The 144179-nt window shown below is 40.5% G+C and overlaps 2 protein-coding genes across 18 annotated transcripts in view; one reads left to right on the top strand and one right to left on the bottom strand.

The window, feature by feature from the left end:
* The first annotated feature begins 27515 nt into the window (after positions 1-27515).
* Positions 27516-76584, top strand: hyou1 (hypoxia up-regulated 1). The gene is made up of 24 exons (XM_030438842.1): positions 27516-27740; positions 28851-28926; positions 29193-29286; positions 30554-30632; positions 30770-30924; positions 31267-31343; positions 31446-31627; positions 31935-32050; positions 34235-34421; positions 34797-34931; positions 40864-40946; positions 41099-41231; positions 41996-42180; positions 44822-44960; positions 45392-45449; positions 62832-62908; positions 63096-63275; positions 63393-63559; positions 63639-63726; positions 65255-65511; positions 65607-65691; positions 68301-68562; positions 68673-68783; positions 74834-76584. Exons 2-24 carry the CDS (start codon positions 28857-28859, stop codon positions 74881-74883), a joined length of 2970 nt encoding a protein of 989 aa, XP_030294702.1. The 5' UTR covers positions 27516-27740; positions 28851-28856; the 3' UTR covers positions 74884-76584.
* Positions 76585-101750: 25166 nt separating this feature from the next.
* The window catches only part of bbx (BBX high mobility group box domain containing), a 46102-nt gene continuing 3673 nt past the window's right edge, over positions 101751-144179 (bottom strand). The window contains exons 1-18 of one of the 17 annotated variants that reach the window (XM_030437462.1): positions 139195-139294; positions 137755-137788; positions 136059-136135; positions 127002-127100; positions 123355-123526; positions 123017-123271; positions 121045-121249; positions 120893-120960; positions 120627-120701; positions 120217-120297; positions 118859-118924; positions 113691-114537; positions 113452-113584; positions 112056-112207; positions 111756-111845; positions 111287-111481; positions 109311-109503; positions 106320-106398 (exon numbers count right to left, since the gene is read on the bottom strand). In XM_030437462.1, the coding sequence (XP_030293322.1) occupies positions 106320-106398; positions 109311-109503; positions 111287-111481; positions 111756-111845; positions 112056-112207; positions 113452-113584; positions 113691-114537; positions 118859-118924; positions 120217-120297; positions 120627-120701; positions 120893-120960; positions 121045-121249; positions 123017-123271; positions 123355-123526; positions 127002-127036 (2646 nt within the window). In that variant the 5' untranslated portion in view covers positions 127037-127100; positions 136059-136135; positions 137755-137788; positions 139195-139294. Of the gene's footprint in view, positions 106399-109310; positions 109504-111286; positions 111482-111755; positions 111846-112055; positions 112208-113451; positions 113585-113690; positions 114538-118858; positions 118925-120216; positions 120298-120626; positions 120702-120892; positions 120961-121044; positions 121250-123016; positions 123272-123354; positions 123527-127001; positions 127101-127417; positions 130637-136058; positions 136136-136624; positions 137086-137482; positions 137627-137754; positions 137789-139194; positions 139303-144179 lie in introns of those variants that run through there. The other 16 variants (XM_030437460.1, XM_030437468.1, XM_030437464.1 and 13 more) reach the window with 16 other exon arrangements.

A 144179-nucleotide genomic window follows, 5' to 3' on the forward strand; every position in this document is an offset into this window, starting at 1 on the left:
AGTACGTTTTTCATTTGTCGCGATTTTGCGAATGGAAAGTTACTGCAAAAGTGGGCGTGGCCAACACCAAACAATTCAGCTAAATTCAGGGAATAGACAGATATGAGGATTAATAATGTGCAACATGTAAAGTGGGAGTTATGAGTGAAAAAGACCTTTACATTGAAAATAGCACCACCTGCTGGTCATTTTTGGTGTGTGAGTCACAGGGGCCGTTCCGACGAACCGTTGTGGAGAAATAAAATACATCAATTTAAAGAGCGCCACCTTGTGGTCATCACCTAAAATTTTGCACAGGGCCTCAGGGGCTCATGGGGAAGTACTATCCTGAGTTTTTATGTCATTAGACCACACCAATGTGGAGATATGCAACACTTCCTGTTTGTAACCAAATCTGCAGGAAGTTGTTATTTAATAACTTGAGTATTGTGTGGCCTATCAAAATTTTTTTAGTAAATTTTTGTCAGGAGGGTTCACAGATGCTGTGTGCCAAGTTTCGTGCAAATCTGTGAAATCGCCTGGGAGGAGTTCGAAAAAGTAGGTTTTCGACATTTTGCGACGTAGCGAAAAAAAACCGGTAGAGATTCAGCACAATTCACTGAACGCGTGGATATAAGGTTTTTGAATGTGCGACAAAGTATCTGGGAGTTATTAGCCAAAACGCGCTTTCCTTAATAACAGCGCCACCTAGTGGTGGAAATTCAAGACGACAATAGATCATAACATTTTTCGCCAGGTGTGACTTATATTCCAAATTTGGTGAGTTTTGGGTATGTTCAGGCAGTGAAAAATGTGATCATTTTGTGAGAAGAAAAATAATAATAATCATTTGAAAAACAACAGGGTCCTTGCAGGTTCCCTGCTCGGGCCCTAATAATAACAATAATCATTTGAAAAACAATAGGGTCCTCGCAGGTTCCCTGCTCGGGCCCTAATAATAAGAAAAATCATTTCAATTACAATAGGGTCCTTGCAGGTTCCCTGTTCGGGCCCTAATAAAAATCATTTCAATTACAATAGGGTCCTTGCAGGTTCCCTGCTCGGGCCCTGATAATCATTTGAAAAACAATAGGGTCCTTGCAGGTTCCCTGCTCGGGCCCTAATAATCATTTGAAAAACAATAGGGTCCTTGCAGGTTCCCTGCTCAGGCCCTAATGATAATAACCATTTCAATTACAATATGGTCCTTGCAGGTTCCCTGCTCGGGCCCTAAAAATCATTTCAGTTACAATAGGGTCCTTGCAGGTTCCCTGCTCGGGCCCTAATAATAATAATCATTTGAAAAACAATAGGGTCCTTGCAGTTCCCCTGCTCGGGCCCTAATTAAAACTGCAAGCAGTGATGAACGGGCCCTCGCAGTCCGTGCATGTTGGGCTGCGACGTTGTCGGACTGCATGCTCACCTGTTACAGGCATGTCATGACGGGGAGAAAACAAGCAGTGAACATCATGTCAATCATATGATGTTTGTCTGACTTCCTGTGTCCAGTGGGTGGCGCTATGGATATGACACAGTATTGATGCACAGATCTATTCACGGCGACTCTCTCTAGATTCCTGAGAGATTTGGCTGAGATAGGAAATAATATGAAGAAGTTATCAGGACTTGATGCTTCATGACGAAGGATTGTTATGGCGGGCTCCGCAACTGCCAGCAGGTATGACGTAGGATAAAGATGTCCATAACTTTTCATCTTCAAGGTCAGAGGATGCTACTGAGTGACTTTGAAGTCGGTGGTGTTACATCTGTAGGAGGAGATAATTTAAGTACGAAGATTGGCATAATTCAACATGGCGGCCAAATGCTGACCCAAACACACCACCCGGGCAACGAAAGGAGTGGCTTCGTAAGAAGCATTTCAAGGTCCTGGAGTGGCCTAGCCAGTCTCCAGATCTCAACCCCATAGAAAATCTTTGGAGGGAGTTGAAAGTCCATGTTGCCCAGCGACAGCCCCAAAACATCACTGCTCCAGAGGCAGTGGCGTGCACAGACTTTTTGAAAGGCAGGGGCAAAAATACAGCGTGTTCTCGCCACTGAAAAGGGCACTTTAGCACGCGTTTTGGCTCCCAAGAGGGCACTTAAGCGTGCATTTTGGCTCCCAAGAGGGCAGTTTATCATGTTTTAACCAGCCAAGGGGGCAGTTTAGTGTGTTTTGCCAACCAAGAGGGCACTTTAGCGTACGTTTTGGCTCCCAAGAGGGCACTTTAGCGTGCGTTTTGGCTCCCAAGAGGGCACTTTAGCGCACGTTTTGGCTCCCAAAAGGGCACTTTAGCGCGCGTTTTTCAATATTTGGGCGACCTCCCCCTCTGCCCCCCCCCCGTGCACATCACTGTCCAGAGGAGATCTGCATGGAGGAATGGGCCAAAATACCAGCAACAGTGTGTGAAAACCTTGTGAAGACTTACAGAAAACGTTTGACCTCTGTCATTACCAACAAAGGGTATATAACAAGGTATTGAGATGAACTTTTGTTATTGACCAAATACTTATTTTCAACCATAATTTGCAAATAAATTCTTTAAAAATCTGAATCTGAAAAAATGTGATTTTCTGGATTTTTTTTTTTTCTCATTTTGTCTCTCATAGTTGAGGTATACCTATGATGAAAATTACAGGCCTCTCTCATCTTTTTAAGTGGGAGAACTTGCACAATTGGTGGCTGACTAAATACCTTTTTGCCCCACCGTATAAGGGCTTGATGCTCGACAGCAAAGGGGAAAAATGGCGTCCGCCGTCACGCCCACCAGGTATGACACAGCTGAATGATTTCAATAACTTTTTTTCTTCAAGGCATGAAGATGATACTGAGTTAATGTGAAGACTGTGGTGTTTAAGCTCTAGGACAAGATAGTTTTCAAAGTAGGCATGAATTTGTCAAAAACGCCACCAAACATCAAAATGGCAGACTTCCTGTTGGACTGAGAGTATGGCTCCGAATGGGTTTTTGTGCGTCTGGTCATGATGAATGTGCGTACCAAATTTTGTCCTTCTATGTGCATGTAGTAGGCGGGGCATCACAATAGGGGGCGGTACAGAGCCCACAGGTCACGACCACACCACATGACAACACAGATCTTTTCAGGGCGACTCCCTCTACATTTCTGAGAGATTTGGCCGAGATAGGAAATTGTATGAAGAAGTTATAAGGACTCGATGCTTTACGGCGAAGGATTTTAATTGACCGCTCCACTGCGGCCAGCAGGTATGACGTAGGATAAAGATTTCAATAACTTTTCATCTTCAAGGTCAGAGGATGATACTGAGTGACTGTGAAACCCCTGGTGTTACATCTGGAGGAGGAGATAATTTAAGTACGAAGATTGGCAATATTTCAAAATGGCGGCCAAAATCAAAATGGCCGACTAAATATTGATGCAGAGATTTATTCGGGGAGACAGCCTCTACACTTATGAGCAGTTTGGTGGATAGGAAATTGTATGTTGAAGTTATAAATCCTTGATGCTTGACGGCGAGGGGAAAAAATGGTTTCCACCGTCCCACCCACTAAAGTATGTCACAGCTGAAAGATTTCCATAACTTTTGTTCTTCAAGGCATGAAGATGATAATTGAGTTAATTTGAAGACTGTGGTGTTTAAGCTCTAGGACAAGATAGTTTTCAAAGTAGGCCTGAATTTGGGAAAAATGCCGCCACACATCAAAATGGCTTATTTCCTGTTGGAGTGACAGTATGGGGCCCCAATACTTTTTTGTGCGTCTGGTCATGAGGAATCTGTGTACCGAATTTCGTTTGTCTACGCGCATGTGGAAGGCAGGGAAGAACATTAGGGGGCGCTACAGAGCATGCAGGTCACGACCATGCCCAGTGACAATGCAGGATCGTAATTTTTGCCGTATGTGATGTATGTTCCAAATTTGGTGAGTTTTTGGGGTATGTTTAGGCATCCAAAACTGCAGTCAAACTTGGAGAAGAAATTTTCTATCCTTCCAATTACAAAAGGGACCTCGCAGGTCTACCTGCTCGGGCCCTAATAATAATTAAAAAATCTTTTACAGTTTTCAAAGCATCACAGTTTTAGTTTTAAGGATTTAAAGGCCGTTTTCTGATTTTATAATGGGTGTGTATTACGTGAGCTAGAGTGCGTGACATCATTGCTACAGTGGAGAGCTGATGGAAGACATAGACAACATATGCACAGAAATGTAGGAAATCTTGTTGGCTTTCAGCTGACGGTCTTATTTCAGAGGTAGGACTTACACTTTTGGCTGCTAAAGCCCCAGAGGGAAAAGCACAACAGCAACTCCCCCATGAGCAGCAATTTTTTCCTCTTCAGCTTTTATCATGCAGCAGGTGACATCTCCCATCCCATCAGTTAATCAGTTCTTCTCTGAACTGGCTGGATTCTCTGGATTTTTTTCAAGATCATCCAAGAGAACCAGTGTGTGTGACAGAGTGGTGGCACACAGACTCCCAAGAGCAAACACAGTAAAGGCGGGTACACACTACAGGATTTTTCAAACCTTCACGGATTAGGAGACCACACACTTGATGATAACAAAAGACAGATTGCACAAGATCTCTCTCTGCTGATCTTATAGTGTGTGGTGTTCTCCGTAGTGCACACCACACACTAACCGATTCTTCAGCAGAGTATCAGGTTCTTCACGCTCAATATTACAAATCTTGCGTGGTCAAACGTGACTTCAGTGTAAACAAACATGGCGGACGAACCGGAAAATGCAGTGGTGGTTGTTTTAGGCCTATTACTGGCTGAAAAAGTCATGGAGACGACGAGAGTGTGGGCTGGATGCGTTACAGCGCGAGTTGTAACCATGGCAACAGGCAACAGGTAAATTAAAGGCTGACGGAGAAACACAGCTGACTCAGCTCGCGTCTTGATTGGCTGTTTGTCCGGTCCACTTCACATCACACGCTATGCGTGCTCGGCTCCGTTCGGAACACCCCACACATTAGTGGATTTCTAGTCGCAAATAATAAACATGTTCATTATTAATGATCTCTCCTTCCGACGCCTTCCAAGTGGATCTGACCAGACAAAATCACTCTTAACACACCCCACGCCACAGGAAAATCAGACACGATGTCCTATGATCGTAAGCGGGAAATCGGGACAAAAATCACCCCGATTATCCTGTAGTGTGTACCCCCCTTAAGATGGAACTTGTGTTTCGAAACCATTAGGGGAGTTTGAGCCTACCACTGTGCGAGAAGCTGGAAGGTTTGTGAGGCTACTGGAGGATGACTCTTTCAGCTTCTTCCTGAAACTATTTCATTGCATCATGCCTCGTGTGCACTTTCTCTTCAGCCAGCTCAAGAGGCGGACCATCGACTCAGTCTTTGTCCGGGAAATCATGCAGCAGTTCACACAATTTTTCTGACTTCAGCGTACATTATTTCACACCTGCAATAGCAGGCCACCGAATTATAAAGCAACGACTTCCTCAGCGGAAGGTGTTGCTTAGGCATGCCCCGACGGCAGCATGCATCGACGGCGGCGCTGCCCCGACGTGCGTGGACTGCGAGGACCCGATCAACGTTGCTTGCAGCTTTAATTAGGGCCCGAGCAGGGAACCTGCAAGGACCCTATTGTATTTCAAATGATTATTATTATTAGGGCCCGAGCAGGGAACCTGCAAGGACCCTATTGTTTTTCAAATGATTATTAGGGCCCGAGCAGGGAACCTGCAAGGACCCTATTGTTTTTCAAATGATTTTTATTAGGGCCCGAGCAGGGAACCTGCAAGGACCCTATTGTTTTTCAAATGATTATTATTTTTCTTCTCACAAAATGATCGCATTTTTCACTGCCTGAACATACCCCAAAACTCACCAAACTTGGAATATAAGTCACACATGGCGAAAAATTTTGTAATCTATTGTCGTCCTGAATTTCCACCACTAGGTGGCGCTGTTATTAAGGAAAGCGCATTTTGGCTAATAACTCCCATATACTTTGTCGCACATTCAAAAACCTTATATCCACGCGTTCAGTGAATTGTGCTGAATATTGTGGTATAGGCCACGCCCATTTCCGCCTACGTTTTTTTTTGCTACGTCACAAAATGTCGAAAACCTACTTTTTCGAACTCCTCCCAGGCGATTTCACCGATTTGCACGAAACTTGGCACACAGCATTTGGCCGCCATGTTGAATTATGCCAATCTTCGTACTTAAATTATCTCCTCCTACAGATGTAACACCACCGACTTCAAAGTCACTCAGTAGCATCCTCTGACCTTGAAGATGAAAAGTTATGGAAATCTTTATCCTACGTCATACCTGCTGGCAGTTGCGGAGCCCGCCATAACAATCCTTCGTCATGAAGCATCAAGTCCTGATATCTCCTTCATACTATTTCCTAGCTCGGCCAAATCTAGAGGGAATCTAGAGGGAGACGCCCTGAATAGATCTGTGCATCAATGCTGTGTCATGTCCATAGCGCCACCCACTGGAAACATGAAGCAAGTTTTATTTCAGGCAAATTGGGCGTCCTACATGCATGTACATGAATGAAATGTCGCACACATGTGTGTTATGACAAGACGCACAAATGACTCATTTACACCCACACTCTCAGTCCAACAGGAAGTGGTAAATTTTGCTTAGAAGCACATGAATTGATGGTGTAGGTGATGCAAGTCGCCACTAGATGGCACTGTTGTCTTTCAAGGCACATGTATCATATTCATCAGGTTTTATTGAAACTTCAAAAGGTGGCAGCACGCACTTCTTGGAATAGTAACTGGCAAACAAAGCAGAACTTAGATCAAAAGCTTGACACTGATAGACAGCCATAAATACATTTTTGAAAGAAGGCAAGTGAAGCATTATTCTACACTCATTTATGTGCAGTGATGACAAACATAGGCTGTGTCCGAATTCAGGGGTAGCATCCTTCAAGGACCCATCCTTCGCCGCCAGCAAAAGCCGGGTCCTTCAGAGAGACCTGCAGGCCTCGTCAGCCTGTTGTGAAATTGGACGGTCTACCATTCGCAGCATTTCCTGGTTGCGTCACCAGATGTTTCCGCCCCTACCCGCACCTCACTATTTCTGGTGAGGTAAGGTCCGCGAAAGTGACAAGAAGAGTAAAGTTTGACTGTCAGATCTGTTTCAGCTTCTGGAATTCCTGATTTCCTTTTTAATACTTCTGCTTGTGGAGGAAGACGAGAAGCGGCTCTGGTTTATCTCCGGCTGAGAGGACCGTGGAGAGGTAAACCTGTTATTGAACCCACAGTAATGTTATCAATATTATCATTATTAGCTAGCTAACAGTTTGGGGTCATTAACATACCGATACATTACGTTAATGCTGACATATATAAACTGCTGATCACCACATATGATTTTATTATGATTTTAAAGGCATTGTATTTTAAATGTTTGGTAGATAGTTTAGTTTGCTGTAATTTATTATGATTATTATTATGATAATTAGAGTATGAAATTATAATTCTTGCCTCTTTCTTAAAACATTCTTAATGACATGGCAGCCGTCGATCGAGTCAGAACTGCAGACCCGGTTGACGGACGATGTGGTGGACAGAGGAGACTGGACCCCCAAACACCCTGAGTACCGACCCAGATGATGTCTCACTGACACCATCCAGCCCAGCAGCACTGCAGGGACTCCTGCTCAGCCTGTTACTGTCCATCATCTATAACTGTTTTAAAATTGTTTTTAATCATAATTGTTTTTGTTAATGGTAAATAACAATCTGTATGTAACATGCAGGTACATGAATGAAATTTGGCACACAGGTGTGTTATGACAAGACGCACAAATGACTCTCTACACCCACACTCTCAGTCCAACAGGAAGTGGTCAATTTTGCTTAGAAGCACGTGAATTGATGGTGTACGTGATGCAGGACGCCACTAGATGGCATTGTTGTCTTTCAGGTCACAGGTATCCTTTGTGCTTAGCAACCTCTGAATAACTTCTAGATAATTCCATTCCATTGCAGGAAGTCAGCCTCATATTTATCAGATTTTATTGAAATTTCAAAATGTGGCTGCACGCACTTTATGGAATAAAAACTAGCAAACAAAGCAGAAATTAGATCAACAGCTTGACATTGATAGACAGCCATAAATACATTTTTGAAAGAAGGCAAGTCAAGCAGTACTTTTCACTCATTTATGTGCATTGATGACAAACATAGTCAGATGTACATTGCATTTGCAGGTAGTTTTGTCTAAATTGCTCTTTACAACATGGAATAATTGAAGGGTAATGTTTAGAGCCACATAATGGATAAGTCAGTGGTAGTAAGCCACAGCACACAATTTTCAATCAAGCCAATTTGCTAAGAATGCCATTTGTGTGTTGTGTCTGCCCTGTCAGTGTGGTACAAAACAAGATGTGTGGAGTTGTGATTCTGACCAACTTTTCCATGATGAACACAGTGGCTTCCCCTGCCATTTTAAACAACTGAGTGAGTTCTTTGGTTAAACACAGCTACTGCAGGACCAGTGGCGCCCCCAGGGGGGGGGGGGGCCATGGCCACCCCTGGAAAATTGCTGGCCACCCCACTGGCCTCCCCAGTGCTCCCACCAATTTCCCTGACTGACTAAGGTGCTGGCTCAATAGGGAACTGTAATTTAAATCTCCACCTGTGGGGATGCTAATGTGCTGAAAGGTGTGCAGTCTGACGGGAAGTCGGCGCAAGAAGCAGAAGAAGAAACAACTACATTTTTGTGTTTTTCGGAAATGTTTGTGTGTTTCTCAAACTTGAGGTAAATGTGTTGGATGCATATTGTCTTTAATGAAAAAGAGTCAAGGGGAATGCAATACGCAGCCACAGACTGGAGCCGAATCTGAGTTGCCACAAGGACCATTTTGGTGTGCCACCCTAAGATTGTCACTGGCCCCATCTGGCCCCCCCAATGAAAATGTTCTGGGGGCGCCACTGTGCAGGACGCTCGTCAAACCTGGTCACTTGACCGCTGTCCCTTTCCAAAAGGAAGAATCACATCTGGCTGCACTCCACTACCTATCGAAATCTGTGGCATTCCACTTCCATCCTCCCCTATGATGCGCTGCCTTCCTGCCTTCACAGTGACAACAGAAGGCAGTGTCTTATCTGCGCCGGTGGTCGAGTGGTTGGAGTGCATGCCACATACGCAGTGGACCCAGGTTTGAATTTAGGGCGGAGGAAGTTTACTGCAAGCCACAACCCCCCCTTCTCTGTCCCACTTCCAATCTAGAGAAGGCCGTAACACTTCACACAACGTAACGGTGCAGAATCGATTGTCAAAACGTACCCGATTATTAAATCATTCACCTGCAGCCCATTAGGATTTCTGTGGATTGCACGAAGTTGTTCTGACTTCACCTGAAAGCGCTTGATACTGGCAGGGGCAACCCACCGCGTTACAAACACACGTTGGGAGAAGAGGCTGATATTCACCCCCGGCGTGCACCGTCCCAAACGCAGGCGGTTGCCGCCTCCGTGAACAACGATCGAGGAACGGGGCTTAAGCCGCGGCGTGTTTGGACGGCGGCACGCCCCGACGCGCGCGTGGACTGCGAGGGCCCGTTCATCACTGCTTGCAGTTTTAATTAGGGCCCGAGCAGGTCATCGACCTGTGAGGTCCCTATTGTAATTGGAAGGACTAGTGTACCGCTTTAACTGCAGTTTTGGAGGCCTGAACATACCCAAAAACTCACCAAATTTGGAATATACGTCACATCTAGTGAAAAATTTGATAATTTAATGCCGTTGGGCGAGGTCGTGACCTGCGGGCTCTGTAGCGCCCCCTAATGTTCCTCCCTGCCTTCCACATGCACGTAGATGAACGAAATTCGGTACGCTGATTCATCGTGAGCAGACGCACAAAAAAGTCTGTGGGGACCATACTGTCACTCCAACAGGAAGTCAGCTATTTAGATGTGTGGCGGCGTTTTTGTCCAATTCATGCCTACTTTGAAAATTATCTTGTCCTAGAGCTTAAACACCACAGTCTTAAAATTAACTCAGTAATTTTCTTCATGTCTTGAAGAACAAAAGTTATTAAAATCTTTCAGCTGCGACATACTTTAGTGGGCGGGGCAGTGGAAACCATTTTTTTCCCTCGCGGTCAAGCATCGAGGCTTTATAACTTCAACATACAATTTCCTATCCACACCAAACTGCTCGTAAGTGTAGAGGGTGTCTCCCCGAACACATCTCAGCATCAATACTTAGTCTGCCATTTTGATTTTGGCTGTCATGTTGAAATATTGACAATCTTCGTACTTAAATTATCTCCTCCTACAGACGTAATGCCACCGACTTCAAAGTCACTCAGTAGCATCCTCTGACCTTGAAGATGAAAAGTTATTAAAATCTTTATCCTACGTCATACCTGCTGGCCACAGTGAAGCGGGAAATTCGAATCCTTCGCCGTAAAGCATCGTGTCCTCATAACTTCTTCATACAATTTCCTATCTCGGCCAAATCTCTCAGGAATGCAGAGGGAGTCGCCCTGATGAGATCTGTGTGGTCATGGGGCGTGGCAGTGACGTATGGGCTCTGTAGCGCCCCCTATTGTGATGCCCCGCCTCCTAATTGTACATAGAAGGACGCAAATCGGTACGCACCTTCATCATGACCAGACGCACAAAAAACCCATTTGGATGCTTACTCTCACTACAACAGGAAGTCAGTTATTTAGATGTGTGGCGGAATTTTTGACAAATTCATGCCGACTTAGAAAATTATCTTGTCCTAGAGCTTAAACACCACAGTCTTCACATTAACTCAGTAATTTTCTTCATGCATTGGAGAACAAAAGTTATTAAAATCTTTCAGCTGCGACATGCTTTAGTGGGCGGGGCGATGGAAACCATTTTTTCCCCTTGCGGTCAAACATCAAGGCTTTATAACTTTAACATACAATTACCTATCCACACCAAACTTCTATTTAGTGTAGAAGCTGTCTCCCCAAATAAATCTCAGCATCAATACTAAGTCGGCCATTTTGATTTTGGACGCCATTTTGAAATATTGCCAATCTTCGTACTTAAATTATCTCCTCCTACAGATGTAACACCACCGACTTCAAAGTCACTCAGTAGCATCCTCTGACCTTGAAAATGAAAAGTTATTAAAATCTTTATCCTAAGTCATACCTGCTGGCAGTTGTGGAGCCTGCCATAACAATCCTTCGTCATGAAGCATCAAGTGCTGATATCTCCTTCATACTATTTCCTAGCTCGGCCAAATCTAGAGGGAATCTAGAGGGAGTGGCCCTGAATAGATCTGTGCATCAATACTGTGTCATATCCATAGCGCCACCCACTGGAAACATGAAGCAAGTTTTATTTCAGGCAATTTTGGCGTCTTACATGCATGTACATAAATGAAATGTGGCATGCATGTGTGTCATGACAAGACGCACAAATGACTCATTTACACCCACACTCTCAGTCAAACAGGAAGTGGTCAATTTTGCTTAGAAGCACATGAATTGATGGTGTAGGTGATGCAAGTCGCCACTAGATGGCACTGTTGTCTTTCAAGGCACATGTATCATATTCATCAGATTTTATTGAAACTTTAAAAGGTGGCAGCATGCACTTCTTGGGATAAAAACTAGTAAACAAAGCAGAACTTAGATCAAAAGCTTGACACTGATAGACAGCCATAAATACATTTTTTGAAAGAAGGCAAGTGAAGCATTATTCTACACATATTTATGTGCAGTGATGACAAACATAGTCAGATGTACATGGCATTTGCAGGTAGTTTTGTTTGAATTGCACGTTACAACAGGGCATAGTTGAAGGGTAATGGGTTGAGCCACATAATGGATAAGTCAGTGGTAGTAAGCCACAGCACACAATTTTCAAATAAGCCAATTTGCTAAGAATGCCATTTGCGTGTTGTGTCTGCCCTGTCAAGGTGGCACACAACAATATGTGTGTAGTTGTGATTCTGCCCAACTCTTCCGCGATGAACGAAGTGGATTCCACTGCGATATGAAACAACTGAGTGGGTTCTTTGGTTAAACACAGCTACTGCAGGACGCCCGTCAAACCTGGTCACTTGACCGCTGTCCCTTTTCAAAAGGAAGAATCACCTCTGGCTGCACTCCACTACCTATCTTAATCTGTGGCATTCCACTTCCATCCTCCCCTATGATGCGCTGCCTTCCTGCCTTCACGGTGACAACAGAAGGCAGTGTCTTATCTGCGCCGGTAGTCGAGTGGTTGGCGTGCATGCCACATATGCAGTGGACCCGGGTTCGAATTTAGGGCGGAGGAAGTTTACTGCAAGCCACAACCCCCCCCTCTCTGTCCCACTTCCAATCTATTCCCTGCAAAAACACAGGTGTCCATGCCTGAATTCCAGACAAAGGCAAAGAGAAGGCTGTAACCCTTCACACAACGTAACGGTGCAGAATCGATTGTCAAAACGTACCTGATTACTAACTGTTTTAGAAATCATTCACCTGCAGCCCATTAGGATTTCTGTGGATTGCAGGAAGTTGTTCTGACTTCACCTTGAAGCGCTTGATACTGGCAGGGGCAACCCACCGCGTTACAAACACACGTTGGGAGAAGAGGCTGATCTTCACCCCCCGCGTGCCACCTCCGTGAACAACGATCGAGCAACGGGGCTTAAGCCGCGGCGCGTTTGGACGGCGGCACGCCCCGACGCGCGCGCGGACTGCGAGGGCCCGTTCATCACTGCTTGCAGTTTTAATTAGGGCCCGAGCAGGTCATCGACCTGTGAGGTCCCTATTGTAATTGGAAGAATTATTAGGGCCCGAGCAGGTCATCGACCTGTGAGGTCCCTATTGTAATTGGAAGAATTATTCTTCGTTATTATTATTCCGATCCGACATCGACTGCAGTTTTGGATGCCTGAACATAATCGAAAACTCTCCAAATTTGGAATTTGCGTCACGTTAAGCGAAAATAGCGATCCTGCATTGTCAATGGACGTGGTCGTGACCTGCGGGCTCTGTAGCGCCCCCTAATGTTTATCCCCGCCTCCCACAAGTGCGTAGAAGAACGAAATTCAATTTGCAGATTCCTCATGACCAGACGCACAAAAAACCCAGTGGGACCCCTAGTGTCACTCCAACAGGAAGTCAGCTATTTAGATGTGTGGCGGCGTTTTTGTCCAATTCATGCCTACTTTGAAAACTATCTTGTCCTAGAGCTTAAACACAACAGTCTTCACATTAACACAGTAATTTTCTTCATGCCTTGGAGAACAAAAGTTATTAAAATCTTTCAGCTGCGACATACTTTAGTGGGCGGGGCGGTGGAAACCAATTTTTCCTCACGCCATCAAGCATCGAGGCTTTATAACTTCAACATACAATTTCCTATCCACACCAAACTGCTTGTAACTGTAGAGGCTGTCTCCCTGAACAAATCTCAGCATCAATACTTAGTCTGCCATTTTGCTTTTGGCCGCCATGTTGCAATATCGCCAATCTTCGTTCTTAAATTATCTCCTGCTACAGATGTAACACCACCGACTTCAAAGTCACTCAGTAGCATCCTCTGACGTTGAAGATGAAAAGTTATGGAAATCTTTATCCTACGTCATACCTGCTGGCCACAGTGGAGCGGGCAATTCGAATCCTTCGCCGTAAAGCATCGTGTCCTCATAACTTCTTCATACAATGTCTTATCTCGGCCAGATCTCTCAGGAATGCAGAGGGAGTCGCCCTGATGAGATCTGTGTAGTCATGGGGCGTGGCCGTGACGCGTGGGCTCTGTAGCGCCCCCTATTGTGATGCCCCGCCTGCTACATGTAACATAGAAGGACGAAAAAATGGTACGCAGATTCCTCATGACCGGACGCACAAAAAACCCATTTGGATCCCTAGTGTCAGTCCAACAGGAAGGCAGCCATTTAGATGTGTGGCGGCGTTTTTGTCCAAATCATGCCTACTTTGAAAATTATCTTGTCCTAGAGCTTAAACACCACAGTCTTCAAATTAACTCAGTAATTTTCTTCATGCCTCGAAGAACAACATTTGTGGAAATCATTCAAATGCGCGATGGTTATGTTGGCCGTTCGGTGGAAACCATTTTGTCCTCACGCCGTCAAGCATCGAGGCTTTATAACTTCAACATACAATTTCCTATCCACACCAAACTGCTTGCAAGTGTAGATGCTGTCTCCCCGAACAAATCTCAGCATCAATACTTAGTCTGCCATTTTGCGTTTGGCCGCCATGTTGAATTACGCCAATATTCGTACTTAAATTATCTCCTGCTACAGATGTAACACCACCGACTTCAAAGTCACTCAGTAGCATCCTCTGACCTTGAAGATGAAAAGTTATGGAAATCTTTATCCTAAGTCATACCTGCTGGCAGTTGCGGAGCCCGCCATAACAATCCTTCGTCATGAAGCATCAAGTCCTGATATCTCCTTCATACTATTTCCTATCTAGGCCAAATCTAGAGGGAATCTAGAGGGAGACGCCCTGAATAGATCTGTGCATCAAGACACTGTCATATCCATAGCCCTACCCACTGGAAACATAAATTAGTTTTAATCTCATTCCATTAGGGCTCCTACAAGCTGTGAGTGACACAAGTCGCCACTAGATGGCAGTGTTGTCTTTCAAATCACACGTATCTTTTGTGCTCAGTAACCTCTGGATAACCTTTAGATAATTCCATTTCCATTGCAGGAAGTCAGCCTCATATTTATCAGATTTTATTGAAACTTCAAAATGTGGCTGCATGCACTTTATGGAATAAAAACTAGCAAACAAAGGAGACATTAGATCAAAAGCTTGACATTCATAGACAGCCATACATACATTTTGGTAAGGAGGCAAGTGAAGCATCATTTGACACTCATTTATCTGCAGTGATGACAAACATAGTCAGATGTACATGGCATTTGCAGGCAGGTTTGTCTGACTTGCACATTACAACATGGCATAATTGGACGGTAATGTTTAGAGCCACATAATGGATAAGTTAGTGGTAGTAAACTACAGCACACAATTTTCAATCAAGCCAATTTGCTAAGAATGCCATTTGTGTGTTGTGTCTGCCCTCTCAGTGTGGCACACAACAAGATGTGTGTAGTTGTGTTTCCGACCAACGTTTCCAAGATGAACAAAGTGGCTTCCCCATGCCATTTTAAACAACTGAGTGATTTCTTTGGATAAAAGCCCCATATTATATTGTTTTTCATCAATGTCACACAGCTGTCAGAGGTCCAACAACTCTGTATTTGTTATTACCCCAAACACATCCGTGGTCCTGCATTCCTATGAAGGTAGATTTGTGTCTTCATTATTCAATCAAAAAAAAGTTTGCTTCAATCAAAATATATATTTTCAATGAAAAAAACCTTCACTTCAATCAAAAAAAAACCTTTTCAATCAAAGAAAAAAAGTGTTTGAATGAAAAAATATAGTTGAGACTCAATAAAATGCATTTGAACACTGTTTTTCTTTGACTGAAAATGTTTTTCATGTTTGAAGCAACTTTTTTGATTGAAGTAATACTGTTTTGTGTTATTATGGGTAGGACATTTGTGTCTTTATAATTCAATCAAAAAAGAAGTGGCTTCAAACAACAACAAAAAAATTCCCATAAAAGAAATCACTTCAATCAACAAAAAAACCTTTTTCAATCATAGATAAAAAGTTCTTAAATGCAAAAAATATTTGAGACTCAAAAAATTGCATTTGAACACTTTTTTTGATTGAAAATGTTTTCTTTGATTGAAGTAATCTCTTTTGTGTTTGGGCCATATTATGGGTAGGACATTTGTGTCTTAATTATTCAATCCCCAAAAAGTTGATTCAATCAAAAAAAATATTTTCAATCAAAGAAAAAACTGTTCAAATGCAAAAATAAAATTGAATCCCCCCCCTAAAAAAATTTATAAAATAATTTGAAGTGTTGTTGTTTTTTATTGAAAATATTTTTTTCGATTTGAAGTGATTTTTTCTTTGAATGAAGTGAAAAAAGTTTTGAGGTCGTGTTTTTTAAATTGAATTATTTTGACACAAACATCCCGCAGTGGGCGGGTGCTTCCCCATTGGTCAGACATGTTTGAGTGACAAGTGGCTACACCAACGACGTCTTTCTGACAAGGAAGTCATGGCCGCCAGCAAGCCAGGGAGCAGTGGTGCTGGAGTTGTTAACTACAGCATTAAAATGATTGGTGTCATGTTATTTGCCTACTCTGTTTGATATTTCAATTAAACATGAAGCTTGCTAACTTAGTTCACGTTGACTAATTTGTGTGATGGTGTTAGATATCTAACGCCGTCAGATTGTTAGGCAGGCTAGCTAATAACGTTAGCCGATGGCCCTGCACACTGAATGACCTAAGTACAGAGGCTTGCTATGTGCTAGTGCAATGCTATGTTATAATAAGTAACGTCATTAGTGGTCAAACAACAGTCCACAGGCCAACTGTTGCCCGCAGCGCTGTCTGTTTAGCAGCAACAGATCATGCAGAGCCTGAGTCTATCTTCTCACACAGCCCAGTGCAGTGACTGCGGTCAAGCCAGCCGTGAACAACGACCGAGCAACGGGGCTTAAGCCGCGGCGCGTTTGGACGGCGGCACGCCCCGACGCATGCGCGGACTACGAGGGCCCGTTCATCACTGCTTGCAGTTTTAATTAGGGCCCGAGCAGGTCATCGACCTGTGAGGTCCCTATTGTAATTGGAAGGACTAGTGTACCGCTTTAACTGCAGTTTTGGAGGCCTGAACATACCCAAAAACTCACCAAATTTGGAATATACGTCACATCTAGTGAAAAATTTGATAATTTAATGCCGTTGGGTGAGGTCGTGACCTGCAGGCTCTGTAGCGCCCCCTAATGTTCTTCCCTGCCTTCCACATGCACGTAGATGAACGAAATTCGGTACGCTGATTCATCGTGAGCAGACGCACAAAAAAGTCTGTGGGGACCATACTGTCACTCCAACAGGAAGTCAGCTATTTAGATGTGTGGCGGCGTTTTTGTCCAATTCATGCCTACTTTGAAAATTATCTTGTCCTAGAGCTTAAACACCACAGTCTTAAAATTAACTCAGTAATTTTCTTCATGTCTTGAAGAACAAAAGTTATTAAAATCTTTCAGCTGCGACATACTTTAGTGGGCGGGGCAGTGGAAACCATTTTTTTCCCTCGCGGTCAAGCATCGAGGCTTTATAACTTCAACATACAATTTCCTATCCACACCAAACTGCTCGTAAGTGTAGATGCTGTCTCCCCGAACACATCTCAGCATCAATACTTAGTCTGCCATTTTGATTTTGGCAGTCATGTTGAAATATTGACAATCTTCGTACTTAAATTATCTCCTCCTACAGACGTAACGCCACCGACTTCAAAGTCACTCAGTAGCATCCTCTGACCTTGAAGATGAAAAGTTATTAAAATCTTTATCCTACATCATACCTGCTGGCCACAGTGGAGCGGGAAATTCGAATCCTTCGCCGTAAAGCATCGTGTCCTCATAACTTCTTCATACAATTTCCTATCTCGGCCAAATCTCTCAGGAATGCAGAGGGAGTCGCCCTGATGAGATCTGTGTGGTCATGGGGCGTGGCGGTGACGCGTGGGCTCTGTAGCGCCCCCTATTGTGATGCCCCGCCTCCTACTTGTACATAGAAGGACGCAAATCGGTACGCACCTTCATCATGACCAGATGCACAAAAAACCCATTTGGATGCTTACTCTCACTACAACAGGAAGTCAGTTATTTAGATGTGTGGCGGAATTTTTGACAAATTCATGCCGACTTAGAAAATTATCTTGTCCTAGAGCTTAAACACCACAGTCTTCACATTAACTCAGTAATTTTCTTCATGCCTTGGAGAACAAAAGTTATTAAAATCTTTCAGCTGCGACATGCTTTAGTGGGCGGGGCGGTGGAAACCATTTTTTCCCCTCGCGGTCAAACATCAAGGCTTTATAACTTTAACATACAATTACCTATCCACACCAAACTTCTATTTAGTGTAGAGGCTGTCTCCCCAAATAAATCTCAGCATCAATACTAAGTCGGCCATTTTGATTTTGGACGCCATTTTGAAATATTGCCAATCTTCGTACTTAAATTATCTCCTCCTACAGATGTAACACCACCGACTTCAAAGTCACTCAGTAGCATCCTCTGACCTTGAAGATGAAAAGTTATTAAAATCTTTATCCTACGTCATTCCTGCTGGCAGTTGCGGAGCCCGCCATAACAATCCTTCGCCATGAAGCATCAAGTCCTGATATCTCCTTCATACTATTTCCTGGCTCGGCCAAATCTAGAGGGAATCTAGAGGGAGTCGCCCTGAATAGATCTGTGCATCAATACTGTGTCATATCCATAGCGCCACCCACTGGAAACCCACTGGAAACATGAAGTAAGTTTTATCGCAGTCAATTTTGGCGCCCTACATGCATGTACATGAATGAAATTTGGCATGCATGTGTGTTATGAGAAGATGCACAAATGACTCATTTACACCCACACTCTCATTCCAACAGGAAGTGGTCTATTTAGCTTAGAAGCACATGAATGTATGATGTACGTGATACAAGTCGCCACTAGATGGCACTGTTGTCTTTCAAGGCACATGTATCCTATCTAGATAACCTCTGAATGATTCCATTCAATTCCAGTAAGTCAGCCGCATATTCATCAGATTTTATTGAAACTTCAAAAGGTGGCAGCATGCACTTCTTGGAATAAAAACTGGTAAACAAAGCAGAACTTAGATCAAAAGCTTGACACTGATAGACAGCCATAAATACATTTTTGAAAGAGGGCAAGTGAAGCATTATTCTGCACATATTTATGTGCAGTGATGACAAACATAGTCAGATGTACATGGCATTTGCAGGTAGTTTTGTCTGAATTGCACGTTACAACAGGGCATATTTGAATGGTAATGGGTTGAGCCACATAATGGATAAGTGAGTGGTAGTGAGCCACAGCACACAATTTTCAAATAAGCCAATTTGCTAAGAATGCCATTTGCGTGTTGTGTCTGCCCTGTCAATGTGGCACACAACAAGATGTGTGTAGTTGTGATTCTGCCCAACTCTTCCACGATGTTTCATATCGAAGTGAATTCCACTTCGATATGAAACAACTGAGTGAGTTCTTTGGTTAAACACCGCTACTGCAGGACGCTCGTCAAACCTGGTCACTTGACCGCTGTCCCTTTCCAAAAGGAAGAATCACATCTGGCTGCAATCCACTACCTATCTAAATCTGTGGCATTCCACTTCCATCCTCCCCTATGATGCGCTGCCTTCCTGCCTTCACGGTGACAACAGAAGGCAGTGTCTTATCTGCGCCGGAGGTCGAGTGGTTGGAGTGCATGCCACATACGCAGTGGACCCAGGTTTGAATTTAGGGCGGAGGAAGTTTACTGCAAGCCACAACCCCCCCTTCTCTGTCCCACTTCCAATCTAGAGAAGGCCGTAACACTTCACACAACGTAACGGTGCAGAATCGATTGTCAAAACGTACCCGATTATTAAATGTTTTAGAAATCATTCACCTGCAGCCCATTAGGATTTCTGTGGATTGCACGAAGTTGTTCTGACTTCACCTGAAAGCGCTTGATACTGGCAGGGGCAACCCACCGCGTTACAAACACATGTTGGGAGAAGAGGCTGATATTCACCCCCGGCGTGCACCGTCCAAAACGCAGGCGGTTGCCGCCTCCATGAACAACGATCGAGGAACGGGGCTTAAGCCGCGACGCGTTTGGACGGCGGCACGCCCCGACGCGCGCGCGGACTGCGAGGGCCCGTTCATCACTGCTTGCAGTTTTAATTCTTCGTTATTATTATTCCGATCCGACATCGACTGCAGTTTTGGATGCCTGAACATAATCGAAAACTCTCCAAATTTGGAATTTGCATCACGTTAAGCGAAAATAGCGATCCTGCATTGTCAATGGGCGTGGTCGTGACCTGCGGGCTCTGTAGCGCCCCCTAATGTTTATCCCCGCCTCCCACAAGTGCGTAGAAGAACGAAATTCAATTTGCAGATTCCTCATGACCAGACGCACAAAAAACCCAGTGGGACCACTAGTGTCACTCCAACAGGAAGTCAGCTATTTAGATGTGTGGCGGCGTTTTTGTCCAATTCATGCCTACTTTGAAAACTATCTTGTCCTAGAGCTTAAACACGACAGTCTTCACATTAACACAGTAATTTTCTTCATGCCTTGGAGAACAAAAGTTATTAAAATCTTTCAGCTGCGACATACTTTAGTGGGCGGGGCGGTGGAAACCAATTTTTCCTCACGCCATCAAGCATCGAGGCTTTATAACTTCAACATACAATTTCCTATCCACACCAAACCACTTGTAACTGTAGAGGCTGTCTCCCCGAACAAATCTCAGCATCAACACTAAGTCGGCCATTTTGATTTTGGCCGCCATGTTGAAATATTGCCAATCTTCGTACTTAAATTAGCTCCTCCTACAGATGTAACGCCACCGACTTCAAAGTCACTCAGTAGCATCCTCTGACCTTGAAGATGAAAACTTATGGAAATCTTTATCCTACGTCATACCTGCTGGCCACAGTGGAGCGGGCAATTCGAATCCTTCGCCGTAAAGCATCGTGTCCTCATAACTTCTTCATACAATGTCTTATCTCGGCCAAATCTCTCAGGAATGCAGAGGGAGTCGCCCTGATGAGATCTGTGTAGTCATGGGGCGTGGCCGTGACGCGTGGGCTCTGTAGCGCCCCCTATTGTGATGCCCCGCCTCCTACATGTAACATAGAAGGACGAAAAAATGGTACGCATATTCCTCATGACCGGACGCACAAAAAGCCCATTTGGACCCCTAGTGTCAGTCCAACAGGAAGGCAGCCATTTAGATGTGTGGCGGCGTTTTTGTCCAAATCATGCCTACTTTGAAAATTATCTTGTCCTAGAGCTTAAACACCACAGTCTTCAAATTAACTCAGTAATTTTCTTCATGCCTCGAAGAACAAAATTTATGGAAATCATTCAAATGCGCGATGGTTATGTTGGCCGTTCGGTGGAAACCATTTTGTCCTCACGCCGTCAAGCATCGAGGCTTTATAACTTCAACATACAATTTCCTATCCACACCAAACTGCTTGTAACTGTAGATGCTGTCTCCCCGAACAAATCTCAGCATCAATACTTAGTCTGCCATTTTGCGTTTGGCCGCCATGTTGAATTACGCCAATCTTCGTACTTAAATTATCTCCTCCTACAGGTGTAACACCACGGACTTCAAAGTCACTCAGTAGCATCCTCTGACCTTGAAGATGAAAAGTTATGGAAATCTTTATCCTACGTCATACCTGCTGGCAGTTGCGGAGCCCGCCATAACAATCCTTCGCCATGAAGCATCAAGTCCTGATAACTCCTTCATACTATTTCCTAGCTCGGCCAAATCTAGAGGGAATCGAGAGGGAGTCGCCCTGAATAGATCTTTGCATCAATACTGTGTCATATCTATAGCGCCACCCACTGGAAACATGAAGTAAGTTTTATCGCGGTCAATTTTGGCGCCCTACATGCATGTACATGAATGAAATGTGGCACGCATGTGTGTTATGACAAGACGCACAAATGACTCATTTACACCCACACTCTCAGTCCAACAGGAAGTGGTCTATTTTGCTTAGAAGCACATGAATTTATGGTGTACGTGATACAAGTCGCCACTAGATGGCACTGTTGTCTTTCAAGGCACATGTATCCTATCTAGATAACCTCTGAATGATTCCATTCAATTCCAGTAAGGCAGCCGCATATTCATCAGATTTTATTGAAACTTCAAAAGGTGGCAGCACGCACTTCTTGGAATAAAAACTAGCAAACAAAGCAGAACTTAGATCAAAAGCTTGACACTGATAGACAGCCATAAATACATTTTTGAAAGAAGGCAAGTGAAGCATTATTCTACACTCATTTATGTGCAGTAATGACAAACATAGTCAGATGTACATGGCATTTGCAGGTAGTTTTTTCTACATTGCACGTTACAACAGGGCATATTTGAAGGGTAATGGGTAGAGCCACATAATGGATAAGTGAGTGGTAGTGAGCCACAGCACACAATTTTCAAATAAGCCAATTTGCTAAGAATGCCATTTGCGTGTTGTGTCTGCCCTGTCAATGTGGCACACAACAAGATGTGTGTAGTTGTGATTCTGCCCAACTCTTCCGCGATGAACGAATTGGATTCCACTGTGATATGAAACAACTGAGTGAGTTCTTTGGTTAAACACCGCTACTGCAGGACGCTGGTCAAACCTGGTCACTTGACCGCTGTCCCTTTACAAAAGGAAGAATCACATCTGGCTGCACTCCACTACCTAAATCTACCACCTATCTTAATCTTTGGCATTCCACTTCCATCCTCCCCTATGATGCGCTGCCTTCCTGCCTTCACAGTGACAACAGAAGGCAGTGTCTTAGCTGCGCTGGTAGTCGAGTGGTTAGAGTGCATGCCACATACGCAGTGGGCCCGGGTTCGAATTTAGGGCAGAGGAAGTTTACTGCAAGCCACAACCCCCCCTTCTCTGTCCCACTTCCAATCTATTCCCTGCAAAACACAGGTGTCCGTGCCTGAATTCCAGACAAAGGCAAAGAGAAGGCCATAACACTTCACACAACATAACAGTGCAGAATCGATTGTCAAAACGTACCTGCTTACTAAATGTTTTAGAAATCATTCACCTGTAGTCCATTTGGATTTCTGTGGATGGCAGGATGTTGTTCTGACTTCACCTGAAAGCGCTAGATACTGGCAGGGGCAACCCACCACGTTACAAACACACGTTGGGAGAAGAGGCTGATCTTCACCTCTGGCGTGCACTGTCCCAAACGCAGGCAGTTGCCGCCTCCGTGAACAATGACCAAGCAACGGGGCTTAAGCTGCGGCGCGTTTGGACGGCAGCACGCCCCGGCGCGCGCGTGGACTGCGAGGGCCCGTTCATCACTGCTTGCAGTTTTATCATCATTATTTTTCTTCTCACAAAATGATCGCATTTTTCACTGCCTGAACATACCCCAAAACTCACCAAACGTGGAATATAAGTCACACCTGGCGAAAAATGTTATGATCTATTGTCGTCCTGAATTTCCACCACTAGGTGGCGCTGTTATTAAGGAAAGTGCGTTTTGGCTAATAACTCCCATATACTGTGTCGCACATTCAAAAACCTTTTACCCACGCGTTCAGTGAATTGTGCTGAATCTCGTGGTATAGGGCATATTTCCGCCTACCGTTTTTTTTTCACTACGTCGAAAAATGTCGAAAACCTACTTTTTCGAACTCCTCCCAGGCGATTTCACCGATTTGCACAAAACTGGCTCTTTAAATTGAAGTATTTTAGATCTCCATAAGGGTACTTCGGATTAACACGAAACTTAGTACAATTATCGTCAGTGCCCTCCTGAGGACAGCTGAGGGAGGGTTTACCGATCCACCACTAGGTGTCGCTCTGGTGGCCGTTTAATTTAATATTTGGCACTGTGCCCACACCATAACACTTGTGGAAACAAAATTCATAGTGCTATAGAATGGCCCCTGTAACTTACACACCAAAAATGACCAGGAGGTGGTGCTATTTTCAATGCAAAAGCGTTTTTGGCCCATAACTCGCACAATGTCGCACATTGTTAAACCTCATATCTGTGTGTTCCCTGAATTCAGCTGAATTGTGTGGTGTAAGCCATGCCCACTTTCACAGTAATTTTCCATTCGCAAAATAATGACAAATGAAAAACCTACTTTTTCGAACTTCTCCTAGACGATTTCACTAATTTGCACCAAACCTTGCATGTAGCATCTGCGGACCCTCCTGACAAAAAGTTATCAAAAGACTAGTAACCGGAAGGTTGCTGGTTCAAATCCCTGGCTCCCCAGGGTGGGACTGAGCTACATGCCGAAGTATCCTTGAGCAAGATACTGAACCCCAAATTGCTCCTGAAGTGCAGTTGGCACCCTTGTGGCAGCCACTGCCATCAGTAAGGGCCCTGCGATGAGCTGGCGACTCATCCAGGGAGTACCCTGGCCTTCGCCCATAGAGTCACTGGATTTGGCCCCAATAACCCCCACTCCACTGTGAAAAAAGGTGGTATAAAGCGGTAACATCACCTGCTTATAATGGGTGTGCATGGAGAAAGCGGAAGAAAACGAAACGAAGGTTGTCAGGATTCATTTGTGGAATTTCTTGCCTTCTTAATGAGGTTCGGACCATCAGTTGTGTTGTGCAGAAGTCAGGTTAGTACACAGGTGACAGCTCTATTTGACAACTGTTTAACAGTTCATATCATGGCAAGAACCAATCAGCTAAGTAAAGAGAAACGACAGTCCATTACTTTAAGAACTTAAGGTCAGTCAGTCTGGAAAATTGCAAAAACTTTGAATGTATCCCCAAGTGCAGTTGCAAAAACCATCAAGCGCTACAATGAAACTCGGTCACATGAGGACCGCCCTATGAAAGGATAACCAAGAGTCACCTCTGCTGCTGCGGATAAGTTCATCCGAGTCACCAGCCTCAGAAATCGCAAGTTAACAGCACCTCAGATTCAAGCCCAGATGAATGCCACACAAAGTTCTAGTAGCAGACACATCTCTACATCAATTGTTTAGAGGAGACTGCGCGAATCAGGCCTTTATGGTCAAATAGCTGCTAAAAACACTATTAAGGAAAAGCAACAAGCAGAAGAGATTTGTTTGGGCCAAGAAACACAAGGAATGGACATTAGACCAGTGGAAATCTGTCCTTTGGTCTGATGAGTCCAAATTTGAGATCTTTGGTTCCACCCGCCGTGTCTTTGTATGACGCAGCAAACACCTTTGCTGTGTCATACAAGCGCTTGATGGTCTCTGTATGCATGTATCCCACCGTGTGTGTTCATATATATAAATATATATATATATACATTTTATATATATATATATATATATATTAGGGCCGGGACTCGATTAAAAAAATTAATCGAAATAATCAGAGGCTTTGTAATTAATTAATCGAAATTAATCGCATTTTAATCGCATATAAATATTTGACCTGAGAACAGTGAGAAGCAATTTTTTTCACATGGATTTTAGTATACCATTGAATAATGACTGAATACAGAAGCTTAAGCAACAAAAAATTGTTTTTGTTTTTTCAAGACCAACAGACCAGTGCAATTTTGGCCTTATTGACAGAACAGCTGAAGATATGACAGGAAACAGGGAGAGAGAGGGGGGGGGGGAGTGACACGCAGCAAACGGACCCAGGCCGGGAATCGAACCCGGGTCTGCTGCAGAGCCTCGGCACATGGGACGCGCGCTCTACCCACTGAGCTAAACGCTGCCCTGACCAGTGCAATTTTTGCCATAAAGTGCAGCAATAGCATGCTCTTATCTACGCTGCCATCCGTCCGCTTTTGAAAACAAAATTTCCCATCCACGGGGCCAACCAAAGCAGTCTCATCTGCTTCTTCGTTCATTGTTGTTGTCTGAAGTCATGAACGTTAGTTGATGCTCCAGTATAATCGGTACCCCTGAAACTCTTCCAGTGAGAAACGTTCCGCGGTACAAAAATAAGTGCGATTAAAATGCGTTAATTTTTTTATGCATTTTTGTGTAATTAATTAATCGTAATTAACGCGTTAAAGTCCCATCCCTAATATATATATATATATATATATATATATATATATATATATATATATATATATATATATATATATATATGTAGGGGGTGGTGGTGAAAAGAAAAAGAAAAGAGAAGTCTGACCATTTATAATAATAAAAAAATAAAAAAAGATGTATGGTGTGTGCTATACATAAGACTAACATAGACCAATAGTGAAAATAGATAATATTCATTCAATTTTACCACCATTGCAATGCAATTCAGTCTAACCTAATGTGTGTGTTTATATATATATATTTGTACGTGTTTATATATATATATATATGTGTGTGTATATATATATATATATATATATATATATATATGTATGTATGTGTGTGTGTGTATATATATATGCACTTGCACTTGCTTTTTGCACTCTGGTTACATTGAATTGCATTGCAATGGCGGTAAAGTTGAATGCATCTTTTTTTTTTTAAATGGTCAGACTTCTCTTTTCTTTTTCTTTTCTCTTCAGATGCACTTTTAAAATATTTCACCACCACCCCCAGTGACACAGCATCAGGTGCTCCTGTCCCCTCTACCTCAGCACAGCAGTCACTTGTTTTCGTGTTTTTATTTTGTATGTAAATAGAATATTCTTTACTATGTTTGTGCAATGTATTCTTTATATTGTATTTTTAATCTATCACTTGTTTCTTTCTTCAGCTTTATTCGGTGTGATATTTTTGACTTGAAGAAATATAATCCTGAATACATACTTACAGTTTCTGTGTGAGTGTATGAAAATTGATTGTGAAATTGACTGCGGTGCAAGGGGGCACCAACTCAAATCTTGCCTAAGGCACCAAATTGGTCAGGGCCTGCACTGACGAAAATACAGAGTCAAACAATTAAAACGCCTTTCACTTTTAACGTAAACAACATACAACACTGTTCATGTAAGTAATGGGTTTACTCAAAATAAAGTGAGTGAACAAACAATTAACTAAATCATCTACTTTTAGTGGGGCGGCTGTAGCTCAGCAGGTAAGGCAGGTCGACCATTGATTGGAAGGTTGCTGGTTAACATCCCGGCTCCCCCGGGCTGAGCTGAGCTTCATGTTCAAGCGTCCTTGAGCAAAACACTAAACCCCAAATTGCTCCTGAGGGCCCTGCGATGAGCTGGCGACTCGTCCAGGGTGTACCCTGCCTTCGCCCGGAGACAGCTGGGATTTGCTCCAGCAACAAACCCCGAGACTCCATAAAAAGGATAAAACGGTTACAGACGATGGGGTCTTTTATGACATGACATGTCACTTTTAGGTTAACCAAACGGTTTGCTCAGACGTTACCTGGAAATGTCATCATTCAATTTATACCCACTATCTGGACGTGGACCAATTGGATGTAGACAGAAGTCGACGTCATTCACCTCACGTGGACCAATCATGGGGCAGTGCGTGGAGCGGCTTGTTGTTGCACAAGGCATCGCTGCAAGCGTAGTTAATTTGCGGAAGGAAGGGAGTCCACCCTTCAAAACAAGAGTACGTACATAGCTAGTAATTTGGTCATGGTCGTGTTTTGCTAACAGTTTTGTTGTAGTTATGAAATAGTATATCCAAAATAGCATGTCTTTACCGCACAGTCTTTAATTTGTCTCCCGGACAAGTGTTTGTTTTTCCTTTGGGCCAGATTAACGTATTAAAGCACAATTCTGAAATGCCTCTTTTTGAAATTCTGAAAGGACATTCACAGCATTTTGTTATTGTTAAGTGACAAAGTGACAAAGTGCTTAACACATTTCATTTTTTAAGAGCCCTATTCACATTTTTCTTTATCATCAATTTGATACTAGATCATCAATAACTGATAGCCTTTCACAACACCTCTCCTTTTGTCTACGTTATGTTTTGCTCTCAAATGCTAACCGGAAACAGTATTTGTGGATGCTGCTACCTTGACCATTTCCTCTTCCAGCAGCAGCTCGAGTAGGTCCAATGAGGTGACGCCGCGTTCTGGGGCCGACTGCCGAGAGCAAGCCGGTAATAAGTGGAAGAAGAAACTATAAAGTGTGCCAACAAAGAGAGTTAAGACAAAATCAGGGACACCATTTCCTCAACTTGACCGGAGAAGCACAGTCTGTTGGTAGCCCCTTCTAAGTCTCATTCGTGCCGACTGTGGAAAAGGTAAGTTCAGCCCACAGCACAGTGTGTCAATCATGCTTTTATATTGACGGTTGTCGGTGAGCTAGCAAACAGTAGCTGTCAACTTATAAAATAGCTTTTTCTTCATAGTGCTAGATTTGTAATTTGTCCACGTTTCCCAGTTGTGTTTTAACTGAATGGTTCTTACATTGAATGGTGCAACGCTAAAATGATTTGCTGTAGACAACTTGGCTATATCGCTAATACACATGAGCAACGTATCCTTTGACTAGCCAGGTCATCTAAGTGATTTTCGGAAGCTAAAACATTTGTGCTGAATGATGAAGGTTTGAATTGTGCATCCATTTTGCATTTATGCGTCACTGCCTCAACTGGGGCTAGAGGTCTCTGCGCAGATGCCTGTTGTCCTCTCCCTAAAACAATGTTTTGGATTTTATGGACACAATCTGAATTTTAAGGCTACAATATGAGTATTCCCTGTTGTCAACACAGTCTCATTCTCTTTTCTGAGTGCAGAGTTCCTTCTTATACATGTTTAAGCTTAGGCCAGCATTAAAGTATGATAGTTATAGTAATGCCACGTGTTTGCACACTGTGTGTACCTGTGTGGGTGGGGTCTGGTGTATTAGATTATTTGCATATCCTTGGACAAATGCCAGGACATTAGCTGTCCATTACCTGGCTAATCACAGTCACATTAGCACTGAAGAAACATAAATGGTGATTGGACATTTACCAAAAGTGGTATGATGCAAATATCCCTTCTTCCTTGAAGTCCCGTGAAGACATTAAGCTTAAGTGTAAGCCCAAAGAGCAGGATTGGTGGACGATCATCTTGGTGCTCATGGAGGTTGCACCTGCTTCCATGCAGTAAATGAAAAGAACAAGTAACGAGACTGGACAAAAACATCTTCTCTACAGTGCAGTGCAGGTGGTTGGACAAATATGAGCATGAAATAAAAGGTTCTTGGTATTGATGATGCTGTGTGATGAGTTTACTGTAAGAGAATGCTCAAAGCTGAGGATTTGATATACTGGCCATATATGAACAAGGTTAGGACAAGGAATGACCTCTGTAAATCCACTCAGATGATTTTAAGTGTTTGTTTTTTTATTTGTTTGTCTTTACAGCTCATCATGGGGGACAGAAAGCTAGGGCTGATTGCTCTCTTCTGCCTTGTCCTGGCAGTGTTGCCTTCTCACACAGGTAATATGGTCATATACTGACATATTAAAAAAAAAAAAATTAAGCTGTGGTTGTTGCGATGAGCAGTCCTGTCCCAAAAAGATTTTATCTGGTAAAGACGGGCTCACTGTTTAGCTATAGCCTAGTTTTACAGCCATTCGGACAAATACATACAGGTGTTAATGATTGGTGTTTGGAAAAAGATAACCTTGGTCAGTAATGCAACCCTACTGTACCTCAGGATCTTACCTGTACCAGCTTTGTAACACATGTCTTTGTGTTTGCAGTGACTGTAGCTGTCATGTCATTGGACCTGGGCAGTGAGTGGATGAAAATGGCAATAGTGAAACCTGGTGTGCCAATGGAGATTGTTCTCAACAAGTGAGTATACAAGCAAGTATCATAGTGTGTGTCCACAGTTTCCTTACTAAAGGAGCATGCTCAACAAAAGCAACTGAAATGTATACAACATGAAATTAATGGGGCTTTTCCATATACATGGGATGGTTGGCTTGCTTGACTTGACTCTGTTTGACTTATCATGTCAGCCCAGCATGGCAGGGATTTGCATCTCCATTACAAGAGAGCTATGTAATTGAAGGTGTGTCTTTAACAGATGATGTACTTGGTAAGTGGTCAGAGGAGCAGCTGTAAACACTCTTCCTCCCGGCAGTACTATGAAAGAATAGCTGCTAACAAAGCTCTGCTTGTCGGTTGTAAACACATTTGATTTAGGTTTTTATAAAAGCTTGTATTGTGAAGCAGCAAATTCAGGGGTTGTTGTTGTTTTCACCAGCGGTAACTTCACACCTCTTCCCAAAACAGCTGAAAGTGAACACGATGAAACTTTAAATTACAGCAGATATCTGAAAGTAGAAACTGGGACACAGACTTTTCAAAACCCCTTTCTCATAAGCAGACATGAGTTGAGTATCGCAAAATACAGGCATGTTTTAGGGGGACACAGGGCCTCATCATGTGTTGGCACACTTTTGGCAGCACTCTGGAAAAGGTCCATTTTGGATGTGGCGCAGCTCTGCTCAACTTGGCATGATAAAACGGTACTGGAAAAGCAAATCAACAATGCACGGTGTGACTTGGCACATCTAAAAATTGCCAGTGGAAAAGCTCCATAGGATGGTACTCAGAAGAGCACATTCCTCATTAAGGGCCAACATTCCCCTTTTCCGTCAAGCCTAATCCAATTTCAAACTTAATATCCCTGTATCACTTGAAATTTTAAACTACCCATAACTGCTCAACAATAATGTAAGCCTACCAGATCTAGGATCTGCATTAAATTGTACTCCCTTATAGATACCACCTACATACACTTGACTTTTTTCATCAAGATCCATGTAGTATTCTCTTAGAAATTAATGAAAATGTTTAGAAAAAAATTCTGGATCTGTCCCTTTTCATCTGCATCTACACCAAAAGTAAATGGATCCACATCAAAAGTTAATGGTGTCTATTCTGGTCAGAGACCCATCCTCTATCCAGTTTCGATGGAAATCTGTTAAGTAGTTTCTTATGTAATCCTGCTGACAAATCAACCAACAGATGAACACCTGTGAAAACATAACCTCCTTGGTGGAGGTAACTACATTTCAGAGTTGAACAATGTTTCTATTGTCTTTTTCTTCAGGGAGTCGCGGAGGAAAACACCCACGGCTGTATGTCTCAAGGAAAATGAAAGACTTTTTGGAGACAGTGCATTAGGAGTGGTATGAACTCTTCTCAAATTCCATCTTAATCTGATGAATATCATTTCCATAGTAAATTTACTATTCAGATATCAAAAATTACATAAAGTAAATCTTACTTGTATGCTATTAACAATCATATATTGTGTACATTTCAGTCTATGAAAAACCCCAAGACTGTTTATAGACGCCTCCAAACCCTCCTGGGTAAAAAGCACAACAATCTCCAGGTGGCACACTACCAGAAACATTTTCCTGAGCATCAGCTTCAGGAGGACCCAGTTAGAGGCACAGTTTACTTTAAAAATTCAGAGTGAGTCTCTTTAATTGTACCCTGCCTCATTTCTCCAATTTCCCATCATATGCATACGTGTCTGGTGATTTGTCATATTGAGTTGTTTGCATGAGATCTCCCTGACCTCAAAGATTAGATGATCAGAAATGATCTGGGTGTGCCAGATCATTGCTGATCATCACAGATCTTTTGTAATAGCATGTCAAATGATGAGGTACTAAAGCTTTCCTCTGGTAGCATGGTGTCATGGAAACATCAAAATCATAGTACCACCTGCAAAAACAATATCAATAGAATATAGAAAGAAACAATATATTAGATATGGGCAGCTGACCTATCTATCTGCCATTTTCCTCCAAGGGAAATGCAGTACACGCCTGAAGAGCTCCTTGGGATGGTTCTTAATTATTCTTGTGGATTGGCTCAGGACTTTGCAGGTCAGTCTGCTTGTGAAAGAAGGTACACTGTTGTGTGGCATGTTTGAGTATGTTAAGCATATTAATGTGTTTCTTCCCCCTTCCTATCTTTCCAATCCACAGAACAACCAATCAAAGATGCAGTGATAACTGTCCCAGCCTTCTTCAACCAGGCAGAGCGCAGGGCAGTCCTACAGGCTGCGCAGATGGCAGGTCTAAAGGTTCTTCAACTCATTAATGACAACACTGCCGTGGCCTTGAACTACGGGGTCTTCAGGAGGAAAGATATAGACGCAACACCTAAGGTGCAAACCCAGCAACCCTCCAACTCACAGAATATTAAGAGGTGGACTAACACATTGTTGGGTGTGGTCTTTTCAAAAGATTAGTTGACTATGACAGAAATATAGAAGATTGAGAGCTCTATCCTTTAAATGTATTTTACAATGTTCTAGTGAAGCACTTGGTAAGAATCATGTATTTGATATTGTTCAGACTCTTTTATTTAGCATTATATTTAGGCTATATGAATGAATGAATGATAAATATGATTAATGATTCACTAATAAGTGACTACAATTTCCTCAAGTTGTGATCTTGTTCCCTTTTCAGAATGTGATGTTTTATGATATGGGGTCCGGCAGCACAACTGCCACCATTGTCTCTTATCAGACAGTGAAAACGAAGGAGTCTGGTACCCAGCCCCAGTTGCAGATAAGAGGTGTTGGGTGAGTCACAGTCTTGCTGTATTCATGGGGAGGGTGCCTGTTTGCTCCATTGCCAATTATGGTGCCACTCCCCAATTACATTCCCTGCCATGTCTGTCCGGTCTTCCTACTGGTTGCCCAAACCTCCTGTGCTTGCAGTGTAAAAACCAACACAGCCAAGTCATATGGAACTTCTAGCTTCATGGCTAACTGAATGAATTAGCTTATAGCAGCTACAGGTTACTTTTTAATATGCAATTTGTTTACAGTATGAATAAAACAAATTGTGTATTTTGTGTATGAATTTGACAGGAAGCCAATTCTCACACACAAAATACTGCAAAAAGTATTTGCTGACCTGCCTTGACTCGCATATGAATTTAAGGGACATCCCATTCTTAATCCATAGTGTTTCATATGACATCAGTCCACCCTTTGCAGCTATAACGGCTTCAACTCTTCTGGGAAGGCTTTCCACAAGGTTTAGGAGTGTCTTTATGGGAATTTTTGACCATTCTTCCAGAAGCGCATTTGTGAGGTCACACACTGGTGTTGGACGGGAAGGCCTGTCAAGTTCATCCACACCAAACTCTCTCATCCATGTCTTTATGGACCTTTTTCCCACAAAGTTGGGAGCATGGAATTGTTTAACATCTCTTGGTATGCTGAAGCATTCAGAGTATCTTACACTGGAAGTAAGGGGCTATGCCCAGCTCCTGGAAAACAACCCCACACCATATTCCCCCTCCACCAAACTTTACACTTGGTACAATGCAGTCAAACAAGTACCGTTCTCCTGGCAACCGCCAAACCCAGACTTGTCCATCAGATTACCAGATGGAGAAGAGTGATTCGGCACTCCAGAGAACATGTCTCCACTGCTCTAGAGTCCAGTGGCGGTGTGCTTTACACCACTGCATCTGACACTTTGCATTGCACTTGCTTATGTATGGCTTGGATGCAGCTGCTTGGCCATGGAAACCCACTCCATGAAGCTCTCTACTCACTGTTCTTGAGCTAATCTGAAGGCCACATGAAGTTTGGAGGTCTGTAGTGATTGACTCTTCAGAAATTTGGCGACCTCTATGCACTATGCGTACACCTAACACCTAATTTCAATTATTTGGATGGGTGAGTGAATACTTTTGGCAATATAGTGTATCTTAACCTTAACACAGTTCTAAGTAAAGGTGGTAAAGTGTAATTTAACACTGGGGATCCTGCGCCAATTCTCCAACTCTACCTGTGTGTGTGTGTGTGTGAATTTCTCGGAGGCCGTGAGGGGTGAAATTTCGAAGGCGTGCAGATCGAACGGTCTGATGACTATCCAGGTCCCTCACTCAACTGAATAAAGAGAAATGTCCCACAAAGCAACGTTACAGGACCAAAAAAAAGTAATGTAGTAACTGTAACTGTCTTTGGCAACTTGTATGAGGAAAAAAATACCACAGATGTACATGGATAAGTGTCTGTCCTCCCGCCTGTCCTACCGACTCCTCGTCACATTTCTACCCAAAAAACAGCTTCTGTCACCGGCAAAAAACTTTAACTTACCAAGTGTTTGTTGTAAAAAAAAAAAAAAAGAATCACTGCGACGATCAGCCCTTCTGACCGAGACTTCAGTGAACCTCCCCCTAGAAAACAGCCTCTGTCCCCGTGAGTGATAAAGTCAGCAAGCGTCCAGTTTACTGACGGTAATTATGTAATTTAGAGCGAAAAACGTAACTTTGACACTTTCCGGGCTGTTTGGTGGGTCAAGAACTCAATCACTATAACAGCATCCATAAAATATTTGCAGGTTTAGATTGACAGGAGGACACCTGGGGAACACCTTGAAAAAAACACTGACGTCATCATCATCATGACGTGTACCGTCACGCCTCTTTAGGAGCCGCAGCGCCGGCTTCCTGTGTAAATTACACAGCGGTTTGTCTCCGTGTGAATGATCAGTGGCGGAGAATTGGCGATAATGCGTCGTCTCTGTGTGAAAGGGGCTACTGTCTTTTCTTGATGGGTGAGAGCTTTAATGGCTATACCTGCCTGTGGTGTTCACATCTTTTTTTTTTTTTTTTACCTTTTTTAAGTGTATATAAACTGTTTTAAATGCTTCCTGATTTTGATCATCAAATGATTTGAAACACCAATCCACATTTTAAAATAGTAAAATCTGTCCTCAGAATAAGTTCTCTCTTGTTTTGGCTGTAGGTTTGACCGTGGTTTGGGGGGCTTTGAGATGGACCTGCGGCTCCAGGACCACCTGGCCAAACTGTTCAATGAGCAGAAGAAGAGCAAGAAGGATGTGAGGGAGAACCACCGGGCCATGGCCAAGCTCCTCAAAGAGGCTCAGAGGCTCAAGACGGTGCTTAGCGCAAACATGGAGTTCATGGCTCAGGTGAGTCCAGGGATGTTAACCTGAAGCCCTCAGTCTATCCTGCTGGTTGTACATCTCACAGTAATGATGTAAGTCACAACTCAACTAAAACCAAAGTGATGAACCATCTGCAGCACCATGAAAATGACTTAAAATGTTAAGACTGCTTATTATTCTTATTATTATTATTATTATTATTATTATTATTATTATTATTATTATTATTATTATTATTATTATTATTATTATTATTATTTAAAATTCACTGTTTTTAAGCTCTTGAATATTAATATGTTGCAGTTTTTTGTTGAGAAATCACATCAGTGATACAGACCCCTGTGCAAATAATCTTGAAGGTACCATTACAGTGATGAATGTGTTTGTTTTTTTTTTCAGGTGGAAGGTTTGATGGATGACATTGACTTTAAAGCTAAGGTGACCAGGACTGAGTTTGAAGAGCTGTGTGCTGATCTTTTCCAAAGAGTGCCTCGCCCTGTGCAGGATGCCCTTGCTGCCGCAGAAATGAAGCTGGTCAGTATTCTTGTTGTGAGACTCAGGGATACCCTGAAACTTAAATGACCCCTGTGGAGAAGTTTGGCTGTAGGTCTCTGCAGATGCAGGACACATAAACGCTAGGTAGAATAAGAATAGCAAAAGCAAGTTGTAGCAACAGTAAGCTAGAAATCCATTCTCACTGTATGTGCACCAAAAGTTTCACGTTTTCACATCATACAGACACAAAATCTGCTGGTACACTGAACTCCAAAATGTCACTTTCTGGAGAAAGTGTTAATTGTTGAGTCTCATCCCCATCTTGTCAAGCGTTGTCTTTATGGGTTAGTGTCAGACAAAAGCTGCCAATGAAGAGCATCAGTGTATGACAACCTGCGGTTAAGACTCCACAATTGGCGGCCCTGACCACATAGCAAGTGGAATAGCACACTTGGGGATAAAACGCTTATAAGCTGAGAGAAAAAATGGCACACACTGGTTTTGATTGACAGCCGCTAACACTTTGGCAACATAGGGCTGACCACTCAAGCTTAGAATGCGTATTTAAGCTCAGGATAGACAGACACAGCCAGGTCAAACTTCTCAATTTTCTGGATTAGCAGGGCAATGGATGACAAGTCCAGAATGACCAAATATACAATTGTTTGCTAGAAAAAAATATGGCAGTGACACTTCCAGTGACTTTCTGAAAAGTTGAGAGGTTTTGAACTTGAAGCACACAAAAATGGAACTGGAAACTCCTCTGTTCATTCAAAAACCCCATGTGGTGGCCAAAGCTATCTTACTCCAGAAAGATGCATTCTGTCGCTATAGTTTATAGCTTACAATTAGAGTTTTTGTTTTCTTTTTTTTCTGTGGTAAGGGTGGTAGAAAAGTATTAATTATCTTCTACCTCCCTTGTGCATACTTGTCCAACTTCTTTCCTTTTGTCATGGCAGTTTTAAGTTGTAGGTGTGCTCAAAGGGCAAGTCAACCAATATTGCAGATTTAAAGTCAGTTTGCAGGTCTTGGTTAGTACTACTGTATATGTGGAAAAAGTAATAGGCCTTTTGTGGCTCCAAAGGAAGCTGCATGTAATCTAATAACTTGCATCCAGCGATTTCACTGTTGCTTTGTGTGTAATGTTGGTCATGTGTTGAAAAGTGGTTCATCGGTCTTGCATTGTACTCCTATAGCACTATTGGACTCATACGTTTAAAAATAAAAAAACACACAAATGAAATTGATAGAGCAGAACCAGAGAAAATCACCTTTTTAATTCAACACATTTTTCTTCCTTTTTAAAACCTTGTGCGTACAATTACCAACAAGGCAATTACACCAACAAGTGACAAAGCTGAAGGTAATGTACACTTTACATGCAGTTCCTTTGAATCCAAAAAAAGGCGTTATGCAACTTTTTTCACATATGCAGTAACCTGAGAGTTACCAAAAAGCTTTCCAATCTGAAAAAAAAAAAACAAAAACAAATGAAATGATTGATCGGAATTCAACTTTGGGCAGGGTTTCCCCCAGTGTATTTGAGGCCCGCCAGGCTTAACTTTCCCACCGCCAGGCTAAGCATCGTTTATTTATTTAAACTAGTGCAGTGCCCGTAAGAAAAATGTATTCCTATAGAAAAGTGGGAGGTTAAGTAGCTTTTTCATGGATGGCCAAATGAGGCTGTGTTTCAAGGTGGGACGTCAGGGATATTTAGGTTTGTTGTGAAATCCGATATTCCGGGGTATAATTGGCTGTTTTTGACCATTTTTGATTTGCCATTATATTTCACCTTAAAAACTATTTACTTGGTGTCATTATTTTCAGCACAACCTCACATGTGTGACGGTACAGTTATTTTTTTTATTTTGATATACTGTATTAACACAATGGACCTAAAATCACAAAAAAACATAAAATCCGAGTAGAAAAAGTTAGATTTTTTTCACTGTGAAAACCACAAATATGTTTAACAAACATTTTTTATTACTTATAATGCAAATATAAATTGTTGTTTGCTAAATATGTGCATACATTTGAAAATGTACAAAGTTATATGTAACTATTTACATATAAATGCAGGCAATGCTCATTCAGCAGTCTCCTCATTGTTTTGACTCATTAAAAAAAAAAACGACTCCACTACACACTAAACACACTACACCAAACACTACATAACACACTAACTATACACTCCAAACATGCTAAATGTCACAAATCTCTCAACTCTCAATATTGCTGTCTCTACACTGACCGTCGTTGCCTGTCATTCATCCGCTTCCGTCCCTCCCACAACTTCCTGTTCCTCAACAACCAGACTTGCTGCTTGGACACTTTCGTGACAAAAGCCCGTTTTTACCGTTTCTTCCTGCACCAGACACAAAGCAAACAATGTTCGTGAAAAAGCGTGGCGGACATTATTTACCCCAAGTCCGGTTTTGGACGTGCCAGTGGGTCCAGTCCGTCGACTCAGGAGGTGGGCCGTGTCGGTGGGCTAGCGGCTAGCTACACACGAACATCCACAGATTCCGGAGACGTGCGGACAACAAAGTGGAATCGGAATCTGTGGATGTTCGTGTGTCTCCTCAGACCCGAACAGACTCGGCCTGGACTTGTTTAGTGTCATTAATCCACAACAGTCAGTTTAGATGCACAGAACAGAACGGGACCGAACTGCTGGCAAAATCCCGATCCAGCTCGCACCGCTGCAGGTATAGACCCGCTTGTTTCTTGAGGTGGGGGGTGGCGGTGGGCTCTGCAATGATTGGCTCTGGTGCGCATGTGGCTACGGTGTGCAGTGATTGGCTCTGGTGCACACGTGACTGTGGTGGCTCCGGTGGACAATGCTTGCGTAATTTGTAAAGCATTTATGAAATCATTTATTAACGGTATCATTGCAGTCCAAACAAATGCAAAGTCGCACACTCTTGAACCACGCAGCAGCCATGTTGAAAGTCTCAGGTCAGTCTGATCCTGATCCGCAGAGATATTTGAGGAACACACACATACACAGACAGACAGAGATTCCTTGCTTTTATAGAGAGATGGCGACATCTTATGGTAACGCCCAACAAACCACTGCTACTGTCACTAAACGCTAACTAGGCTACTTGTGATTGAACATAACGGGATGTCACAAAGAAAAATCCAAAAATCTTACGAAGTCGGACGAACAAAGGCGGAGACGTTGGACCTGCTGGTTCACCTGTTGACCAGGGGTCCGTTTCACAAAGCAGGTTTAGTGAAAACTCTGAGTCTGTTAACCCTGAAATGAGGGAAACTCTGAGTTTTCCGTTTCACAAAGGGAGGTAACTCGAACCAGAGAAAGAGGGGTAACTCTAGCCTGTTTCACAGAGAGAGGTAACTTAAGCTCTCGGTCAGTTACCATGGTAACATACTATATGAACCTAACCTGGTCGGGACCAGGTTTTTCGAAACAAACCTCGAGTTTCTCTCTGTCTCCGCCCTCTTTCAGCCACACACGGTATTTGATTTCCTCAGTCAGTCAGCAGGCGAGTTTTGGTGTAGTATAGTTCTGCCGTCTGTTTTTTGAGAAAATCATTGCAAAAATCAGTCAGTAGGCCTACATTAGAAATTACATTAGGTGGCGACTATTTTCACTACCATGGCATGTCCTTTTGATAATGATCCTGTGGATGAAGGTGCAGCATTACTGCGCAGAGAATTAAATATTTGTCGGGAGACGATTATCAGACCGTGCATAGATGTTCTTGCATTTCCAGACAATAATTTTTTTTGAGCGGTACTGTTTCAGGTCACAGTCCATCATTTACATACACAACCTAATCCGTCCTTACATTTCCAACATTACCAACCGAAGTAATGCTCTCGCATCCCAGCAGATATTGTGTGTTGCGCTGCGTTTTTTTGCAAATGGGAGTTTTTTTTATACAACGTCAGAGATGCAGAGCAAGGCAACTGTATGCAGAGCGGTCAGAAAAGTGTGCCTCGCCCTGAAACGGCGACTACCCATCTTTATCATTTTCAGCTCCTCTGCCTCCGTTAGAGGTGGCGGTGCTGGGTCCCCACCCATTTTATGGGCATCTGCTTTCTTTCTGTTGGCTGAGTAGAAGTCTGTGTTAGTTTAAATAGGCTTAATTATTTAACAGAACATGATATAGATGAGAAGACATTTATGTGTGAAAACAGCATTATGTTGGGGATAAAACAACTGTACAGTCAAACAGCCACTTAATATTTACTTGTAAAACATGATCAAAATGAGGTACCCCCATGAGATTATGCCGAGGTCTTACCTGTTTGAACAATGTATTTATGTTTCATCTTAAGCTGCAGCCAAGTGCGCTTCTCTCCCGCGGGATTGCACCTAAATTAAATAAATTAATAGGCTACCACTCAAGTTTCCCCCTGTAATATTATTGTGATTGCAAAGGACTACATTTAAACTTACGCATTGACCCGAGCACCAATGTTCTCCCACACCGTCTCCCTCTCACCGTATGAGTGCATTAATATTTCTAATTCCAGTGGGGTGAAAAACGTAGCCCTCCTCTTCCCCGTTGCCATGGTGACTCGTCGAATCGGGGCTCCATTGATGCTGTCTTTTTATACTTGTGGTGCACGCGCTTAACTCCAGGTGAAACTACTCCGAGTTGATCAAACTAACTCAAATCTGCTGTTCTGGAACCGAAAACTCAGAGTTTCCTATCTCAGAGTAGATCAACTCAGAGTTCAGGGTTAGACTCAGAGTTTGTTGAACCTGCTTTGTGAAACGGACCCCAAGTGTGCAGCGGCGCAACGTTTGCTGACTCACGGTTCGATGAGGCAGCTAGCATGGATGTTAGCTGGTCGTCCCCTGCAGTGGCAGAGCAGCCTTCTCTGTGCCGCGATGGGAAACATAGAACCAGCGGATTTAATCAAAATTAGTTTGTACAGCGGGTGGCTGTACCTGATAACATATGGTAAGTTTTGTGTTGTTGTTTTTGCAATACGTGAAAATATTATCAATAATAACTGCGCTAATTTCACAGTGGTTTAGTTTGGTTTGGGTTTAGTCTTCTTCGTCGTCGTCGTCGTCATCGTCATCGACGTCTTCTTCTGGGTTTTACGGCAGCTGGCATCCAAAAGTTGCGTTGTTGCCATCTATGGGACTAGCACCTTAGTGCACTATATCCTGCTATATAGACAAGTGTCTTTTAAGAATTTTGAAAAAAAAACAGCATTTTCCCATCCTGCTTGACCCTAATTCTGAAATACTTTTCAGAGATACTTCTTCCAAGCCAATTTCTTGCAATTCTCTGAGTAGATCTTGTCTTTGGCGGTCATAGTTTCTACAAGAAATCAAAACATGTTGCACTGTCTCAGGTTCCTGACATGAACACAAGCCATAGAGCTTTTATTGAAGGTCCTTGCACTACTTATAGGCAAGATGTACTAAACGCTGATGTTGGGTCTCTCCACCATCACACCACCATCAATATGGCAGCAAGCAGAAGCAAATGTAAACAATGCCACATTGTTTCAAAAGTAAATATAAGTCACTGATTATAATGAAATATCTATTATGAAATATCCAATAGTTGGCTTGCACTGTTTTCATGTTGTAGGCTTGTCAATTGCTGCAGCATTTGAGCCAGTGATTAATATGGAGCATGAAGCCATAATTGGTGGTTTTAAATGCCTTTACTGGACCCTAAATCAAGCACAAACCCACCAATTAACTTTTAACTCTGATTTAATGCAAGGCAGTATGGAACCACTCTAAACTCTACTTCACTCATCATCACTGTTAGTCAATATCAGTGTTCTTATTAATATAGCGCATGAATCAGCTGAGTATGTGACATCCATTCTGACAAAGTGGGGCAGAAGGGAAACTCATTATCCCAAAAAATGGTGTTGTTATCATTGTTAATTTTGATAGAATGAGCACTGACAATACATAAGTCATCGCTAGAGAGAATATGAGTTCTTATATTTCTGCAAACAGGATGAAATTGAACAGGTGATTTTGGTTGGTGGCTCCATCCGTGTCCCCAAGGTTCAGGAAGTGCTGCTCAAAGCTGTTGGGAAGTAAGTGTCAAAAAATGAAAATGATCTACATTCTTCCACAATTTGCACTTTGATTCCACATTGTCACCAGAGAAATTTGAGCTTTAGTTCAGCAGGTTTGGCTGGACTGAGAATACCTACAGTTGTAATTTGTTTTTTTTTTTTCAATGCAGAGAGGAGCTGGGGAAGAACATCAATGCAGATGAGGCAGCAGCCATGGGCGCCGTGTACCAGGCTGCTGCCCTCAGTAAGGCCTTTAAGGTCAAACCTTTCCTGGTCCGTGATGCAGCTGTATTTCCCATTCAGGTCAGTGCCTGTCATTTTACTGAGGAACACAAGTGTCACAGAAATGGTAATAAAGGAAAATCAGTGGGTAAAAGGAAATTGCCCTTTTAAATACCTGATTAAAATCTGTATTTTTAGTTCAATTTGAGAATCCTGCTATTTATTTGTGTTTATAAACTGTATTTTCAAATATATTTAATTTCCATTATTTATGATTTTGTTATTTGTATTTTTTGAAGATGTACTTATTGATTGACATGTTGTTTATGAAAGACATTTTTAATTTGGACTATTTATTGATTTGAATATTTCATTTGAAAATTCTATTGATCATTCCTTTAACCCTGATTGCCCATTTCAGTATCTAATAAAAAATGGCTTTGCTGTTTAGTCTATTTATTAATAGTTTAATACTTTAATTTGTATTTGTAAGTCATTTATTACTACTTGTATTTATTGTACAATTAGTCAAATGCTTTATGACTGTTTCAACATGACTGTTGGAACTTTCTGACAGCTTTGCTGATGAATGATTAATCTTTGGTGAGGAAACTGGTGGTGTCTGTATGTCAACAACACCTGGCTACGGAGTCGATGTCTGTCCAAAATGGATATATGGTGTTTTTTACATTTGGTGTCCCTAATTTTTTAACTGTTAAGAATTTTTTGAGCAGGATTAAAATCAAAATGGGATGCCATTGTTAACTTCTGCAAAATTAGATGTAAAAATAAATCCTGAACATAAGCCATGATAACACTAGCTACATGTTCTTTCAATCCATAAGGTGGAGTTCACCCGTGAGGCGGAGGAAGAGGGGTTTAAGACCCTAAAACACAACAAGCGTATCCTCTTCCAGAGGATGGCGCCCTACCCCCAGCGTAAGGTCATTACATTCAACCGCTACAATGCTGACTTTGCTTTCGACATCAACTACGGCGACCTCAGTTTCCTGAGTCAGGATGAGATCAGGTTAGACAGCGCTTGTTCTTTTTTCCTTTTTTTTCTGCTTGCTGGAGTTCTTGAGAGGTTTTCTGTGCAGAAATTAAACCACTTGAACAGTGTTAATGACATCTCTGGACTGATAATAAAATGCTAAGTAGGAGAAACTAATGTTTACAGAAAATTTGTATTATGGCATTTGACTTAAGTCTTCAGATCCTCTTCAAACCCACTCCACTTTGATGTTCTACTGCTTTAACAGTTTGAGCTACATATAATAAGTCATTTAAACTTTAAACAGGTTGCAAGACTTTTAACTATTAAACTTATATTCAGCTTTCTCAAATCTTTTGCAGTTTTTGAAATATTACTGTTTTAGTTTTATGCTTTTTTCAAGCTCCTTTTCAGATTTAATTGTGGTTGTGAATTGCGTTCGTTAAGGTGATTTACCTGTGATTCTGCCCAGTGAAGGTCTTAAGCTTTTCTCTTTTTTGCAGTAATCTGAATTTTCAGCTTTGACATTATTACAGTTACCTCCCAGGTTCAAATTAATTTCATCTCTTACCTTATTCAGCTAAAGTGGTTTGACTTGAGTAGTGCAACGCATATTAGTTTCTGGCTTTCAGCTAAAATTTTCAGACTCTGTTCTGCTGTCAGCATTCACACTGTATTTTCACACTTTTTCCAGTTCGGTACATTTTCAGCAGCTTTCAACTCCTGTGTACTTTCAAATAAAGAAACCATTCAAATATCTATGTTCAGCTCTTTTAGGAATTGTGTACTGTATTTAACTGTACTAGTGCAGTGCCCGTAAGAAAAGTGTATTCCTATAAAAAAGTGGGAGGTTAAGGAGCTTTTTCATGGATGGCCAAATGAGGCTGTGTTTGAAGGTGGGACGTCAGGGATATTTAGGTTTGTTGTGAAATCCGATATTCCAGGGTATAATTGGCTGTTTTTGACTATTTTTGATTTTGCCATTATATTTCATCTTAAAAGCTATTTACTTGGTGTCATTATTTTCAGCACAACCTCACATGTGAAAAAGCGTGGCGGACATTATTTACCCTAGGTCCGGTTTTGGACGTGCCGATGCTTCCGGTCCGTCGCTTCGGGAGGTGGGCCGTGTAGCTAGCGGTTAGCTGCTAGCTAGCGGCTAGCTACACACGAACATCCACAGATTCCGATTCCACTTTGTTGTCCGCGCGTCTCTGGATCTCCTCAGACCCGAACAGACTCGGTCCGGACTCCTTTAATCTCATTAATCCACAACAGTCAGTTTAGATGCACAGAACAGAATGGGACCGAACCGCCGGCAAAATCCCGGTCCAGCTCGCGCCGCTGCAGGTATAAATCTGCTTGTTTCTTAAGGTGGGGGGTCGCGCTGGGCTCTGCAGTGATTGGCTCTGGTGTGCGCGGGGCCACGGTGTGCAGTGATTGGCTCTGGTGCGCACGTGACTGCAGTGGCTCCGGTGGACATGCTCGTGGAATTTGTAAAGCATTTATGAAATAATTTATTAACGGTATCATTGCAGTCCAAACAAATGCGAAATAGCACACCCTTGAACCACGCAGCAGCCATGTTGAAACTCTCAGGTCAGTCTGATCCTGATCCGCAGAGATATTTGAGGAATACACGCACACACACACACAGACACAGACACAGACAGACAGAGGTCATTTGCTTTTATATAGAGATACCTGCTATACTTTTTGAAATATTAAGCTTTTGCCATAGAGAAGAAAGAGAGGCACATGATCACAACGATGGCTCTTTGAATCCTGCCTCTGGCTTCTACTACAACAGCCTTGAAACGACTATTGCTATGGCTACTACTACTACTACCACTACTACCACTATAGTTACTACTACTGCTACTACTACTACTGGCGCTACTAAAACTACTGCTCCTACAGATACTGCTAAACTACTGCTACTGTTACTACCCCCACTACTACAGTTTTCACAAAAACTGAATATTAACATATTTGGTGGAGCTGTGCAGTATATTCTATTAGTAGTGGAGCAGCCCTATTTCAGACTCTGATCAAACTGATCACTCCTGTTGCTCAGTGGCATCAAGGGATAATGCTTGTCACATGAAGCCATGGCCGTGGGTTTGAGTATTCCTTTTCCTGCTTTAAGAATAATTTCCAAATATTTACAAACTTGCACATGCATACAGACAGTTGATTAAATGGCTGATTACACCTATCTTATTTTTCTTCTGCTACTCTCTGGAGAAATGGGTAAAGCACATGGCTCATAATCACATGATCAGGGGTTTGATTCCTCAGCCCCTCTATCAAAAAAAGTAGAGGTAGTTACAAAATTCACACATGCACACAGGTGGTTAATTTAATGATTGGTTTTACGTGTTATTTATTCTGTGTCTCTGTGGTAGAATTGGTAAAGCACATGGCTCATGGTCAAGTGGTTCGAATCCTCATTGTCTCACAAAATGTAAAACATAGTCAAAACTTTACTTGCATACACTTGGTTGATAGAATAATTGATTATGCTGGAAAGGATTCAAGTCTATTTTGACAGACACTAAAGGGATACGACAAAATATCCTTCATCCCTGGCATGCGACTAGTTGATAATTGATGTCACTGTATTCCCTCAAGATTTAAATGTATTTGACCTAAAGTAATCTTTTCCTCTTTTCAGTGTGTTTGGCTCTTTGAACCTGACCACAGTTAAACTGTCTGGAGTCGACAGAAGCTTTCAGAAGCATGCAGATGCAGAGTCAAAAGGCATCAAAGCCCATTTCAACATGGATGAAAGTGGAGTCCTCCTCCTGGATCGTGTCAGTTCTACTTTACCTATTCAGCTTTCTTATCGAAAATTCACGCAATGAATCTCAGCAAGCCTCACTGAAATAAGCTGAAAATATGCTTAAGTGTTAGATTAATTTAGGTAAAAAACAATCATAAGGATTTATGGGTACCTAATCACGTAATAACCTGCACAATTTTCAAATTTACAGAACATTTGCAATGCAGCTTTTTGATATTTTGGCTCAAACATAACATGAGATGATGCTTTTTGTGAATAAACTCTGGCAAGCAATACATGTATGCTGCACAATGAGGCTGTCAGTACATTCACCACATACGTGCAGACACTCAGCAGAAAATAATTACCATTATAGAAGCATTGGGCTGTAGCTAAAATCAACTGATCTAAACCTTTCCATCAGTCAAATTAACAATCCATTGTTGTAATTTTCATCCACAGGTGGAGTCTGTCTTTGAAACTATTGCAGAGGACAAAGAAGAGGAATCAACATTAACAAGTAGGTTTTGCAAACATATGTCTGTAACCCATCTGAAATGAGAGATGAGATGTCTGTAACCTCCGCTGGAAAAATCTCTGATCAGTGTTAGATGACTGCAATTCAGGCAAGGGCTATATGACACGTTTTTACAGCATTCACAACATAATGTGCATACACACTGTCATCAAATGAAGTCAAATGCATCATGCAACAACTATTTTGCTGCTTGATATTAAAAGGGAAAAATGCACAGATCTGATTTTCTGAGTAATCTAGAGAAGTCTGTTGTAATGTAATCTGATTTAATGGAATTTGCATATATTGTCTGTTGTTGTTTAATGAGTGGCATGCTGATAATGCATACACAGCAAGTGTTGCTGAGCCACTAGTGAACTTTTGTCAGTGAAGAAGAGATATGCCCGGTGTCCGTGCCATCAGATCACATTTTCAAAATCTGCATCATTGTAGCTTGCTCATTGTAAAACACAAGACATGATTCTGGAGTCTGTGTGAGAAAGAGAGATATGATGTGGGGTTTCTTTTTCCCGATCTGGGTTTCTTCAGCACTTAAATTAAGCTGTTTTTATATGGATCTGCAGTGCAATCTTGTGCAGAGTTGCTTTCTTTTTGGAACTTAAGTGTATAGAGTATTACAAAAATCCCAGTGAGAGTTTGGTAAGTCTGTTATCAGGCATGTTCATCAGCCTTTTCCACAGTCTCAACATATCATCCCTATGCAGAACTTCAAATGTCTCTGTAGCAACTAATAATGTAATAATGGCTAATGATATTATAACGGCTCAATGTAATAATTTAAATGTTATAAAAGCTCATAATGTAATAATCGGCTCAATGTAATAAAATCAGACACAACGTAATAAGGGCTATGCGCATAATTTAATAACTTATTACATTAAGAGCCTTATTGATACCACTTATAATGTAATAACAGCTCATTATGTACTCCTAGCTCATATAGTGAGAAAAGTGTTGCATTATCATTTTACCTCTCAATTAAAGCTGCAAGTAAAGCAAAAGGCATGGGCTTCAGTGCATTAGTAAACTAATAGTTACTTGCATTAATAGTACTTGCATTCTCACATTTTATTGCTGTATAAACTGGAGACACTATGTGGCACCCATGAGTTATTATGGGCCTTTGAGAATGCCGTGCTCACTTATACTGTGACTATTGCAGGTAAGCAGCATTATGAATTAGCACATAAATGATTACATTATGAGTCATTATTACACTATTGGGGAAAGTTTACACCAGAAAACAGCACATAGCTCTGTTCTGAACAGCTTCACAATTTAATTTGCTTACAACTAGTGCAGTGCCTGTAAGAAATATGTATTCCTGTAGAAAAGTGGGAGGTTAAGTAGCTTTTTCATGGATGGCCATTTGGCTGTGTTTGAAGGTGGGACGTCAGGGATATTTAGGTTTGTTGTGAAATCCGATATTCCAGGGTATAATTGGCCGTTTTTGACTATTTTTGATTTTGCCATTATATTTCACCTTAAAAACTATTTACTTGGTGTTGTTATTTTCAGCACAACCTCACATGTGTGACTGTACAGTTATTTTTTTATTTTGACATACTGTATTAACACAATGGACCTAAAATCAAACAAAAAACATAAAATCCGAGTAGAAAAAGTTAGATTTTTTTACTGTGAAAACCACAAATATGTTTAACAAACCATTTTTTATTACTTATAAAGCAAATATAAATTGTTTGCTAAATATGTGCATACATTTGAAAAATTTACAAAGTTATATGTAACTATTTACATTTAAATGCAGGCAGTGCTCATTCAGCAGTCTCATTGTTTTGACTCATTAAACAAAAAACCGACTCCACTACACACTACACCAAACACTACATAACACACTAACTATACACTCCAAACTCCGTCGTTGCCTGTCATTCATCCACCTCCGTCCCTCCCACAACTTCCTGTTCCTCAACATCCAAACTTGCTGCTTGGACACTTTCGTGACAAAAGCCAGTTTTTTACCGTTTCTTCCTGCACCAGACACAAAGCAAACGTGACGGCAATGTTCGAGAAAAAGCGTGGCGGACATTATTTACCCCAAGTCCGGTTTTGGACGTGCCGGTGCGTCCGGTCCGTCAACTGGGAGGTGGGCTGTGTGGGTGCGTTAGCAGCTAGCTATGCACGAACATCCACAGATTCCGATTCCACTTTGTTGTCCGCGCATCTCCGGATCTCCTCAGACTCGGACAGACTCGGTCCGGACTCTTTTAGTCTCATTAATCCACCACAGTCAGTTTAGATGCACAGAACAGAATGGTACCTAACTGCTGGCAAAATTCTGGTCCAGCTCGCGCTGCTGCAGGCATAAATCTGCTTGTTTCGGGCCTGGCGGCAAGATGGCGGAGGGAGCAGACGCGATGTAAACTGCTCCAAGTGGCAAAACCTTCAAAATGTAAATACGGTCTCAAAACTCACAAAACTCGTCTCTGTTCGATGGGAAAAATACTCAAGTCAGGTTAAAGCCGCTCAACTTCCAGTAAGTAATCCCGGACAATTCACAACACAAAGTCTACATGGCTAAAGCTAATATCAACGCTAAAGCTCGTGCTCTTCTACAACACGACTACTGCAGTCCAGAGAACATGGAGACAAACGCCAAAGGCACATCGCCTTCTAAGCCACCAGCTCCGCAGAAAAAACAAAAAGGAGAGGAGAGCACGTTTGCAGGAGCCCGTGCTGAAGATGCTTCAAACGCTGCTATCCTGGCTGCAATTGGGTCACTTCAAAACATGATGGAGGACTTCAAAAAAGAACAAAAACAAAACACGCTCACCATGGCCAGCATCGCAAAAGCAGTAGAATTTAACTCGGCTGAAATCAAAGAATGCAAAGAAAAAAACATAGAGTTGGGAATAGAAGTGAAACAACTCAAGAAGAAAAACACAGAGCTGGAAATGAGAGCTGCAGAGTTGGAGGGATACAAAAGAAGATGGAATTTAAGACTAAATGGCCTGAAGGAAGAAAAAGAAGAAAACACACGTCAGATCATCAAGGACATCATTGGAAAGATCGTGCCACACTGGAAGGAGAACATGGACTTCATCATAGACTCTGTGCATCGTCTAGGACCATACAACGCCGACCGTCCTCGCCAGATCATCATGCAGTTCACTGGAAGACACTTCAGAGATGAACTCTGGCGTACTACCGAACATCACTCAGTCTGCAAGGAGCTCAACATTCGCTTTGCAGAAGATCTCACCAAAGAAGACAGAGGCCCGAAAAGCTGTATGGCCAAAGATTGAACAAGCAAGGAAGGCAGGTCTTAAGACTATGTTCCGAGGCCCCCATGCCTTCATCAATGGACAGAGAGTCACACCATGATCAACGTAACATGGGATTTCTAATCCTACAAGCAAGTGAGTTTTTATAAGCAAATTGACATGCTAAAGGTTTTACTACCATAATAGGTTAGTATTCTTAAATAACACCGTATTCTTGTTTCTAAAACTGTTCAGTTAATTCATCTCAATTTCTGTTTGTTTTGAGTCATATGTTCCAGTTAAAAAATGATATTTCTCTGATGTCTGTTAATGCAAGGGGTCTAAGAAACATGACCAAAAGAAAAAGTGTTTTTTTGTTTTGTAAAGGGAAAAATGCTAATATTATTTTATTACAAGAAACGCATTCCAAGATAGAAGACATCACTTTCTGGTCTAAACAATGGGGAGACGAAGTTTTTTTCAGCCATGGTACTTCAAGATCAGCAGGGGTCGCCATCCTACTAAAAAATTTCAAAGGTCAGGTTATTTCTCATATGGCAGATGTTAATGGTCACTGGCTAATGCTCATACTAACCCTTGACGATTTCAATTTCATCTTAACCAATATTTATGGGTACAACGGCAGCACTGAAAATAAAAACCTATTAGAACAAATTGGCTTACAATTAGATAATATGAAATCAACATACTCAACTGATAACGTTATAATAGGTGGTGATCTTAACTTAGTCCATGATGAATTTTATGATAAATTTCCTACTAGATTCTCTGTAAGTCATCCAAACAACACCTTTATAAACTTCTGCAATGACCAAAGCTTAACGGATGTTTGGAGACATTTAAATCCAGGAATATTTGAATTCTCATGGTTCAACTCCAATTATAGATCCAGAATTGACCACTGGTTAATTGCAACCCACTTGCTATGCTATGATATCAGCTCTGATATATCTGCTACTCCACTTACTGATCATAGTGTTATCTAATTATATGTGAAACCTAACAACAGTAGAACTTGCTCTAACAAATATTGGAAATTTAACTCTAGCCTAATTAAAAATAAAGATTACTGTCAAAAGATTAAATCACTAATTACTGAAATTGTAAACTTGGAAGAACTAACAACGGCCGTTAAAAAATGGGAATTTCTTAAATATAAAATACGCCAATTTACCATCTCATTCAGTAAAAAAATTAAAAAAGATTTAGAGAAAAAAGAACTAGACATTATCAAACAATTAAATGTTTACTGCAATAAACTCAACCCTACTGAAGACGATAAACAGAAAATACTAAATCTTCAACCTAAACTGGATGAAATGTATATTCAAAGAGCACAAGGGGCTTTCATTAGATCGAGAGCTAAATGGATAGAGGAGGGGGAAAAAAACTGTGCATATTTCTGTGGTCTTGAAAAAAAGAGACAAGGAAAAAATAACATCAGTTCCTTGATAGTAAATGATATAGAAATCACAGAACCAAAATTGATCTCCTCAGAAATCCTCAAATTCTATAAACAGCTTTACAGCTCTAAATTCTCTAATGAAGACTGCCATACATTCTTAAAGGATATAGAAACATATATTCCTAAAGTTGAAGATAACTTCAAACAAATATGTGATAGTCAAATAACAATTACTGAACTGGATAGAGTAATTGGCCGCCTATCTCTTAACAAGGCACCGGGCTCAGATGGATTCACAGGAGACATTTATAGACATTTCTGGGAAGATATTAAAAAACTGCTACATCAAGTATTTCTGGAAATATTTGAAACATGTATACTTCCACCCACTATGAGACATGGGCTCATCATCTCAATTCCCAAACCTGGCAAAGACCCCAGATTCATAGAAAACAGAAGGCCTATTACTCTTAGAAACTCTGATTATAAATTACTCGCCTACATTTTCACTACTCGTCTTCAGACAGTAATTTCAAATCTTATTGCAGAAACACAGTCTGGTTTCTTAAAGGGAAGATCAATCCACAATAATATAAGGCTGGTAATGGACATTATTGAATATAGAAATGAAATTGAACGTGATGGTTTCATTTTCTTCTTAGATTTCTATAAAGCGTTTGATTCTGTAGAGCACCCATTTATCTTCCAAGTTCTTAAACATTTAGGTTTTGGAGTCAAATTCAGGAATTTAGTTGGTGGATTATATCAGAATATCAACAGCTGTGTCATGCTACCGTGTGGCACCACCCCCAGTTTTAATGTTAATGTGGCAATTCCACAAGGTTGTCCCATTTCACCATATTTATTCATATTAGTCACAGAAATATTAGCAATTTACATTAAAAATTGTAATGAAATAAAAAATTTAAATGTCTTTGGCACCAATATTGTCATCAGCCAACTTGCGGATGACACAACACTATTTGTACAAGACAGACACCAAATCCCAATAACAATCGAAGAAATCGAAAAATTCTCCAAAGCTTCAGGATTAACTTTGAACTTAAACAAATGTGAATTATTTGCAATTCATGATACAACTCTAAAAGACATCTGTAACATCCCTATCAAGTCAGAAATTAAATACCTCGGAATACACCTTACAAAAGACCAAAAACAAAGTCAATACTTAAATGTAGAAAAAAAAAATAAAAGAGAGTAAAGCCAAATTAAACTCATGGCTCCAAAGAGACCTCTCAGTACTCGGCCGAATTTACCCAACCAAGATGGAATGTTTATCAAGGTGCATTTACCCAGCCTACTCTAATGCCATTTCAAATAAACTAATCAAATCTATTAACCAAATTAATCTGAATTTTATTTGGAGAAACAAGCCACACTATATGAAAAAAAGCAATATGGTTAAAGAAATTAAAGATGGTGGTTTAAAAGTTATTGATTTTGATTGCCTCAATGGAACTTTAAAAATTAATTGGCTGAAATCTTGGATCAAACATAGCAACTCATTTTGGTACTCTGTTCCAAATTCCCTGTTCAATAAGATTGGAGGTTTAAAATGTCTTCTCATGGCAGACTTCAACATCGATAAATTACCTATATCACTGTCAGAGTTTCATAAACAAATTCTATTATATTGAAAAATGCTATATGTGCATAACTTCTCTCCCCACACTACTATGCTTTGGAATAATAGATATGTATTATACCGAAATAAATCATTATATTATCGGGATTGGTATGAGAGGAATATGTGGTCTGTGATTGACTTAATGGATGCCAATGGTAATCTCTTAGATTATCAATAGTTTTGCACTAAACATAAATTCAACCCTCCCAAATCAGACTTTATTAAATTACAAAAAGCACTTCCTCATGGATTTATTTTTCTAACCAAAAATATATTGGCCCACCAACCTATAATACCACAACTGGGCCCATTGTCAATACAGGGGATTTTAATCCTGGACAAAAAATGTAACAATCATTTTATAAGAAACTGCCTCACTGAAACATTGTTTGCCGGCAGACAAAATAAAAATAATATCCTACATAAATTTGACAATAAATCAATTGATAAACTAAGAACAATGTACCTAACATTTCCCATACCCCCCAAAGTGAAAGAAACACACTTTAAAATTATGAACAACATTTATCTTTCTAAAGAATTACTTAGACTACGCTTTAATATCGATGACAATTTATGCACATTCTGTGAAAATGACATTGAAACCACGGACCACATCTTCTTCTCATGTGATATAATACAAACATTCTGGTTTAATATTCACAATTGGATCAAACAAAAAATTGTATTGTTTCCAGCTATCTCTAGAGATGATGTTACTTTTGGGTTGATCTTACAAAACAAAAATGATGAACTCTGTTGCAATGTAATACTTTGTCTAGCCAAATTTTTCATCCACAAGAATAGAGTTATGAAGTCATCACCCAAATGTATTGTCTTCATGAATGAATTTAAATTGTATGTGAAATCTCTAAAACTTCTAACAGAAATTAAGGCACAAAAATTATATGATAACTTAAAGAATTTTCCCACTGAAATAGATAGTTAAGACTAATTTGAATCCCCCTTGAAAAAAAAAAAAAAAAAAGAAAAAATCAATGTTTATTCTATTTTATATACTTATTTTTCATTATTTATTTGATATGTTTGTTTTGATTTTATTTCAATTGCTCAGAATGTATTATATTGAAACACTAATGTGTATGTTCTTATTGTGAGTTGACTTGCACTAATGTTGGATGATGTTCACCTGGCATTTTCTATATACTTGCGCAATGTATGTACTATGAAAAACGTGCCAGATTTGTTGTTTCAATAAAGGAGAGGAGAAAAAACAAACAAAAAAAAAAAAAAAAATCTGCTTGTTTCTTAAGGTGGGGGGTGGCGGTGGGCTCTGCAGTGATGTGGCTACGGTGTGCAGTGATTGGCTCTGGCGCTCATGTGGCTACGGTGTGCAGTGATTGGCTCTGGTGCTCATGTGGCTACGGTGTGCAGTGATTGGCTCTGGTGCTCACGTGACTGTGGTGGCTCCGGTGGACAATGCTCGCTGAATTCGTAAAGAAGCGTTTCTGAAATAATTTATTCACGATATCATTGCAGTCCAAACAAATGCGACATTGCACACCCTAGAACCACGCAGCAGACATGTTGAAAGTCTCAGGTCAGTCTGATTCTGATCCGCAGAGATATTTGAGACACACACACACACACACACACACACACACACACACACACACACACACACACACACACACACACACACACACAGAGAGACAGAGATTCCTTGCTTTTATAGAGCGATAACCCCACACCCCTGCAGCATAATGAGAAATAGACAGACACATCATCATATATCACTGTGTATACATTCTATAACCAAGATCCCTACATATATCCCAGTGCTCTACCTACTAGGGTTGGCTACCTTTCCCGTTTGGACCAATACCGGTTCCGATACCAAAGGTACCTTTTTCGGTGCTTTACTCTCTGTACTAACACATTTTTTTAATTAATTTTTTTATGATCTTTTTCTTTTAGTTAACAGACAGACAACGAAAAACATAATACAAAATAATCAGACGTTGTGATAAAGTAAAATAATAGTAATAATAATAATGATAATGATAATAATAGTGATGATGATGATGATTATAATAATATAAAAGATAAAATAAATTGAAAAATAACTACTAATTCAAATAATTACTTACAATTGCATATGCCTGTATTCAGAAACAAAGGCAATGTGTAGTTCATTACAAGTATGCAAGACAAAATATATATGATATTTATGAGACATATTGTACGAATTGTTAGAGATATTATTTTTCATATACCTTACCCATTTTTCCCATCTTTTTTCAAAAATATAAACTTGATTTCTAATTCTCATTGTTATTTTTTCCATTATGTATATCTCATTTACAAGATCCCCCCCATTTGGGATTACTTAGATTATCATCTTTTAACCAATTTCAATTTGTTTAATTAATGCTACTCTTATCATTAAGAACAACTATACCTCATTCTTCCTAATGTTTTCTGGAAGTTTTCCAAGTAATAAAACTAATGGACTTTTATTCACAGAGATGCCAAAAATATTTGACAGTTCTCTGACAGAGTCTTCCAAAAACCACCTAAAACTTTACATGACCAAAATACATGACTGTGGTGTGCTATTTGCTCCCCGCATTTCCTCCAACAGCTTGAGGTTACATTGCTTTCATATTTACTTTGGATTTGGGGTGTCCTAAAATATCTATTTATAATCATCCATGCAAATTCTTTCCAGTAGTTTGAATTAGTTGTTTCATGTATGTTTTTACACATTTGTTCCCATTCTACTGGTGAGATATTACAAGGAATTTCATCCTCCCATTTATATTTTACATTGAGATCCATTTGTTTATCTTGATAATTAGCATGTATTATTTTAACTAACTTGGTTAAGAGTTTTGTTTCAGTACCACAGTCATATATCTTAAGCATGCATTTTATGAGGGGGTTTATTTCTTGAATACATTTCTTTTTTACAACATCAAAAAGATAACTTCTCACATGGAAGAATCGAAATAAATAACATTTGGGTAAACCATATTGCAACGATAGCTGTTCAAATGTTTTCATTTCTTAATCGCCAAGCAATTGTCCAAATTTACATAAACCTTTGGATGCCCATATGTTAAACGTTTGGTCCATTCTATTAGGAGAGAAGTCTGGATCACTCCCCATTTCTTTCAAAAAAAATTGCATCTTCATTTAATTTTAAATTGTGGCAGACTTCCCTCCAAACCTTAAGTGTAGCAACTACCCATCTATTGTCTACATTCTCAATGTATGATTTTTTTGTATTTGGAAAAAGGGAGAACAGTTAGAGGTATATCTCCAGTTTATTTCCATCTCTCTCCATTTTGTATGTGAGCATTCTCCCATCCAAATTTTAACATTTCTTACTTGTGCTGCTTGATAATAAGCTTGCAAGTTTGGAACGTCTAGGCCACCCATTTCTTTTGGCAATTTTAGATAATTCATTTTAATTCTTGGTTTCCTGCCATTCCATATAAACGTCCTTAAAATAGAATCCCACTGTTTGAAAATGTTAGCGACAATATATATGGGTAGTGCTTTAAAAAGAAACAAATGTTGGTAGTATGTTCATCTGTATAATTTTGACTCTCTTCCCATAAGGAGAATGGGATTATGGACCATCTGTTTAGGTCCTGTTTGATTTGGCTTATTAATTCATCAAAATTCTTTGCGAACAAGTTGTCCAAATTCTTTGTTATATTAATCCCAAGATATGTTATCCTTTCCACATCCCAATGAAATGTGTATTTATGTTTTAGTTCATCACTAATCGTGCCACCCATGATCATTACTTCTGATTTATTAACATTTAATGCATAGCCCGAAATGGTTTCAAATTCCCCAATTACATTCATCAACACTTCAATTGACTGTTCAGGATCAGACAAGTAGATTATCATATCATCTGCATACATTGACAGTTTGACTCCTGCTATGTCAATACCATTTATTTTCTGTTCTAACCTAATCCGTTCTGCCAGCGGTTCTATACATAATGCAAAAATCAATGGGGATAAGGGATCTCCCTGTCTAGTACCTTTTAGAAATATTAAAAGAGTCAGATATTACCCCATTAACCTTGCCTCTGGCATTTGGCTCTTTATACATAGGTTTATAAGATGGTTGAAAGCTGTCTTGTATACAAAACTTGTTTAAGGTTTTGAATAGATAAGGCCATAAGACCTCTAAGGTAAATATTGCCACATGTAAATTCTTTTTCTGTGCTATCTCGATAAGGTTTAAAGTTAAAATTAATTAATTAATTAAAAACATTTAAATTAATTAAATTATTTTTATGTACTGGATTTTGGGCAGCATCATACAGTTCTTGATAATATTTTGCAATTTGATTTCCTATCTTTTTGACCTCTAATTACTGCCTTTGTGTTTTTGTAATTAAGTTGCATTACTGATATTCTCTTTTGCTGTTTTTTAAGTTTATAAGCTAACACCTTAGCTGCTCTGGGGCCTCCATATGTCCTTTGTCTTAAGAAGGACAATGATTTTTATATCTCCAAATTTAAAAAGTAATTCATTGCTACTTTGGCCTCTTTAAGTTTTTCCAATACTGAGGTTTCCCCAGAGGCTTTGTGTGTTTTTTCTAATTCCTCAATTTTCCTTTCAAGTGAAGTCCTTTCCTTTTCTTTTTGTTTTTTCCTAAATGAGGCATATGCTATTATTTCCCCATGTAAAACAACTTTTGCCCCTTCCCATAGCATTTATGGATTTACATCCTCTGTGTCATTGTGCTTTATATCCTGTAGACCTAAGTGCCTTATTTATACAGAAAATATTTAATCCATCCTCGAGAAACCTTTGAGACCCAAAAATACATGCAAAAATATAAAAAGAGAGAAAAAAAAAAAGAAAACGACAAAATATGACTTCCACTTGGGCTACCATACTTAAGGTAGCTATTCACAGTCTTCCATGCTTGTGTCAATGCATGGATGCTAGGGTCTTTGATAAGGACCCAGAGCTGCAAGATTTTAAAAACAGCCCTAAAGAATATTTGCATCTAGATAATAAATAGACGCTTTTGTGCTTTCGGGAAACGTGACATCAAAACCGCCATCGGAAAACAAAACAATACGGACAAAATGAGTGCTGCGATTACAGTTATAACAAAATATTTAGAATGTAAATTCCTTTTAATGTCATTCATTATACAATTCAGTCAATAATGTGCAATAATAATAATAGTAATAGTATTGGTGGTAGTAGTAGTGGTAGTGCCAGCCCATTGCAATAGCCTTAGATCAACTTAAAATCAGCACTACTAAATCAAAATTAAATCCATACACCTTAAGAAACTCTGTGATAATACTATAGGCCCTCTATAGCCTTCCATTATTCAAATCAATTGATCAATCGATCAAAATACTTTTGTTTTTTTCCCCCTCCTCTATTTTTTTTCCTTTTTTCCCCTTCCCCTCCATCTAAACGGAGAGAAGCATCCTATTAATCATTATGTATGTTCCTGTGGGTGTACATGAGCAAGCTTGCAGTATAACATTATTATCATATGAGTGTGTGGGCGTGTGTGTGTCTGCGTGTCTGTGCAAATACCAGTCTTTTCAGATGACTGGTCTGGAAGCATTCCTTCCCAAAAAGTGCGACGATGTCCTTAATGGTCTGACGTTTCAGTTCAGGCTCGGACCTTGTTTCCCACATAGCTGACCTGCCCAGTCCATGCGGGTCGGGAGGTTCATTCAAATGAGGCAGGGTGAAGCAAGTTGTCTATATTTTGTTTGAAAATTGGTATTTTTCTTAGAAATCTTCTCAAAACAAATTCACGTGTATCACTTGGAGCAGATGCTCAGCAATTTTTTGTAATGCTTGAACTTTAAATGAACCAGTAGGTTGGTTTTATTTACGTAATATAATCTTTTTATATCTACAGAGTAAGCAGGTCGTCTCCCACGAAGTTTGCCATGTTGCCACAGAGTTCAGCATTAGGGATGTCCCGATCCGATCTGTAGGATCGGGATCGGAGCCGATCTGTGCATTTTTCCGCTGAATCGGCAATTTTGAAGGTGGACCCAAGCCCGATTTTTTATTTATTTTTTTTAAAACGTCAGAGCACAATTTGTGGCAGACGCGCGCGTGGCGTTACTCTGGCAAACTTGTGAATAAAGTGTCTGCAGTGTGGAAATAACGTCAATTAGAAAGCAAAAGCAGTCCAACGGCGACATGTAACATCTGCTATATGGCCGTTTCGCGGAGCTGCATTTTACTACTCATTTGATACAGCATATACAAAACAAAAACTCATTGAATACAACGTGTTCACTCGAGAGTACAGGCAAGGAGACCAAAGCAGCAAACAGTCGCGGATACTTTCAGTTATGAGAAATATCCTCAGCGACATGTCCACAAATATTACAGAGAGGGTCATCAAATTAATCGCTCTGGAAAACCAGCTCATCTCCGTGGTAGAGGATCAGGGTTTTCTTCATCACCTGGAGTTTTTGAATCCCCGGTATGCCCTACCATCTCTGCATTACATTTATTCCACTTTCGAGTTACAACATGCCGGTATATGCGCACTAGTTTCGTGGGTCTCATACAGCAGAGCATGTAAAGCAGGCAATCCAGGAGATGCTGAACGCGTTAATAGACAAGCAACGTGTCCACGTCATTTGTGTGACAACGTAAAGTACATGAAATAAGCAAAGGATGATATGGAGGTACCAAGCGTGAGCTGCGTCTCACACACACTTCAGCTGGCTGTACACGAGAATCTGCTGTCACAGTGCAGCGTCACACACTCACCTGCTAACACAAGGAAGGTGGAGGCCAATGTTGCAATAGCATATGCGGAATAAGAAAGAGCCATATGAAAGTATAGACTTTGTTTCAACAAAATAATAAAAACCTATTAAGGAACACCTTAGATGCAGGTACTTTTTTTCTTAATGCAGCTGTATTATCTAGGAAAATATTAGTTAAGGCTAAGTATCGGATCGGGACTCGGTATCGGCAGATACTAAATATTAAAGGACTCGGATCGGGATCGGGGTAAAAAAAACCTGATCGGGACATCCCTATTCAGCATATTTCTATAGTAGCTCTAAATGGAAATACAAAAAAAGTGTCTCTGGAGAGGGCCTCTGGTTTAATGTTCTTTAAGCAGGTAAATGAAGGGTATTTTGTTTTTAATTATTTAGCCTTTATTTGACCAGGTTAGTCCCATTGTTGGAGAAATTTTCATCAAGGTCCGAGGATGAGACTGATTGAATGTGAAGTCCATGGTGTTAAATCTGTAAGGTGTTTGTTAAAGTAAGAGGCGTGGAAGTGGTCAAAATGGCGGGGAAGATAAAAATGGCCGACTTCCTGTTGGACAGAGATTATGGGTCCATGGACGTTTTTTGTTCATCTGGTCATGATACATGTGCATACCAGGGATGGAAATTAGCACCAGCCACCCGCCAAATGCGGGTGAATTTGCGTGCTGGCGGGTGAATTCAATCAGTTTACCACCCACTGTGGCGGGTTCATTCCGATCACTGGTCACAGTCTACAGATTACCTTTGCTCTCCTTGCACAGTTACCACACACGGGCTTGTGGCATTTCAAGTGTCCGACGTTTGGTTCCGTTTGCAGCTCTTTCGGACCGGCACTGCCTCCGTGTCTGTGGCTGCTGCTGCTGCTGCTGCTGCTGCCCACCTTGTGCCGACTGCCGTGGCCCCTTTCTCCTCCATGTATTCTGCCCTCAGCTCCTCTGCCAGCTGCTACAGGACTTTCCTCGGGGCTCTCCTGCTGCTGGTGCTCCTTGAATAAGATGCGGGCATTGATCCCAGCCAGGTCGAGGATGTTTATAGAAGACGCCACTGGCCATCTTCCGTACCGCCTTTGATGGAGTATGCCCTCGCCATCTTGTCCAGGATGTCCACGCCGTACTCGGTGTTGTTGTACATCACAGACTCTGGTTTTGCCCTTGCCCCACTAAAGGTGCCCACACCTGTGTGCACGGTGCTTAGGATGCAGACATTCTTCCTCGGCTTTCCCTGCTACACAGTCAGAGTCGCATCACTTCAGCACCGAACAGCTCCGCTGGCTGTTCCACGGAGGAGGGAACTCCCATTTTTGTTTGCCCATGGTGCCAACCAGGTGATATAATACAACTATATGATAATTAACTTACAAGTTCATTCGCAAAGAAGCACAAACAATGTAACAATGAAACCCTGCGAAATTATGTGCGGTCAGTATGACCGCTTATGGCCGAACTAGGTAAAACATATCATATTGTCTTTGTCTTTTGTGTAATTTATATAAAACTATTCTAAATTAAAATGCAGATAAAGTTATTGCACATATTTGAAAACGGCCAAAAGACCATTTTGGCTGTTCTACTACTAGCAAGCCCTTACTTGAACTCTTCACTGCTACTAATTATTACTCCGCGCTCCGGTCAGCTGAGCTGGCTACTCTTTTGTTGAAGTTTACAAAAACGGAAGTAAATTAAAATGTGGCATTACATCAGGGTGTCCACGGGGTTGTAAAAGGTAGTAAATGAAATTAGCAAAAATTAAGGCCATTAAAAAGTATTAAAAAGTAATAAACTTCATCTGACGAGGTATTACATTTTCGAACCACTATCCAACTATGAGTTGCAGGCCTATCTCCTAAAAATCGCGTGAATTTAGTTATATAAATTATATGTGCGAGTAGGACCTGAGTGGTATCGATGATGTGACGTCAGACAGTGTGCGACACGGTCTATGCTCCAACTGGATAGCACCCAGCTGGCTTGCTGCCAAAAGTTTGCAAAAGTTCGCTACTATTGATGAAGTCATGGGGAAATGTAATTTTTCGGACCAATGGTTAGAGGACTCTAGATTCAAAGACTGGCTTAGGCCAGTAGTTGGTGACAGGCGAGAGGCTTATTGCCACGTCTCTAAAAAGACAATGAATATCACCTGGATGGGAGTGCGCAAGGCACGGGTTGGGTATTGGTAAACATGATGACCGGCCACCGCTGTCAACGTTTTTTGTGCCTATGTCTTCATGTCACTCCGCAAGTCGTCCATTCATTTTTCACGACGGAACTTCATTCAAAGAAGAGCTTCTACAAGTCACCGTTTAAGTTGAGTGACTGAAATCCTCGTCATCCTATTCAAAGCCTGCAACAGGCGACTCATCGAACCGGGGTGAAGTTAGTTTTAGGTTGGATATTCAGCGGACATTCACTCAGGTCCAGCCGCAACTTTACTGAGTGTCACCCAGTGTTAGCAACAGGAGGACGGTCAGCTCACCTCCCAGAGCCTCACGCTGAATCACTGGAGACTGATTTAGGGACCGTCATTAAATTACTTGGCATAAATATATTAATAGAAAATAATTGCAGTTTTTTTCGATATCTTCCATGTCATGTCCTAGTGACTCGAAACCAGCAGCAAATTGTATTAGTAAACTGGACGAATGAGACACAGCTATTGTTGTTGTATTTTATTTTGTCATGTGGCCGACTGACTTCTGAAACAGATTCTGTTTCCATAAAAAATATATAATAATATGAAAATAATGGTAAAAAAGTTCTCTAATGCTCAAGAGGTTAACATATTTTCAAGCAGTAATGTCAGCTTCTACATTATTTTGTCTCATGTCTTAGATTCTGATTAAGAATTGCTGTATATACCCTGTACATCGTAACGGTTGAACATAAGGGATAATTAAGTACAGTAAATTCTATAGTTGCAAGTAGATATTGCAATATATTACCAACCTCCTAATCACCTAATGATGCAACTTCCACTTCCTTTGTGTGGGTCCAGTGCAGTTGAACATATGAAATAAGTTGAAATTTGTAAATTCCTGTAAGTTGCAGGGAAATATTGATATAGATTTCTAACCTTCATTTTGAACCACTATTCGGACTTCATTTCCTGTTATTTCACGGCTTACTAGATGACCCTTGAATGGTTTCACCCCTATAATCATTCATTGGTATCACATAATTACTGAATAATCAACTCTGGTAACAAGTAGCCTACTGATTGGGAAGTACTATGTGCATACCATGTACAAGAAAAATATGTTTCTAGGAATTGTACTGTACACATCAACGCTTAAATATAAAAGTGGCTGGTAAAAATGTTGAGTGGCTGGTAGATTTTAGAATTTACCAGCCACAGTGGCAGGTGGACAAAAAAGTTAACTTCCATCCCTTTCGTTCATGTATGTGAAGTTTGAAATATTTCATGGCGCGCTATACAGTCCCCTGGGCACACCGACAAGGGATGAAATTGCAATTTATGCCGGTTGTGACGTATGTTCCGGATTTGGTGAGCTTTGGGTTATGTTGAGGCAACCAAAACTGCTGTTGAAGTGAGAGAATAATGATAATAATGATGATGACAATAATAACTACAATAACAATAATAATAACTACAGTAACAATGATAATAACTACAATAATAACAATAACAACAATAACTATAATAATAACTATTATAATGATTAATAATAATAACTACAATAACAATAATAATAATAAGAAGAACTACAATAATAAGAACTACAATAATAACGATCAGAAAAATAATCCTTAGATTCAGTAAATGTTGCACTGGTATGTGCAGGGCCCTAATAAAACATATTTAAATCTGTTGGAGCCAGATTTGCTTTTGGATCTGTTTAAATTGTACTCGCACATAGATACCAGCCAACTTTGATTATACCAGATATTTTCATAAAGGTCCATGCATTACTTGCTGAGAAATTAATGATGACAATGATGATGTTAAAGAAAGTGTTAACTTTTGGTGCAGATCCAGGAATTTCTCAGAGTCTACTCATCCACTCAGCCATCCTCCAACCAAGTTTGGTGGATAACTGTTCAGTAGTTTTTGTAAACTCCTGCTAACAAACCAACCAACAAGCCAACAGATGGGGTGAAAACATGACCTCCTTGTATAATGTATAATGTGGTCTGCCATGTCTATAGATGGATAACTCTATCTGAAAATACTGTATGTTAACATGTAACATGAATTGCAACACTTCAAACTGTATTATAGTGCAAGGTATTCATTATTACACAATTAAGCCAACACTTCGCTGTCTTGCAGAGCTGGGTAACACCATTTCCACCTTGTTTGGTGGAGGATCGTCAGAACCCACCCTGAATGTAACTGAACCTGTCCAGGTACTTACAGCTTAATCAAGGATTTGCTTATTAAGAAAACACAGTAAGGCCTGTATGAATGGTTGGGATAAACTACTGTACCTTCATGCTGTAGCTTTTATGTAACACGCAAGTGTCGGGTAGTATTGGCCATGCATGCCTAGCCTGATATCATAGCCCACTTTGTTCCCTGATTTTTTATATCTAGGACGAGGAGGAAGTGCCTCCAGAGTCTGGAAAGGACATCAAGGATGAGAGCAAGGATGGTAAGAAAGAGGCCCAGAATGATGAAGCTGCCAAGAACAAGCAAGGCAATTCAGAGAAAAGTGCAGGTGAAGAGAAAAGCCAGGAGAAGACAGAGGAGGCAGACAGCAAGACTGACGCCAAGGTAAGATCTGTCATAGTAGTCTCTGTGAAACACTGTAATATGAATTTAAAGCTAATGTAGGAAGTCTTTTGGTGAAGTGATTCAAATTATATCAACATCATGTGTCTGCTGGTAAAGGAGGAAAAGGACGGAGAGAAATCTGGAAATGCTGAGTCTGAGAAAGATGTGGAGAAGAAGGCAAAACCTCAGAAAAAGAGCAAGATCTCTGAAGACATCACAGTGACTCTTGTTCTCAATGACATCCTGGATCCCACTGCAGATGATGTCACTTCTTCTAAGAAGAAGTAAAGCAGCAATTTTCATTTCTTTTCAGCCCGTTTGGTTCTCAGTTTCATTGTCTAAAACAACTTTGTATCTTCTCAGGTTACAGGATTTGACAGACAGAGACCTGGCCAAACAGGAAAGGGAAAAGACACTAAACAGTTTGGAGGCTTTTATATTTGAGACACAGGTAAGCAACAGAGTTTAACATTTTCAATTTTATCTTTTTATCTGTCCTTGATTTTAAACGTCCCATATTATGAAAAACATGTTTTTTTCTGGTCTCTACATATATAAACTGGTCCTCCCTGAGCCTGCCAACTCCCAGAATGAGGAAAGCAAACGATTCCTTCATGGTCTCTGCAGCCCACCCACTGGTAAAACAGCGCTCCTACACGCTGTTCAGATTCAGCTCCTTTCGTTACGTAACAAAAGGAGAGATTTACATAGGCAGGCCTCCTATGCATGATGATAGGAGATATCCGAGAGGAGGGCGTTAATCCCTGAGGTGAAGTTCGGTGTGTCCAGCAGTAAGATAGCAGTGTTTCGCAATGTCGTCGCTCAGAGTTAGACACGCAAATTGCTCTGTTGTTGGTTATAAAAATCAACACAAGTGCCTATATTCTGTCCCAGCTACAGAACAACAGAAGAGACAGTGGTTGTATTTCATGTTTAACAACAACGCGCTGGCTACGGTTCGTGTAAGTTTGTGTGTGCTAACCACTTCACATTGGACTGCTTCAGTAACGAGGGTCAGTACAAAGCTGGCTTTGCCTTGACACTGACCCTCGTAAAAGGATCAGTTCCAACCATACCGGACCCAGCAACTGCACCCGAGCCACAGGTAAGTGTCGCCACGTTTTGATATTTACAGTTGCCTACGAGTATGGTGAAGTCAGCTGGAAATAGGCTAACTAGTTAACTCCGCTTCGGTGTGCTATGCAATGGCATTTGAAGCGAGTTTAATGTTAATACTATTACGATGGAGCTTGGTAGTCACAGTAAAAACTCTGGAAACATGTGCAGACTGGAGACAGACTGTACAAACAGTGTCCAGAGTTTGGAGACTGTGTTGGAGACAAACACAGCTTTCGCTAGCTGTTAGCCATTAGCTACATGGTAGTAACTGTAACAACACATACGAACAAACTAACAGTATTCAGACACACTCACCATTCTGAAACGTCCTGCTGCAGCCGCAGAGTCTTTATTTCTTCAGGATCCTCTCCTTCTGGGTCCAATTCTCAGTCAAACTGGTTTGGTTGAATGACAGCATCTCGGTGAGCCATAGCGATACATCCACCATAACATTAACACATGCTACTACAAGTAGCATCCTCTCCCTGAGAGGGTCCTGTAGCAGGCAAGGCAGGTGTTGACAGACGGAGCTCATTAGCATTTAAAGGTGCAGGCACAGAAACGGCCTGCTCTCAGTAGAGCTCACTTGAGCGACTTTTTGACAGCTGAAATTCAGGACCACAGATGGGTTTGGGGCAATGCATTTTTAATAAGGTGTTGTTGGACCTCTGACAGCTGTGTGAAATTGATGAAAAACAGTATAATATGGGACCTTTAAGTAAGCAAACTGGAGTTGCAAGTGCAGCTGTAGAGGGAATACAAGCCAACAGTTAATCCTGTAAAGATCTGACCACTGTAATAAGCAAGAATGCTGCAAGATAGAAAAGTGTACGAGTAAGAACAAGGAACACTTTCTCCAGGACAAACTGTACCAGGAGGACTACCAGCTGGTGGTGTCAGAGGAGGAGCAGGAACAGATCTCCACCAAGCTGAAAGAGGTATCGGAGTGGATGGACGAAGACGGCTATGGGGCTACCACAAAGCAGCTGAGAGAGAAGCTGTCTCAGCTGAAGAGCCTCTGCAAGGACATGTTTTTCAGGGTGGAGGAGAGACGCAAGTGGCCAGACCGCCTGGACGCCTTGAACAGCATGCTAAACACCTCCAGCTTCTTCTTGAGGTGGGTGTTGAGAAGGTTAAAAGAAGTTGAAGAGAAACGTGTTTTGTGGGGGGGTCAGTAGTTTTTAATGGCTAATTGTTATTTTTCTTTTAAAGGAGTGCCAAAATGATTCCAGAGGATGACCAAATCTTCACTGAAGTTGAGCTGAATATGTTAGAAAAAGTGATCAATGAAACAATGGTAGGTGATCAGTGTAGTTAGTAGGGATGAGCAGGTATACAATTGTCTGCATGCATTTCTATCCGTCCAACTACTTAAATTATTTGTATCCGTACTCTGAGCGGCCAGGCGGAAATGTTCGTAGCTTAAGGTTGGACTAACTGGAAGTTGAATTGATATGGGTTGATCAAAAGTAGCTATTTATTTTTTTATTATGGAACTGTTTGCTCAACAGGCTCAGAATTGAGCTTCAAGTCAATATTTTTGATCATTGATGGAATAGAATTATTTTATAAATATGTATGAATAATCTTTCAATCAGCCACAGATTGAGGATGATCCTTCACCATGAGCACAGATATTAACATGTTTACTCAGATGATACTTTTAAAATATATTATCTGTATCTTTTCAGCAGAGTACTCATTTAACCCTAGTATTAACATTGTCCCACTGTCATCACACCAGTGAAGACTACTTTGCATGACAGTTGTTATCTTCAAGTCAAATTGATTAAAGACAGATTCAAATTTAGAGTAGTCAAAATTGAATGAGCAGAACCCGACATCCTGACTTTTGTTGTCTAGTATGGGTCATATTCCAAAATCCTGGATTATGCATTTCCCAACTGGGTAGTGATCTTCTTTAGATCCTTCTAACTCACGCTGATGACATGACTTTGACAACATCAGAGTTATTTGCTAGGGCTTAAGAAAGTTCCTTTCAGAGCCATAAAGATATGTTTTTACTGTTTCAATAGGCTGAGTAGTGGGTCTGGGGGGTATCTTCATTTGAATGATCTGTCATTGGTTCTTAAAAAAAACCCAAGATCAACCTTTCAATATGCCTTTTCCTGATGTTAATACTTAGCAAATACACAATGTGGGTAGATGTTCCAAGTTAATCTGTGAATTCTGCCTGCTACACTGGTGGAAAGAGGCTTTTACCAAACAGTCATGTAATTTAAAAACTATGCTAGGAGTATCTACTGTGTTTTGATTTTATGTATTGACCCACTTGCTCTGCCGTCCTCTACTCTCCATGTCGAAATACCACTTGCAACATAGGGCCAAGGACTGCCGGACTTAGCCATTCTAGTGCACGTAGTAAACTGGCCATGAATTGGGTTTAAAAGAGGAGGTTTAAATATTTCTTTCTTATTTTCCTTTACTTATTTTTAATAATCAGAGGCTAAAATCATGACAATATTCCATTTATTTCTCCCTACACAAATTTTAACCACAAATCTCCAAAACTGTTCAATTCTTTATTTAAACATTCATGTTTTACATAATGCATCAAATAAAAACACACTTTGCAGAGAAGAATGCGACACAAAATTAATAAATCACAGGATGTCAAGAAATTAAATATTGTTTTTTACTAAAAAGAGGGGTACAATCATTCAAACTTGACATAAATAAAATAAAACTCAACGAACCAGTCTTGTAAAATTTCTTGGGTCTTTTGTAAAATTAACAGTGTCTGTTTTCTCTTTCATCAATAATAGATCATGATTTGATTGATAGTGAATGAAGAATAATGATGATCAAAGAACAAATCTAATTAAATAAGGCCCTCTTGAATTGGAATCAAATCAATTTGGGCAGTCAGTGGTGATACCAGCACTGAGTAGTTCTCCTTAAATTAAAATTTGTTATCCCAAGGGGAAATTCCTTTTCACTGCATACCCATCAGATGGACAGTATAAATCAGCACACAGTAAGAAAAACAATACCAAACAGCAATTACAAGGTACACTATGGCCTATTCTGCTAGGCCTATTGTATATGGCAGGTATAGCTACAGGGATCAGGATTTTTCTCAAAGTGAGCCCTTCTGCACTGCTGTGCTCCATACCGCTCCCCTGAGGGCAGTGAGGTGAGGTAGATGTTTAGTGGATATGTGATGTCGTTTCCTACTGGGGTTGCATGCAATATGTGTAATGGCCATGTTGTTTAAGATTCAAGATGTTTGTTGTCACTCGGTTGTACACTTCTGTTAAAATCTTTTGCTTCAAGATTATAGAAGTGATAAATGGTAGTTAGTAAATAAATTGTATATATCACAATAAAAATAGACAAATGTATTTATTATATCATTATTAATGACGATGAAAATATTAAAGATGATGATAATAATTAATAGATGAATGAATCGAAAAGAAAAGATATACAAAGTCGGAGTATGCAGAATAAATATATGGACAGCAAGGATGAGGTGCATGTGTATATACTGTACTCCTTCTACAGCTACTAGTTTACTTTGAGTAAACTGACAGTTTACACGAGACACAAATGTAATCACAGAATGTAAAAGCCACCAGGGTATATTGTTGTTGTGCAAATATTGTTGTTGTGAAAATAAATCAAAATAAGTGTAAAATGCAGCAATAAACGTGATCAAGTGTGCTGATTTGATTGATTGAAGGGTTAGCGATGGTGGTAGTAAGGCACATGGTATACATTCATTGATCATATATAGCACTGATAGTGGAATTCTTGACTTTTGTAGGGGTGAGTGAAGTTCTTGATGATGTTCAGCTGTGAACGGTTGGGTGCAAGGAGACGAATTATTATCAAATTGAGTAAACTGACATTCATGTGTTAAATTGTCTCTGTTTGCTCCAGACATGGAAGAATCAGACCGTAGCAGAGCAGGAGAAACGCTCTCCAAAGCAGCGACCTATTCTACTCTCCAAAGACATCGAGTCAAGGCTGGCGCTGCTGGATCGAGAGGTCAACTACCTGCTCAATAAAGCCAAGTTTGCCAAGCCGAAGGCAAAAGCCAAGGCCAGAAATGGCACCAGCTCTGATAAAAGCAGCAAGGCTAACGGCACAGCAGAGGAGAAAGTAATTCCTCCCACAAAGGAACGCAAGGACACAAAGAGTGGTGCGTAAAACTAACATGTGACTGTTATTGTTTCCATTCAATATGAATAATAAGAATAAGATTTGTAAGGCTTAAATAAACTTGTCATTTGTATTTCGATTTCAACACAGAAAGCCCAGAGGAAGTGCAGCCAGGCAAAGCCCCACCCACTGACAAGAGCACGGTACACACAGAGAGCTCTGACAGCCAATCACAGTCCATAGAAGAAACAACAACTACAGGTCTGTCCGACATACCTGTTGATGATGATGCCGGTGAACATTAGGCGGTGGACAAAATAATTGGAACACATTAAATGCAACACTAATCTACATGCTCAGAAATCTCAACTGAACTGAATTAACTCCTTGCTCACACACAGCGTCTCAACAGAAATGTAACATTATCCTCCTGACTACCACGGAAAAAAATATTGTCTAATCACAATTTTTTTTTAAATTCCCCAATCTTTATAAGGTAATTATAATACTGAAAACATTTTTCTTGAAGAAAAAGTTTAGTTATAAGATATCATGTGATCATGTTATGACTCTCTAGTAACAGTCCACTACAGTGGACATTGGAACGCCATACATGTGAAACTGAACCTTGATGGCAACCAAGGTGCTTCTGAGAATGACTCCCTTTCTTTTCATTAGAAAAAATAGAACAAAATGGAGGAAATGACTACAAATGTCCACTACGGAGGACATTTTTTAAACGCTTAAATACTATGCTAAAATACAGTTAAAATAATTCAGACAATGTTTTAATGTGTTGTTGAGATACTTTTATAAAATATGCCAACAACATTTAAAGCCAAAATTTGCTCAATAAAAAGTATTATGCACTTACTTTTCCTCATCTCATAAAATGTGCTTGCACTGACGGATGCCATTTTCCTAAATGAGGAAGAGAAAGGTACCAAAGCCCCACACCTTCACATTTGGTATCATTGAAAAGCCCTAAATGTCCTCTGTAGATGGCAAAATGAGTTGATTCAGTAGTATGCAGTGGGTGGGAGATATTCAGGTTTACAAATGTCCTCCAGAGGACAAATTTGAGCTACTGGTAGTCAGGATGCTACATTAGTGCTGTCCACTGTAGTGGATCATATTTGCTAGTCAGTCATTCTGTTACTTTGGCCAGTAGCAATGCTAAGTCCAGTTGAGGTATCAGTATGTGTGAATTATAGCCTTGTGTACAGCTACAGTATAAGCTCATTCATTCTCTGGGGTGCTATTTTTGTCACATGATGGGTTACAACTTCATCTGCTACATTTAGCATTAAAGCTGTACACCTTTTACTAAGTCCTGGACCAACCTGAGGAGGTTTTTAATTATCTGCAAACTACTATTAATGAATAATGCTAATTTGCACATGAAAAAAGTAAATTCAAATTCAATTCAAATTGTGATTATAAAACTGATATTTCCAGTCCTTGATTATGATTGGTTGTGCAAACCGCTTTCAAAGCCATTAAAATAAAATATTCACATGTGACTATGTTACACCATTATAAATGCGCTAAACATATAGTTCCAATATGTCAGATTTTGTGGTTGCATTCAATTTACTTGGGCAAAGTGTGTCTGAGTGATGCATAGAGATGGACAGAGGAGAAAGGAAAAGGAGAACACAGTGAAATTAATACTGAAGAAATGTAAAAAAAAAAACAGGAGCTGAGAAACGAAGCTAAAGTCTGTGTGGTCAGTTTGCGGTTTTCAGAGTTTGTATGCCGAGAGGTTTTTGGATCTGGATTTTGACTTTAAAACAATAACTAAAGTTGTATTCCTCTCTGAAAACAGGAAAGGTAAAAATAAAAAAAAAACTTTGCAGAGAAGGATGTGACAAAACATACCACCACCAAGAGTAAACAAATAAATCACAGGATGTCAAGAAATTTAATTGTTTTTACTAAACAGAGGAGTACAATCGTACACCTTCTGAATTCATGTTTTGGTCTTTAACCGAACTAAGATGAGCTTATTTGCCTCATTGTCATCATAAAACACTCTTCATTCAAACTTGACATTAACAGAATAAATTTCAACGAACCAATCTTGGTTTGTCTCTACACAATCTCCTCTGGTTTGGTAAAATGTAAAAGATGTAAAAATATTCCGGATCAACATGCTGTTTTCGCCCGATGCTGAAGTCTACCTCTCTCTCTCTCCTTTCCCCACCTGCTGTGTCTTATCGTCCCTGGAGTCATAGTCCTGTTTGGAGCTGCTGAAATTCACCTCCATACAGTGTCCTGTCTTCACACTGAGTCTCTGAGGCTGCGTTCAGGCCCAGTCTAGTGTCCAACTGTGTTAATTGGGAGGCTGCTTAGCCCCTTTGCTTGCATTGACTCTCCCCAACATTCGAGGTTGTGGTCCAGGCCTTACAAGATAATGGGGCCACTTGGTTCCACAGCTAATTAAGCTGCAGTTTGCATGAGGGGATCCTGCGCCAATTCTCCACCTCCTCCTCTGTCTGAAAGTTTCAGATGCTGTAAAGGGTGAAATTTTACTCCGGCACTGATCCGCCTCTGCATCAGGGCCGTATTATTGGTGAACTGAACCAGTGTGAATGGATAAGCCGGCGGCACAGAGCGGGTGCATGTCGATCGTACGGTCTGATAACAACACAGGTCCCTCACTCAACTTAATAAAAAGAAATTTCCCACAAAGCAACGTTACATGACCATACAAAAGTAACATAGTAACTGTAACTGTCTTTGGCAAGGGGGGTCCTCCACACTGGGAGCTGTGTCTGGGCTGCTGCTGGGGGTGCTGTCCTTGAGTCCCTTCGGCCCGGCCAGCTGTTGTCTGTCAGGGTCGGGGGGGGGGCTGGGCACTGGTGCCCCCCGTGGCACAGCCTGTGACTCCTCCCAATGTGGACGGCCCCAAAGGTGGCGTTTCCTCAATCGTCAGTGTCTTGCCATGTCTCCTTATTGCCAGTAGTAAGAGTGTGCAGGTGTGTGTGTGTGTCTGTGTGTATACGTGTATGCGTGTGTGCGTGTGTGTGTGTATTTATGCGTGTATATAGTATGGAAGGTGGGAGGGAGGGGCTTTCTTTATTATTGTTCTATCTTTCTTGTGTAAAGCACTTTGTGCTACATGTCCATGTATGAAAAGTGCTCTATAAATAAAAATTGATTTGATATGACGATAAAAAATATCACAGCTTTATGTGGAGAAGCGTCTGTCCTCCTGTATGTCCTCCCGCCCGTCCTACGAAGTCTTCGTCACATTTCTGCCCGAAAAATGGCCTCTGTCACCGGCAAAAAACTTTTAACTCAGTGAGTGTTGGTGATGAAAATAAATCACCGCGACCATCAGCCCTCTAGGCCGAGACTTCAGTGACCTCCCCCCCCCCCCCCCCCCGAAAACAGCCTCCATCCCCGAGTGACAGACTCAGACAGCTTCCTGTTTAGCGCTGCCCAATAAATCGAATTTTCATCTTCATCGCAATATGAACATGTGCAATAAACACATCACAAAACACTGCCTGACGCGCGATGAATAAGAGAAATCATTTTGCTAACATGCGCCATGCATGCACCTTGAACATGCCAACATCTAGCCTATCAGACGGAGCCCCGGATACAAGGGCCAATCAGAAGAAGCCTCAGCTAGCCGTTAGCTACCCTGACAAAATTAAACGGCATCAGTTTGGTGGTGATTGCCAGGTTATGATGGCTGATGGAGAGAAAAACGATGAAAATGTGCTTGACGAAGACCTTGTGGTAAAAGGAACCGCACTTCTGGTATATGGACTTATTTTGGAATCAGGAGAGACGACGTGTTACAAACAGAGGTACTGTGTAAAACATGCCGAGCAGTTGTTGCAACTTCTAGAGGAAAAACAACCATCCTCCATCACCACCTGCATACAACCATAAAGACATACACGAACACTTCTAAACTAACGTTAGCCATCATTAACTGTATAGTTAATAATATGCAAACTTCAATATTGCGATGACGATATAACTTGCGATAAATAACAAATATTGAACAGTGTTATCGCACTTCGCATCGATTTTCCTCACATCGTGCAGGCCTATCCCTGTTTAAAAAAAAAAAAGTAACTTTCAAGGATGTTTGGTAGGTCAGGATCTTAATCACAACACATTATAACAGCATCTATATGATAAGAAACTGTCCACGGGTTTAGATTGACAGTGGAAACACCGGGGAAACACCTTGAAAACACACTGACGTCATCATCATGACATGTACCGTCACACCTCTTAAGAAGCCACAGCACCGGCTTATGTGTGAATTACACAGCGGTTGGTCTTTAAGGCGGAGATGCTTCACTCTGTGTGAATCACCATCGACGTAGAATTGGCGAAACCAACGCTGCGGAGATAATGCGTCGTCGCTGTGTAAAAAGGGCTAGTTTTGGAGCTACAAATTACACCTTCTAATAATCACCCAAATCTTCAACATGCTTTCCACTGCACCTGTGTGTTGTTCCTGCTGTTTGTTTTTTGCTTTGCAAACTTTCAGCTAAATGTCGCTGAAAAATATATATTGTTTGGCAGAAGAATTATTGCCTTTTGGTTGCTGTCTGTAAGTTTATGAATCTCTCCATGTGTAGGCTGTATCATTCTCAAATCACTGTAACAACAATCATGGGGGTGTATTGCTTTTGTAGAACAGCCATGGGACTGATTTTTAAATTTGAAAAGTAATCAAAATTAGCCTTCAATTTTGATAATCAAAAGCAGGATGTATTATATGGTTAACCCTGCCCCTAACTCTAATTCTTATACATTACTGTTAATACATGCCGTTTACAGTGTTGGGTAATGTTACGTTAAAAGTAATTGCATTACAAGATTACTGCCATTAAAATGTAACTTATGTTACTGTGTAAACATCTGATAAAAGTAACGCATTAGAGTTCTTTTAGATTTACCAGAAGTGATGGTAAAACGCCTTTGCGATGTCAGTTTACATGTAGCTTTGATTGTATTGACTCCATCTTTACCGTCATTTTGTAGCCTTTTTTTACGACCCACAATCAGTAACTCCAAAATGGGAATGATGGATGCAATGTAACATTTACAGCTCTTAATTGACTAGCCATCTGACAGTGAACTGTGCAGAAGCAGACAGTTTTGGGCACAGCTGTTTCCATGAAAACACTACAGCATGGGCTCTTTAAGTATATGATAAACCCACAAACTATGAGTGCTTACATGGAAACAATAAAAGCACAAATCTGATGAAAGTTCATGGTTTTTTTTTTTTTTCAAAACACATGCCTACATACAAACGATTAAACTTGGATTTCATTGTGATGTTGTTTTAGTCCCTTTTGCCCAAAAATTCTAAATAATGGAAATATTTCCAAGAAGTTGACGCTGTCCTCTCTGCCATCTCACTGCAATGAATGAACTAGCTAAGCATGTGCGCTGCCACACTGTAGGTTTACCTTCCGCTGGCGCTCAGCAAATTCTTCAGGGATTCTCTGGGAAAAAACAAACTAAATAGGATAAATTAGGATTACTTGAATTGCAGAACTAACACATTAGATTACTTTTTATTGTAATAATGTAGAAGAATTGTGAGTACTCTAAAGGATTACATTATAATCGGTTACCCCCAAAACTGGCCATGAGTGTGGTTGAAATAAAATAAAATAAAAATGGGGCGGATATGACACAGTTTTCAGTTAGCAAGGCAAAGTAGTCAATCAACGGTATAATTTTATTGAATCTTGACCTTTAATTTATTTAGATACGTAATTAGTTTTTACTGGGTGAAAACTGTAATGGTAGGAGAAGGAAGCACTCTCCTACTTGCTGGGGCAAATTAGTTTTATCTCACTGGCATTTCAAATGCGAAATGTAACTGCCAGGGCTTTAATACAGAAAATACAAATAATCAGATTTCAAGAATGATTCTATTACCTTGTTAAAATGGCTACAAAATATTTTTCAAAGTACCATCAGACATACTCATACACATACTCATGATGTGAGTATTTCTAACGTCAGCAGAGTTGGGTGAGATGACAAGCCGGGTCTAATTTTTCCACTGTCCTTCCAGCCAAGGCTTTTTCAAATGTCACAGCCATTCATTCTCAGATGACGGGCTTTGCCATAGCAACAGCTTTTCGTGTTTCTCATTAAATCAGTGAACATGAGCTTGAGTTACTCAGCAATTGTAGCTGTAGACGGAGAGGAAACATGCTCGCTATAGAGCTTGTTCTTTGTTGCACCAATGAACTTGAAGTAATCCCACATACACAAAGTATTAATTTTTTTTCCCTCTCTATCTTTATTTTCAGACCCAAAAGACAAGGCCCAACTGGAAAACCACATAGGGGATGAATTATAACAGCTCGAACTGGGAAAAATCACTATTTATTGACAGTGTATACATGTTCAAGTTCCTTCTCATCCTGTTTTTTTCTTTCTTTTTGCACCTGATCATTGAACTGCTAGTAGCAGATTGGAGAACAATTCAGGACCACTCATGCCCCTTTTCTTCATCTGTGCTATTTATCACTTCCGACTGTCATGGATTCTGTAAGCAACAGAAACTGAAATGCCAATAAGAGAAGCAGTTCAAGAAAATATAAGCCCCTGACTGCATGGTGCTGTGACACATAGACACAGTGCAAGCAAAAATGGATGATGACAAGGATGAATGCTGTTTTACTCTGGTTTGTAATTCATGAAAATGTAGTTTCCTGCTTTGTCCTCTGCACTGTATCCTCAGTCATGGTGTGTTGTTGTGAAGTCACTGTTTGTCTAACACTTGCAGTTTTACTGACTTTCCATGGCCACTAAGTAAGTCCACTACTATTGGTGTTAGCCTTAGCGGATGGTAGGGCTGGGCAATATGGCTTTAAAATAATGGTGATATTTTAATGCTATATCACGGTACACAATATCTATCTAAACATTTAGAAATATTTTTCGAAAGCACTTCATAAATGCTAGGACTTGGCAACAAATTAAAACATCACACTGTTTTTTACCAAGTACCTCTATCTATATTGCAACAATTTTGTAAGCGCGAGTGTTAGTACTGTAACAGAATATGTACACATTGAGTATTTGATTTAAAAAACTCATCAGTAATGTGAATAAATTGGTAAATACAAGTATCAGAACAAGTAGACTAGTCTTGTTAGTACAGAAAATCACATCACTTTACTTCGAAACCAGGACATTACGACACATATGCCATATAACAATATATAAAATTTCACACCATATGTAATCACAATAATATATTGTATTATGAATAATGTTGATATTGATATATTGCCCAGCCCTTGCAGAAGGTATGGTTAGGTGAACAGTCGTTTGAAAACAAGACTCTGTCCATGGAGAGTCCTCCAATCGCCAATCCAGATTTTATCGGCCTTAAAATTTGCTGCTATATTTACAGAGCACATGACAAAAAGACATTGTGTGCCCCTTGAAGTAGTTTTTTTTTGGGTTTTTTTTTTTTGTTTGTTTTTGTTTTTTTATAATTATTGGCTTTATGGAAGCTTGAGTACCTCTCCTGACAGCTCAAAAGAAATACTTGAAACCTCTTGAAATTCATGCTGGCAATTGAGTGCTCAGGTGCTCTTGTATGTGCAGACTGAGAACTAGTTATAAAACTGAGCTGTCAAATAGGGATACTTTAATATTACACATCCACATATCTGCTTCCCTTCATCCTTCTGATACAGCTGGATGATCTAAAATTACCCATTAAATATTTTTTTCTACTGACTGATGTTTTTGTGAAAGTGGTCAAACTCCATCTTTTCATGTCATAAGCTGCATCATAGAAGAGGCGGTGTATTAGTGTATTATCCACTGCTCTTTACCTCAACATTACTGTGATGCTTGCTCAGATGTTGGCTCAATTTTTCTGCTCAAATGGGGATTGGGGGGGCAGCTGCATGCTTCTGTGTTTGCATCACTGCACTCTGGATTACTTGGAGGGGGGAACTGAAGACGAAAGTCAGGAATGGGAGATGAAAACAATGTGTTTTTAAACTGTTAATAAAAAAATGTTCTTTTTGTTTTTAATTTATATATTTTGTTTGACACTATATTTCTACACAGTTTTGCACAGCTAGATATTCTTAAAGAGACTTCAGGATAATGTCTAGCTGTGTTTGTGGCGACAAAACTGGTATTTTGAGTTTTAACCTTAACCAAGTGGGTTTTGTGCCAAAACAACCAGACCATAAGCACCATGTAAAACTTAAAACTCAAAGTAATGTAATGTTTCAAAATATCCATGGCATACAGAAACATGCACTGCCAACATTTAGTCTGTAGATACATAGTACCCAACCCCTAGCATGGCTTTAAAAAGAGAGAGGTAAATTGTTGGCTTTAAGCTAGCACTGCTCAGCTTTTATATTTGTATTTGAGGTTTTCCCTGTTATGTGGTTCCCTTGGAATTACATTTTTAAAGTAGATGCATTGTATTTTACACACACTTAAATACATGACCAGATATGTTAGATGATAAAGAAAAAAAACATTGTAACTATATGCTTTTGGCAAGGTGTAAGGGAAATTATCCTTGTCATCATTAACAAAAAATCCCCCAAAATGTTTGACCTCAAAATTAGGAATCTTTGTTACAGTAAAAAGAAAAGTAGCATTAACAACCCACACTAAGACTAATCATACTAAAAGAACAAAGCTATACCAGCTCCAGTTGGAGCACCTACTTATATGGGTTTCCTGGGGCCAGAGATGGACAGAGTACTCGACCCCAGTACTTGAGTAAGAGTACAAATACTACTGGTCAAAATTTACTCCGTTACAAGTAAAAGTAGCTCAGTCGACATGTTACTCGAGTAAGAGTAAAAAAGTACTTGCTTTTAAAGGTACTTAAGTATCCAAAAGTACATGCTTTTAAATTTACTTTAAGTAAGAGTAAGAGTACATTTCTTATTTTTCACATCAATTAATTACTATAATTTTTTCTAAATGAATTTAAGGACCTTTTAACTCTTGTTTCTGAGAATTAACTCTTTGAAACCACCTGCACTGATATGCTTGCTTTTAGGACCACAATGTTATATAAAGCCTGTAGAAACACCTATAAAAAACAAATAAAATGAATGGGATCACAGGAGGACAGCAGATGTTGCAGATGCAGATGTTTATTAACAAGCATAAAACTGTAACCAAATGAACCTGCACCGTCCAACTAACTCTCTATCATTTAGCTAAGTTGGGAACTGGAACCCCTTCAAAGACCAATGTTGTCCCCAGACCACTGGTTGAGAATCACTGCTTTACAAAAAAACTACATCTGATGCAGCCATTGTCGCGGTTTGGTGTTTGACAAACGCAGTCGAGAGCGTGGCTACTTTGGTGGTGTCCTGATGGGGAGGGATGACGTATTTCTGCTTTTACGTAGATCCCAGTGGAGAGCGTGCACTGTGATAGGTTTCCTTCTTTGACAAACACAGCTTGTGTCCAATAGTATTTTAGAAAAAAAAAAAAAAAAGAGCAGACCTGAAAGTAACGAGTACTTTTCAGCCTTCCTAGAAATTAACTCGAGTAAAAGTAAAAATATTTGTCTTGGAAATGTATTCAAGTAAGAGTAATAAGTACCAAAGAAATCTAATACTCAAGTAAAGTACAAATCCTCTGGATATGTACTTAAGTACAGTACTCAAGTAAATTTACTCCGTTACTGTCCACCACTGCCTGGGGCCCATTCAAGTATGGAATGAACACTTTGTTCACTATCGTTGCATGGCTCATGTAGTATTTCAACACATATCTTTTCTCCTCTTCTTCAACTACGCCACTTAACCCTTTACCGTTTCCTTTCGCAAGAGCAGACACTGACTAAGTTATCTTATGTTATTTATGTGGTCACCCAGGAATGTCTCACAGTACCATGGGAATAAACCAATACCCCATTTATTTCAGCTAAAGACATATGCTAGTGGTAAGATGCATTGTTAGAAAACTGTGCCAATTCTCTTTTGTGAATGTGACCAACCCTTTGAATGTTGTTTTAGGTTTATAGGGAGTAATGCTTAGTTTGTAATGGCGAGGTAAACAAAATAACAACATCCAGACCATCATGGAGGTAAGAAATTGAATGCCTTATTGCCACACAACCTACCCAATAGGTATGCCTTTATACGCAAGAGCATTAAGAAAATTATTAACTACCATAGTTTCTCTATTTCTAAATGTGATGCTGGTGATACTAGAACTTGATTTGTATGTGGTCTTATAGTGTCCTATTGGCATTATACCATGGTTGGTGAGAGAATTTGCAATACTCCTGTTGCTCTCATCCACGTACAGATGGTTAGCAAAATACTGTAGCGTCCACCAGGACGTGTGGGAAAGATGACGAAGTGTTGTTCAGCAAACCAACATTTATTGCTGCAACAGTACAGGTTACTGTCGGCCGTAACCACGCCAAAACAACCACAACATAAAGTTAGCCGTGACTCTCTCACAATCCTTCACTTCCTGTCAGCCCGCTCTCACTCCAGGCTCGCTCTCAAGCGCGCGTGCACAACCCTCATTCTGTCACATTTGCACCCCGCTCCGCTACTTACTCATTCAATCACAAACATGTCATTAACTCACAGAACATTTGACATTATAACAGAACATTACTGCAGGGTCGATACAATACTGACCTAAACTAACAACTTGATCAAGGAAAATAGCCCCATTCACACTGCCATTTGAATGCGGGGGGGTCCTGTGCCAATCTCCGCCTCCTCCTCTGTGTGAAAGTCTCAGAGGCGGTGAGGGGTGAAATTTTGCTCCGTCGCTGATATGCCTTTGGAGGTAGTATCAGAGGCACATCATTGGCGAACTGAACCAGTGTAAATGGATGAGGCGGCGTTGAGTATCGAGTGCGTGTCGGTCTGACAGTCTGATAACTACACAGGTCCAAATAGGAAGTGTTGCATATCTCCACATTGGTGTGTTCGAATGACATGAAACTCAGGGTAGTTCTTCCCCATGAGCCCCTTAGGGTCTCTGCCAAATTTCCGGTGATGACCACTAGGTGGCGCTCTTTTAATTGAAGGAATTAATACCCCACATCAGTTGCTCGGATTAACATGAAACTTGGTACAATTCTTGCCAATGCCTTCCCGAGGATATCTGACAAAGTGGTTACCATTCTGCCACCAGGTGGCGCTCTGGTGGCAATCTAATTTAATATTTGGCACTGTGCCCACACCATAAGACTTACGTTAATGAAATTCATACGGATGGTATATACTGGCCCCTGTAACTCCAACACCAAAAATGACAAAACTATTTAAACCTTATATCTACATGTTCCCTAAATTGAGCTGAATTGTGTGATGTAGGCCACACCCACTTTAATTACATTCACGAAGTCGCCAAAAATGAAAAATGTACTTTTCAAACTCCTCATAGGCGATTGGACCAATTTGCAGCAAACTTTGCATGTAGCATCTGTGGACCCTCCTGACAAAAAGTTATCAAAAGAATTTTGATAAGCCAAAACATGGCCAAAATATAAAAGAATAAATTCCTGCACATTGTGTTCAAAACAGACAGTCCATAGCTTGACCAAATACAGTCCGATTACCACAAGACTTTTGCCAATTGTGTTCCATGGCCCGATGAGGCTTTGTGCAAATCAGCCAATAGATGGCGCTAAATGACGAAAGAACACTTCAACCCTTCACTTTTGAGTGGACAGGCTTTCTCCACCAGAGGGCAGTGCTGCCTTGCTAATGGATACAAACCTCTGTTCAACAGTCTGTAGGGTCACACAGGGCATTCCTCCTCTCATTATTTGATCTTTATGGAGATTGCAGGGACTTCTTCTGACTTCAGCATACAGTATTTATTGCAAGCAGGAGCAGGCCACAAAATGATCAAGGAACAACTTCCTCAACAGAAGTCATTGCTTGAACAAGCCCCAATGGTAGCATGTCGTGGACTGCTTAATCTTGTGATACAGGCCTTGCCCATTTCCACCTACCCTTTTTTTTTGCAAATTCTCCAGATGTCGCAAACCTACTTTTTCTAACTCCTCCCAGCCCGTTTCACCAATTTGCATGAAACTTTGCACACAGCATCTGTGGACTCTCCTGACAAAAATGTATTAAAAGAATTGTAATATTCCAAACAATACTCAAGTTATGAAATAACTTCCTATACATTTTACTCAAAACACAAAGTGTTGGATATCTCCACATTGGTCTGTCTGAATGACATGAAACCCAGGTGACTTCTTCCCCATGAGCGACTAAAGCTCTGTGAAAAAATTATGAACGTACTTTTTCCAACTCCTCCTAGGCCATTTGACCGATTTGCAACAAACTTTGCAAGTAGCATCTGTGGACAATACTTATCAAAAGCTTTCTCCTACGTCACACCTGGTGGCGCACTCCATTTTGATGCTTCGCCATAAAACCATCAACTCATTCTAACTTCTATATACAATTTGCCATCTACTCCAAATTGCTTAAACATGTAGAGGGTCTTGCCCTGAATACATCTACGCGGCACACCCCGACGGCAGCATGCCCTGACGCGCGTGGACTGCGAGGGCCTGTTCATCGCTGCTTGCAGCTTTGATTTGGGCCCAAGCAGGGAACGTGCAAGGTCCCTATTGTTTTTCAAAGGATTATTAGGGCCCGATAAGGTCTTGACCTGCGAGGATTATATGTTTTTTTTTTCGTTGTCCCAAATGATCGCATTTTTCACTGCCTGAACATGCCCAAAAACTCACCAAACTTGGAATATAAGTCACACCTGGCAAAATGTTTTATAATTTATTGTTGTTCTGAATTTCCACCACTAGGTTGCGCTGTTATTAAGGAAAGTGCATTTTGGCTCACGACTCCCATATACCTTGTCGCACATTCAAAAACCTGAATCTCGTGGTACAGGCCACGGATTTCGCAAATTCGCGAAATGTCGAAAACCTACTTTTTCAAACTCTTCCCAGGCGATTTCACCAATTTGCACGAAACTTGGCACACAGCATCTGTGGACCCTCCTGACAAAAAGTTATCAAAAGACTTTTGATAGGCCAAACAATACTTAAGTCATTAAATAACAACTTCCTGCAGATTTGGTTTAAAACAGGAAGCGTTGCACATCTCCACATTGGTGTGGTCTAATGACATGAAACTCAGGGTACTACTTCCCCATGAGCCCCTGAGGCCCTGTGCAAAATTTTAGGTGATGACCCAAGGTGGCACTCTTTAAATTGAAGTAATTTATATCTCCACAACGGTACTTCGGATTAACACAAAACTTAGTACATTTATTGTCAGTGCCCTCCTGAGGACAGCTGACGAAGGGTTTACTGATCCGCCACTAGGTGGCGCTCTGGTGGCCGTCTAATTTAATATTTGGCACTGTGCCCCACACCATAACACTTATGGAAATGAAATTCATAGAGGTGCTATAGAATGGCCCCCATGACTCACACACCTAAAATGACCAGCAGGCGGCGCTATTTTCAATGCAAAAGCATTTTTATCTCATAACTCCCACATAATATGTTGCACATTGTTAAACCTCATATCTATGTGTTCACAGAATTCAGCGGAATTGTTTGGTGTAGCCCACTTTCGCGGTAACTTTCCATTCGCAAAATCGCGACAAATGAGAAACGTACTTTTTCGAACTCCTCCTAGGCAATTTTAGCGATTTGCGCCAAACTTGGCATGAAGCATCTGTGGACCCTCTTGACAAAAAGTTATCAAAAGAATTTTGATAGACCAAAAGACGCCCAAAATATAAAACAACACATTGTGTTCAAAACAGACAGTCTTTCGTATTTTCACCAAATACATTCCGATTACCACAACACTTTTGCCAATTGTGTTCCATGGCCGAATGAGTGTTTGTGCAAAATTTGGTGCAAATTGGCCAATAGGTGGCGCTCTGGTGGCAGTCTCATTAGTGTCAATGGGATTAAATAGGGAAATCTTCAAATCCTCTTCAAAACTCATTGACCTTCAACCTCTCCTTGTCCCTCATACTTGGAGCTAGACACACCATTCCAACTTTTAAAGAGTCAGAAGACTTTGAACTAATGGGCATGTATTGGGTTTTTACAAATCTTTTACGGTTTTCAAATCATCACAGTTTTAGTTTTAAGGATCTTTTGTCCGTCTTCTAATTTTATAATGGGTGTGTATAGCACTCACTAGAGTGGAGACCAGCTGGAAGAACTGGAGAAAAAATTATCTTCAGCTTGATTTAGATCCCACATCTTTTACTTTCCATAGACACTATATACATAGAACTGTAGGACATCTTATTGGCTTTCAGCTGATGGTCTTATTTAAGATGTAGGACTTACACTTTTGGCTGTAGAAGTCCTAGAGCGACAAGCACTCCAGCAACTCCCCCATAAGCCACAATGTTAATTTTGAGCCTAACTTTCTTTTCTTCAGCAATGTCTCCTGTGACTAAATATATAAATATTTTGCCAATTACCATTACATTTCTTTCAAAAATTATAGGAGTTTGGGAGGCATTTTTCCCATTCATTCTTATGGAGACATTTTCAACTTTAGCTCTGCTACTGCTCCAGCATATGTGCAGCCAGAGAAATTGTTCACCTTTTTAAGCTCTTTCAGCCCTCTTACTTTTCACCTTTCCTTTCCAGCTTTTTAAAGGTCCCATATTATGGTAATTTCTGCTTCTTGATATGGTTCCTTGAAGTCTAAATGGAATGTTAGTAACATGCTTTGGTCGAAAAAAGCTGAAGGATTGAGCACAGCAGGGTTCTTGAAACACCAGTTTCACAGCCCTGCTCCAGGTGGCCTGTTTCAGTGCCTTTCCCTTTAAATGCTAATGAGCTACTGCGCGCCGCCCACGGTGCCGCCCACCTCTTCCGCCTGCGGAAGACGTGAGGACGGCATCATGTGACCATGGCAACGGCAGAGTTTCTGGAAGTAATGGCCGCCGGACAACAAGACTGCGGTCCGACCCAGAACAACAAGAAGCTCCAGAAGAAAGTAAGCAGCCAAGAATGAACATTGATGTTTCTCAGTGGTTAGTAGTTAAGTTTGTTACCTCGACATTACTTTTATGTTACTGTAGACTAAGTAAAGTTTTACGAGCTTATTGGCCGTCTGCCCCGCGTTGTTTCAAATAACAGCCCCCTTCTCCTGCCCTTAGTGTTTACATCATAAAGCTTAGCAAAACCTTGGCTGGTGTTTACTGCTGTTCAGTTGCAGTAACGCAGATGCAATTTAGCAACAGCCATTACAAGACAAAAGCGTAACCGTATATTAATATTTACCTTTATGTAGCCACGTAAGTTGATTGAGAACCTCTTATTTGTAGTGACGACCTGTAATAAGCTACTGCCAGCAATTTTCAACTGTAATTTTCAATAAGCCACAGTTGCCCCCCATCACCTCTCTACGAGCAGAAATGTTTTTTTTTTACCAGTTACAACGGTTTATAAACTTTAGATATATTACCAAAGAAACAACGTGACGTGATTAGCGATTATAGTTTCCAATGAATAATAAAAATTCTGCATAAAAGCAGGTGTTCCTGTGGTAATTGTGAACAAATGCCTATGAACCTGAGAATATCTGCTGTATGGAAATACCACAATGAAGTGTCAACACTGGGCAAACAAGGTTGTTATTTTGCTGTCTCTCTTTTCTCTAATCTATTGTCACTCACCTTTCATAATTTCTAGGTTACACGAAGACTACAGCAGCTTCCTGAGCCACCATCGTGCATGGTGGACCCTCCTGGCCTGTAACGTGTCTGCCTGAATGTATCTGCACTGCAGAATGCACTGAACATTTATCAGACAGACTATGGACCTTTACGTCTGAGGGGAATAGTGCAGTGAGCTTTTAGTCACAAATACTATTCATTTATCGCAAAAGTGTTATGATAAAAAGTACATAACTGATTCCTCTATCTTACATTGCTTATAGTTTATCATTTACTTATTACCATGAAAATTACATATCAAACAATGAAAACACAGAACAGTCAGGAAAGATGTTTTATTGTAAGAAACATTTGTAAACATGTGTTGACATGAATGAAATAACAAGAAGAAAATAAATATCTGAAAGTGAAACAGTTTGACTTTATATATTAACTTCAATATCAATATGAAAATAATAACAAAGAAAGTATCTAGTTGCCATGGGTGTAAACATTCAGTGCTGACTTTATATTGAATTGTGTTCAGCCAATATAGCCTACAGAAGCTTTGTAAGCTGGTGCTGGGGCTCTCTGGGGTGGAGAGTGAGAGTTGTGCTGCCTGTCTGTGTGGTCCGAGAGGTCTTCAGGGATTATGAGTTTCAGCACCTCTTTCACATATGGGGCAGGGTCCTGGAAAACCTTCTCGAAGATCAGGTCCAACAGTGCATCACCTCAGTCTGCAGTGCAATAAACAAAAAATCATGTTTACAGGAAAATTGCAGTAGAACCAAAAAGCCTTGTGCTGCAGTGTTGTAAAGTTTCTCTTATTTCTCCTAATTACTTCTTATTTATACATTCTATTTATTTTGAAAACCATCTCAAAAGAATTCAGATTTTAAGTGTTTGTGTTTGTTTTCAACCTTTTGTGTGATGCCTGTGTGTCCATGTTTATTTTAATTTGTGAGGTTGAAATAAAAGATTGTAAAACTTACAGAATGTCGCCTCTGTCTTCACGGGTTTGGCTCTGCACTCTCCCTTCCTTCCTGGACTTTTGATAGCTCAGTTTGAAAAGAGGATCTCCTGATGATGTGCTGGCTTGTCCTCTATCAGCCTTCTCATTGTAATGCAGTGCAGCCAGGTAGAGTCTTGAACAGTAAAAACACAACCAAACATGAAAACAATTGCAAGAAATGGGCAAATGTTCTCAACAAGTAATCACAGTTTAATTATCCTGCACAGCATTCCCAGATATGGATAGGATAACACATGACAGCACTGTTACAGTATAATTCAAGTACTAAAGGCTGCAACGCCTTATGTTACTCTAACCTGACCCCTTTATTTCAGTAACGAGTAATCTAACGCGTTAACATTTCCAAACCAGTGATCAGATTAAAGTTATTTATTCAAGTCACTGTGCATTACAATTATTTTGGTCATTTTCCTTAGTAAAAATATATATTCTTGCTTTCTTCTTGCGTCTTGGGGAGTGATGTCACGTACGTCTCATGTCACGTTTTAGCCATGAGGATAACTCACGTGTAGCACCACGCAGCAACACAAAAATGGAGGGAGGAGAGAGATGCGCGTTGTCTAGCTGGAAATATGGTCATTATTTTGAGTTATTAAAAACAAAAAAAATCACGAATGCTCGGCCAAGGACCCGGCCCGGCCGAGGGTAGCGGCGGGCTCGGGCTCGGGCAGAGAATCTAAAGTCTGTGTAGCAGTCAACAGTACACTGGTTTTGTCCCGGCCTATGCCAACATAATCCAGATTAGCAAACGTTTTCAAATGCATTATTTCACAAAATCCCGACAACTTCGACCCGGCGGAGGGTGTGTGTATGTACCGCTCGACCGTGTTCGCGGTTAGCATTAGCATGGAAGATCGCGGTTAGCGTTAGCTGGTACTATGTGACACACTGCTTGGTTAGTTCGTGTAAAATTGCTAAGTAAACACAGCAAAATACTTGCACATGCAGACATGTCCCTAAGACACGCATTACATAATGTGCAAGATCAGAAATGTAATACACAGAATGATTCTGCTGTAGCACTAACTTGTGTGGTCAGAGAAGCTAACGTTAGCGGTTAGCCGCTAACCATACCTTGTTCTCAATGGTAAAACACATAGTACATCACGCACGAGTTCAGCCTTATCTAAAGAAACACACAGCACATTATTTGTATACTTACATGTCCTTGGTCTGCAAGTATTCCTTTGAGTAGACGTTAGCCGACTACTCCTGCCTTGTACTGGCCCAAGTTGGTGAAACAGTCAGCGTCAAAGTGGTTCGCACACACCTACAGTTTTTTGCCAACTTCAGCTGGGACATTGGCCTCAAAAAAATAAATTCAATCCATGCTGCTCTTTTGTCCTCTGCAGCTGGGAGACGATTAAATGTTTTGTGCTGGTCCTTGCAACCAACAACAGCGCACTTCTCCTTGAGCTTGGACATGGTGAATTCAATAGCGTAATGGCAGATCTCCCAGACGGTAGCTGTACCCGGTGGGTGGAGACACCGTGCGGTGAAGGGAGGGGCAGTGGGGTAGCCATATGCAAATGAGCTGCCGTCGACGTCGACAGCAGCAGGAAATTTGACTGGTGTATCTGGAAACTGCAGGCAGGACCCCTTTAGATATCTGTATCTCACTCAAAAAAGCAAGGATCGTCTTTTTTCAAAGTTTCTAGGTGTGTGGCAGCACCATAGACCCACAATAACACCCCAAATCCCAGAAAAAGTCAGTTTTTCATAATATGGGACCTTTAAATATTCATCTTTCTTCATCTTCAGCTTTCATCATGTAGCAGGTGACATCTCACATCCCATTAGTTAATCAGTTCTTCTCTGACCTTGCTGGATTCTCTGGATTTTTTTTCAAGATCTCCCAAGAGAACCAGTGTGCTTCTTGGAATGATAGCACACAGAATCCCAAGAGCAAGTACAGTAAGATGGATCATCCATATCCATGCCATGAACACTGTGCTTGAGCACAAAGGTGACATCATCTAGTGTTTTGACACCATCATAGGAGTTTGAGCCTACCACAGTGCGGAAAGCTGGATGGTTGGTGAGGCTACTGGACGATGATACTTTCAGCTTCTTCCTGAAACTATTTAATTGCATCATGCCTCGTGTCGACATTCTCTTTAGCCAGCTCCAGAAGCGGACCATCGCCTCAGTCTTTGTCCGGGGAATCGTGCAGCAATTCACAGTTTTTCTGACTTCAGTGTACATTATTTAATACTGGCAGTAGCAGGCCACCGATTTGTAAAGGAACGACTTCCTCAGCGAAAGGTGTTGCATGAACACGCCCCGACGCGCAGGGGCCAGTTCATCGCTGCTTACAGCTTTAATTAGGGCCCGAGCTGGTCACAGACCTGTGAGGTCCCTATTGTGATCGCAAGAATTATCAGGGCCCGAACAGGTCAAAGACCTGCGAGGACCTATTGTAATTTAAAAAAATTATTAGGGCCCGAGCAGGACAAAGTCCTGCGAGGACCTATTGTATTTCTAGGAATTATTAGGGCCCGAGCAGGACAAAGTCCTTCGAGGACCTATTGTAATTGAAAAAATTATTAGGGGGCCAAATCTGAGGGGCCGACGGAACGCGTATGCTTGCATTTCCTAGGACCAGCGGTGCTAGGAACCCTATTGTAATTGTAAAGATTTTTAGGGGGCAAGCCCGAGGGGCAGAGGGAACACGTATGCAAGCATACGCGTTTCCTAGGACCAGCGGTGCTAGGAACCCTATTGTAATTGTAAAGATTAAAGGCTCCTGTTCATAACTGCTTGCAGTTCTAGTTAGGGCCCGAGCAGGTCATCGACCTGTGAGGTCCCTATTGAAATTGTAAAAATTATTAGGGCCCGAGCAGGTCATCGACCTGTGAGGTCCCTATTGTAATTGTAAAAATTATTCTACTTATTAGGGCCCAAGCAGGTCATCGACCTGTGAGGTCCCTATTGTAATTGTAAAAATTATTCTTCTTATTAGGGCCCGAGCAGGTAGACCTGCGAGGTCCCTATTGTTATTGGAAGGAAAGAAATTTTCTTCTCCAAGTTTGAATGCAGTTTTGGATGCCTGAACATACCCAAAAACTCATCAAATTTGGAATATATGTTACATCTGGCGAAAATTGCGATCCTGCATTGTCATTGGGCGTGGTCGTGACCTGCGGGCTCTGTAGCGCCCCCTAATGTTCATCCCTGCCTCCCACAAGTGCGTAGAAGAACAAAATTCAATACGCAGATTCCTCATGAGCAGACGCACAAAAAAGTCTGGGGGGACCATACTGTCACTCCAACAGGAAGGCAGCCATTTAGATGTGTGGTGGCGTTTTTGTCCAATTCATGCCTACTTTGAAAATTATCTTGTCCTAGAGCTTAAACACCACAGTCTTCAAATTAACTCAGTAATTTTCTTCATGCCTCGAAGAACAAAAGTTAGGGAAATCATTCAGCTGCGCCAAAGTTTAGTTGGCATTGCGGTGGAAACCATTTTGTCCTCACGCCGTCAAGCATCGAGGCTTTATCACTTCAACATACAATTGCCTATCCACACCAAACTGCTCGTAACTGTAGAGGCTGACTCCCCGAATACATCTATGCATCAATGTTAAGTCGAACATTTGCTTTTAGCCGCCATTTTGAAATATTGCCAATCTTTGTACTTAAATGATCTCCTCCTACAGATGTAACACCACCAACTTCAAAGTCACCCAGTAGCATCCTCTGACCTTGAAGATGAAAAGTTATGGAAATCTTTATCCTACGTCATACCTGCTGGCAGTTGCGGAGCCCGCCATAACAATCCTTCATCATGAAGCATCAATTCCTGATAACTCCTTCATACTATTTCCTATCTCGGCTAAATCTAGAGGGAATCTAGAGGGAGTCACCCTGAATAGATCTGTGCATCAATGCTGTGTCATATCCATAGCGCCACCCATTGGAAACATGAAGTAAGTTTTATCTCAGGCAAATTGGGTGTCCTACATGCATGTACATGAATGAAATTTGGCACGCAGGTGTGTTATGACAAGACGCACAAATGACTCATTTACACCCACACTCTCAGTCCAACAGGAAGTGGTCAATTTTGCTTAGAAGCACGTGAATTGATGGTGTACGTGATGCAGGTCGCCACTAGATGGCATTGTTGTCTTTCAGGTCACAGGTATCCTTTGTGCTTAGCAACCTCTGGATAACCATTCCATTGCAGGAAGTCAGCCTCATATTTATCAGATTTTATTGAAATTTCAAAATGTGGCTGCACGCACTTTATGGAATAAAAACTAGCAAACAAAGCAGAAATTAGATCAAAAGCTTGCCATTGTTAGACAGCCATAAATACATTTTTGAAAGAAGGCAAGTGAAGCAGTACTTTTCACTCATTTATGTGCATTGATGACAAACATAGTCAGATGTAAATTGCATTTGCAGGTAGTTTTGTCTAGATTGCACATTACAACATGGAATAATTGAAGGGTAATGTTTAGAGCCACATAATGGATAAGTCAGTGGTAGTAAGCCACAGCACACAATTTTCAATCAAGCCAATTTGCTAAGAATGCCATTTGTGTGTTGTGTCTGCCCTGTCAGTGTGGTACAAAACAAGATGTGTGGAGTTGTGATTCTGACCAACTTTTCCACGATGAACACAGTGGCTTCCCCTGCCATTTTAAACAACTGGGTGAGTTCTTTGGTTAAACACAGCTACTGCAGGACCAGTGGCGCCCCCAGGGGGGGCTATGGCCGCCCCCTGGAAAATTGCTGGCCACCCCACTGCCCCCCCAGTGCTCCCACCAATTTCCCTGACTGACTAAGGTGCGGGCTCAATAGGGAACTGTAATTTAAATCTCCACCTGTGGGGGTGCTGATGTGCTGAAAGGTGTGCAGTCTGACGGGAAGTCAGCGCAAGAAGCAGAAGAAGAAACAACTACATTTTTGTGTTTTTCTGAAATGTTTGTGTGTTTCTCAAACTTGAGGTAAATGTGTTGGATGCATATTGTCTTTAATGAAAAAGAGTCAAGGGGAATGCAATACGCAGCCACAGACTGGAGCCGAATCTGAGTTGCCACAAGGACCATTTTGGTGTGCCACCCTAAGATTGTCACTGGCCCCATCTGGCCCCCCCAATGAAAATGTTCTGGGGGCGCCACTGTGCAGGACGCTCGTCAAACCTGGTCACTTGACCGCTGTCCCTTTCCAAAAGGAAGAATCACATTTGGCTGCACTCCACTACCTATCGAAATCTGTGGCATTTCACTTCCATCCTCCCCTATGATGCGCTGCCTTCCTGCCTTCACAGTGACAACAGAAGGCAGTGTCTTAGCTGCGCCGGTAGTCGAGTGGTTAGAGTGCATGCCACATACGCAGTGGACCCGGGTTCGAATTTAGGGCGGAGGAAGTTTACTGCAAGCCACAACCCCCCCTTCTCTGTCCCACTTCCAATCTATTCCCTGCAAAAACACAGGTGTCCATGCCTGAATTCCAGACAAAGGCAAAGAGAAGGCCGTAACACTTTACACAACATAACAGTGCAGAATCGATTGTCAAAACGTATCTGATTGCTAAATGATTTAGAAATCATTCACCTGTAGTCCATTTGGATATCTGTGAATTGCAGGAAGTTGTTCTGACTTCACCTGAAAGCACTTAATACTGGCAGGGGCAACCCACCACGTTACAAACACACGTTGGGAGAAGAGGCTGATATTCAACCCCGGCGTGCACCGTCCCAAACACCGGCAGTTGCTGCCTCCGTGAACAACGATCTAGCAATGGGGCTTGCGCGCCCCGACATGCGCGTGGACTGCGAGGGCCCGTTCATCACAGCTTGCAGTTTTAATTAGGGCCCGAGCAGGTCATTGACCTGTGAGGTCCCTATTGTATCTGTAAAAATTATTAGGGCCCGAGCAGGTCATCGACCTGTGAGGTCCCTATTGTAATTGGAAGAATTATTCTTCTCTTTCTTATTATTATTATTCCGATCCTGAATGCCTGAACATAATCGAAAACTCACCAAATTTGTAATATGCGTCACGTTAAGCAAAAATTGCGATCCTGCATTGTCACTGGGCGTGGTCGTGACCTGCGGGCTCTGTAGCGCCCCCTAATGTTCAGCCCCGCCTCCCACAAGTGCGTAGAAGAACGAAATTCAATATGCAGATTCCTCATGACCAGAAGCACAAACAACCCATTTTGACCCCTAGTGTCAGTCCAACAGGAAGTCAGCCATTTTGATGTGTGGCGGCGTTTTTGTCCAATTCATGCCTACTTTGAAAATTATCTTGTCCTAGAGCCTTCCTCGGGCATTTTTGATCATTTTTCTCAACTTTTTTTTTTGATTTAGCGATCATTTTGGCTGTGTTACAGCTTGTGGCATGGATTTTTGTAGGAACTCTTCTTTTTAGTCAAATTTTTGAAATCCAGTGTCTTTTACTCTTACATGTCTTTTATTTTCCTGTAATGCATTTTGCACCCTCTAACCACCTTCGTGGCAAAAATGTACACGCACAAAATCTGCCATAAAATACTCATACATCAATATTTTTTTCTGCTTTTTTTTTGCTTGAATCCCTTAACCAACTTGTTTCCTGATCAAAATGATCAAATATTCAATAATTTTCAGGATTTTAACCCTTTAAATGCCAGTTTTATTATTTGAATTACTAATTATTTATTTTAAAAAAAACACAAAAAATGTATTATTTTCCATATAATAAGTAGTAGGCTGATGGGGCTTTGGTGGTGATTAGAGTCTTTGATATATCAAAGATTACCAACAAAATTGATTTGATTGCATTAGTATATTTTATGTAGTAACAGATACTCCCTCTAACCACCGTGGCAAAAAATGCCCCATTGACTTCCATTAAAACCACATTTTTTAATCTCACTACCATCACAGTATAAAACCATGAATTCTGTAATGTCAGCATGCCATTTTGAAGAAAAGTAGTGATATTTAACATTTTTGATGTATTTCACCAGATTCGACCATTTTCCCATTGTAGGCCAATGCATGAAATTCTTGTATTTTTGCCAGTTATATTATGGAGCCGGGTGACTACCAGGGCCCTGTGTGTGTGTGTGTGTGTGTGTGTGTGTGTGTGTGTGTGTGTGTGTGTGTGTGTGTGTCTGTCTGTGTGTGTGTGTGAGATAGAAAGTGAGAGAGAGTGAGAGTGAGTGCGTGTGTGTGTGTGAGACTTGTACATAGAGGGACGAAAATTGGTACGCATATTCATCATGACCAGCCGCACAAAAAACCCATTTGGATGCTTACTCTTAGTCCAACAGGAAGTCAGTTATTTTGATGTGTGGCGGCATTTTTGACAAATTCATGCCTACTTTGAAAATTATCTTGTCCTAGAGCTTAAACACCACAGTCTTCACATTAACTCAGTTATCTTCTTCATGCCTTGAAGAACAAAAGTTATGGAAATCATTCAGCTGTGTCAAACCTGGTGGGCGTGACGGCGGACGCCATTTTTCCCCTTTGCGGTCAAGCATCAAATCCTTATAACTTCCACATGCAATGCCCCATCTCCACAAAATCCCTCATAAATGTAGACAGTCTCACCCGAAATACATCTATACATTCAGTCAAAGTCGGCCATTTTGAATTTGGCGGCCTTATGAAATATTGCCATGCATCATACTTTCACATCTTCCTCCTGCAGATTGGACACCACAGACTTCACAGTCAGTAAGTATACTCTTCGGACCATGCCAAAGACACGCTAGGAAAATATTTATCCTACATCATTCCTTGGCCGTGGTGGTGCCGCCCAGTTAAATCCTTCGCCGTAAAGCATGAAGTCCTCGTAACTTCACCATACAATTTCCTATCTCGGCCAAATCTCTCAGGAATGTAGAGGGAGTTGCCCTCTGTGTTGTCATTGGGCGTGGTCGTGACCAGCAGGCTCTGTAGCGCCCCCTATTGGTCAGCCCCGCCTCATGCATGCACATAGATGATCGAAATTCGGTACATAGATCCATCATGTGCAGACGCACAAAAAAGCCCCTTGGACTGATACCGTCACTCCAACAGGAAGTCAGCCATTTTGATGTGAAACGCCATTTTTGTCCAATTAATGCCTACTTTTAAAATTATCTCCTCCTACAGTGTTAACATCATAGTCTTCACATTCACTCAGTATCATCTTCATGACTTGAAGATCAAACGTTGCTTCAAAGCGTTTGGATTCGTCATACCTGGTGGGCGTGACGGCGGCGGCCATTTTTTACTTCACTGTCAAGTATCAAGTCCTTATTACTTCCACATACAATGCCCCATCTCCACCAACTGACTCATACATGTAGACAGTCTCACCCTGAGTACATCTACACATCAATACAAAGTTGGCCATTTTGAATTTGGTGGCCATTTTGAAATATTTGTGTACATCATACTTTCACGTCCTTCTCCTACAGATTCAACACCACAGACTTCACAGTCAGTCAGTATACTCCTCAGACATTGCCTATGACACGTTAAGAAAATCTTTATCCTACGTCATACTTGCTGGCCGTGGCGGTGCCCGCCATTAAAATCCTTTGTCGTGAAGCATCAAGTTCTCATAACTTCTTCATACAATTTCCTATCTCAGCCAAATCTCTCAGGAATGTAGAGGGAGTCACCCTGAATATATCTGTACAGCAATACTGTGCATTATCCATAGCGCCACCCACTGGACACAGGAAGTCAGACAAACATCATCCGATTGACATGATGTTTACTGCTTGTTTTCTCCCCGTCATGACAACAGGTGAGCGTGCAATCCGATGGCGCCGCAGCCCGACATGCGCGGCAGGCAAGCAATTGCCTTTGTTGTTGTATGCTAAATGTTTGTTTATGAGTTTGTGTACTGGTGTTCTCATGTATGGGGTGTATGGGAGACTACACATTTCGAGCTATGATTTAATGTAAGAGATAGTTTTTCCTTATGTGAGTTAAGGAATGTGGAAGGTGTTGGGGCCCCCGGAGTCATTAATCAGCTCTGTGTTTGCGTTTAAGGATGTCCAAACATATACATTTCTATGTAAGGACAGCAGCAGACTTAGGTGATTTACAGAAGATGAACAGGGAGGCAGACCAACTCCTCTTTCACCTATTCGATAGATGGAACCTCAGTCAACCAAAGTGACCAATTAGAGATAGGTAGGTGCGGGCAAAGGGACCGCACAGGCAGAGAAGGTTGGGTGGTTACTTGTAGATTTCCTAGCTAGTAGGCTTGAGAGGATTTCTGGTAGAGCAGCCTTAAGCAGAACTTTGCCATAGATTTCGGAACACCAGCGTGTGGCCACATTGGTTCGGACGCAGGCTTGAGATCCATTTCAATAAAGATTGCACTTACATTCCACCCAGCCTTGCCTCCACAGAATTATTTTATCACCAAACTACACACCAACACCTTGGATGAAGACAACTTAGAAACAACACGTATTAATGAGTTCAGCGGATCACAGCTTGTCCTCAGCTCCACCACTAGTCAATCAGCACTCTCTGGTCCTGTCTGGTACTGTGGACATTCTCTGAACCAATGATCCATGCCCCACAATTGAAACTCTTCATTGTCTCCTCTTCCTTGTTGCCATAGTCCTCCTCTGCCTCTTCCTCTGCTACATCCTCTGCCTCTTCCTCATTGCCATGCCTCAAAAATTTCGAGCTGACCCAACATAAGCTTGTTGTTAACCTCTTCTTTCTTCTTTTATCTCTTTTTCTGCTTGTCTGTCATTATTTTTTCAGCATGTGCAGCGTGTTTATCCACATCACGTATTCTTGCTGTCTCATAGCCAACACGGTGTTCTTTCACATGCTTTTGATGTCAGGTAACAACCCTTGATTTAATCTGTCTTTCATATGTGCTTCCCATGGGCTCATAGGAGCAGCACCATTATCATCAGGCTGTGGGTGAGGTATCCTGCTGTTGTCTTCGTGGATTTAATCATTCGAGTCAGATTATCAACTACTGACTCATCAGACAATTGTTTGCAATTAGCGATCTTCCTCAAGTCCAGCCTGTATCCAAATGTATCATTCATCCTGTCCAGCAGAGCTTCAGTCACAGTTCTGTTGTGAAAACCTTTGCCCCAGTTATAATTAGAGTCACCAGTAGGCCATCCTGCTTCAATAAAAATCGATTTCATGCCCATTTGGAGTCAAAGCAACCGTTTGACTTCATTTTGCCTTGAATTGTCCAAGTAATACTCAAAGTTGAGCTCCATATTCTTCTACCCCACATTTAGTTGTGGACAACTCCGTGCCACCTCTGTCATGTCTGACACTGTCCATGGTCTACACATTCCTCCATACCCATCTGCGACCTTCACCGGTGGCAGCTGCAGCAAAATGTCAGGGGCATGTTGGAACTTGGGCCTGTTCTCCTCCATCTTTCTGGAGCCTTAGCTGACCTTGTCGTATGTTATCGAAAAAAAACATCCTTGTTACACTGCGGTGAGGGTTGTCTCATTCTGGGTTTTTGTTTCGTGACTTCCTGTTTTATTTTGAAAAGTAACTCCTCTCGTTTCACTTGCCCTTCCTCATGTGTCATCCGTTTGATTGCCTCCCCTGATTCCTGATTGTGTCCACCTGTTCCCCTTTATCCTCATGTGTTTTATAGTCTGCGTCTCCCTTTGTCTTGTGCCAGAGTGTCTTGTTCTTCCGTGCACCCCAGCCTTTCGCCACAGCCTTCGTCTTGTCCAAGCCTCGTTTTCCTTGTTGGTAATTCTGTATTCATTTGCCTCTTAACAAGTGATTTTTTGTTATTATCTTTTTCTCTAGTTTGAGGTTGTAACATCAGAAACAAGACATAACTCCTTATCCCTGTCAATATTGGCACCAGGATTATGTCAAAAACAACATTCCTGGCTTGAGCAGTGTTATAAGGAGTCAGTCAATTAAAGGATGTCCCATGTGCACTATTTTCCACTACAACTATACCTCACATAAAACTGACAGCTGCTGTTTCTTGCTGTTAAAGTGGACAGGATGTTGCGATCAGAGCAACAGCTTCTTTTGGAGTCACAATTCTGTCAGTCAGCACCAAAATACATAACAAATTGGGACAAAAGGTTCTAAACATTTGTTGCAACAGAATATCAACTATTAAAGAACCCTAAGACATTTTACAATGGAGATACATTCCTACAGCACCAAACCCAGCAGATGATGCCTCAAGGGGACTGAAAATGTAATATTTGGTTAAAAAGAGATGGATAGAAACTCAGAAGTTTCTGTGAAAAGCAGAAAATGAATGCACAGCACACTTTTTGGATTCAGACATTGCTGATGACCCAGAAGTTAAGAGGAACTTAACAGTAAATGCATTTCTTGCTGAAGATGTTTCAAGTGACACTAAATTCACTAAATTCTTCAGTCGGAAAAGGCTGAAGATTGCCATTGGTTGGATTCTCAAGTTGAAGATGATTTCCTGACTTAAAGTAAAACAAAAAAAGTTGCTAAATACTGCAAATACCAGTGTCAATGGTTGTCAACTCAAGTTTGAATTTCAGACATTTTAACTGGCCTGATTGATGGGGCAAGTTGCATATGGGAAGAAACTGTTCTTATGGTAAGAGGTTTTGGGTCTGGGAGGCACCAAAAATTATTTCAAGAATGTCCAGCTCAAGATTACGGTTTATCGTTGATAGAAAACATGCACTATATGGCCAGAAGTATAAACACTCGAATATTACATCCATATGTGATCATCACTGAGTTTGTGCAGCCGATGCAGGATCTTTAAACTTCAGTCTTTTGTGATCACATCAACAAACATGTACTAAATTCATTTGGAGTGCTATACAGTTTTCAATGATGTGTTTTGTTAACTGGTTTTAAATGGGTGTGTATTTGTGTTGGAAACCAGTAAATGACCAGAGAAGGTCTTCAGTGCAGACAGTGTTGTCAAGTTGATCTGGCTGCCTTTTAGAAATGGCTTTATATATGATATATGAATTGTAGATGCTCAAAAAAATTTGAATTAATAAAAGACCAGAGTTGATTTGGTGTCGCGCTATGTTGATTCAGGTTGTTATTAATTTTCCCACAACACCATGACTTTTAATGCCATAAATATATTGACCTGTGCATTTTTTATATTTATGCAGCTGTTTGGCTCTTCTACGTTATAATCTTTAACTCAGATATGCTACAACAGACAAACAGGTGTATTTAAAAACTTTATTAGCGACACATTCACAGGAAAGGCAACTTTCTCGTTTCCTGTTTCCATCTTCGATAACATCCAGCACCATTCAAACAGCGACAGAGAGTTAGCATGCAACACTTTTCCTCAAACAAGACTCAGAAGATCAGTCGGGTGTGTTTTATAATGAAAAACTAAACTAAGATGCATTAACAAGGACAGCTATATCTTCTCTTCCTGTTTTCAACATCTGCTGTGGCTATGAAACCTACAGATACATTTAACTGAAGGGTGACGGTTAACATAGTCCAGTGTTAAAGGTCCCATATTATGCAAAATACACCTTAGAGCGGTTTTCTATCAATAATATGCATCCCAGGCCTGTCTACAATCCCCCCTGGTATGAAAAAAGTTCATCCTCTCCCTTTTTTGCTTTCTCCGCCTTTAGAAAATGTGTGCTTATACAGGCCAGTTGAAGATAGCCTGTCGGTGACGTCACCGACAGATGAGACGCGTCCCCCTAGGTTGGTGGCACCGCCCCAGGTGAAGGTTTGCCACACCCGAAGGAATTATCTAAACGGTGCCATTTTTTTCCGCTCGGTTAGAAAATGGCGAATATACGACCGGGAAGAAGCGGTTGCTCTGTCGTTGGCTGCACTAACGAGCACCAGAGTCTTTTTTAAACCTCCCTCATCGGGGGTCTTGAGGACTCAATGGATGGATTTTATTTTTAATGGGAATGTACCCACAGCAGTTCCCAAAGTGCTGTATGTGTGTGCTCACCAGACAGCAGTGTTTCACAACGTTGTCGCTCAGAGCTAGACACGCAATTGCTCTGTTGTTGGTGTATAAATCAACAGAAGTGCCTATATTCTGTCCCAGCTACAGAACAACAGTAGAGACAGTGGTCGTGTTTCATTTTTAATGACAACGTGCCGGCTGCGGTTCGTGTTAGCTTGTATGTGTGTGCTAACCACCTCACGTCGGACTGCTTCAGTAACGAGAGGCAATACAAAGCTGGCTTTGCCTCGACACTGACCCTCCTAAAAGGATCAGTCTCAACCATACTGGACCCAGCAACTGCACCCGAGCCAGCGATAAGTGTCGCTGCGGTTTGATAGCATTTACAGTTGCCGATGAGTATGGTGAAGTCAGCTTGAAACTGGCTAACTAGTTAGCTCCGCTTCGGTCCGCTATGCAATGGCGTTTGAAGCGAGTTTAATGTTAATAATATTACGAGGGAGCTTTGTTGTCACAGTAGAAAGTCTGGAAACATGTGCAGACTGGAGACAGAGACGATGCAAACAGTGTATAACAGTTTGGAGACTGTGTTGGAGACAAACACAGCTTTCGCTAGCTGTTAGCCATTAGCTACATGGCAGTAGCTGTAACAACACATACAAACAAACTAATATTATTCAGCCAAAATAACCATTCTGAAACGTCCTGCTGCAGCCGCAGAGTCTGTACTTCTTCCGGAGCCTCTACTTCTTGGTCCGATTCTGGGTCAAACTGGTTCGGTTGAACGAAAAAATCTCCGCGAGCCATAGTGTTACATCCACCGTAAACATTAGCGCATGCTACCGTTAGCATAAGGGGCTTCCCCTCCCTGAGAGTGACGTAGCAGGCAAGGCTCCCCAAGTAGGCGTTGACAGACGCAGCTCATTAGCATTTAAAGGTGCAGGCACAGAAACAGAGTGCTGTGAACAGAGCTCAGCAGAGCGACTTTTAGACAGCTGGAGTTCAGGACCATGGATGTGTTTGGGGCAATACATATCAAATACAGAGTTGTTGGACCTCTGACAGCTGTGTGAAATTGATGAAAAACAGTATAAAATGGGACCTTTAATCTAAAACACTAGTGAGGAGGAGGCGCCAGACTCTGGAGCCAGTTTTCGTAGTGGCCAAACTGTGAAGTTACAACGTCATGTGATGCACTGTGGCCCAAAAATACTTATGTATATGGGGCTGTAAAACATTGGATACATTTTTTTGAGCATCAAACCCCCCCCCCCCCCCCGCAAAATGACTTGTTTCACTATCACAAATGGAACCATTCAGTCAAATAACATTTGGAAATTCTAGAAGAACCGCATGATTGAAATAATTTATCCTTAATCAAGCCGGGCACTAAACAGAAAGTTAGCCAGCTCGGTTGGCAGAAGTCTCTATTGCTCATGCTCTATGGGCCGTACAATGCAGAAACTATGTGAAAAATGAATGCGGGTCCGCCTCAAGAGCAGTGTCCAGTAGTAATAGGTCCAAGTGTGAGGCTAAAATCAAGTCAAACTAGAACTGCAAGCAGTTATGAACAGGGGCTGATTTGTTGTACTAAATCACGCCCACTTTGACCAATCGTTACTTAACTAAAGGAAAAGTGCAGCAGAAGTGGGCAGGGCCTATGTCAGAAAATCTAGCTCTATTTGGGAAATACATGAATATGATGTTTATGAGTGTGTTCTTTAAAATGTGGAAGTTAAAGGCAAAAACACATTTACATCCGTTATAGTGCCACCTATAGGCCAATTTGCACCAAATTTGGCACAGAGCCTCTGGATGACTTCAGGAATTGACTTAAGTTTGATGTTGAAAGCATTTAGTTTGACCGAAATATGAAAAAAATATGTGTGCCAAAATTCTTTTGACAACTTTTCATCATACACATCTGGAGATTCTATGTGCAAAGTTTCAGGCAGATGGCGCTTAAATTGTAGGAGGAGTTCGAAAAAGTTGGTTTTGCATATGTGGCGATTGAGCGAACGAAATGTGCAGCAGTAGTAGGCATGTTCTATGTCAAAAACCCAGCTCTATTCTGGGAACATATGGATATAAGGATAAGGTTTTGCGAATGTGTTATTTAAAATGTGGAAGTTACAGGCAAAAACGCGATTGCATCCATTATAGTGCCACCTAGTGGAGTACATGTGCAATTTTTGGTATGGAAGAACTGTGTCCTATTCTATATGTACCATATACATTTCAAAGCTCTCAGCATTATAGTTTGGCTAAAATTAATGTTTGTTGTTTATCTTGTAATAAGCCACGCGTTGGCCTAGGTTATAGCGCCCCCTTCAGGCGGATATATGTAGTTTTTTGTGTCTGAGGTATGTGCAGGTGTCTGGACCAACTCTCCAAATTGCACCACCCTCCCTTGCACGGTTTAGCCTGCAGCACCACTTTTAGCAGGAGAAAAAAAATCTTTACAATTACAATAGGGTTCCTAGCACCGCTGGTCCTAGGAAATGTTTCCTCGGCCCCTCGGGCTTGGCCCCCTAATAACGTAAAGTTCATGCTGCTAAGTATTGAAATACTGCTTCCACTCTAAAAAAGGAAGGAAGGATTCATTTCAGCAGTTTAAAAACAAATGATCAAAACTAATGCAACAAAACACCCTCTTTGTCCCAGACATTTTTTTTCTTTTTCAACAAACACACATCAATGAATAAAAGTATTCTTGCCTTATACATAAAGTTTCTAACTTGTTGCTGGTTTTTGTTTTGAACTGGGATGTCAGTTCCAGTTTGTCATTGCTATGTTCTTATAATCTGGCATCCAATACATTAATTGTTTGAAATTTGGTTTATAAATAAAATTAGTGACATTATTTCTGGGTATGTCATATGAATGTTCTAAAGTCCATTGCCACATGTGAGTTAACTTCAAGTCTACTTGAAGTACAGTTAAAGGATGAATTTCACATATTGAAAAGTTATACCTAAATATCTCAAGTACAACAATTTGTATAAAAAAACTATATTATACAAAACTATATATTTTAAAAAAACAACTAAAACTTGAATATTACTGGGGGTATACTTTATGTTACAGCTGTGTCCCTGAAAGTGTTTCTCTGCGCTTTCCTTTTCCCTGTGATTCCAGCGTCAGTGTTGTCATACACTTCAATGTGTACTTTAATCAACTAAAATGTGGGCTAGAAGTAGGCTAAACTATCAGGACCTAAAGTGTACTAGTATTGTTCACAGAATAGCTTCACTGCAAAATAAAACGGAAATGTAGGCAACCTGGTAGAGTGTGCACACCATGTACAGAGGCTGAGTCGTCAGCAGGCTTCATTCCAACCTCTGGTCCTTTGCTGTATATCTTTTTTACGTAATAAAATTAACTTGAAGCAGACTTCTTTTTATAAGGGTAACCCTAGCCGTAACAGATGCTTCTGAGAAAACTTTAAATCTTTCTGTTGACTTGCTGTGTCACAGCAAAGACTTATCTTATTTCTTGCCCATGAGATCAGGGCCACATGCAACATACTAAATGAATGGAGTTACACTGGAGCACTGTGAAAGTATCCATGGTAAGAAATGTCCAGTGTCTAGTTCAAGTGCAGGTTCTTATTACTGTTGTGTTTGACAATGTTTAACAAATAAGTATAAACAACAAAATCTTTTCACACAGATGCACGGATATAATAGATGTTATTTTAATTAGGTTTAGGTGTTCAAGAAGTAATAGTTGTTTCAGCAAAAAGTGTAAAAGGAATAATTGTTGCATCAGCAAACAGTGTTATGACATTGGTAGTTGTTGGTAGGGTTTGAGTATGGAGGATGGCGGGTGGTTGAGGGATCCCTCACTAAGCAGGGGTTCCAGTAAGGCAAGGCTGCATTTTATAATTGGGCTGTAACAATCCAAAATCATATCTGTCAAGATGATTATCAATAACATAAATAAGATTTAGCACATGTTGTACAAACTATCAGAGGAAAGATCTAGCATTACCTCTTCTTCACAAAAAAGAAAAAAAGAAAACATGATCTACATTCCAGTAAAGGGTAGATAATCTTATACACCTTTGTGTATAAAAAGATGCATATTCAGTTTGTTGAATGTTTAATTGTGTTAATTCCGCTAAACCTATAAAAAGGAACAGGAATAAATAAGTTGAAACTCAAGCATTCAATTGTTCTTTCTGATTGCAGGAGCAATGTTGTATAAACTGTCCCTGTTTTATGAACTGTCCTGAACAGAATTTCACTTTTACTGCAAAGAAAAAAAACAAAAACAAAAAACAAAAACAGGGAAAGCTATTGTCCTACCTCTTCAAATGCAAGAATCTCTCAGTAATCAGTCTCATGGTTGCTCACATGGTACAGCAAGTCCTTTTGGACTTAAATCCTCCACACATTTCCATTGAGTTCGCAGCACAGCAGCTAAACTGTCATTAGAACTGTTGGTTGTAGCGAACTATGCACCTAAGGAAGAGTATACCATCATAGCATACATACAGTACAATCAAGACTGAATTAGAAAAATACAGGTACAAAATGATTACATTCAAGAAGACAGTACTAGCACAAAAGGGTATTATGGTCATTTAGAACTAACTACCTTATATAGGAATTTCAACTTTATAGAAGCATTTTCTAGATAGAAAAAGTGAAGGGATGTGGATATTATGGCTGTTTGGTTGATGTGTGGGATTGCTATTGAGTAGATTCTCGCATATATAATAGTTAAAATGCATAATTTCATTAGACTGGATACAAATTATATATTTTCTTCAAAGATCATGCTCATTTTGGTTTGGGTCATAAGGTGCAAATATTGTATATTAAAAGAGTGGTGTCCTTTTGTTGCACTTTATTCCAACTCTGGGCTTAAAAACCAAGGAAATGTTATTGATACTCAGGATGAATTGTGCTGATATTTTACCTGAAGATTTACACACCTAGACAATGCAGTGCAACTGTTATACTAGCTTTTTTTTTTTTTTTTTTTTTTTTTAGAAAACAGGATTTCTGTTTAAATATACCCTTCCCTTCTCTTTGGCAAATGTCATTAAACCTACTTTCTATTGGCAAATATATCTTTATTTTGGGGGCAGACAATTTCTTTGTCTTTGAAAAGAACTACACTGATTCCACCACGGAAGAACTATACAGTTTACTGCCTGGAAAATATCATCCTTGATGTAACTTCTCTAATATCTGAAAAAATATATATACCGTTTATTTTTTGGATTATCATAAAGCATACTGTGGTTCCCTTAAGCTTAATTGGGAAACATTTGCAGTTAGTTTGCAGATTGGACAAATTTAGAGATGAATCACAGATTTGATGCATGAACTGCACTATTTGCACACACGGGCCTCCATACGTCAAATGTTATTACCATGTAACAATGCCTTAATACTACTACTACTACTACTACTACTACTAATAATAATAATAATAATAATAATAATAATAATAATAATAATAAGTGCAGTCGCAGTCATATACACAACTCTAGAGATGAAAAGGCAAGCTCATTGTCTAGAGATGGTGGATTTTTATCTCAGTGCCTGGTTGATTAGCAGGTAAGCACAGATGACTCTAATATGAGCTTGATCTTGTCAGACAACATTCTTGATCCAGTAAGCTTAACTTCAGGAAAGCCACTGAAGTTCATAAAGGGGACCTAGTTAAAAGAACATCATGAATGCATACAATTTAACAGAAGAATGATCAAATAGAAAATAAAAGAGCTAATAAAGTTACAGATGTGACTGAATCTAAAATGTTATACATTAAATATTGGTCTACACAGGGGAAACAAAGGCTGCTGAGTAGTAGGTGAGCGACATTGCTAGGGAGTCTGTGTGCCTCTGTTTTCCTCCATTAGCCTGTGGCAACTCTTCCAAGTTCCACAAACCCTTGGGAAGACAACAAAGCTGCAACTTTACCACATTCATCCTTATTTTTTCTCCTAACTACAGCTGATAAACTGTAAACACAAGTATGGCCAAGACAGAGGGATGGAAATGGAATGATTCTGACAAAACATTACAAAAACAAGGCCAAAAATTAAGAACACAAAAAAACGTTGGTTCTATGTAACCTCTGAGTAGACCATTACTTGGGAGTAAAATCTCAAAAGGCCGATGGGAAAAAAAAATGGGAAATATTGTCAAATGCCTTGTCTCCATTAGATCCGAGTGAAAGAGTATGCTCTGATTTGACACATTAAAATCGATATTTTGTTTCTGCACGTAATCGGAGAAAATCTATATTGTATTTCTTATTTTTTTTTAACTGCTAATTTTATGAGAGATTAAACAAATAATCCATTTCAATCAAGGAACTCTTGATCTTTTATATAGGACCTTGTGGCTGTCCAGAGGACATCATAGAGTGGTGCAGTAATGAGGCATAAAACCTGGATATTGGCTAGCATTTTTGCGAATCCGGTTCCCTCGTCGCAATGTAGAGTTTTTTTGTAATGGCTTTTGGTTAAATGCCTGAAATAGGGTCTGTGGTACCACAGGCTCAAGATATTTACACGTTTTTTTCTATGACATAAAATACATCATTAAATATATCTACTAATATCTACTTACTAGTCTGTCTTTACAGGCGGACTTCAGTTGAACATTTGTCTAGCTCAAACTTTACAACTCTGGACAAAGACAAACAAGACTGATCAATCTACAGAAAACCTGTATAGTAATTGTGTAGTTAGACGCTCAGTGGTGGTAAATTGAAATCATGCCACCACAATGTAGTCTGTTTAAAGCCTAACATTAGCTTTTTATTTTTACGAATTAAATTGTTAACACTTGAAAGTTACAAAAGTGGTGTTCATCTGTGAAGATTATCTTGCTGAGCAAAACGTGCAGAGTTAAATTTCTCTGTGGTATTCCAAAACCTAATTCACAAATCCTGTAGGCTTTCTATCGAGGGAACCAGGGCGACCATAACTTCTGTGCTGGCCTACAAAACAATTTCATCCCTACATCACTCTATTGAGATGCTATGGTATAAGAACACTCTGACTGCTGGAGACAAAGCATTTTATTACCCTTCCAGGAGCAATTCAAACTTCAGCTGCAAATTAGTGCAGTGTTTACGTAATAAACAAATTAAACACCTATTCCATAAAATAAGTTGCACACAAGGCCTTGACCTTTGTAATTGCTACGCAAAATGTATCAAGTATTGACAAAAACTGCATTTCATTATCCATACATCTTAACACTGGCTTCAGGACTGTGATGGTATGGTGGCTGGTTGGGGGCTTTGTGGTAGCAAAGCAGGTCTAGGTAAGGGTTAAGGCTATATTTGCTTTCACTTTCGCACAACCTCCCTAATATAGGAAGCAATTTTCAAGCTGACCTACTGCCTCATAAGCCTGAGAGGGACACTGTGAACCTACTACTTCAGGATAAGGACGACAAACAAACACCCTCAGCTAAAGTCAGCTCTAGTTCAAGGGTATGCAAAGGTCTACTCTTACACATTCATTCTAACATAATTATTTGTAGCTACCACAAACTGTTGCATCATCTTAACACATATCAAATACACAGCCATGATTTCTTTGTGGTTCTAGTACACCAAATTAATGTACCACAAGGAAACACTAAGCGAGTAGTTGGTAATGGAAATCTGTCCATCATGATCATTTACCCTGGTTAAAGTCATTTTGGGTTGAAGCTGGAAGGAATGGAAGGGATAACAGCTATTCAAATACAGAGGTATTCTACAAGAAGTGGAGGGAACTCTTCAGTAGGCATGTGTGTGAGGTAAAAAGGTAACAGAAAGCGGTGTTCATCTATAAAACTAATGCAGTGTTGGGTTTTTGTCCTGGCCTAAAATGCTATTTTTTAAATCACAAAACCTTAAAAATGGTCTCTATTTGATGTGTACGATTAACAGATGACAACCATCACTATAAAGGAAGCCATGCACAGGGGGAGAGCTTCGTTCTTCCACAGGCCCTAACACAGCATCTAACGAGGGTGAGAGGAGGTGAAAAAAGGTATTTTCCCTCAAACCAAAGGTAGGCTTCAAGGAAAACACTGAGTGAGGAGCACGGAGAAGAAGAGTGTCTCTTTTCTCGTTCATGAACACAAGCTCAAGCAAATTCATCACAAGGGGAAGGTGGAGTCTGTTCAAAACTTCCTGATCCAAGGTGTCCCTTTAAAGTGAGGGAAGTAAAGCTCCACTGCTAACGTCCATGTTGTGGATTCTCATAACAGCAACAGAGTTTCACTGATCAGCGCAGGAGATGAGAACTGGAGTCGGGGCAAGCTCTTTCTTCTGACTGTCAGCCAAACCTCTCTGGCTTCTGAAAAAGGACATTACAGAAGACGTCAGAGTTTGTTCAAAACTTAACCCGTGTTTATTTGAAATGAAAAAATCTAAAACTGTCCAAATTGTGTCACTGAAGAGAAGTACTGTGAAAGAAATAAAGGGGAAATGGTACAACATGAAATAAGACGCCAAACATCTTGCTAAAGCAAAATGGTCTGTGACTAAAATGGGAGGTGGTCAAATCGGTGTGATTGTCATGGAGATGGGTGAAAGAACACATTTCATTGCAGGTAATGTTGCACTTTCAGGTCTTCTCCTCAACAGAGCTCTGCATAAATAAAGTCCCTGAAGCTGGAACTATCAACAACAGAATGAATTATAAGTTCTCACATAAAAATAAGTATTTCTCTTCATCAAATAAGTATTTTCTCACATACAACAAGAAAATTATAGAATCTGATATATTCTTTATCACTTGTACAGGTGATGTAAAATATATCTGTATGACTGGTTCTTCCATGAGATACAATGTAAAGGATCAGAGATATTCTTATATAGAAAGCTCATGGTTTACAATGACAACAACCAGAAGTCTTATAGGGAATTCAGAACTGATATTAACACCTGTGAGTGGTCTGATCACAAGTCAAAACCTTCAACAAGTTCACACCTGGCTTGTGTCTCGGCATTAGGGCTGTGACGATATATCGAAACTGAAATCGCGACACACAGATCCACGTTACAGCCCTACTCGGCATGCATCTGGAGCGACCACTTGTGAAAAATATAAAAAGTATATCCTTTACACACTGTTAATGCAAATAAACGGGTACATTATTGGAACAAACAGAATAGATGTAGTAACTCCAAAATAACTCACAACATTTTGTGATTTTTTTAAAGGGAAGTCTGGAGACTTTCTCAATTTGTGATAAAGTAGTTACCTATATTGGTTACTGTTTGCTTGATCTGTAAAATTTGACATGTTTAAAATCAATAAAAAGTTGTCTACTTTCATATAGTCATGGTCAGAAGTTAACATGGGCTTGTAAAGAACATGCATATCATGGCAGTCTTGAGTTCCAATGATTTCTACAGCTCTCATTTTTCTGTGATGAATGAGTGGAACACATACTACTTTGTCACTAAAACATTCATGAAGTTTGGTTTGAATTTAGTATAGGTCTTCTAAAAATGACAAAATCCACTGGCTCTATAATATAAATACAATAATTCTAATATTTGGTTAAATTGGCTATTTTCATCTCAGTTGGGTGCTTTTGATGCTATCCACAAGCTTTTGGTCGTCCTCTGGCTGAATTTTTAACCACTCCTATTGACAGAATTGGTGAAGTACAACCAAATTTGTTTGACTTCTGGCAACGACTTCTTTCTTCAGTATAGTCCACATGTTTAAGTCAGGACTTTGGGAAGGTCATTCCAAATCTCAATTCTAGCCTGACTTCGCCATTCCTTTACCTCTTTTGATGTGTGTTTGGAATCATTGTCCTGTTGGAACACCCACATGCACCCAAGACCCAATCTTCTGCTGATGACTTTAGGTTTTCCTGAAGAATTTGGAGATTAGTCTCCTCCTTCATTATTCCACTTACTTTCTGTAGAGCACCAGATCCACTGGCAAAAAAACAGCCCCACATCATAACACTACCAGCACCTTGCTGGAAGGTAGGTGTGGTGTTCTTGGGGTTAAAGGCCTCACCTTCTCTCCTCCAAACATATTGCTGCTCATTGTGATCAAACAACTAAAGTCATGTTTCATCTGACCACAGACTTTTCCTCCAGAAGGTTTTTTCTTTGTCCACGTGATTAGCAGCAAACATCAGTCGAGTTTTAAGGTGCATCACCTGGAGCAAGGGCTTTGTTCTTGCACTGCAGTCTCTCAGCTCATGTTGATGAAAAGCGCACTTGACTGTGGACAGTGATACCTGTCTTCCAGCAGCTTCTACTTCACTGCAGACTTGCTCTTTGGTGGTTTTTGTTCGACTCTTGACCATCCTGACCCATTTTCTCTTAGTAGCAGTCACACAACTGTGCCATGCACTCTTTACTTACAATTATTTTGCACAGGTGATCTCGGGGCCTGTAACTTCTTTGAAATGGCTCCAAGTGACTTTCCTGACTTGTTCAAATCAATAATGTGCTCGTTCAGATCAGTGCTGAGTTCCTTAAGCTTTCCCATTGTGGTGTTTCTGGCTAATGGCTGTATCAAACAAGCCCTATTAAAATGAGTCTAGAAAACCAAATTTCATGAATGTTTAGCGTGACAAAGTAGTATGTGTTCCACTCATTCCATCACAGAAATTTGAGAGTTATAGGAATCATTGGAACTCAAGACTGCCATGATATAATGTACATATTCTTTACAAGTGTATGTAAACATTTGATCACTAATTGGTGAAATCAAACAGCTGCTAAATGTTGGGAGGTAAGAAACACTTTTGACACAGCAGCAGACAGGCTCATCTGTCCCTGATCTGGGGCTTTTTGTCAATTAGCTCCAAAAATCGCCAAAGACAGCCAAATCAGGGCTTAAATCTTGTAGTGCGAACTTGGCATTGGTATTTTTCTACTTACAAAAAGTAAGTGGCAGAGATATGAGCAAGAAAATGTGTGTGTGCCCGGAAAAAAAGTACTATGACAGGACAATTCCAAACTATACAAATCTATGGTACTATATATTAAAATGCTAGTATTAGCAAAGGTATGAGACACTCAATGACACTTGGTGATGAGCACAATCTTATTGTGCGGATTGTCAACAAGCAAACTACAAGCCAATTATCTTTATATTTTTACAGCCTGTAACATCTTATATTGGTTGTATGTAGGTCACTAAACGTTATTGTAAACAGACAGACAAGGAGATTTGATGGCAAATACACATCGTATTGAACATCGAATATGTTACAAATGCTGTGTCTCTACCTGTGAACGTTTTCCATGGCTGCTACCTCAGCGAGGGCTGCCAAGCTGAAGAAAGCAGGTAGCTCTTGTGATACGATGCTCTTCTCTGCTTCCTCTGCTCTGGGATTACTGTAGCACCCTTTATCATTGCATAAATTCTGTTGGGATAATGGCTTCGTATCCTGTTCCTGGTTTAGGTCCCTAGTTTTGTCGTCTAAAAAAACAAACAAACAAAAAAAACATGCACCATCAGAAATGATTGAAGCAGAACATTCCATTTGTATTTCCTTTTAGATCTATCAAAAACAGGAATATAAAATGTTAGCACTTTCACTAAAATACAGCATTTGAAGAGATACGACATCAGTGTCTGACTTGTCAGAAAAAAGTACTACATAACATAATAACTTGTTATGTTATGTACTATTCAGATGCTTATAGATGCAACATACTTATAACCTTCAAGTTTCAGCAACTGGACGATGCGAGGTGAGACAAGATAATGTTTTTATGGTTCTCAGTGCATCTGGTGGTTGCATGGCTCTGATAATGATGTGTGCTCTCAGACAATGGAAGAAGGGAGTTTTCAAACCTGGGGGGTCTGTGGCAACCACTCACCGCCTACTGGACACTAGAGTTGGTGCACATTCCTTTCTTTACCAGGCTTTGTTAGTGCAAGGAGGCTGCATGTTGGGCTTTAGTCTACATGCAGGCCACTCTATTGTAAGGGCCACGTGGAAGTAGGGATGCACCGATACCTCTTTTTTTCCAACCTGATACGATACCGATACTTAGATCTGAGTACTTGCCGATACCGAGTACCGATGCCGATACTACTACCACCAAAACAACCCCCAAAAAACTATTAGGCAAAATGCAATTAATTGGAAGACAGGTTTTATTTTCTTCTCTGCTTGTTACAACAAATGATGATAAATGAAAAATAAACATTTGTGAAATCTTCTGAGAATTATTGCAGAGTTTCCACATGTTAATCAAACAAAATATAAATTAACTATTTATCTGAGCCTCTCAAACAGACGCACGTATCAGAGTGGGACACTTGTTGCTCACTACAAGAAGACCGCGGCAGCCCACCCGGGCTATAAAGCAGCTAACATTAGCAGAATCATTTAATCATTGTGTCCCGTATGTGAAGAAAGGGTCCCGATGGACAGCTGTTACAGATGCAGTCACGCTGCATATCGTTAAAGATATAGAAAATAAACAACCTTAATTTGAAAATGAGTATAGTGGCTCTGAGCTAGCAGTATAGCAGCGCAGCGCCGCTATTCCACCGTCTGGGGAGAACACTGATTGGTATCGGTTCTTGGTATCGGCGAACTTTAACGAGTACGAGTACGAGTATATTAGAACAGTATCGGCCCGATTCCAGATACCAATATCGGTATCGGTGCATCCCTACGTGGAAGGTAAAAAAAAAACCACTACCACGTTATAACTTGATTTTTACTTTATTGTACAAACGTGACAAGTTTCACGTTATAACGACATAATTAATATTATTATATCTCATTTACATTATTTGACTTCATACATCATGTTTTTGAGCACGGTGGATGACATTGTGATCAGTATGTATACAGTAAGAGGGATTCTGAAATGCATGTGGCTGTACAGAGGAACGAATCAGTCCACCTCCCTCTGTAGCTAGCGTCATTTCTTATTGATCAGCTGGAGGCACCATAAATACAAGCTGCCCAGCACAGCTACTGACATTCCTATCTGTCTATATGGAGTTTGCCTTCAATAGTGATTAATAATCAACAAAGACGATGACAACAACTCTGTTTGGCTGTATATGAGCATAATGCTCTATTTAACTGGAAGAGGAACAATCATTGATTGATTTAATGTGAACTGGTGCTTGGTAGTGCTGTCGTACCGTGATCATTAGGGTTAGTAATGAGACAGACAAAGGCAGATTTTTTAAATTCTATACTTGCTTACTGATCAATCAATCATTAATCACTCACCCTCAACAGGAGACACACTGCCATCAGCTGTGCGCACCAAGTGTGTGATCTTGGTCTTCCTAGCCTTCCTCTTCTGGCTACCAACTAGCATCTCCATATTAGTGGTGCACTGGACATCTGGTAACATTATGGCAACGGGGGCACATGATTTGGCCTTTGAAGCTGAATCCAGCATGCTGAAATCATTCTGTACCACTGTGGTGGAGAAAAGATTCATCATAGATTTTAATGATTTGATCTGAAGGCTTCATTCATTTGTTCAGTTTCATAGTGCTTTTAACAGATGAAAATGTACTGTTTCAGTGCAAGCTGAAACATGTACATGTTGTACATAAATTACAGTTTAGAGTGCATTGTTTTCAATCAAACCAATCTATCAATATTGAATAATATATATATATACATTTAGAAAAACATACATTTAGACATCCCTGCCTTATAACGCACAGATATCAACATCCTAGTTCACCTTTGTCCACTGCATCTGGTTTCTCCTTTTTGTGTTTGTGCTTCCTAACAATCTTGTGGAATGAAGTCTTTTTCTGAGATGGAGATGGCCCTGATATAGCAAAAAAACAAAGAAAAAAGAGCATGGAAATGCTATGTCATGGAATCCAAATGTTTTTGTTTCAATAAAGAGAGAACTGGTCCTGAACACAAGTGTGAAAAACATGATTTACAAATAGGTACAGAGTGGGCCATGGATGAGATGAGGGATATTAAAGAAAGGCCATTGTGTTTATTGTTAAGCCTTTAAATTTGTTCTTACCTTTTCCAGCTTTAGAGACGTCCTCTTGGACAGTGGATCTGTCTGTCTTCTTCTTCTTTGTGACAGCAGTGCCCTTCTTATCAAATGTCAGTGGGCTATACTGTGGCAAGCTGTTAAACTTCCTCTCAAACTCCTCCTCCAGTTTCCCTAGTCTGATAAGTGAAGTTCAGAGTTTACATAGCTGAGCATGTAACCAATAGCATATTCCCATATATCATATCAAATAGCATATAGCATATGTTAGTAACCATATTTCCATTGCAGCCATTTTCCACCGGTGTCATGCTCAGGATGGGAAGCGCAAAAGCGCCTATCAATAGGATATTATGTGTGTGTTCCAGGTTGACATTCATATATCATTTCATCACTTCCTGATTGAGCAACAACCAAAAATACAACAGATAGTAATAATCCAGAAGGATACTGGGCTGCACTTCAAGGTTAAATAACATATTTGATTAGCTTTAAGCCACTATTAGAGCGAATTCAACTACTTCCTAGCTAACATTGTATTGTGTTTGACAATATGATGGGAGAGGAGCAAATTAGCTACTGCTGAAATATCAACACTAGTTTATAATATAACTTTTGTACCTGCTCTTCAGTCAGTAACATTTCATGACCTTATGCTTACTGGAACATATATTTCTTTGTAATGTTCACACATCAAACAACATTTCTTGCAAGCCCTTCAGAAGTGATTTTTTTTGTGGCAAGACATGCCTATTTAGTAACATAGCATTCCCCCCCATTACAAGCTTGATTACATTGAATGCATCTTACTTCCAGTTTAAATACATCTTCGGTCCAAAATGTGCATTAAGATTTCAGAATTAATTTAAGTCTTTTCGTATTATGCAACACAATCAAATGGTAATATTAGCAAAAATGCTGATAAATGCTCACAGTAGAGAATGGGTTATCAAATATGTTTTTTTACCTTGAACTATGGCCTGATATCCCTAAAGATTTTCACTGTCCATTGTCCCTACAGTTGTTTATCAATTAGGTAGCTGTGAAATGGTAACATTTGGACAGATTTTCTATGTTTGCACCACTTGCAACTTGGAACACAGCAGTACAATATTTGAGCTTCCCACCCTGAGCATGCATCACAGGAAATAGTCGCAGTGCAAATATGGTCTGTTGACAGTTTAGATGCACAAACAGTATATATAGTCAAATATTTATGATTTTACACACTACCAGGGTTTAGCCTAACCCTAACCCTTCCATACAATAAGGTATATAGAGAACATGAAACAGAGGAACCAACCAAAGTGATGTGACTAAAAATTACTATTGATTATATCATTTATCTGGAAAATGATTGTACTACATCCTTCAAAGATAGGTAGAGTGAAAAAGAGTGAAATGAGGACCTGAAATGACTCACCCCTGTGAAGATTCATCTTTGGACTTGGCCTTTTTCAACTTCTTGGGGTTGTTAGGTCCCATTTGAGCAACTGCCCAGCTGACATCACTCCAGTTTGCATCATGATCAGAAGCACGGAAAGCACCTCTTTTACCTGCACAAGTACAGACCAATGAGAAAATATCATTAGCATTTGGTGTTGTAAAAAATATGCATTTACAAAAATAAATAGACTATATTAATTTATTAATTAGTTTTACCTCGGTCAATATTGGCTCTCAGCGAGGTCAGCATTCCCTCAGAAACAAGGGTTTTATACAAGGCGCCTTTACAGCTTCGCTCTGACTTCCTGGAGCCGCGGTTCTCTGTGTTGGGCTCACAGTTCCCTTCACCCAATCTGTCCCTTGCCTTGTCCACCTCTTTGACCTTAGCACATGAGGGGTTGGGGCTGCTGGGGGAGTGATGTGGTGCTGACAAACTGCACTCAAGGTCTGTGCTTCCTATATTTGCTTCTTCTGCTTTTGTCTTGGGACTATCAGTCACCTCTTCCTTCATCTCCATCTCAGAGGAACTGCACTGCCTACACTGCCGACTGTCATCCTCTATCTCTTCCCCTTTTTCTTTTGCAAAGGTCCTGACTTTGGGCTTACTCTTCTTTTTGGGCACACCAGAGTTTCCGCTCTGGATCTTCTTTTTTGGCTTCTCTTCTGTGTCTTTCCAGGCCCCTTTGGCCACTGCCTCAATTGTACTGAAGATACTGTCCATGTTTGTTTCTTCATGGTTGCACTTCTTGATGATCTTTGCTGAGCAAGGGATCTCATCAGGATCATTTGACCTGGCCCCCTCTTTATTCTTGCTTTTGTTTTTGACACGTGCATTTTGGCTGCTGAGTTGTGAGGGAATGGCATCAGTGGAGGTAGAGGTGACGGACGAGAGCAAAGGTAAGAGGGTTGATGAGGGTGAGGAGGGAGGACAGTCGTCATTGTCTGCTTTTTCCTCCTTGATCTCTAGCTTGACAGTAGTCGGCTGGAAAGAAGCTGAAGAGGAGCTGTCATCAGGCTGAGATTCCACTGTGTCCGTTTTTCCAGCTTCAGATGCTAAGCACATCTTACAAACACAACAGATAAAACTCACTGTTAAACAAACAGATATTAAATGACAACAACCAAAATTTATAATAATATACCTCTACATTTACATGATATAGTTTTTTTTTCTAAACTGATAATATTGTTTTCCATATCTTTTTCCTAATAATCTTGGTATGACTAAATGCTTTATTTCTTCTATTGATGACAGTGATGCTTTACAAATCTTTATATTTTCTAAGCAGATATTTATATAGATTATATGGATTTATCATTATGATAAATGACTGTGTTATGTGACTAACAGACAAAGTTTTAATCCATGAATGTCTGTCACAGTGAATTGTTAATTAAACCGCGGTTAACACAATCCTGGACAAATATGTTTATGAAGAAAAGGAAGAAAATGTCATAGTCACATGGGAACTTAGCCAATGTTCAACCGACTTTGTATCAAGACGATATTGGTAGCCCATGTGTGAAATGGGCTGTAGGTTGTAAGCTACACTAAAGAACAAAACATACCTTGAATTCACACTTTTACAGTGTTAGAGTACTTTTGTATCTATGTGTATCTCTACATTAACATGTACGTTTGCACCTGAGGAACAGATGATCAACTCCATTGATTATTTAAAACTCCTGAGTCACTTCCTTTGGAGAGTTTATAACTACAGCTTTTAGTTTTGCTGATTAAATGTGACACAGTTTTTGTTACAGTGACATGATTGCATCTATGGGAATGTTTAAAATAACTGAAAGCATCTGATATTTCTTTAAATGTTGTACCACAGCCGGCTTATTATCGGGTCAGGCCTCTATGTCATGAGCAGTTCATGGGCAGTTCAAGCCCGTGCAGACCACTAATTCAAATGTCAAAACTTTCAGCTTTTTTCTGACATTTCAGCATTTGTTAACTCATTTCAACCTCCAGCTTTATGAGCATTAGTTACCTTTCAGCTTTTCTAGCAATGCTTTATCATCTCTTGCTTTCTTAAGCTGTTGAAGTTAACCTTCCATGTTTTTCAACATGCATGCAATGCATTTTCTGATATTAAAGGCAATTAATTTCACATTTCTTCTTATTTAGCAATTCTTTCAGAATGTGTTTTGTGTTTTGTACCTTTGGATTTGTTTACTATTGTCCTGTGTTTTAAAACCTTAATTCCTTCCCTCTTTTCTAAACAGATATTTAATTCAAACATCAAAATGTTCAGCTCAATTAGGAATGGTGCACTATTATTCAGATTTTTTATATCTTTTAAAGTTACCAAAATATTCAACATTTTCTGCTAATTTTATTTATTTTTTTCAAGCATTTTCAAAACTGAACTACTCAATAATACTTACACCTAGACACTACTTTCAAACTTGGGATTATTCTACATCTTATTTACATTTTGTCTACTTTTTTTATTTGAATTTAGCTATCATCCAATTTTCAAATCACAAAAAAAAATCTTTAAAATATTCAACTTTCTTTAACCTCAGTTATAATGGAAGTCAATAAGAGATCCCTTCTAACCCACTCATTTAATAAACATAAACAGTTGCGCACCCACAATTGCCCTCATTCCACTATTATGACTCTTCATACTCTTCAGATGCAACTTCAAATGTGTTTAAGCCACAAATTCAGTTTTGCGTCAGCTTTTCAACAGCCAGCATTCAAAAATGCAAGTTCTTCTGAACTTGTCTTCTCTAGTAATTATTTGAATACAGTAAAAATGTTTATTTTTCAACTCCCCATGCTTTCAGTGACAGAGACCATTCAAATATCAAATCATTCAGTCTTTTTAGAAATGATATGCTTGTATTCAAATGTTTTATACCTACTGTATTTTTTTCAAAAAACATAAAGCTTTTCTCAACACAATATTGCTATAGAGAATGAATAGGAGGCACATGATCACATGGCTGGCAGTTCAATACCACCTCCAGCTAGTACTACAACCTTTACTATGATTACTGTTACTACCACTACTACTATTACTTCACCCCTTATATTACTACTACTTGTAATAACACTGCTACTTACAACTACTGCTAGTTCCGTAACCACTACTGTTACTACTACTAATACTACTGCTGGTGCTACCAAAACCACTAGTACTAATGCTGCTATAACTACTGCTAAACTAGTGTAACTGTTACTAAATCTGCTACAGCCTTCAACTACTACAACTTTCACAAGAATGCATATCAACATATTTGGTGGAGCTGTGCAGACCTGCTGCCCCTTGGCATAGAGGGTAATGCTCTTGACTCAGGAAGCCATTGCCAATGGTTCAAGTCCCCATCTCTCCAATTTAAGACAAAATTCCCACACATCCCCGAACTATACCCATGGTTGGTTGTATAACGGATTACACCTAGAGTGCCTTATGCTGTTCTGTGGCAGAATGGCTCGTAATTATATAGTTAGCGCTTTGAATCCTCATTCCCTCACGATAAGAGAAATTTCCAACATAATCAAAAACTTAACACTTGCATACACTTGGGTGATTGGATGATTGATTATGCTGGAAAGGATTTCCCTAAGGAAAGTGTGTAAGTCTCTTTTGAGAAACACTACATGGTTTAGACCTGTTAGATATTCCGAATCCCTGGCACTGCTACTGCCACTGCTACTACAACAATCACTACTACTACTACTGATACTGCAAGTACTCCTAAACTACTGCAACCACTACTATACCGTGGAGGAGTGCATTAAGGACATGGCTTTGGATACCATGGTCACAGGTTTGATTCCTCGACTCCTCACTTCGAGAAATATTTTGAACATATTGCCAAACTTCACACATGCATATGCATGGTAGATTGGATGATTAATCACAGGATTCATGTTACATGGGAGCCAAAGGGAGCTGGGCTTTCATAAGGTAGGGTCTGAGCTCCCATGGAAGGAGTAAAATCAAATTATAATTACATTACAAACAACCATAATAAATGGTGTGTATTTCTTTTACAATGATGATATAAATAGGTTGAAGAAACATGTTTTCCAGACTACACACCATATTCTCTCTGAATAACCACATAAGTCTCTCTCTTTCTCTTTTTAATTGTTGTTGTGATCTACTTTATACAATTGTTGCAAGTAGTTGGCTGCTGTGTGTAAAAGTCATGGACTTGGACCAGGTAATGAAGTCATAAGTAATGGCAATATCCCAGACAGCCTTGCGAATTTTGGATTATAAGTGTTGTTGCGAGACGGCAAATTTACAAGTACATTAGGCAATACCTTAAGATGTTTCCTTCCAGTTTGATCGCTGCAAAAACCTGTCTGTTTTTCTTTTTTAAAGTGCATCTTACCTTACAGCAGTTGTTTAAACACACCATTTCAACTGATAACATATTATTTACCTACTTCTGTGGAGGAAGAAAACAAAATGGAGAAAGACAACAGACTCCCTTGAAAAATGCTACATTTTGAGACTTGTTGCATCAGGAGAAACTGTGAAACACTGTCTACAACACATCCTTAACATTTTTGGCATACTTCCTTCATTCGGCAGACGTTACACAGGAATATATCTCTTAATTTGTGCAAAAAAATGTATCCATTTATTCCAGTTATTTAGGTTTGTAGTATATTTGCAAATAGAGTGGGATAGTGAGATCCGATCGCAAGAGGTCACTCAAGGTGCATTTTCGACTATTAACCTTTTTATGAATCTCCGTCCTAACATCAGCTAGTAATTTTAGAGTCCCCACAAACCTCAGATTATAACTCAAAACGAGCCATAGCAGTGTCTGGATGTTTTTTTAATACACTGACCAATAGAATCTCTCTCCTTTATAAATGTTAAATGCCTTCAGTTGTGACAGGATTGTTCCTAGTTAGACCACAGGTCAGACTCTGTTTGCTAGATTTTCAGACACCAAATGTTTATATACACTACAAATCTTGTGCCCAAAAAGCTCATTTGGTAGAGCCTGTGCCCCATATACAGGGACTGTGGCCTTGCTTGTGTCCAGGTTTCAAAGCCACCCTGTTGCTTTTTGCTGCATGTCATCCCCACTCACTCTCTCCCCATTTCATTTCCTTCTTCAGTGTCCTATCACAATTAAGCCATGAAACGGCCTAAAAATGTTGAAAAAATATTCAACATCCCTCCTGCATTAAACGTTTTATTTAACTTTTATACACACACTGACATACACATAATTATTCAAGTTGAGAACTGCACGTCAAGATGATGTTAACGTTGCTACCTGACATAGGTTCAATGGTTTGTTTGCATGCTTTCTTAGTTAAACATTCTCATCCTTTATTCTATAAAGCTGGAATGTTTTACTTTAATAAACTATAACCAAACTGTAAAATGTCTTACCTCAGCAAGCTGGAAGAGAGCGGACTGTCTGCATGGTTTTCCTTCAGGTGCCGGCGAGAGAGATGACTGTGAAAACACATCAATATACTTTGTCACCTGTATTTTGTGAAATCAATCTGCTTCATTTTCTGCAGATGATATTATTATCCAGGAATATTTAGTTCCTTCAACACATTTCACCCTGCTTATTGTTTGTTATAGGAAACAGTTAACCTCAGGCCTGTGCCACAGAGCGAGTTCAGTTTAGTCTGGTTTTCATGAGGTTACCTGGCTTCAGTATAAAGTGAGTACTTTGTCTAAAAACAATTATGATGTGATGTACTGTTTGCTGCCAAAGAACAGATGAAAAAAAGAAAAGTAGCTAAGCCCTGATAAGGTCCATCTGACTGAAATGCTGCATTTAAAATCATGGGAGCTAACTGACACACAGTGGAGTATTTTTATGTGACAACCCCTCCACCTAGACACTAGGTCAGGACAACACCAACATATCTGTATGGGTTGCTATGGTTACAAAGTAGGCATCAGTACTTCTGTATGCTGGTGATGTGGCTTTCCAACACAGAAGCATGATCAATCATCTTGTTCTCCGAACATATTGTCAAGTCATGATTCAGACAGTTTAAGCTCTCTTTAAAAGCTCTGTTGTACAACCAGAGCAGACACATGTCCCAGTTTTACATCAAAATAAGTGTATATGTATATAATTTATTTTTAAATGCAGGCAAACTGGCAAAAAAGGCAATGTTATTTTAACAAATCTTAAACAATAAAATTCTAAATTAGACACACAATTTTTTTCTCTCAGCTCCATCGCCAACTAAACAATGTTTGATCGCTGCTTGAACAGGAAAGAATGGAAAAATATTTACATGCCCAATGTCCTTAACTTCAGCATGTCATAGCAATGCACTTGATGGGGTGAAAAAAAATCATATCTACCTAGGTGTTTTCCTCAAGCTGATAACCCTTGACCTCTGCAGAGTCATCTGTCCTGTGTGTTTTTTGTCCAGTATAAAAGAGCTAATGGAAATTCTGGATAAACAAAGCAATTTGACTAGCTCCACGATACCAAAAACCTGAGTACAACTCAAAACTCAAAAAGCTGGATAACCTTAGTTGTATAGGCCCCCTCTTGTATTGTTGTTGTTGTTTCGACTTACACTTAAGCTGTACTTATAGGGAAGCTTTGTTTGTATGTCAGCATCGTTGTCGAGTTGTTGAAAAGCTGACGAGGTATAATAACAATACTGTCATGAATCAAAGTGACAAACACAGTTTGTAGATACAGTTTTGGAATATAAATAACTCAGAAATGATAAAAAGCACATCAATCAAAAATTAAAATTCAGTCATACCTCTGCCAGGGGGGAGAGGGCAGACCTAACCCCAGTTTCAATAATGTCAGCCACTCTGTTCGGTATTGTCCCAGACAACATCTGTAGATTGAAAGAGAGTGAGCAAAATCAAGTTAGTTCTGGTGAAAAACATAAAATTAAAAAACAGTGGGAGCAGTCAACTACCATTCAGCTATAAATGTTGGGGAAACCAAAGCGCACACAATGAAATGACTCATTATGCAGAATGGCAGATTTCAGAATTATATCAAGACTTTAATTATAGAAGTGTTTGAGCATTGTTGATATATTTTGTTCTAGTAACCTACATAGTAACTAGTAACTAAAGCTGTCATTTCATTAAATAGAAAAGTGTCTCAATTAAAATATACAGAGAATAGGGGTAGAAGAAACACAGTCATAGAACACACCTCTCGCTCATGCCCTGGAAAGGATCTCCCTTCGCTGACTGTGTCAGGTAAACTAGGTTTAGTGCTGGAGGGGATCTAGAGAGGTAGACAATATTGCTGTTACTTAGTCTGTTAAATAAAGTAAATAAAAAACAATTCAAATTCAAAAGCATAATTTAAAACTACAGGGATAAAACTAATATCAGCGATAAGCCTTTGAGGCCATCTATTGGAGTACTGGTGCATTACATGGTTGCGTTCATTGATGGGGTACAACAGTAACATACCTCTCTGTTTGTGAGAGCATGTTCCCCAGCTAACAGCAGCATGCTAAGGCCTCCCATCTTTGTAGGATCTGATAAAGAATGACAGCAATTTAAAAAACAATCCTACAATTAGTGACGTTGTTACCAAACTGACAATAATTTATTATACACACCTGCCATAGCAAAGTTTAACTGTGGCATGCTGTCAGTTTTGGGCACTTTTTTGGCAGAGGTGGAATCCTTGGTTGAGTTGGAAGGGAAGGACCAAACCTTTTTGCGGGGGTTGCTGACTGGTTGACAGGAAGGGCTTTTAACTGGTTTGCTGGTGGTGGGACACCACTTGTAGCCTGGGTTTGCCTTCATAAAGGCATCCTTGTACTGAAAGAAGATCCAAAATCAGTTTGGTTACAAGCAAGTTCTTTAAGCCCCTTGTTTCAAATCATAAAATCTAAAAGTCAAAAGTCAAAGATCTCAAAGTATTTCTCTATAAAATTGAACACTGATGACAAAATAAGGAACAATCTGACTTACATTTGGGGAAATTGTACATCCTTCGTTATTATTTATCAGTCAAAAATAAACACACAACACATCAACTTTTCTTTAGCTGTGTATGAAATCATCATCACTGACAGGTGTAGTGTGTGTGATTATAATGTTTTGCATTTATCAATGTGATGCATTGCATTGTGGATTGAACACATTGTGGAAAGTTTTTTATGCAGCTATGTGGGGCATGCAGCTCGATTTTGACATACATTGTTAAAGTTCTTATGAATTTCAGCATGAAAAAGAAATCTGGATAAATAATTTTTTTGGGATCTTGTCTTGGATCCTAAACACTGAACATGCAAAATAGAAGTATCTTGACTAGTGGTCTCAGATTTTTGGACCCTACTGTATTCAAGAATCCAAGAATGGAGAAGAGAGACTTAATGTTACATCCCCCTCAGCCAGTCCCTCTGCTTCGAGGGTTTAATTACCCCCTCCCCAGTCTCTCTCCCTGTGTGTGTGTGTGTCAGGTGCGTCGAGGACAGAGCAGAGAGGTGACCAACAGCTGCATCCCATCCTGCAATCAGCCACCCTTCTTATGCTCAGCCCGGCCACCTCCACGCTGCCAGATCGTAGCCACTGTTCAGTCAGTAAACCGCGCTTCAGCCAAGTACCTTGTTCTTAACTCCGTACCGTCAGTAACCTTGTTCTCTGTTTTAGATTTTTTGTCCCTGCTCTGCTCTCCGGCCCCTCCTTCTGACCCTCTGGACCCGCTCCCCTCGCCTGCTCCGTGAGCCCCGCCGTGGACCAAGCCTCCCGGACTGCCCCCCTCGCCTGCTCCGGGAGTCCTGCCATGGACCCGGCCTCCTGGACTGCTCCCCCCGTCCTATCTCCTATTTTTCACCGTGCTTTAATAAACTTTCTGGTTTGAACTCACCACCTTGCCTCCTGCCTGTGTCCGCATCTGGGTTCCCTGTTTCATTGGGCCGTGACACTTAAATGGGTGCTTACAATGTTTTGCTGATAAATTATCCAATAAGATTCTGTGAAGAGCAGTTACGTTTCCCTGCCTCATTCATAGTACTTTATGTAACTATGCAACGGCAAGAGTATACAATCTGCAACCTGTTTACAAGGTCACATGCACCCCTAGTGTAGATGAATGGCAATAGATATGCATTTTCAGGTTAGTATTGACAGAGATTATTCTGAAACTGTGCTGAATACTTACAAGTTTCCAAAAAGACCCTTGTACACTTGGACTAGGTCTTGGTTGCAATGCACATTACCAAACAGGCCCCAAAATATTATCCACCTTTGTTATTTACCCATGGCCTGTGTTTTGGGGCCAGCCGTTATATGTTTGTGTTTACCATGCCGTTATTTGACTTTAATTTGACTACTGGATTTTGTTTGTGGAAAGATGTGGTCAGAGTTTTCTCAATAAAACAGGACTACTGTGAAGCTTTGGCTTTTCTTCACTGATATATGATATCAAGCTGGAAATAGCTCTTTGACTCAAAGTAATGTTCACAAACAAAGCTGCACCAGCTCTTTAAAGAATTGAAAACAATGTATAAATCTGACACATCACTTTGACACGACTGTGCTAGCAATAAATTTGTATGGCTAAAAAGTCAAGAGTAGTCACACCTCCTTGGCCATGTCAGTGTATTTCTGCTTTTCTTTGGGCTCCAGCACAGCCCACCAGTCAGCCAAGATCTTGGTGGCCCCACGGTTGTCCAGGCGAGGGTGTTCCTGCCGCACTAGAGAACGGTGGCGTTTGCAGAAGAGGAGGAAGGCATTCATTGGCCGCCGCGCCCGCTGTTCATTTGAGTCCTCCTCCACTTCTTCTGTTGTTCCACACTGCAACTGTGACCCCTGCTCCTGGCCACACAGCATCGGCTGCTAATAACAAATTAATAAAACCATTAGATGCAATACTTTGGCATTTGGTAATTAAAAGATAGCCAAGCCATCAAAACACTCACTTTCTCCAGCTCCTCTTCATCCTCTTCTTCTTCCTCCTCAGAGAAATCCAAAGCCTTTTTGGAAAGAAGTGGGTGCCACTGCAGGCATTTGCGTTTGGGACGCTTGCCAGTGACCTCCCCTGCAACAGGTGGCTCTTTACCCCTTCCTCCACCCTTCATGGTACTACCGCACCTACAAAAAATGAAAAGATTGGACACACCTTGAGACCATGTCTTCAAAAAACATGCACAGTGAAAACATGCATCCTAAAGCAGAGATACCAGCTACCAAATTACTTAGTGTACTTACTGTATACTTAGTGTATGTTTGTTATCAGAGGTGTGATGATAACTAAATGAACAACTACTGTAAGACAAGTGCCCTCAATCTTACCAACAGATACACACAGCAACTCCTATTTCAAGATTTGCACTGTTTACCAACAGACAACAGATAAAGTCTGATTAATTTTTGCTCCTTCAATCATCCATCTCTCAGGAAAAAAATTATAGAATACAACTTTTTAGTCAGGTGACTGGATTTTCATTATGTATATAGTATACATGTTCAGACATGTTTAGACATTAAACCATCAATAATGATTAAATAGAAACACATTTCATTGATCAAATTTCATTATACAGTATCTTAAAATTTGAGAAAGTCTGTATTGTGGTAAACCCTCTATTATTATACACAAATATTTAACATTAATGGATAATTTTACACATTGTGTGTTTATGTGATACACGCAAAATGTGTTATATTTTTGTTATATTGATTATTGATATTGATATTATTTTAAAACTTTATTATTCACTATTCATAAAACACTTGAGTATTTAGCCTAAAAACGAAAATGATTCTTTCCACAATCTATGTGAAAAAAAGCCTTAGTTTATAAGAGAAGAGAAGAACGCAACTAATGAGCACAGGTGGTATTTGTTGTGGTGTTAATTTGCATACATTGTTTACATTTGTCTAGAGGTTAAACACACTTTGAACATGATTGTGTAAATTGTTAAGAATTTTGTAAATTGTTAACCATTTTATTTGCTGATGGAAGGCAATTGGCCAAAAGGGTCATGTTTATTTAACATTGTGGTGAAACACATTTATAAAAATAAAAAAAGGACACTCAGAGGGACTGTTTCACATATATATTTTATGTTTTTGAGGTCTTGTAATAAATGAGGAAAATCAGGAAGAGAAAAGCGCTGGTTAGTGTCTTCATTCCACGGAACTTTCACCTGTGTTTTTCAGAAAACTGAATGACAATGAACCAAAAGTAATTTGTTGCTTAACATTTTGAGACTCGTAACATTTACAGGTGTTGGGAATATTACTACTAATGTGAAATGTAGTACAAAGCCTTTTGTGCAGGGCTCCAAACTTTTCACACTGGTTGCACTGGTGCACAGTACACAAGTACACAACTTGGGTGCACTAAATAGTAATAATACACAATAAATTTAAATTTGAATTTAAATACATTTAAACTAAACGAAACAAACAAACATTTAAATCTAATTTCTTAAAGCTGGGGTCGTAAATTGGAAATAACTTCAAGCTCAGGCTAGTTTTTGAAAATATCCAGCCAGTAAACCACTACCCCTGCACTCAGGCCTCTCTCCAAGGCCACTCCCCCCAAACCATGAACGCAACTGCCTAATACCGCAGACGGAGTCCTGAGTCCTCACGAGTGGTGGTGTACCGGTGCATTATTTTTATCCCAACATCTAACTACAAGTACCTACTTCATGTCTCATTCACCTGTAATTAAACACCGAATATCATCATATTGAACTTTAACAACCAACATAGCCATTGCTGTTACTGATAACTGTCAAGCTATCTTTGTTAGTATTTTGCAATTGTTTTGAAAGCGTATTTTGATGTTGTAACTTATTGCTGGTTAGCTAGCAGCAGCTCGCTATGGTAACATTAGATAGGACAAACCTTAAACAACATGATTAGTGGTGGGGCTGCTTAACGTTTTGTTTTTTTTTGTTACCCTCAGTGATTCACTGATAAACGTAAATATTGTATTGGACTCATGATAATACAATGTTTTGCATGTTAGAACTTCCACAATGAGAGCATTACTAACTCTGATGACCAGAATTCTACATTTGGAGAAATCACATCAAGCGCTGGAACTACTCCTTGTTTTGCATTATGTCTAACTTGTCTTCAAAATGATAAATGCTTTTTCTTTACACTTCCAGCAATAAAAACTAACCCATTAGAGTTCTTACACATGATTAACTAATATTAACAACTGAATTAGGTAAGACACTTGTATGTTGACTACTTAGAACACATAAACAAAACTACCAAAATAGTATACCTTTTAGCATTTATACAATATACAGTACAATTTACATAAACAACTATATAAACAAAGGACATCCAGAGGTTTCTTGACTGATTATAAACACAGATCCGTTGGTCAACAGGTAAGGCTGCTGATGTGGGTGCTGTCGCAATCCTCTACTTTTTCAGCAGTGATTGTCCTGTAGAAACAATAGCACAATTACAAATCTGACGGTAAATACAGCTTTTTAAGGACCTTGAAATATCATATTACTTTACAACATTAGTTGTCCAACTCCTCAGCTCTTGTGACTGAAAGGTTATAATCTCTGCAAACCTTATAATAATTACAGTTAACTGGATAAGGATGGAGAACTTGTATCTGCAGCACATAAATTAACACCTGAGTGTGTTTATGGGGCATTAACACTTTTTTTGTTCTCTCAAAGAAAAACACAGGACTGTAAAAAAAAAAAAAAAAAGTAAAAATAGAAATCTGGGGTTAGATGGGTTATTGGAAGTTTATGTGATAGGTAACAACAGGGTATATACAGAAATTCTTAAGTTGAATTTAATACCTTTTAATAACCTTTTTAATACCTTCACAGTAATTTTTAATACCAACACGACTTCGAGCGGCAACTGCAGTGGCACCTTTTGAACTTCAGTGTTGGGGGTAACTAATTATAAAGTAATGGCTTACTGTCATTGTGTTACTTAACTTTCTGAGTGAATAACTGTAGTAATACTTACAATTCAAATCAAGTACCTATTATTACTGGATACTTTTTTGCCTCAGCGGCGGCGCTGAAAATCCAGCAGCAGAAATGCATACAGGAGAAACACTGACACATCAGACAACCTTCAGCAACTATTGAAGGCTCTTTGGTGGAGCTCTGCTTTGAAAGAAGTTCCATCGTGACAAATGAATGGAGTACTTGCAGAGCGACATGAAGACATGAATCAGAGGCACAAAAAACGCTGACAGCGGTGGCCGGTCACTATGTTTACACATACCCGACCCATGCCTTGTGCACTCCCATCCAGCTGATATTCATTGTCTTTTTACAGACGTGGTAATATGCCCCTTGGCTGTTACCAACTACTGGCCTAAGCCAATCTTGCGTCCTCTAACCAGAGGTCCGAAAAATTACATTTCCCCATGACTTCGTCAACAGTAGTAAAATTTTTGAAACTTTTGGCAGCAAGCCAGCTGTGTGCTATCCAGTTGGAGCATAGACTGAGGCGCAAATAGATTTATATATGATATGAAATGTATCCATCAAAGATACATATTAAATGAAGAACAGTGGTCTGATCCATCTTGCTATCAGCATCAAGTTACACTCACCTGTTGAAGAGAGACTGCAGAAATAGTGGAAACATCAAGACATGATTCTGCCACGAACTGACACTCCAAAGGCTGGAAGTTGATGTGTCCCTCTCCTAACTATAGGACACAGGAATAGTCCACATTAGCACATTTGTAAAGCCCAGCCCAGGTTAGCAGCACATGTGTCAACACTGCTATATGGATTAGATCAACAGTATGTGTAAACATTGGCCTGCATGCAAACGGTAATGTTACATCTACATATCTTTCAGACTGCAGTAGTGCATCATAGCTAGCTAGCTAACGTTATCTAAAATCTAAAGATGCTAATATTGTTAGTGTCGGCCTAATACATACGACAGTGTCATAAGGAGCTAACATAAGCTAGTAAGTAATAATACATTTGCCCAAACCATTACAAACCAGCTCATTACCTGTCAGCTACCATAGTGTCCGTTTTCAGGCTTTCGACCCCATCAGTTGTCGCCATCGCTGACAGCATGGATTTTTCTCCTTTTTTCCAAAGCGTGCTATATTTTGATTACTGTCTGGATTTTTTGAGATTTTATACAAATGTAATAAAAAATGTTTCTGAACAGAATTTCCAACCCCAGCTTTAACCCATTACGTAAATGAATCTATATGGGATTAAAGGTGTAGATAAAAGGTTTCTTTTCTTAAATCAACGCATATGCAACAAGAAATTGTGACACAACACCTATTGTTTAAAAAATGATGTTACAAAGTGCAGTTGTTTAAAGTGCTTGACAAACTTGAATAAAAAATCTACCAAAAACATGAATTGAGGTAAAAGTTTAGATACAGCCCAAATAAAAATGATGAGAACTTTATTTTACAGTTGTGATGTACCACAATTGTTATTTCGCTAAACCTCGGCTACAAGCTGAAAAAGGTGAGGCTCTTGTTCAAGCTGAGAGACTCACATGATCCAGTTGTTCAACAAGTCAAAACTTCAGTTCAAACAGAGCACAACTGGACAGCTGAAAAAGCAGTTGACCAGGCCATCAGTCAACGACAGCATCAGGAGATAGTCAGGTGGTTCCAGCAATGCAAGGCAGGGCTGGGGTGGGCACAAGCTCCCAGCTTGTGGTCCAAGGCCACAACAAAAGAGAGGAAAGAGTTGGTCATCTCAGATGTGATCAGACTGGAGGACAGGACATGAAAGGTCAAAGCTGTGAGCCAATGGCAGCAAAGAAGGTAGACATACTGGGAGGAGGTCACTGGGCTCATAGGCCAACAAGTGGAAGATTCCTCAGGCATGACTTAGCTTCTTCATCAGGTTCTCATGAGATACCCTGCCCAGAATGTACCTCCGGTATGGCTCAGTACTGCCATCTCTGTGATGCCAACAATCCCATTTTGCAGCAGTTTTGACCCATGGCCAGGTACTACAAAAAACTGGCAGAGGTTTTGGAGGAACAAAGGCTGGAATCGAACAGGACCAGTCCGTCATCCTCCAAACTGCACATCCGCTTCGCCAGGCAAGGGGCTAATGCACATCAACCATCAACAAGCATCAACCAGAGGGAATGTTCATTACTGACACCTGGATGCAAATGGCACATGAGAGTTGACCTGGACCAACAGCTCAAGTCCCCACCGACTTCCTTATAGCCAGACATTGTCCTGTGATCCATCTCTGCCAAGACAGTTATCATGGCAGAACTCACTGTACTGTGTAAGGAAGGTATGGAAGCAGTCTTCCAAGAAGTTGTATGCAGAGTCTTTGTTGGAAAATCTACTCAGCAACTTCAGCAACTACTGAAAGTCACTGGGTCCTGGAAAAGGCACACAGGGAACTGGCTGAGGAGGTGGAGAATTGGAAGCTTTTGGCTATGCCCAGAAGAAAAGATCCAAAGTGGGCGAACCAAGGATCTTAGGGGCACTGTGAGGAACTGTGGGGACATCTCAGGACGGATGCAGTCATGATGAAAAATGTATATACACTTGTAAAAAGCATGCATATCATGGCAGTCTTGAGTTCCAATGTTTTCTAGAAGTCAAATTTTTCTGTGATGGAATGATTGAAATACATGCTACTTCGTCACAAAAAACATTCATTAATTTTGGTTCAACTATGAATCTATTCTAATATTTTGGGAAGGGCATTCCAAAATGGGGGGGGGGGGGGTGTCCCACAATACTGATTTTATCACGATACAGCGATTCTGCGATAATCAATATATTGCAAGACAATATACATATACATCACAATATCTGTGTAACTGATTAATACAAAATGCCTGTGCAGCATTTCTCCTTTTATTCACTGAAATTTGGAGTCAGTTTCACAGAATTTGACACAAACTGAGATGAAACACTGGACAAAAAGTGCACCAATTCAACTGGCAGAGCAACAGCCCCACAGCAAAATACTACCACCACCATTGTCACGGATCAGTTAGGGCCCCATCATGGAGAAACAGGACGTTTGAGGGGGCTGCAAATGTATGGTGTTGTTGGAGTTAAAGGTCTCACCTTTGTGCCTCCTAAAATATTGCTGGTCATTGTTTTCTTTGTACATGTGATCAGCAGAGAACTTCAGTTGAGCTTTAAATGTTGCGTCTGGATCTTTCTTGCATTGCAACCTCTCAGCCCATGGCAATGCCAAACACGCTTGCACGCCTTTTCTTGCTAACTCTCAAAACGTGTCGTCTCTTGCAATATTTATTTTTTAGTGTATAATGGTCACAAACAGCCAAAACATGACAAATGCCTCTGCTAATAGTTGCAGGGGGGACTCTCAGCGTAACGGATAATCCAATGTAAAAAATAAAATAAAAAAACATCCAGTGCACTGCTATGACTTTAACCTTAATGGCAAATATGATTATGGCAAAGTGAAATGATCAATGAGGACAAACACCTCTGTTTTGATATCTGCCCCAAAATATTACAAGGATAAGAATTTAAACTGCTAGGCCAGGTGTGTAACTTATTTCACTTGGACATTAGTACAATATCAAGCAATAATAAAGCAGAACTACAGCAGCTAGCTTTCTGCTCTTTAACTGAATGGAAAATATAACTATGGTAAAGTGAAATTATGATAAATAAGAGTGACATGATGGTTGTTGCAGAAGAGTAAAGGACGGGGACATTGACATTACGTTATACATTAAGGCTGGATCAACGCCAAGGTGTGGTGGCAAATCACATAAGTTGGTGATCAGATTGAACATCACAGGCTACTTGGGAATTACTGCACAAGAATATGGTTGAGTTTTAACTATTGGTTACGATTTTTCGAAGTAAGGGTTAGGGTTAGGGTTTTTTAAGTTTTAAAAAAAATGACTTTTGGTGCAAACTGTCAGTGCGGTGGAGAGCCTTGCAAGATTTACTCACAAAACGGAAAACGCACCCACATTTGGAACTTGGTGGATTCTGATTCTTACAACTACATTAGTTGTAGAAACCATGTACTGGAGAAAACGAGAAGCATTATGTATCTGCCATTTAGGAGCTGACAGCAAATTCTCCGGTGAAATGTGCATGAACTCAGCTGCAACAACACACAACACTGTCTCTACTCTCTCCAGTAGTTAGGGGGCCAAGCCTGTTGGGCCGAGGGAACACGTCTGCATGCAGACGCGTTTCCTAGGACCCGTGGTGCTAGGAACCCTATTGTAATTGTAAAGATTTTTTTTCTCCCGCTAAAAGTGGTGCTGCAGGCTAAACCGTGCAAGGGAGGGCGGTGCAATTTGGAGGCCTGGACACCTGCACATACCTCAGACACAAAAAACTAAATATATATCCGCCTGCAAGGGGCGCTATAACCTAGGCCAACGCGTTTTTACCTATAAAGGCCCCCACATGCCGCCCAGACGTCCAACTGCCTTATCCGACCACTCTGTTGCCTCTCGTCTGACCCCTTCGGCAGAAAAGTTGCATTGAACACACCGCTTCGACGTGCTGCCAGCTCCTCAGTAGCGTGTACATTCTGCGCTTGCGCAAGATGCAATAAACGGGTGGCTCTAGTGTTAAAGACGCTGGACTAGAGGTTTATGTACGCAACTCTCTTTACTTTCGATCAAAACGAAACTTAACTATTTCAGACAAAAACAACTGCATACTAAACATGCAGCGAGGCATTACCAAACAAACACAGATTAATTTGTCCTGAACGGACATAATAACAGCTAGTCTCGTGCCAAAGCATGAAAACAAGAAATGACGGAACGGAGTGCGTAGAAAACCAATGCGCACACAGTATTCCGCCCCTCCCACACACCGCGCTGATTCGCTAGCACACCGCCAATCAGAGAATCCAATGGCTCAGACGTCCGACAGCCCACCTCCTCAGACTTCGCATGCTCAGTCGGATCCGACAACGTCCGCGCGGATGCAGCTGAACACACCAAACATATTTGTTCCCGACCTTGTCCGAGTCTCTCCAAACGCTTCAGACATCCAACGGTTGGGCCTGTGTGTGGGGGCCTTGACTCCCACACCGTATGTCACACATTCAAAAACCTTGTATCCCCAGATTCCCTGAATGGAGCTGAATCACTTTGCACTTGTCAACGCCCACTTCTGCCTAGAATTTTTTTTCGCAAAAACTTAAAAAACCTACTTTTTCGAACTCCTCCTAGGGATTTTGTCCGATCTGCATGAAACTTGGCACATACACTCTTCAGCTGGACCTGATCTAAAGTTATCAAAAGAATTTTGCTAAGTCAAAAAATGCGCAAATTATCAATGAACAAATTTCTGTAGCTAGCTATAAAAATGTATACTGTTTGATATCTCGGTCAAACTAAATGCTATTAACACCAAATATGAGATCCTTGGTTGCCATGAGACTGGGAAGGGATGAGCCTAATTTGGCCAATGTTGGCCACTAGGGGGCGCTAAAAATATGGGAAGTTTATATCTCTTGAACGGCTACACCGATTTTTACGAAATTTGGTCGGTATGATGTAGGGCCAATCCTAAGGCCATATCTTGAAGGTGGTCATGGCTGGTCAATGTGGTCATGGCTTATTACAAGATAAACAATAAACATTCATTTCAGCCAAATTATTATGCTGAGAGCTTTGAAATTTATATGGTACATATAGAATAGGAAGCAGTTCTTCCATACCAAAAATTGCACATGTACTCCACTAGTTGGCACTATAATGGATGCAATCGCGTTTTTGCCTATAACTTCCACATTTTAAATAACACATTTCCCTGAATGGAGCTGGGTTTTCTGACATAGGACACGCCCACTTCTGCTGCACATTTCGTTCGCTAAATCGCCACATATGCAAAACCTACTTTTTCTAACTCCTCCTTGGGATTTTGTCCGATCTACGTGAAACTTGGGACGTACACTCTTCAGCTAAAGTTATCAAAAGAATTTTGCTTGGTCAAAAAATGCGCAAATTATTAACTAACAAATTTCTGTAGCTAGCTATAAAAATGTAAACTGTTTGATATCTCGGTAAAATTCAATGCTATTAACACCAAATTTGAGATCCTTGGTTGCCATGATACTGGGAAGGGATGAGCCGAATTTGGCAAATTTTGTCCACTAGGGTGCGCTAAAAATATGGGAAGTTTATATCTCTTGAACGGCTACACCGATTTACGAAATTTGGTCGGTATGATGTAGGGCCAATCCTGAGGCCATATCTTGAAGGTGGTCATGACTGGTCAATGTGGGCGTAGCTTATTGCAACAAATCCAAATCGGCACACATTCAGCCCTTTGCACTTCCAGTGCACTTCCCATTACAGCGAATACCACAGCTCAGACGTTGGCTTGTGTCCTCACTTTTGCCCCGGGCCCGTCATCCTTTGGGGCCAACTTCCGTGGGCTCTGCGTTCTGCGGGGTCCGAGTCGCGCGGGGAGGCTTGGCCCCCGTTCATAACTGCTTGCAGTTCTAGTTAATATTGCAATAATGTCAAAAACAAGGAAATAAGCCACATTAACAGGATCGCTGTAGATGATGGCTTTGTGCATCAGTTTAAAACACATCTGTGGATGCCAAAGAGATCATAAGCAGAGCAGAACGGGTCAGTAGCTAGGCATGTTATTTAGCATGGATAAATATTACATAGGGTACACAAAAGGCATTTTTCTGTGTGCCGCTAAGATTCACTTTCACTTTGGTTCTGTCTTGTCCCACAGTTTATAACCCAGCAATGATCTGCTTCATCCTTGTTGTTTACAGTTATTTCTAATTCACTGATAAGGACCAACAATCACTAGCAGGACCAGCATGCTAGTAGCAAAACAACAAAGCAGCTGAGCCTTTCAGCAAACTGATCAGCAAAGTTCCCACAGAATTACACACACAGACCATGGAGTGACACTGCCACACCGCCACACTAGCCTGTGGCATCTTGTGCACTTTACTGGATGAATAGTGCAAGGACAAGTCATATTCCCTGCACTTTAATAGGAAAATTAAAACATCTGCATCTATTGCATCATGGTTATTCTCAGCTATAATTGGCTGATAAAATAGCCCAGCAGATTATTCGGTAGGGTCCTACTATAATCATGGACATCTCAAACTATTTTCATTTTTGTTTTACTCTCCTTCATTCCTTAGTGCTTATATTAAAAGGAAACAGGAGGAAAACCTGCTTTGACCAGTATCTAGGTTAGATTTAGATCTGCACACAACAGATACTCAGTGAATTCCAGGTAAATCGCTAACAAATTAACAATACATTTTAACAACATCACTCACTATGAACTTAGCTCTCTGGTAGACAGCAGGTTAAATCTAAAATGTACTATGTAATTTATCAGGTTTTTTTGTGATAACCATTGGAGTGGAGATTTTACAATGCTTTAATCATGTTGCTTTGTTTCACCACAATAAATATATGCAAGCAGAAAGATCATGGTAGTTTTCCTTTTGACGGAGTCTCTGAAGTTCAGATAGATATACATATATCGTATCTTACAACAATGATTATTAATACACAGTAGGAGTGTGACGATAAACTCAGTTCTTGAGACAAGATGATATGCGATGGGTTCCAGCGATTGGCTGGAAAAATAGTCTTTTATTTGATTGCAACACAAAAAATGCAAAACAATGCAGGTTCAATTTGAAATGTTTTAACTAGTAATGATTGTGTAATAAATGTCACTTCCATTCTACATTCTGACAGAGTAGGAATTATCATTTGCAGTAAAAGGCACAAACAATATGTAAGCACTGTCAAAGGTTTTGCTGCAACAAAACTGACTGGCTTCTCTCCTGTATGATTTTCTTTGCAAAGTACAAACCATAATCAAAGTAGTACTCTCTCAATACTTAAAGTGCAAACAGAAACTGACCAAATTTCACTTCAAGAATGATACAGTGCTAAGAGCTGGCTACAACTACACTGCACAGCCTAAGCTATTCTAGGCTATTATGCGCATTGCCAGTCACAATAGCGATGCCATGATTGGGCCTTTTCAGCTGCTTGTAAAACTTTGGTTTGGTCCCGTTACGTTGCTTTGTGGGTGTGGGACATTTGTCTTTTATTTGATGAGTGAAGGATCTGTTTAGCTGTCAGACTGTTAACCATTGGACCGAAACACTCCTGATCTGCACCTACGGCTTTTCCGTTCACACAGACGCCTGCTGGCCTCTGCTGCTGCGCTGATAGTACCTCCACTCCCTGCGGATGAGACTTGCAGCAAAACTGCCCCCCCCCCCCCCCCCCCCATTTTTACATCCGAACCTTTCAAACAAACGGCGATACAGAGAATCGGTGCATGATTGTCGCAATGAAAGGGCAGTGTGAATGGGGTTAGTGCCTATATATTGTTCATGTCTTGTCTGTCCCAATGAGACCGTTAATTGTTTCCACCAGTTACCCAAAATGCTGCACTACAAACGATTTTAAAGTGGTGGGGGCATTTCTCTGCTTATTTCTAGTTCAACGCATGATGTTATATTACGAATGATATGAAATTTGAGCGTAGGATAGACAGTTGGTTTGATGAGGATCATGACTGTGCAGGAAACCTGGGAGAAAGAGGTTTTTAAAAGTCGGTGTGATCAACTCTCTGTACTATTGTATCTTCTAATTTAATCTCTTTAGCTTCTCGCAGAATGTTTCCGACATCTGCTGTGTTTTACTGTTTCATCGTGTTCACTTTCAGCTGTGTCAGGAGTTATGTTTAGTTACTGCTGGTGAAAACGCAACATTTCCTGTAAAGCTGCTTCGAAATAAGAGCTTGTAAATTGCTAAATAATGGGGGCTTTTATTGTGAAGAAGTTATATAAGATGAAAAAACGTTTGTCACTGAATTAGCAGAGCAACTTTGTTAGTGGTAATTCTCCAATGGGAGGACCTGCCTTTTCACCACAATGCTAAATTTGGTCTGAATCCAGCTGTACGTTTTTAGCTTTGTAGCTACAGTAAATATTTTGTCTTAATTCTTAAAAGTATTAAATAATGTCTTCCGAATCAATATGGGCAATATATACAATGGAAAATACAATATAAGTATGAAGCCATCTTCTGTGGGGTTTTGCATTTGTATTTTTTGTATTGTTGTGTTTTTCTGGTTGTTGGTCAAGTTTTAAAACAATGGCCCTGCTAATTCAGTCGTAACATTACTTTGCTGTGAAGCACTAGAAATATTTTGTGGACTACAAAACTTCATCTGACTTTACAACATGTGGGTGAGTAAATCATTTTACATTTTTGGTTTAAACTTACATTTTTGGTGGCAATACTAGTCCTTACGACAGTAAAACTGAATATCTTTGGGTTGTGGATAAAGAAGAAATTTGAGGATGTCATCTTGGTCTTTGGAAAACACTGATCAAAATTTTTCGGACATTTCACTGATCGATTAATCAAGAAAATAATAACAGTTGCAGCCCCATACTGAATATTAATAGTTAAGCATCTCAGTATATTTTTCTTCATTGGTTCTTATTTTGTACATCTTTGCACTTGTTCTGGGTGTCCACTACACATAACACAAATACAATTAGGCTTCAACAGAAGAATGATAGATTTTATGACTGTATTCTTCCGGACATCATTCACACTAGATGCCAGTCTTTGTATTTCAGGATACTGAGTGGAAAACAGGGATACTTACTGAAGAAAAACTATGGAAATGCTGTATGAGTGATGAAGATGATTCTGCCACAGCCTTTGTCAGGCAATGACGATGACCTATAAAATACAAAACACTGCTCTCAGTCATGTTACACTAGCATCTCTGCACCAATTTTCCAGCAACAGAAGCTTAACTGCAAGAAAAATGTGTGCAAAGCAACTTTAATAGAACAGTATTAAGTGACGCTGCATAGCACAAGACCTCATCCGCTACAAGATACGGTGGGACATTTTGTCTGATCTGATAACCGATCACTTCTATCGTGCAGTTGATCCGCCCTTGTGGCCAAAAACAAAACATGTAGGCCAAAACCCTGCGACCACTGGATGCATTTCGTATAGTATTATAAAGCCTACATTAAACTGGTGCCGTTGCAGTGACTATGTTGCTGCGCAGAGTTTAAGTTGTGTTCAGATAAAACTGCTGATGCCCGATCGGACTGTCTGTCTTGAGAGTGAAGTCGTTAGCTATGTAACTGTAACGAGCATCGCATGTATAATAACAGCACAAAATTCTTTAGGTATGTGAATAAGCTATTTTCCTACCTAATGTGTTCCAACCTCTACGCACATATTTTCATCTCCGTGCAAAATGTCGATCTAATCTCTGACAAGACAGACAAGCCGAATGAGAGTCCATCTTGCTTTGGTTTGGAGAAGAAAACCCCAGTACAGTACAGTAGTGGGGGTATTTCACTCCTGTCAAACTCCCCGATGACAATGTCGTAAAAATGTCTCCCACTCCAAGGAAAAATATCCACAATGATTTATTAAACTGAGGATTTTCTGTCCAGGCACACGCATCTGTGAGCACTGTTTTGCTGGGCAGTAGCTCCATTTTCTAGCAGTGATACCAGGAATAAAAGTAGCTAGTTAGCTTGCTAGCTCTACAGCTTGCTAACTGGACGTGTCACTGTTTTAACATGCAATGGTTTCCGAAACAGTGTACGCTTTTAGAGGAGCTGCTGACAAATATCACGGACTTCAATGTGCTCACAATACTTGTTTGTTCTATTGCAACTGTTCTTTTAAATACAACGGAGAGTTATGGCTACATATTTGATGCGAATAGGAAGGGGGGGGGGGTCATACCACCTCAGTGAGAAACAGTTGTTCATGTATTTTACTCGGCGTTTTCAAACAGGAGTGAAGAAATATTACAGCAACAGTTACAGTGACAAGGATGTATGGTCTATAGCAGTGGCTATCAATGAATTGTCAATGGGAAACAAACGGATTCAAAGGGAAATGCCAGCAGGCGGACATCATACCCAGAGCAGCGATAATAACAATTTTTCAGAGTGACTGACTGAGAGGTTCAGAAAATAGCGACCGGGTGTGCACGTAACATCGATACAACCACAAGTTCTCTGTCATGACCGTCTCGTTAATGTCTCAGCATACCTCTAATATCCTGCTCAAGCAGCGGGGGGGGGCCTCTCATCATTGGTGCCGTCCACCTTTTTAACTTATTGACACATCATAACAGTTCAGCACTAGCTGTACTCAACACAGATGCATCAAGCCATTACAAATCAGACAGGAATAAGCCGGAAGCAAAGCTATTTGTCACCAAAATAAAGACGTTAGCAATTCAAGCTCTGAATCTCCATTTGTATTGCATTTTTCGGAAAATACAGCCAGTGATGAAAGGCGGCCTAAGATATTGTACTTACGTGGCAATACCACAGTGTAGAAATATTGGAAGTTCTTAATGGGAGGATAAAAGAATTGATATTAAAAATACTGAAACAGCTCAAGTACTCATTATACACAATATAATGTCAATTAAATGTAGTAGAGTAAAAAGTAAAATATTTTCCCCTGAATTGTATGAATTAAAAGTATAAAGTAACCGAAACTGCTAATACTCAAGTAAAGCACAAGTACCTTAAAACTGTTCCAAAACTTGAATAGTAACCAACTTAGTCTTTTTCCACCACTGACTAGAGCCTATCAAATGAATGTAATTGAATTCTGATGTGTTCTTATAATTGTAAATAAGTGTCGTTTAGCTTTGACATGATAGTAATTATACATTAAAATCTAAATTAACCCTTGTATATCTCAATAATTCACTGTCTCTGGATGTAATGTAGTCTAATTATTTTAAAGCAGAAATGGTATTATATCCCAAACAAACACAGAAAAGCTTTTCATTAAATAAGTCTGTTGTTATAATAATTTAGGCAAGGTAAGCCAATTTTATTTAAATATTTAAGAAGGGCTTTACATAAGATATAAAAGACAGGATTAATAAGAAACAATTGCAAGTAATTGAATACACAATTACATATATAGCATAAAAAAACACAATTAAATGGCATTTAAAGCGAGTAAAGTGATAGCCTCTACAAAATGAAAATGTTAAAACATAATATGATATTAAGAGTATCAACAGAGCATGCAGTAACTCTGTGGCATATTGAATCATTGTGCTTGTGACAACCCTTGTATAAAAAAAACCCAATTAAACGCTCTTGTGGCCCTTTTTGGTCAATTTCAGACTTGGGTATGATGTTGCACACACTGTACGTTGATATTTAACTCTGGGAACAGAATATGCACAAAATATATTATCTGCATCCAGTGCCGATACAAGACAACGCTTCTATTTTCATACTATAAACCGGAAGTCTACTCTGTTATTCTGTCTGTCGTTTCAGAACGCAGCATTTACTAGATGATGAACGTTATCGGCGGAGGCGACACATTTAATGAACTCAGCCCAAACAATTACACCATAATACGTTGACTCTGGCAGATATGCAGACTTATTCAGTCATAAAATGAAATATAAATCACTTTCGTTTTCCTCGAGGTGGTAGCAACATTTCATCTTGGCTATAACCCTCCCCCCTCCCCCGGTTTGCAAAGTGTTCTTATCCAGAATGGCCTGTACTTCCTCACAACATCCCTGACTTAACTTTATCTTATTAGCAGGGTCAGATTGTCAAAGTTCACCAAAAATGTGCGTTCTACATAAGAAACCCCAATAACGACTCACTAAAAGCTAGTTACAATCTACCTTAAGTTAAGTTACTACTTGTTAAGCTTCCTGGGTGTCTATGTGCGTGATAACTTATGATGTGTAGTGGTAGTTCGAAAGTACATACCTGCCAACAGCACTAGTAACGAATAACTAGTTGCTTAAATCTTAATAAAGAGCATTAGCCATGAATTATCAACAGTTTTGCAGCATACTGTACATTGAAAATATCCACTCCGTCACGTAATATGGTATGGGACTGGACACTCTTTTTGATGGACAGTTCTATTTCACCAATGAGAAGCCACGATATATTCTACTGTTTCGATATTAGTGTAACGTCCTCAAATGTAATGTTACTGCACCTGTGTTAAATTTAGGCTGAAAACACTAGCGATAATTTATCTTACATTGCTTGTCTGTATTATTCGGTGGTAGAACTACATTGTCTCATTTTTTTAATGTACCTAATCTACCTAAGAACACTAAAAATTTATAAACTGATAGCTGTCCTTGCATGCTTGATACATTTTGCCTGAGCAGCCTAACTGTTAATTAAATGTATCAGTCAATCGGGAAGAAGCGCCAAATGGTTTAGTTAAACTTAAAAAGAATATGGTGACAAAGATATTCACTGAATGCACCTACATGCATTGCAGGATATAAATGAATACAAAATCCATAGCCGGACAGTGCTGAATTCCTATAAATATTATTGTAAAGTATGCCAAATACAAAGAAAATAGAACAAAAAATACAACAATAGGAATGACAGACTCACTGAATAAATGCTTATTAACCCTTAGATACATAAGTAGGTCAAAAATAACTGGGTGACATGGTTTTCTTGCAATATCTTCTAAGTACAATATTTTTATCATTTCATATTCCAGGTATTCCTCAATGAACATGTTATTGATAAGATGCCATCGAAAATGTTAATTTACCTTTTTATACATTTGAAAAAGTCTTCCATAAGTGATGGTCGGCTGTAGCTCAGGAGGTAGAGCAGGTTCGTCTAGTAATTGGAAGGTCACTGGTTCGAATCCCGGCTCCCCCCAGCTGCATGTCAAAGTGTCCTTGAGCAAGATAACTTTAGCTAGCCAACAAAGCTAGCAAACATAACTGTATGTGTCAGTCTGTCATTCATGACTATTATGTGAGAGAGTATGTGTTACTATCATAATAATAATACATGTTATGTAAAGGTGCCTCTCTGGGCACTCGAGGAACACCGTACAATACATAATTAAAAAGAAACAGTAAAAGAAAAATAGAGAAAAAAAGAAAACAGACAGAGTGGACAATTAAGTGGTTAAGTTTTATTTATTGTTTTATTCTAACTCAAACTAGCTAACTAATCTAGCTAATATTAGCAACTATATGTTTTGTATCAGTGTCTGTGTGTGTCTGTGTGCGCACATATGCAGGTGTTTGCATTTATTCATATAGCTACATATTGATTGATAAGTTTGCTTGTCATTCACACCATTCCATTTCATGTTAATTCATCTAAGGTGTCATGGCAGCTAGATACACAAGGGAAATGGTGCAATAGATGCTGGACGATGGAGGGCCAGTTATGGAACTGGACTCAGAATCTGAAATCTCATATTATGAGGACCCAGACTACTGTCCAGGAGGTGTTAACCACCGGGAAATCCAACTCTACCAAGTGAACAGGATCAATCAGACACAGAAGATTCGTCCTGTGAATCCTCTGAGGAAGAAAGTGATGTTCAAATCACATCCAACAGAATGAGCTGTAAGGGCTCTCATTGGAGGAAGTTCAAAATATTATGATATTAAAACAACATTTTTGAATGTGTTCCAAATAAAATGTTAAAAAGTGAAAAAATAAGTCAAACATGAAATCATTCTTGTGTGTACAATGCAAAACATAACATTAATGATTATTCTCAACAAAAATGAGACAAAAAATGCATTGATTCTAATACGGGTCATTTTTGACCCACTTATGGAAGAGTGTAAGGTCCAATCACTCATGCATCTAAGGGTTAAATTAATAACAATAACTAGAAACAAAGCACCCCATGGGCATTACAACCTTTTTCCTGATCCTTCACTGACGTTTGCCCCATAACTAAGCCCTCTCTATTGCTTTAACCCCAGCCTCCCCTGACTCCTCTGGAGCCTGGCTGTAACCCTTAAAGTAACTTGTGCTAAGGGCAGATCTTCAATCATTATTACTGGTGAATCAGAAAGGAATGTGACAAAAGTCGCATGGCACATATGTTAAAAAGGGCACACATACACACACAACTCTCAAATTTAAGTGCAGTTGTATTGTATTACAGGGTGACAGGAATTATTTGTGTTTCTGAGTGAACACAGGCTGAGGCAGGCAGATGTAAACTCACACATTTTCTTGTCCCTGATCTTTGTTGATGATGACTGAGAAAGCCAACCTGACAGGGCAAGGCCCTTAGCTGAAAAGAAACTAGTAGTGTGAATTGAGATCACCCTACATTGAGGACACATTTGAAAAGTATTTATGACAGACAGATGATAGAGAACCCTTAAAGACATACCACAGACAGAATCGTAAATATATGCTTGACAGGACAGCATGCAGGAAAGGTTTGATCAAAGTATACCTGTACCTGTGAGTACTTTAAGTGTTATAACCATGGCAACCAGATGCGAGAGGACGCTGGCGTTAATATCGCCGCTTATCCATCCACAACAAAACAACTTTTTCTGCTGAAAATATGAAAGCCAAACTGTCTTTACAAGCTCTAGAGCTGCGCTACAAACTTTGAAGGCTGCACACCTGAACGTCTGGCTCCGGTGGACTCACCTTTCTCCGCCGATCAGCTGTTAGCCCCGCTGGTCAGATTTTAGCCCCGCTGTTAGCCCCGCTGTTAGCCCCGCTAATTAACCGTTGGCAATGCTAACTTCCAAACCGGTGTTCTCAATTCTCTGTGGGCTATCCAGCATTACTCCGTTGGTCCTCCCTCCACTACAACTAAGGATTATTCACTGCCTGGCTCCTGTATCACTCTCCTCTGCTACTGTGGTCTCCCCCGACCTGCGAAGATGTTGGTTGGTCGCTGCTCCGCCGCTGCTGACGGGGTCTTTAAATACTCAGCGCTGGAGCTCCTGGACCTTTGCTGTAAACTTCACCCCAAACTCCAACGCTAGGATTAAATCTCTTGGTCTCCTTCGTCGCCCCCGCTATATGCACAGGGCCTCCAGACGCAAGTTTATGACGGACAATGCTTTTCCCTGCAGCGCTGACAGCGGTGCTGCTATTCCGTCCATGCTGACTGACAGGCGCTCCATCGCACCGGCTCAACGTCATCTAAACCATCCACAGGTGCACACACCGAGCTTTCTGAGACCCTTGGCTTGTGTGAATGGTGCTGTTTCCTCCACATCCACTGCATCAGCATTTGAGAACAACACTGCAGCTTTCATGCTGCTAAATCCACGTTCACTAAACAACAAAGCACTACTCATCCATGACATCATCACAGACAGGAACATTGACTTTCTCTGCCTAACTGAGACATGGTAGCATCAGCAAGACTTCTTGACTCTGAATCAAGCCACTCCCCCAGGCTATGTTTACATCCAAAAGCTCCGCTCTAAGGGCCGTGGTGGTGGGCTGGCAGTCATACATCGAGCCGACATCCTGGTTAAACAACTTCCAGTGCTGAATGTCACCTCATTTGCATGTGCAGCCTTCTCTCTGGCTGGGCATACACAGCTATAGGTTGTCCTCATCTACCGCCCTCCAAAAGCCTCCTCCACCTTCCTGTCTGAGCTGTCTGAACTACTCACCTCCATCTGCTCTATATCTACATCTACACTCCTGCTTGGTGATTTCAACATCCATGTGGACTCCACCAGCTGCCCATTTGCCTCTGAATTCCTGTCACTCCTGGATTGTTTCAACATCACACAGCATGTTAAAGGTCCCACCCATGTCAAAGACCACACACTGGATCTGGTGTGCTCCACTGGCACAGCTCCCTATCATCTACAATGCCTTGACCTCGCTTTTTCTGACCACTATGCTGTCCTCTTCACTGTTCCTGTCCCTGTGCCCAAGCAGCGCATAAGTCGAAACATCACATACAGGAACATCAAGACAGTGAAAACTCTGGCCCTGACCAACATCCTGGAAACCCACCTGGCCTCTGATCCCCTCGACTCCTCACTGGATGGGCTGGTGGCCCACTATAATACTGCTGTCTCCTGGGGTCTTGACTCCCTTGCCCCTCTTAAAACCCGGACTGTGTCATTTACCCATTCTGCCCCCTGGTTCACCATTGAACTCCGCACCCTTAAGACTACTGGTCGCCGCCTGGAGAGGCTCTATAAAAGATCTGGCCTCATGTCCACCATGAAGCCTACAAAGACCACGTTAGGTCTTATAAAGAAGCTCTCTCCAAGGCTAAAACAAACTACTACACCACTCTCATTGGAGACCAGCAAAATAACCCCAGAATGTTATTCTCCACCATTAACCAGCTCCTTAGCCCTCTCGATGTCCCCCAGCTTTCTGGTGCCCCTGACCTCTGTTTCAAGTTCCTGGACTTCTTCCAGGGAAAGGTGGCTACCATTCACCAGCAACTCCTGGCATCTGCCACCACCCTACCACATGCACCTCTGACACAGATAGCCGATCCTCCCACTGTTTGCTTGCCCCAGTGCTCTCTCTCCTCCTTCTCTCCTGTGGACTCTATTTCTGTAGCTAAGTTGGTCTCCCAGGCAAAAGCCTCCACCTGCTCTCTGGACCCCATGCCAACAACTCTGGTGAAGTCTTCACTGCCTGCCCTATGCCCCCTCATAATGGAAATTATCAACTCATCCCTAGAATCTGGCATTGTACCGTCCACCTTCAAAACAGCTTCAATCATCCCCATCCTCAAGAAGCCAGGTCTGGACCCAGATGACTTACATAACTACTGGCCAATCTCCAACCTTCCTTTCCTAAGCAAAATCCTGGAAAGAGCAGTTGCCGCCCAAATCCAGCAGCACATGTCCAACCATGAGCTCTATGAACCCCTTCAGTCTGGCTTCAGGGCACGCCATAGCACAGAAATTGCCCTCATCAAGATCACCAACAACCTCCTCATCGCT

The sequence above is a fragment of the Sparus aurata genome, chromosome 13 (assembly GCF_900880675.1).
Source record: "Sparus aurata chromosome 13, fSpaAur1.1, whole genome shotgun sequence".
Classification (NCBI taxonomy): Eukaryota; Metazoa; Chordata; class Actinopteri; order Spariformes; family Sparidae; genus Sparus; species Sparus aurata.

What these genes read in the sequence shown, in the direction of transcription:
- hyou1 (XM_030438842.1), top strand. Translation starts at nt 28,857, where the DNA reads ATGGGGGACAGAAAGCTAGGGCTGATTGCTCTCTTCTGCCTTGTCCTG. An exon ending in AGAGGAATCAACATTAACAA is followed by an intron (nt 45,450 to 62,831) that starts GTAGGTTTTGCA and finishes GCTGTCTTGCAG; the next exon opens with AGCTGGGTAACACCATTTCC. An exon ending in ATGTAACTGAACCTGTCCAG is followed by an intron (nt 62,909 to 63,095) that starts GTACTTACAGCT and finishes TTTTATATCTAG; the next exon opens with GACGAGGAGGAAGTGCCTCC.